This window comes from Aricia agestis, chromosome 17, assembly GCF_905147365.1.
Source record: "Aricia agestis chromosome 17, ilAriAges1.1, whole genome shotgun sequence".
Lineage (NCBI taxonomy): Eukaryota > Metazoa > Arthropoda > Insecta > Lepidoptera > Lycaenidae > Aricia > Aricia agestis.
In genome coordinates this window covers 2,905,595-3,030,585 of record NC_056422.1, presented here as the reverse complement: position 1 = coordinate 3,030,585, position 124,991 = coordinate 2,905,595, and the positions used below count along the sequence as shown (strand labels likewise).

At 38.0% G+C, this 124,991-nt stretch overlaps 7 protein-coding genes across 8 annotated transcripts; 3 read left to right on the top strand and 4 right to left on the bottom strand.

Annotated features, from left to right (window-relative positions):
* The first annotated feature begins 2,355 nt into the window (after nt 1-2,355).
* On the top strand, nt 2,356-8,533 carry LOC121735424. Its single transcript, XM_042126256.1, has 4 exons — nt 2,356-2,760; nt 3,110-3,303; nt 3,633-3,692; nt 7,650-8,533. The coding sequence occupies exons 1-4, from the start codon at nt 2,610-2,612 to the stop codon at nt 8,034-8,036; spliced, it is 792 nt and encodes a 263-aa protein (XP_041982190.1). The 5' UTR covers nt 2,356-2,609; the 3' UTR covers nt 8,037-8,533.
* Nucleotides 8,534-11,536: 3,003 nt separating this feature from the next.
* Nucleotides 11,537-28,698, bottom strand: LOC121735369 (macoilin-2). Its single transcript, XM_042126178.1, has 15 exons — nt 28,456-28,698; nt 26,650-26,791; nt 24,964-25,090; nt 24,211-24,371; nt 23,595-23,705; nt 22,421-22,555; nt 21,752-21,847; nt 20,173-20,278; nt 19,657-19,779; nt 18,876-19,072; nt 18,191-18,369; nt 15,336-15,443; nt 14,805-14,943; nt 14,005-14,155; nt 11,537-13,159 (listed from the first exon to the last, which is right to left on the bottom strand). Exons 1-15 carry the CDS (start codon nt 28,533-28,535, stop codon nt 12,963-12,965), a joined length of 2,052 nt encoding a protein of 683 aa, XP_041982112.1. The 5' UTR covers nt 28,536-28,698; the 3' UTR covers nt 11,537-12,962.
* Nucleotides 28,699-30,543: 1,845 nt separating this feature from the next.
* LOC121735370 (recQ-mediated genome instability protein 1-like) lies at nt 30,544-38,588 on the top strand. The gene is made up of 7 exons (XM_042126179.1): nt 30,544-30,712; nt 30,886-31,079; nt 31,834-31,930; nt 32,117-32,229; nt 34,972-35,112; nt 36,700-37,436; nt 38,405-38,588. Exons 1-7 carry the CDS (start codon nt 30,633-30,635, stop codon nt 38,510-38,512), a joined length of 1,470 nt encoding a protein of 489 aa, XP_041982113.1. The 5' UTR covers nt 30,544-30,632; the 3' UTR covers nt 38,513-38,588.
* A 3,104-nt stretch (nt 38,589-41,692) lies between these two features.
* LOC121735218 (ubiquitin carboxyl-terminal hydrolase 16) lies at nt 41,693-55,865 on the bottom strand. Of its 2 annotated transcripts, XM_042125954.1 has the most exons (7): nt 55,764-55,865; nt 54,721-55,589; nt 53,311-53,434; nt 52,835-52,985; nt 47,772-47,919; nt 46,760-46,858; nt 41,693-43,690 (listed from the first exon to the last, which is right to left on the bottom strand). In XM_042125954.1, the coding sequence occupies exons 2-7, from the start codon at nt 55,559-55,561 to the stop codon at nt 42,078-42,080; spliced, it is 2,976 nt and encodes a 991-aa protein (XP_041981888.1). In that variant the 5' UTR covers nt 55,562-55,589; nt 55,764-55,865; the 3' UTR covers nt 41,693-42,077. The 2 variants fall into 2 exon arrangements, with proteins under 2 accessions (XP_041981888.1, XP_041981890.1); XM_042125956.1 differs by lacking the exon at nt 46,760-46,858.
* A 466-nt stretch (nt 55,866-56,331) lies between these two features.
* LOC121735225 (Golgi-specific brefeldin A-resistance guanine nucleotide exchange factor 1) lies at nt 56,332-99,062 on the top strand. The gene is made up of 30 exons (XM_042125970.1): nt 56,332-56,818; nt 57,004-57,122; nt 58,814-58,922; nt 59,346-59,513; nt 60,064-60,154; nt 60,621-60,850; nt 61,374-61,521; nt 62,357-62,525; nt 63,198-63,794; nt 64,158-64,308; nt 64,444-64,652; nt 66,309-66,517; nt 66,954-67,128; nt 67,720-67,951; nt 68,381-68,529; nt 68,968-69,094; nt 69,445-69,569; nt 70,566-70,693; nt 70,953-71,175; nt 72,207-72,348; nt 86,411-86,520; nt 90,380-90,584; nt 91,271-91,386; nt 92,858-92,939; nt 93,797-93,882; nt 94,624-94,794; nt 95,048-95,239; nt 96,106-96,205; nt 96,975-97,675; nt 98,183-99,062. Exons 1-30 carry the CDS (start codon nt 56,518-56,520, stop codon nt 98,522-98,524), a joined length of 5,907 nt encoding a protein of 1,968 aa, XP_041981904.1. The 5' UTR covers nt 56,332-56,517; the 3' UTR covers nt 98,525-99,062.
* On the bottom strand, nt 77,437-79,304 carry LOC121735226 (collagenase-like). Its single transcript, XM_042125971.1, has 5 exons — nt 79,107-79,304; nt 78,608-78,875; nt 78,178-78,267; nt 77,628-77,812; nt 77,437-77,541 (listed from the first exon to the last, which is right to left on the bottom strand). Exons 1-5 carry the CDS (start codon nt 79,302-79,304, stop codon nt 77,437-77,439), a joined length of 846 nt encoding a protein of 281 aa, XP_041981905.1.
* A 4,396-nt stretch (nt 99,063-103,458) lies between the features above and the next one.
* Nucleotides 103,459-123,936, bottom strand: LOC121735275 (frizzled-9-like). Its single transcript, XM_042126046.1, has 2 exons — nt 123,607-123,936; nt 103,459-104,925 (listed from the first exon to the last, which is right to left on the bottom strand). The coding sequence occupies exons 1-2, from the start codon at nt 123,784-123,786 to the stop codon at nt 103,573-103,575; spliced, it is 1,533 nt and encodes a 510-aa protein (XP_041981980.1). The 5' UTR covers nt 123,787-123,936; the 3' UTR covers nt 103,459-103,572.
* Nucleotides 123,937-124,991: the final 1,055 nt, after the last annotated feature.

Sequence of the window (124,991 nt, the reverse complement as noted above, 5' to 3'; positions counted from 1 at the left end):
GCATATGATGCCATATCCAAGTATTTATATATAGTTCCATGGGTAATACCATAGTACCTATATAAATACAGTCTGTCAAGAAAGTGAAGAAATTAAAAAGTGGCAACATCGTAATGTCATCCCTTTTTTCTTAGGTTGGGTGGCACCAGAAGCGTGGTTATAGTTAAAGTTAAATATGGCGTCCAAAGTTTCGAACACTCCATATTCTCATACGACATCTGTCAATTTTTCCGGTTATAGTTAAGGTTAAAGTCAAAGTTAGTTGGTGCAACCCAGTCTAAAGATTGATTTGAAAGGGATGACACTACGATGTTGCCACTTTTTAATTTCTTCACTTTCTTGACAGACAGTCTATGGGTAATACGTACGCGGCATATCAATATTAACCGCGTTCGTTTCATTTTTTCGCAGTTTGGCAGCTGACTGTCAACTTCATAATTGAGTGTCATGTTCAATAAAATAATAACAATTTCTCACAGATTTTAGAACATGACACTCACACTGACACTAATTTTTAACTTTGCGCATGCGCAATGTGCATTGAAAAACGAAACGAACACGACTATTAACACGTAAAGAGGCCCATTCATTATCCTACATTGCAGTCCGCCGGCTAATGCAGGATAGTGAATGGTATTGCAGGCCTGCATTCACTATCCTGCATTAGCCGGCGGGCAGCAATGCAGGATAATGAATGGGCCTCTTTACACGATTCCGTGATAATATTATTGATGGTGTAATGGCAGGTATTACACGCATCAATATTATCACGATTCTGTGATAATATTGATGGTGTAATAGGCCGAATCTCGGTACACTTGTGAATCACGTGATAATATTGATGCGTGTAATCTGCGCCAATCAAAATAGGCCGAATCGCAGTATCACAATTGGCTGATTCTCCAAACCGCAAAATTTAGTTGTCCGGACCTATAAACTACCCGCAGAGTTACATAATATGTAGACCTTTGTATTTTTTTATAGTAATATAAGGTGTGATCTAACTGGGCCACTTAGGTTCTGTAGAAAAACTTAATTGTAAAATTAATTTAAAGGTCGAAAAATTGGGAATTCCCTGGACGTGTCCTGTCTCCAGAATTCACTATAAATTCCCAAAAAAATCCCACAAATACGATGAAATTCTAATTTCAAAATAAATAAATCGTAAGAGTATAAACAAAATATTTATAAAACAATTGTATATAAACATATATAAGTAACGTGTATATAACGTATATATTTATATCGTTATATCAATAGAAAAAGTCATTTTAAGATTTGTCCTGGCTCACATCGTGATTCCCTATATGCTTCACTTGGAGACTCGTACCTCCCTAGTTATAAGAAGCACGTGGTTGAGGGTGCGCAGGGTGGGAGGTTCGGTAGCCCTCTAAACATCATGGAAGTAGGTCACACAATTCGTTGTTCCTTTTTTGAGTTACAAAGGAAAATATCTGATTCCCTCAACCTTGGTTCCTTACACAATTAATTCCCTATTCGCTAATTATAATGTCATTTCCAAAGTTAAGTTTGCTTAGACACAATGTAAACGACGATAATGAGTATGGTTTTTAGTTAGACTATTTATTGTTTAACCTACGTGCACAGTTTTTGTACACCTCAGGAAAAACTAACTTTTTATTGATTCCCTCTACATACATTTTGATGATTCCCTGGGTATTTTAAGTAGGAAATCAAAATATTTACATTTATTTATCTAATTGGTACATATCTGTTTATTTTTAATAAAATAAATTACATTATCTTCATAATATACTGATACAAATAAATGACACCAATAAGTAAAATATAATATATAAAAAAATGTTTTTCTTAAAGTCAAAATATTTCAAATAAATTCGTTTTCCATTCATTATATTTGATTTTAACGAACAAGTTTAGTTTGTAGACTATTTTATACATGTTTATATTTAAATTGAACATGTTTATTTAGCTGAAAAAGCTTTTTTCTATTAGCTTTGTTGATTCCCTAGGTTAGAAAAATTTAAATCAAAATATCTTCTAAAATTGTGAAGTGAAAAAGGGCCCAAATAGATAATTATTTTTATAATTCACTTAAGAATAATATGCGATTATTGATTTTAAAAAATATGCAGAAATAAAAATGTACCAGGGAATCAACTAAATAATCTAAATCCGGAGAAATGCCCAATTATTCACAGTTCACAGTGCACTTGTGATTTTGTGAATCGCGTGATACTAGGATCATGATAATATTGATGCGTGTAATACCTGCCATTTGGTATTTTTAAAAGTCTGCCCCAAATATAACTAGTAATCTGTGGTCTGCCTTGTGTCAAAGAAGAAGAAGAAGTAGATACAAATACAAAGGGATCATTGGAAGTTTTCACTTTTGGATTTTTTGGAAGAAATCGAAATAAATGCAATAATTGTTTGAGTTTACAAAGAAAGAAATTATAAATTAAGTTGTCTAATGTCTTTATTTATTAAAAAGTCGTGCTTTTAAATCGGGAATTTGTGTTTCAGACTTTCAGTTGTAGCCTGCAGGTTAGATAATTTGTGACGGTTTCTTTCGTCATCTTTGTTTATGTCTTGATGCTCGTAAAACCTAATTATTTTAACATAAAATGCGGTGGGGTGAATCGGAAACTGCTAAATTCGTGAAAATTTATGCTAAACACGAAAACCTCTGGAATCCACAGTCCTTACATCATAAAGTAAGAGAAGAAAGATTAAAATCATACAGGCAAATGATATCTGAATTCAAAGTTGCTACAGGTGTGTAATTTATGAAATTATTAAATATTATGAACACGTAAAACCTTACGTATCTATCTATCATATTATAGCCGTTATAATGTGACAGTAGCTGGTACAGTGTAACTGGATTCCGACATAGAAACAGCACTGTATCAATCTCACAGAAAAAGATAAATTAACTAAAGTAATACTAAACGAAATTGATCACTTACTGAAGAGATAGAAAGCTATACGGCATATACTTATTGCCTTGTAATAATGTAATGAAAATAATATTAATGAATAGCAACTTGTCTGTTTTTTTATGGTTGAGGGATACTCAGTTTATTCTCTATTATAGTACCTTTTTTACCTTAAAATATTTTAGGTGTAACCCTGACACTAAGTGAGCTGACCAGCAAAATTAAAGTATTAAGATGTACCTACGTGTTAGAAATGGGAAAAATAGCAAAGCGAGCCCGCAGTGGATCAACATATAGAACAAGAATAAAATGGTTCAGTGACATGCATGAATGTCTCCGAAATATTGTTAAACCCAAGAATGTTGATATCACACTTATTGTAAGTTAATAGTTATTATATCCCTTAAGCCAGGAGTTCCCAAAGTTTGCGCTGTGGCACCCTGTTGCACCGTAAAAAGAAAAGAGGGACACTGAGAGTTGAAATGTCATGACAAAATACTAAATTTATAACTGCGCCGTGGGCTGATAAAGATTGTGAACCCCTGCCTGATATCACACAACACATGGTTCCATTTTTCTTAATTCTCCCCTTTATTGTGCAATGTTTACTTATTTTGTTGAGAAAGTAGCCAAAGCTATAATTCAACCCAGTGCAGAACTAGATATTTGAACTTTGGAAGTACAACCTTATAACCTTTTTAATTTCAGAATTCACTGTCATCTGAAGATCTGATTCAAGGAGAGTGGGACACTGATAGAATTAATATGGTAATACTTTGAATTTACGTCTGTTTCTGCTAAATAATTACTACACATGTGTATGGACTGGTAACCTAATCAGTAATTTACTAATTCACTATTCCCTATTCAGTATAAAGAAATCCTCCTGTCTTAGGGGGGTATTACATTATCATTTATATTGGATCATTTATATGATCATATATAGGATCCAATATATGTATATGATCATTTGATCATATCTGCATATTACATTATCATATTTCATTGATCCTATTTTACGTCATATGTGGTTTCAATAGCCAATGGAGAGCACTAACGCTGACAGGTATTGACGTCAGGGTTACTAGATCTCAGAGAATTCGATTTGTAAAAAGACATCGTCATTTTTAATATGGCTTGTTTTTTGTTATTTCACCAAGATTATCCAAGTATATAATTAGAAAAATAATTACATCCCACCAAAAACATTTTCATGTAAAAATGAAAGAAATTATTTTGATATATCTTCGTGTTTAGACAGTTCCTCAGATCATACCCCAGTTCTTCTAAAAATGAGGTCTTGTGTCTTTATGATGTCCAAAGAAGAAAGTCTTGTTAACTTTAAAACGGACTGGGAAGGATTTCGCGATTACATTACAGATAATATAGAACTGAACATCCCCTTAAAATCGAAAAATGACATTGATTCAGCCACTCAGTTCATAACCTGCCTGATACAGGAAGCCGTGTGGAAGAATACTCCTGAGATTGATTATACTAGGTCTGATAGTAAAAACTTAAGCCCTTTAGTCAAACAACTCGTCAAAGAGAAGCGTAGACTAAGAAGAGTCTGGCATACCAGTAGACACCCATCTGATAAGAGAGCCCTAAACAAAGCCTGCTCAGACCTAAAGAATTTAATTGCAAAACGCTGCATTTGAAAAATTACTATAATCCTTGAAACCCGACAAGCACTCTAACAACTCCGTTTGGAGAGCAGCAAAACACTACAATCAGCCACTTCAGTTCAAACCCCCCTTGAAAAATGAAGACTCAGGTTGGGCTAGGTCCAACAAAGATAAAGCTGAATTATTCGCTAGTCATCTCTCCGAAGTATTTCGACCAAACGATGCTTGTCCCCAAATAGACGAATCACCAATTGATGCAGCATTCTCTCAACCTTTTCAAATGGAATTTCCAATCAAACCTACAACACCCAACGAAGTCAAAGGCATCATACGTAACTTCAAACAAAAATCAGCTCCGGGATTTGACTTAATCACCCCCAGAGTCCTTAAAGAGCTCCCCAAGAAAGCAATAGTCTTTTTAACATCTCTAATGAATGGCATCCTTAAAACCTCTCACTATCCTAGTCTATGGAAGGTCTCACAAATTATAATGGTGCACAAATCTGGGAAACCAAATAATGTAGTATCATCGTATAGACCTATCAGCCTTCTACCGATCCTGTCAAAGATCTTTGAAAAAATTCTTGCCTATAGATTATCAGCTGTACTATCAGATAGGAAAGTCATCCCTAACCACCAATTCGGATTCCGTCGAGGCCATGGCACTATTGAACAAGTCCACAGGGTTTGCGATATAATAACATCTGCGCTGCAAAACAAAGAATACTGCTCGGCCGCATTCCTTGACGTTCAGCAGGCATTTGATAGAGTGCGGCACAAGGGACTGCTCTACAAAATCAAGATGCTTCTCCCACATACATATTACCTACTCCTTGCGTCCTACCTCAAAGACAGAGTGTTTCAAGTAAAAGAACGTGACGCAAGGTCTGGGTTCTATGACATTAGAGCTGGCGTACCACAGGGTTCAGTCCTTGGTCCGATTTTGTACTCCATCTTTACATCAGACATACCGGTTCCAAACAATATCACCGTAGGCACTTACGCCGATGACACCGCTGTTCTAGCATGCCATCCGAATAAGGATTCCGCCTCAAATCTACTCCAAATAGGACTTGATCAAATAAGCAACTGGATGAGCATGTGGCGCATCAGAGCGAGTGCAGTAAAGTCCACACAGATCACCTTCACCCTAAGGGAAGACAATTGTCCACCAGTTTCTCTATCAGGCGCGCCACTTCCTCACGCTGACTCAGTGAAATACCTTGGTATTCACCTGGACCGCCGTTTAACATGGAAACCTCATATTAAAGCAAAACGAGACGAATTGAATATAAGATACAAAGACCTGACTTGGCTTCTTGGTAGAAATTCAAAATTGAGCTCACATAACAAATTGCTCGTCTACAAAACAGTACTAAAACCCATCTGGACTTATGGTCTTCAGCTCTGGGGTAGTGCTGCCATAAGCAACATAGAAATATTGCAAAGATGTGAAAATATAATATTGAGAGGAATCTCCAATGCACACTGGTATATAAGGAATAGTGAACTACATGAAATCTTATCGATACCCACCATCAAAGAGGAAATCTCTAAATCATGCACCAGATATAAGCTACGCTTAAATAACCACCCTAATGACCTTGCCCACGGTCTCCTCGAAAAAAGCCGTTATGGTCGTCTTAAGCGCCACAACATACTGGACCTGGATAACAGATTCTAGCCAATTGAATATAGAGGCCTAGTTACTGAGCTTAAGCCTCTGAGCCGCCAAATCCACTTCATCACATCTGCTTATAACTTTCAAGTTGATCGCAGATAACAAGGGAAAAAGAAAAAAGAAAAAAAAATGTAAAAATGTTGCCAAGATGAAAACATATAGTTCGTGGTGTCAAAAAGTAGATAAAAAGAGTTTTTAATTTCTTGTTCGTTAATATGTTTCAAATAATGTAATGTAATTATTTTTCTAATTATATACTTGGATAATCTTGCTGAAATAACAAAAAAGAAGCCATATTAAAAGTGACGATGTCTTTTGACAAATCGAATTCTCTGAGATCTAGTAACCCTGACGTCAATACCTGTCAGCGTTAGCGCTCTCCATTGGCTATTGAAACCACATATGACGTAAAATAGGATCAATGAAATATGATAATGTAATATGCAGATATGATCAAATGATCATATATATATATATATATGATCATATAAATGATCCAATATAAATGATAATGTAATACCCTCCTTAGCGACAAGGTTAACAACCAAGAAATAAGAAGGAGAACCAAAGTTACGGATATAATAACACGCATCGAACACCTGAAATGGAGTTGGATAGGACATATGTTACGCTGTAAAAATAACAAATGTAGCAAACAAGTAACTCTGTGGTATCCTAGAGAAAATACCAGAAAACGGCCACCCAAGAGTGAGATGGAGAGATGACATTAGCTTGACTTTGGGTCCTTACTGGACAAGAGTAGCAGATGACAGAGCTCAGTGGAGAGCACTGGAGGAGGCCTATGCCAAGAGGCACACCGAATTGCGTGATCTACTATAACACTAGATTAACCAAATTAAAAAGAAAATGTAACGCTTTTCGGAAACAAAAAGGCTACATTATTATTATTATAATATCCCCCTTAGGGTCAATTTATAATAGAGCAGAGTCGAAGCGCAGCGAAGCGAATTTCCAAAAACTGTACACAGAAAATTCAACCTTAATTCCAGAACGTAACGCACATATTACTTCTGCTAGAAGTGCTAGATCAACCAGCGTTGGTCGGGCGACTTCCCGCAGATACGCCTGACGCGCGCGCCCCTTTTAAAATTGTCAGATGTAATGGGTGTGTTAACGCTTTGGAGTTAAGGTTGGATTTGCTATGTTCAGTTTTGATACTTCGCTTCGATGCGCTTCGACTCTGCGCCAATATAAATTGGCCCTTACATTGTAAGTTTATCGTTATTTTGTGCTATTTTACTCAAATTTAGGTAGATTCCTTAGTCTCACACACACACACACACACACACACACACACACACACACACACACACACACACACTATCATAATAACATTCATGTAACTGCTTCTCATAGTCTCTTTCACAAATCTTAATACAATGTTTAAACTTACAGGAATCAGACTCCAATGATGGTCAGAAGGTGTGGGTGCCGAATATGTCTGGAAATGAAGGTGACAACGAGTCGGACTTCGTACCGCAGAGTCAGTTCTTCACCGACATGGATTTAGACAAAGTTCAAGTAAAGACAGAGAAAGATCGTACCTTTAAAACGCGACACAAAAAGATAAAACGGCACACTCCGAGCTCAGATCAATCATTCATAGATAGCATTATTCCGAATACCGCTTTAGGTGTAGAAGATGAATTCGATATCTACGGCAAATATATAGCGTCACAACTACGGTCTTTGGATTTAAAAAATGCTTTGCGAATCAAATTACAGATACAAGGACTGGTGAGTGAGGCAAGGATAGAAGAACTAAGACAGTATCAAGAATGATTCCATGTCTTGGCTCTTGAGGTTTCTAATTTGATTTGCACATGGAATGAAATTTGTCTAGAGGTGCAGTAAGAAGAAAGAGGGGTTATCAAGTTCCACAAGAATGTTATAATGATTTGTTTTGAGTATTACTAAAGATCATGATCTATAATTCTATAAAATAGATTCTATTTCTTATTGTAACAGGAAATGATTTTATATCGTAAAAGGTTTTATTCTCATTATGTAATTAAAAATAAAATATCAAAATCGAGAGAGGGTAAGAAAAAGCCAAAAACACGTCTGATTTTTTATTGCTGTAATAGCATCTGTTTATACAAACAAACATCTTTTAATGTTGCTAGTGAAAAATTCAGATCCACTCACATTTACATTAAATTTTCGTATCGAGTTCCATGAAAAAATACGAGTTTACACCGCTGAAAAAGTCAGTAAGGTAAACCACATCCAAATCTATATCTAGTTAAGTACACGGTATTAAATTGGCTGCTTAAAAATAACTGACTCAAAAGGCAGTGCGTACTTAAAAAAAAAAAAAAACTTATAATATTGAGGTCCGTCCACAGTGTGGACTCGCCTTAGACTAGAGTAGGCAGAGTCAATCTCAAATAATACATTTAGGCCAGTGCACGTAAGGAAGGGTTAGGCGCTAGTTATGTCACAATACACAGATTATCCGACCCAAAAACAGAATGCGACTTTCACTACAGGGATCTGCAATGTAAATAACCAGCGCAAACATTCAATTGGCACTTTGCCCTTAGTCAATACGTTTTGTCAATGGCTTATATTACACGCATCAATATTATCATGATTCTAGTATCACGCGATTCACAAGTGTACTGTGATACTGCGATTCGGCCGCTTACACCATCAATATTATCACGGAATCATGATTATTGATATGTGTAATATAAGCCAATGATTTTTGTGATGTATTGTTCCATAGCTTTAAGTTGAATGACAATTTTCCACCAATTTGTCATGTAGGTGAGATTCTATCATTGTAGCATAGACATACATACTAAAGACAAGTTTTTGTAGTACAATTCTAGCCTTTTTTTTAATTTGTGCCATCTAGTTTAGATTAATAATACTATTGTTACCTGTGATAATTTTGAAATGTAGTCACAAATTAATATTATTGCTTTTTTTTTACATATACTAACTCGTTTATCTCAATTTTAGCGCATTGGGTGTTATGTACTCAACTGCCCCAATGGGATACTCAAAGTAAGGACATTTTTAGCCTCGATATACCCCGTCTTTGATATGTAAGTCTATGCATTTTAGTCAATACATTGTTCATAGAAAAATATTAGATTTTATTGTAAGTAAAATTGTTCTCGATGGTTTTCTTACTTGAAATAATATTATAAACATGTCGATTGTAATATGGCAACAAAAAAAAGAAAAACTTTTCAGTTTCTTCAACTACTTACGACAAAATTGTAATTTAATTGACAAAATTGGTAAAAAATACAAACAAAACTTGAATAATGGAAGGAGAAAGGAAGCATTTGTTTAAAAAATTGTACAGATGTCAGCAGTCAGCATCAGATATCTTTAAATGCTTGTGAAATGCAAAAGTATGAGTTCAACATTAAGTCTGTTAAGTAAATGGAATTATATTATTGTTTAATAGAAAAAAACCATTATATTATCTGATCCGACTACGCCAATTTAAATACATATTGTAATATACAAACAGAATGCAAATGACAGTATAATATGGTCAGAAAATATTGTTCAACACTTTATTTTCACAATTTGATCTTATCGTTTGAGTAATAGTAACATCTACTACATTTCTTTTCACATTTTATGTAAATATTGCCACTTAGGATCAGTCACACTAAGACGCAGTACAGCATTCCTAAGACGAGATTCAAATTTAGCAATTTATTTAATATTCTGTTTAAAAAGCTTATCTTAAAATGCTATTTTGATGGTACTGATCATTTTGAAATCCTATAAGCCATTGTCGCGTATATTGTATATTATATAGATTTATTTTGAGGCAGCTCATACCTTCGGGGGCGGCTGTCGTCGTCGTCCCACCTCCCCCTCTCCCTACCTGGGTACGCCCATGGCCACTAGTATGTAAAGTAAATAATCCAGAATTTTGACAGAAACTATTTCAAACGTCGAAAAAAACTTTGTTTACTGTCTATGCTAGTAATGCCTCGTTTGTGAAAACATTGCAGTAAAATATCCTATCTTGAATCGCCATCGTAAAAATACGTGCCGCATCTTAATGTTAACTAACGCTCAATAAAGTCAAGTTTACTTAAATGTCACAATAAATAAAACACAACATCTGCCGATACATGAAACTAAACAAATAACAATAAGTTTTACAACCAAAGTGAAACAATGTTATATGCCTAACTTAGACAAGTCTCAAGTACGATTTAATTAGATTATATCTTTGATTTCTCCAATGTGCCACTGTGTAAATATTTTAATAATTAAGGATGGATTTATATGCGGCGGAGCGAACGTAGGACAATGTTATTCTTAAATTATATGTATAACTATTAACCTACCAATTATACAAAAAAATCTGCTGGTTAGGGTTCCGTTTTAGGGTTCTGTAATCAACAAAACTTGGTTGACTACGGTAGGTTAATAGTTATATAATTTTAAGATTAACATTGTCCTACGTATAGAACAATCCATATTTCAAATCAAAGTATGAAATCCTTTCTATTTCTGTTAGCTACCACTTACAAGATTTTTCGCAGATAAAAATGTTGTTCGTCTTATAAAAATGAAGCTACTTACAAAAAATTAGCTTGATAGTAATCAAAAAGTTCTAGGGCTCCCTGACCAATACATTTACAAGGGCGAATATCATACTAAGAACATATGTAATGTCCTATTCTATTTTCTCTTGCATGTTACTTGTCTAAGTTATAACATTTTTTTTGCTAATGCAAATAAACAGATTGGATTGAATGTTTACCAGGTCACACACTTTTATTTACAACACAATGTATTTCGGGAATAGTAGTTTTAGATCAACCTGACATTTGAAATAATGGTTATGAAAAGTAGTTGCATAAAAAAGGAGCTGAATAAAAATAATATAATCAAACGATAACATTTTTCTGCATTGTCATGTTTTTTCGCCTTTAAATCTGTCAATAACTTAAAAAAAACTGAGCGCAGTGTTAATAATAATTTATAGTTCACTCACAATTTCAAGATCGCTGGGGAAAAAGCGGGATGAAGTGTTTGATTTGTAGTCAACTCTACTAGTACTTATATCAATGTTGTTCATCAAAGTTAGAATAATAAGGGGTAAATTAGTAATCTTACTATTGGAAGATTGTGATCAGCCCCCTTGGACAAAGTATCTTTCGTTAAAAACGATGACGAAATTCGTTTTCAAAATGTATGCGGTTTGACATAAGTCATCGCTAAATGACATTTCGCTTGCGAAGACTAATGTCAAATCCATACATTTTGATAACGAATTTCGTAATCGTTTTTAACGAAAGGGACTTCGGCAATCGGCTACGGCCTCTGAGGCCGTAGCCGAAGTACACATTAGTAGATTATGTTATTAGTAGATATTGTACCTAATTACGTCGAGCGATCTTATAGTTGTGCGCGGCTTGTACTTAATTTGATGTCATGTTGATTAATTCACAAAAGAGTTGTTCAAAATGTTTTTTTTTTATCAAAATTCAATTTATACACTGCGCCCATAACATTTGTATAACAGGAAGTCAGATCTTTTGTACAATATATCACATAAATTCAAATAAAACTTCAAATAGTGCGATCGGAAAGACTACAGGTTGATATTTTCCTCAGACACTTGGGAAGAGATTTAATTAAATGCTCTCAGAGATTATATTCCAATTTAAATAGTAGCGTCTACGGTGTAATGCCTTCTCTTTCATTAATACAAACAGCGAGAAGGAAAAGAGATATAATCAATAAACTTCAACAAGCATTTGTGAAACACACACTTGTCCTTTGGTTTGATACCTAGGTAGGTTTGTAAACTAATGTTTTGAAAATGGCAAACTTTATAATTTTTTTGTACTGCTAGGATTTCCGATTAAGTTTGCCATTAATATTATTTTTGAGCAGCTCTCAAAAAAATGCAATACAATATTTACTGTAAATACTGCCATTACAGACCTCATTTTGTTACTATCTATTACAAATAATGTCACAACTCATTAAAAAAACCGTATTCAAAAAAGGAAAAAAAAATGTAGTAACAACAAAAAAATCACAGACCATATTATGCGAGTTCACCCAAGGACGACGAAAATATTCAACCTCAACGGATAAAAGTTATGAAAAAATAATCACTCTGTATCACTCGTTAAAAATAGTCCGGAACACAGCACGGATCCCGGACAGGAGCAGTTTTAGATTTAGTCGAACGGATAATGAGATCAGAGCTCATGCACCGAGATCCGTGTTGTGATGATGTGAGGGTGTGCATTGACAGACATCCCCCATTTTTGTCATTTCAACTGTCATCGTCATTGCAACTGTGCTGAGATATTACTACACAAGGTACGGCCTGCCAGTTTTATGAGCCCGAAATTTACTGGCCACCTTATCAAAGTCTCCAAATTTTACAATGGATGACTAATAAAAATATGCTAGTCGCAGCTGCAGTATGTCAAATAATTATTTGACATACTGCTGTGACTTGCCTATTTTTTATAATGGAAGATTATAATGTTCCATTATAAAATAAATATTTCAGCACAATCACCAACGCCTAGTTCCTAAAGTATTTTTACTGAAGTTTATCAATTCACTATAGCTTTTGATTGGTTGACATCAAAACATTGACCAATCACTACATTAGAAAAACCCCAGAAACATAACACAGATAGAAATGTCAAAAATGGATGATCACACACCCTCAGCTCACCTGTGGTTAAAGGTTTAGGCATCCGAGCATAGCTGCTGCATCTTGGGGGTGTACACTGAAGCGTTTGGGTCCAACGGTGATCCGTCTGACAGGCGAAGTTTGGACACTTTCGACACTGTACTGTTCACGGGGGTCATGTATTCCGACGGCATCACCGCCAACATTTGAGCTTTTAGTTCCTCTATCTCCTTCTCTTGTCTGGATATTAAATCTGAAATAGATAATGTATTTATAGAGGTGATGTGTGTATAGAACAGCGTTGCCAGACGCCAAACGTCCCGATTTTTAAACCAAAATTAAATGACGCGCGCGGGACCGTTCAGTTCCGCTTTTCAGGCATAAATCGAACGTACGTGCAGCGTGCTGAAAAAGAAAGGTGCGTAATGAAGATAAGAGTGTGGCAGATAGAGGGGTGGATTTTCTATGGTTACTTTTGCTATCTATTGTCACGTAAACGTTATTTTAAGTCAAATAACAAGATCAAAATTCGATAGCTTTTGATTTTATACGTTTTTTTACTATGTCCCGTTTTTGACAGAAGAATCCCGCTATTTACACTCAAAAAGTTCTAAAGTCCTGATTTGGTACAAAAAAAAAACTGGCAACGCTGGTATAGAATGCTATATTTTAACGCGTCGAGGCTACGTGCAAATATCACGCGTAAAAAAGTTACAGAAACTGGGGCCGTACCACGAAACCGTCGCCACGTCCTACTCTAACATACGAGAAATGACGTTGTTAGAGCAGGACGCGGCATTCTCAGCCGATTGTTTGAGTCTCAAAACTGTTTCGTAGTAGGATGAATGACCTACTGAATGCTAACTAAAGCTGCGCGTGCACTGGATCGGAACCGGAGCGTACGGAGCGTCCATATCATATCCTATTTTCTTTCCCAGGACTTAAAGAGTATATACACACAAAATATCATACAAGAGCGAAACTTTTGTCCAAAATTGTGACGACGTCGTGACATTTCGACCCCCTTTTTCATGTCGCAACCTTAAAATTTCACTCTCAGAGAAGTTTATTAGAATGGACAACACAACGTATACCCACCCTCCTGTATCATAATGTGTCGTTTGGCGTCGCCGAGCGCGGACAGCAGGTCCAACTTGACGCGCGTCTCCGCCGACAGCGAGCGCTCGAGGTGCGTCGCCCGCTCGCGGAGCGCCGCGCACGACCCGCTCTCCCCACACCCGCCCCGCACCTGCGTATATATTATTAACATGACGTTACGTCACGCAAAGTTTTGTTTTTACGACGTAAGAGAAAAAAAGGCATTGCCCAGTAATGCGACACAATAGGCAATATAATAAAATATATTAAAAAAGGGTAAACCGGTAAACAGCAAAGCCAAACTGCTCCAGTGTGTTGCTGTACATTGCGCTATCGGAACCGAGTAACGATTATGCACTGACCTCTATAATACACTGGACAGGCGATCGCTATCAATAAAATGTTCCTATTTGAAAGTCGCCATATCGGCGCTGATTGCTATGTGAAAGCGGTAGTGAGTGTACTTGGAACTACTATTTTGCAAATGGCGGTTGTAATTTTCTATGTAATTAGTTCACCGCGGCGCTTCAAATCGGCACAAAAAATAGCTGTCATTTTGTATGGCATAGCCTGTCCAGTGTATTCTATAGGTCAGTGTGATTATGGCATACGTTGCGTTACTCAGCTGCGTGGTGTCGATGCATTTGCCATTCACCCGCCTACTTTTTCTACTACTTCTGTGTTGTCCCGTAAAAACACCGCGTTGTAAATGCCGCCAACATTTACAACGCGGTGTTTTCGGAAAAATTTCGCAGCCTGCTGCTTCGTAACCTAACGGATGAATGGGGCTTCGCCTTTACCTGCTCGGTGGCGGCGGCGAGGTCCCGCTGCAGCGCCGCCTGCCGCTCGCGCGCCCGCTGCAGCTCGCGCCGCAGTGACGTCACCTCGCCCTCCTGCGCGCTCCGCCGCGACTTGCACCACTCGTTGTCGCATTCACCGCTGTAAATACATTAAAATGAGTTTTATTAAGACGTGAAAATAGCCTCACTTTAATGGCAACACCGATATGAAGTCTGCATGCATAAAGGTGCCTCTTCACAATGGACTAAGCCATCGCCATTGTGTAGATGGGAAACGGTGTATGATGGCGGACGATTTCTAGACGTGACGCGCAACGGCCATTGTATTGCCTAACGGCCTTAATAACAGTAATCTTACGTTCTTGCTTACAACACCAGAGAAGTAAACAAGAATATTTAACAGCTGCGTAATTGTAACTGCTGTCATATTATGTAACAAATAACTTTCGATTACAATTACATAGCTATTGAACCCCACTGGTCTTGACAACTGTATATCTGTGCGAATTGTGTGAAAGAGACAGCACTCACTCGAGCGGTCTCGCCCTGAGGAGCTGCTCGGCGGCGGTGCGCGCGCGCCGCTCCTCGCTCAGCCGCCGCTCCAACGCCGCGCGCTCGCCGGTGCGTATCGACGTTACTCTGTTGATTAATAAGTCATAATAATATTTGACAACGTTTATTAAAAGCCCAAAAATATATGGAACCCTGTACCATTTTGCTTCACGACCAAACTTGGTTTTTTTACAGTCTATAATTATCATATTAGCTCCTATAAAAATATATTTGTAAAAAAAACTGTGGTTTCAGAGTAAATTGACAAAATCTAAAATAACCTCAAAATCTTCAAAGCATCTATTTTATTGATAGGTCATACACGAGCGAACGTTATTGCTCTAAAAACCGAGTAAGGCGCTTATATCTAGGGGTATTTATTATTATTATATTGTTACGTGCTAGGGTTCGAGGATTTGGAGAGAAAGACCTGGTGACTCTCTTGAAGACTTTATTAACACTGCACTAAACACTAGGTCACAACACTTAGCACTAAGTCCAAACACAAATCACTAGGTCCAATCACTAAGCACTATCACTGTCCTAGGTCGTAGCCAAGTCGCAGGTTTCACTGGTTCACTCACTATTGATCACTTGATGTCGCCTCGAAGATCGCTCAGATTGAACTGACTTGCCGGGCCTGCCTGCGGCTCTTTTTATATGGCGAGACGAATTCCAGAAATTTCCCGATTCACGTAAACAAGTAAACAACCGTGGGAAATTTCTAGGCGGCTCGGGCATGTACCACAATAAAACTGCCGTCCTTGCGATAAGTGCAGTAAGTTGAATTTAATTTAGACCTTATGGACTCAGTCATAAGGTCTAAATTCAAACACGCTAACAAATAAAGGGTAAACACGTAAACAAACATTGGACCTTTTTAGAAGGTTCGAGTATGTACTTGCGCACCACGTGTACCGTAACAATATGCAAGTAACATTTTAGTCGCAATACCTACTTTTCACAATAGACACATATCCCAATAGGCAATAGCGCACTAGCGGCCATCGAAAGTATGGTGTGGCCGCTTGGTGGCCAAGTGCGCGCGTGGTCTATGGCGGTTTCATACTAAGGTATCTATCTCGATGGCTGTACGTCCTGGCCTTGTGCGCTATTGGGCTTAAGTATGAATTGTAGTAGGTAAAGACAACCATTTTTGTTAGGACACAATAATAAAAACACTACCAGCAGTATCAAATACTGAAGATTAAAAATATCAATAATAAGATATAATTTAATATAAATAAAAATACTTAAGTAGTTATTTTTCAAGTGCAGCGGAACTAGTCTAGCAATAATGTTTCTCTTTTGTTGATCTTGTCTTACAGTATGTGTTCTTGTAGTATATAGAATAGACTGGCCACAAGAAAAACATAATCTTCTATGACAAACTTCCTTCATTGTTTGGGTTTGCTCTTGTTTTGAAGCAGTGTCAGAATCTGAAGTCAGCTGTAATAAAAAGAATTAATTAAATAGTGTTTGTAATAATATATTCATAGAAGTAACAGCTATACTCTAAATGGTTTCACTGCTAGAAGATTACTTCTGAAATCAAAGACTTGTGTTTTTAAAGCCTTTAATGTTTTTTCTGTTATATTTTCAGGTGCTAGTTTAAAATATGTCATTTGCCAGGAAATACATGGAAGGTGCCTTCTTAGACTTTCATATGCTTATTCAGAAAATAAAATAGGTCTGCTTACCTGAGTAATTATGAGTAGGAATTATCCATAAACATTGGGAGTAGACAAAACGATAGAAATTCGTTCTGCACAATCAATATATACGCAGCAAAAGTTCACAAAATATTTTCACAATATATACGCAGAAAAAGTTCACAAGTCCTGCCCTATTTATAAATAGAAACAAGCATTAATATGTAATTTATATTTTGTGAAATTAATCTGAAAAATAAAACAATGTCGCAAATTGCAATGACAATTGGCATTTGACATTACGCAATTCGCAATGACACATGTTAGGGATGCGATCGATAAATCGAAATCGAGTGTCGAAGCAGCACTGAATCGATTAAGTGTAATGGATATTAGCTTCATTTTACTGTAAATCTAACATACATATTATAGAAAAGCTTATACATGATATCATTATGTAATATTATTATCATTCGAGAACTGTTATTAAAGCAAGTAATATTTATAACGATTGCAATAATAATTGCTTTAGTCGAATGAATCGATATTGTTACAATATCTATTCTTTGATATTATGTTTCTATTAATGCACTACATCACTAACCAAACATGGAGGAAGTCATATTTAATAATTTTTATTCTTTAATTTATATTTACAGTTCAAATATTGGATTCCTGGGGTGGAATTACGTTGAAAAATTCGAAAAAGAATTACTATTATATTTTCATATTGAAGCATGAGACAAATTGGTACCACTTTTGGGCATTCGCCTTTGGTATACTGTAACTTGTGACACAACTAACTTCTAAGGTCAAATTTCACATAAAACGTCACATCTGTAAAGTGCGAACGTGCCATAATTAATCACTCAAAATGCGCTAAAGATTGGCCGCATACACGTTTTCCGCATATGATTTCCGAATTCGGAAATCCAAAAGCAAAGAATCAGTAGAAATTATATTTACCGACGCACACGTTGGTTTTTTTCCGGAACGGAAAAAAAGGAAAGAATTCCGTACGTGCGTTTCGAGTGTAAGCCGGCGCGTTCGCTCGTGAAGAACAGCGAACGTTTGCGCTATTCAGTAGTCTCACAGAATTCCAATTCGAAATTGCACATCAGGAAATCGAATACGGAATACGTGTGTATGCTGTCAGCATAACAGGCATTGCTTAGGCCGTACTTGTTCTGCAGCTGCGCATGCGCATGCCTGAGGTGCGCGAGGTCAGCGGCTCGGCGGCGGTCGGCGGCGGCGGCTGCGGCGAGCGCGCGCCGCGCCTCCGCCTCGCCGCTCCGCGCGGCCGCCAGCTCGGCTCGCACCCGCCGTAGCTCCTCCGTGAAGCAGCGGTTCTCTTTCGCCCTCTGGAATGGAAAATGATATTATATGTCCGAAAACAACATATTATGTTCGTGCGACTAGACGTATCCGAATTATCATATACAAATGCTATGCAACATCTTTACCGCGGCAGTCTCCGAGTGCCATACATATTATATTATACAGTGTGTTAGTGTAAACACCGTTATCCTTGAAGCCATCAAATGAGCCAGTCAAAATGAACAACTTTTTCTATGAGAACAATGCTGGGAACTCAAAAAAAGCTGTCTTCATACCCATACGGATGCCCGAATCGGCAATTTGTATGGGTATGAAGACGGATTTTTTTGAACGGGCTCATTTGATGGTTTCAAGGATAACGGTGTTTAGACTAACATCTTGTATATATTTTTTTCTTTATTAGAAGGCATTTTTGTTTAATTATGATAGCAGAATCGGAATACATTTATGCCAATGTAAATATTTTTAATTGATCTGCTTTTGCCCAGCAGTGGGATAATATAGGCTAACCAAAAAAAATATTACTTACCTGCTCCTTCTCTTTCTGCTCTCTTTCTCTCGCCTCTCTCTCCTTCTCTTCTCTCTTCTCCCTCGCTTCTTTCTCTCTAAGCTCCCTTTCTTTTTCCTCTTTTCTCTCCCTCTCTTTTTCTTTGAAATTATTTATATCTTTGTTACTTTTTATATTTTCTTTTGTACTTTCTACTTCCTTAATTAAAAATTCCTTATCTGAAAACAAAACAAAACATATTCATTACTAATTATCTTTCAAAACACCAACATTGCCCACATTTATGTTTCAGTTATTAAATACTTTAAGGGCCTGTTTCACCACTCTCTGATAAAGTGCCGAATAGGTTATTCACAACTTTTTTGACAGATTCTCCACACTTTAACTGTCAAGTTAAGTGGTGAATAGCCTATTCGGCAGTTATCAGGAAGTGGTGAAACAGGCCCTAAGACTGTTTGTATACCCATTTTTTAATGTGAGCAATAAAATGTTTATCTATCTATCTAATATTGTAAAAGGTATTTTATTATATTAGTTTTATAAGTTTGTTCTTTTAATGTGTATTATTATGTTATTTACAGTTGATTGTCATTTTTTCTATCGGGCAGATAAAGTAGTGAGCAACATTAAGGGCCTGTTTCACCACTTCCTGATAATGTACCGGATAGGCTATCCACAACTTATTTGACAGATTCTCCATACAACCAGGTCAAGTTAAGTGGTGGATAGCCTATCCGGCAATTATCAGGAAGTGCTGAAACAGGCCCTAAGTATAAAATAAGTAAAAAGAAATCCCACTTACTCTGTTCTGTACACTTATTACTATCAGTGTTCTCCTTATCCTTATCTCTATTTTTGTTTTTCTTCTTCTCTTCTCTTACACTACTAGCCTCTTTCTTGTCATGTTTCGATGACTTTCCCGCACCTAAAATATTAATTTATCTATCACTTATCTTTCACTTAACTTATAAGTTATAACGAAGCCTATATCTCTTTTTTCTTTCCCGATATCCGATTTGCCTTAATCACTAGTATATGAATATCTTAAACTGTTCATCTCATCAGTCTGAACTTGTCCACTTTTTTTTTAAAATAAGGGGGCAAACGAGCAAACGGGTCAGCTGATAGAAAGCAAATAACGTCGCCCATGGGCACTCGCAACATAAGAAGAGCTGGTGCGTTGGCGGCTTTTTAAGAGGGAACACTGCTGCTGGATATAAGCCTCTCTCAATGAACTCCAAGATGTCCGATCTACTGCACCTCGCATCCAATTCTGTCTATATTGTGTAGGATTAATATGTCCCAGTGTTTTCTTTACCTTTATTATCGTGCTTGTCATCTGGTGGCGCACCGGGCCCGCTGGCGGCGCCGTTGGTGTGCGCGTGAGGCGTCGCCGACTGACTGTTCACGCCGTTAGAACTTGGCTGTATAGAACAAATATATTTAATATTATGTATTGTGCAACGACAAAATAAATAATATACCGTAGGTATATGGCATAAAGCATACAACTGCGGCCCGCCCTAAGAGAATATAATACAGTATGTAGTGTATTGATAAATAAAGTCAGACACGCCCACTAGCTGTGGTGGGGTTGATATTTATAAAGGGATGGTCGCTCGACATTCCCTTCTATCAGCTACGAGCCCGAGTGGTAGTGTTGAGTGATATAACAGTATTCTGTGTTTAATTTACTCTCCCTACAAGATTGTACAAGTTGTACACAGTATACAATGATAATTCTTCTATATTGGACCGCTTAAATGTATTCAGTTACTCTTTCATATTATTAACTAGATGGCAATTCTGTTGCTTGGCGCTTCTTTATTCTTGTAAAAGTGTCCTATGTTCTTTTCCGGGACTCAAAGTAGAGTCTCCATACCACTTTTTGAAGTGAAGAGGTAACAGACAGACACACTTTCACATATTTTATGATATTAGTATCGATTATTCGTAGCTGGCCACGCTCTATGGCTGCGTTTCCACCAGAGATGTGTTACGAGAGTGTTTTTAAGATCCAATAGCATCGCCGCGCTAAGTGATGTCATGGCAAGCTCACGTCAGTGAAGCGATTCTATTGGATCTCAAAAATACATTCCTCGCAACACATCTCTGGTGGAAACGCAGCCTTAGAGCGTGGCCAGCTACGAATAATCCATACCACAGAATATATATTAGTAGTACCAACAGAATGCCCACTCGTGAAACCCGTTTATAAAAATAACAACTCATGCTACGATACTATAAAGTTCAAATTCCGACCGCGTAGTGCTAGGTGCCTACAATTATATTTGCCTACATGTGCGCTCTCTTTCTATCGCGTAAGAGGTGCCCTTTCTGACGAAATCAAAATTGTCACCTTATAAAAAAAATCTTCTTTTAATTACTATAGCTACTAATAGCAAACTTTTTTATAGTAATAATCAAATTTTAGTAACCCAACGTATATTTTATAATAGTTTTATATTCGATTATAGTGTAGGAGTTGGTCAGGAATTTTTTACAACTTAAACATAGTAACTTGTGTTTATTTATGTGTAGTATGCGGTTTGTTTGTAACAAATTGGTTTATTTGCTATGTTTGTGTATTTTTTTTAGCTTTTTTTGTATTTTAAATTCTTAAATTACTTTATTGAAATATTTCTTTGACTTTTTTCAATTGTTCATATTTATCAGATTAATAATGATTCTGTCACAGCGGTTAAATCAGTACGTAGATATATGCGACGAAAAAATCTTGCGCGCGCGTCACCGCTCGCTTGTGAGTCCCTTGTGATCTGCCCCTTTAAAGGGGTACTTACAGTTCGATACCTAAATGCGCGAGTGGGACAGGCCTGGTAGTACCAACAGAATTCCCACTCGTGAAACCCATTTAAAAAATGTACTTTGGAACATACCTGTCCGTTGGCTTTGGGCGTCGCGGCGCCCTGCGCGGACTTGTCCCGCTCGCGCGCCGCCGTCTGCTGCGCGAGGTGCTTCTCTAACTTATCTAACTGTAAAACGAAATTCAATGTTACAATAGTGGTAAGAATCTCACTCTTTGTCTTTCAGTAAAGGAAAAACAGAGATATTTAGGGCGCTGCATGCAGCGCCCTAAATGTTTCTGTGTGTATAATATACATATGTGTACAATATAAATGTAAAAGCAAAATCTTGTACCAGCGCGCTGGTACAAGATTTTGCCTGATCATAATATTGTCTACGTGACTAAAACTAAAATAGCTGATTTTAGTTTAGTTAGGCTAGTATGGGTTAAATGGGTAGGTATGTCACAGGTCATTGTCTTCATACCATTGATACCATTAATCAATATACTAACTTATGGTTTACTTATATGTAAGCGGGTCTTAATATGGGATTGTTCTAGTTTACAATCACACCAGCAATATCCTAACGGAGTATAAGGCCGGCCATGGACGGACCGCATCTTGCAGTCGAAAGCCGAAACCGACTGCAAAATGCGGTCGCCGCACGGCGATCTGCAGTTTTCATACTAAATTCGTATGAATGCGGATATGAATTCCGCCGTCCATCTATGGCCGGCCTAAGGCGTGTATTCACTTGACCTTAACGTGTATATGGTCGTCGGCGTCGCTGTGGTCGCGCCGCCGCCGCAGCGAGTTGTGTCGCGCGTCCGGCGACTCGTCCGCACCCGCGGATCTCCCGGTGTCACTGACACCGCTCGCGCGTTCTTCTTTATTCTGTTAATCAAAATAATATTATTAGTATATAAACTATAATTTTTCTCTGCAAGGATATGGTAACAAATCAATATTAAAAATTAAATATTTTTAAGAACACATATTTTGCTAAAAGCTTGCAAAGTTAGATTATAGCCTGTAGGTTACTAGATGACGCGACAAACAACGTGCATAACAAAGACTAAGCGCTCACTTAAGGCATAGAATTATTACAACAATATAACTAGTTGACTCCCGCACCTCCATTGCGAATAAAAAGTATTCCATATCCTTTCCGGGACTCCAAGTAAGCTGATTCTATTCTGATTTTGTCGGGAATAAGGGCTCCCACACTAAACTGCGAATTCGCATCGTATCGTAATGTTATTTATGGAACGAAGTTCCTTATCGCGCGTTGCGAAAGGAGGCTAGATGGAACGACACTTGACCTCGACACTTTTTTTTAGTACCTGCGAAGTAGGGGCAGATGGCGTTGATAAGTATATTGAGTGGTACTTAGTATTCCTGTGCGTCAACTAGATGGCGTTTTATTCCACAAAAGTGTCGTTGTTAGTATTCCTGGGCGTCAATAGATGGCGTTTTTTATAACTTCGTTCCATCCGGGTGTCCCTTGACACCTGTCAAGTTTTTTTTATTATGAATTCTGTCGCAGATTTTGCGATGCGATGCCAATTTGCAGTTATGTGTGGGAGCCACAGACATAGATCAAGATAGATACCGCATGCTACTCCGAATCCGTATGAAAACGAGCGTGCCACTTTTTTTACTACCTACTGTGATGTACCGATGATAAGAAACGTGTCCATTATCAAGGCCAACGTTTCTATTTGAATTTCTATACGGGACTTTTAAGGTTTAAGCATTTAGACCTTTTTAAATTTCCGATTGACGTCCGATAGCAGACTAAAGAAAATACTTTCGAAAGAAGAGCATTTGAGAAGGCGATATGGCTCGCGAAGTACATACACATGCGGTATCTATCTTGCTCTATGTCTGTGGTGGGAGCCCTAAGGCAGGCGGCAGCTGGTTGTATTAATACCTGTTCGAGCGCGCTCTCCGGCAGCGCGTCCCTCATGAGCTGGAAGTAGAACTCGTTCTCGGCGCGCACCTGACGCTGGCGACGCTGACGTAACCGCTGACCGACGTACGCCTGGAGACGGGTTTTTTATGTCAGTATTTATTTAAGTGTACGCAATTCCGCATACAGTGTACGCGTTTTTAGAATGACCATATGCGGTCATTACTTTTTTTAAAGGGTCAAAACGCAAGTATCCAGCTGATGTCTTCCGCCGCGCCATCTAGCAACACTGGAACGTCGGCCCACTTCACATCAATCATCAAGCGCCCATGGGCGCAACATCTGTTCTTCTCTAAACGTTATAATTTATTTAATATTTAATATTTTATAAATTACATAAATACAGTCCACAGCAGTGCTAAAAGACTTTTGACTTAAATATGTATTTGTTTCCATGAGCCGCCACTTTGTTACCCTGTGTACCTGAAATCAATAGTGGGTATTGGCCTTGCATACCACTTTGCAGGGTTCGAGGATATTCCTTCCGGGTCACCACGCTTATTGTCACAATGCAAAATATGTCTGTCTGTTTGTCCTACCTTGACGCCGAAGCCGAGTCTCAGCTAGACCCTCCTACCTTTACGCCGAAGCCGAGCGAGAGCGCGGGGTAGCCGACGCAGTGCGCCGCCAGCGGCCGCCACAGCTCGAGCGCGCCGACGCGGCCCCGCACCGCGCCCTCTGCGTACACCACCAGGCAGCACAGCGCCACCGTCGGCAGGCACACGCCGCGGTCGGCAACTGAAAAAAAAACAATGTCACTTTTAACATAAAGTTAATATACCTAGCAGAATATAGAAACAAAGGTCTGAGCAAGAGAGATGTCACTATCGTTAACACTGCGTGATAAAAAGAGACGTGTGATACATGACAGCAGCAGTCTTTTTTTGACGTCCAGTCCGCACGTGCCGCACGTTGACAATTTAATCTCATAGAAATCATGTTCAATCATGCTTGTGTAAGTGTATACATACACATATTTTTATACACATGAAACTAATTTCGGTTTCGTTTGACAGCTCGAGATTGTTGCTCCATTCCACTAGGTATATTAACTTTATGCTTTTAAAACTAAAAAAACAATGTGTCACTGTTTAAACTAAAAAAACAATGTGTCAAACCAAAACCTTTAGGTTGGCAATACTTGCGCGTGCATCATAGTTTTTAAGTCGAGCTGTGAGTTTTGCGGTCCACACAGTAATTATTACTTGATTTGGAGTAAAACGATCGAGCAAAACCACATGTGAGTATACTAAGCATTAGAATAGACTTAAAAAATCAAGGACATTCTTTAATCTGGCTTTGTGTGACATACTGAAGAAAGAGTACTCACATGTGTACCATACATATTGCACCCACACATATGTACTGGCGGCGAAAAATATGTACTGTATTGGTATGAAGAAAAAAAATAGCATATCTGAAGTCATTGCTATACAAATGAAGAACACTGAGAACGCCTGGAACAAATATTATCACATTAACCATACTATAGATTGTAGATATTACAAAAACTAAAATTTACGGACAACTGAAGACATGAGTGGATGAAGTGGGTAATAGTAGGGGTGGGGAAGGTGCTAATTTTGTAGTCACTCGAGCGTCATGAAGTCTGAAGACCTAGTAGGTTTTTTACATTAGGTAAAACTGATAAAAAAATTATAAGAGCGTTTTTTATTTTAGCGGTGGGTTCAGAAACTGCAGCCATTTTAAATTTTTGAAAAAAAAAATATCCAGAAAATTAGGTTAATTATAAACATTTTAGACATCAAGGACTAAATCATTTAGTTTAGTGCAAAATAAAATATCTGCGAACCTTATAGTTTGTGCGTTTTATGATGATATCCGTGACACATTATAATTGACAATAGTAGGTAAGTTACCTAACAAAAATTAATCGATAATTTTGAAAATATCGAATCACTTCGTAAAAGAATTGCAATCGAAATCATCTATTTCGTACTGACATTTCAGTGGTGCCGGCGATTTAAGATGGGCGCCCTTTTTTATCGATTTGATTTCGATTCAACAGAGTCAATCTCTATTGACATAAGTTCCGTTTCATGCATCTGACATTTTTCAAATGTTTTCGTAACAATCATTTTATACTCCTATTTCACAAATTTCATATTAATAAGTTAGCATTTAGCAACTTTTCATTTTTATTAATTTACAATTATAGGAAACATTTTTTTGTGGATGGAATATAATTTATTACATTTTGTTTTTTTTTTGTTTTCTTGAAAAAAAAACCCGTAGCAAGGAATATGAAAACTGTCACCCATATCATCTAAAAACGCACAAACCATAATAAGGAAAATATGAAGCCTTATTTTTTTATATTTTAAAATGTCCCTACAGGCTTACCTAACCTTTGAATCGTCAGTCCTTTATATGGAAGCTTCTTTGGGGTATACTAAACATCCCTATCTTAATCTGACAGATCTGATGACATATCAATATTATTAAAAAAAAAATTAACCCCCCAATCTGACACACTCGATCTTGTCCCGAAATCCCCCTCTTCCCCTCCCCCAACTATAAGTAAAAATTTAAAAACTGTTGTTTATTGCATAAATGGATCCTCCATTTATGCGAAAAACAACAGAACCAGGAAAATGATTTGAAATAAAAAAATGGATTATAGCTAGATGATGAAGTAGATAAGTTACAAGGTTTGTTCAAATTATACAGGAAAAAACTCATACTTGCTCTTATGTTGTAAAAGTTTAGTTACCCACTTCATCCACTGATTCCTTCAACTTTTTGTCAATTTTTTTCTGTCTAAACTAGTGTTACATATTTGATACCAACACTTAAAAGTAATCAAGACTGGGCAATACAACATTGCATGTAACTTTGTTACGACTAATTTGGAAGCAAGTACTTAGGTTACTTTACTTAAGACTAGTCACTTTCACATATTTTTTAATATAAGGTTTTTTTTACTCACAGATTATAGTGAGTGCTATTCTCACAGATTATAAGGTATATTTTTAAAACAATTTTTAATACTTACAACACCATGATATTTGAATGAATCATACACTGATCTGAGCATCATCCAAAACGGCCAGAGAAATTCAAATCTGAACTCCAGCATATTGTCTGCCATGATGACTGTTGCCCAGAGCATCACAAACTTCAGGTAACACATAGAACTAAAAAAAAGTTATAGGGTAAACATGACTAGTGATTGGACATTACTAGTCATTGGACAGACCACAAAACACTATATTTAAAAACTACCTGTTTTTCTTTAAAATCAGGTGTTCTATTACTTTAAAGATATGCAGTTTTTAAAGTCAGTCTCCAATGACTGGTACTGTCCAATCACTGGTTGTTTTACCCTAATATCATTAAAAACAATTTGAAATATTAGAGGCTACAGATTCAAAATATGCTGCTTTCGGAATGAAGCAGAATAGGGAATATAAAAGGTCTCATAAACCAAAAGCAACGCTGTGAGAAAGCACATGACACATGTGAAAAAATGTAGTTCTATAAAAGATGCCCTATGAACAGCATTAAAATCTCTAACTTGCTTCAAATTATTAAATGTATAAATTATATTACAAATATAGTTAATCAAAAAATAAAGTGTTCACTATTTTAAAACTGGCATAGTAACTTTACTATGAGTAGCTGGGCTTGAAATTTAATTTATATTAAAAAATAATCTTTAAACTTTATATTTGTAATAAAACAGTAACAAAATATAGAATAATAAAATATCTAGGGATACATATCACTTCAGATCTCGTCCATCTGCTTTAGGTTAATACTTAAGTACCTAGACAGCAAGTTTTAAACTCACAACCAGCAGTTATAGCATCAAATGCTTAACCACTAACAAACAGAGGTCTTAAATATAAACAAAAAGTTCCTACCATTTTCACACAGTACGAATTTGATCATAAAGTAATTTTTTACTTTTGCTGTTATTTCTCATATTTTTGTCTATAATTTACTGACACAGATGATTTTCAATCATTGAAAACATTGGAAGAATTAAAATGATCTGAGCCAGCTGTGAGAAAGTCAAATCTTATATCTTTAAACGAGCAATTCTTGTGTATATATATATATATATATATATATATATATATATATATATATATATATATATATATATATATATATATATATATATATATATATATATATATATATATATATATATATATATATAATTGGAATCTCGGAATCGGCTCCAACGATTTTCATGAAATTTACGTAGTACGATACGAGTACCATAGTATATATATAGGGGGTTTCGGGGGCGATAAATCGTTCTAGCTAGGAATAATTTTCAGAAAATGTCATTTAATTCATGTTTTATCGAATACCAAGCAAAGCTCGGTCAAATAGCTAGTATTATAATAAGCATGTTTGATGTGCATAGGGTGCAATGTTGTTAAAGAAACATGTTTACTACTATTTTCTGCAACTTAATTTAAAATGTCACTATTTTTGCAACTTCATAAAAATTTTAATGTTAATTATTCTCAATCTCTTTATCCCTCAAAGCACAGAAGGAAGTTTAAATTTTTATCTTGAGAGAAACAAAACAATAGAATTTGTGAGAATGTATACCATTTGTTTTATGAGAGTAACACATGTGGTAAGTTTTTTCTTTTGTTTATTCAAAAGTGGAACTAGAAATCGGCGAATATCGCCAGATGGTTCTTCCTGCCCACACATTTATTTTATATGATCAATTGGCTATCACTTTCACACAGAATACGAATGTTTTTTTCAGTAATTGCACAATCCCGAGGTGTTTATGTGAATTAGATAAAGAGGTAAATCTGTTTTCACTCACTTTCCATACATTCCTTCAGTGATTTTAGTGCGCTTCATGGGGCGCCGCATCTTGCCAGATTCGGCATTTCGTCTCTTCATATTTTGTCCTCCACTATTTTTATATCAGTAACAGGCTTTCCGTTTTCAACACTTTATAATATGTAATCATTTAAAATAAATAATGTTTCGCACGAAACCACTTTGTTGTCAATCGGCCTATGTCCAAAATTTTACGAGGGAGATGTTAGATCGCCAAACTCCTTTTGCGTTCACTCACAAATAAAGGTGTTGCTATTAAAGAAAAATAATGTTAAATCCAATGTTGTCACTTTTAAGTTTTAAAACTTCACAGTTCACGGTTCACCAAGGTCCAAGACCTTTTTTTTGGTAATATTGTCAAATGTGATTTTATTCAGTATAATCATTGGTAAAATTCTCAATTATTAGTAATTTTGTGTTTTGAATGTTTTCAATAAGACTGCACTGTTGCTTCATAACGTTACTTAAAATAACGTTACGTAGATGTACGATTACGAATTTACGTATATACGTTACGTTTTTGGTATGCCACATTGCCAGTTCGACGCAATACATTTCATTTATGTTCACGGGTAACATTTTAACGTTATTTTTGGTATGCGACAGTGCCAGTTCAATGTGACCGTTACGTTGTGTGTGTTCCGTTCGTGTTCGTAGAATCGTATATGCACGATATCTCACTGGCAGCCCAACTTCGGACTTCCAAGCATCAGAGTTAAAAACAATAATTTCACTCTTTTTAGAGATTTATAAGATTTTCAGTAAATACTGTTCTGCTCAGTGACTTTGGATCCAGGATACACCTTCATAATATGAAAACATATTATCTGACATCTGTGTTCACTACCACTTCATCAGAGTCTTAAAGAACTTCAAGCACATACCCACTATATATGCTCGGAGTTCATCAAGTAATGCTGAAATGTTCAAACATCCATCTCTAAAGGCTGTTTAGGACTTTCGACGTGATGATGCATGGTGTGATGGTAGTGATGATGATGATGATGATGAATGTAATTTACATAGTAGCGCTTTCAGTTCTTAAAACTACGCCGGAACCCCCAAACTTGTATCTATAAGGAATTCGGAGTTCTCATAGAATCTTCAGAACCATAGCATACCTTGGAGAAAAATCTTACTTTTTGGTAGCATAATATGCTTAGGATACTTCTCTTTCAATCAAAATCATCATAAAGTTAGTATATAATTTTTTAAAGGAGTTCCCTCGATCACCATTTTTGTGAACATGGTACCAAATTCTAGTAAAACCCTATACAACAAGAGATACATTTTGAAAATCGGTTCATAATCCTTGAAAATATAAAAATAAAAATATATACAACTGAACGTATAACCTCTTCCTTTTAGAAGTCGGTTAAAAAACAAAATATTGATAGATAATTCGATTTAATTCACAATAGTTTGTTATTGTAACGTTAACAAAGAACATATATTTACCGTTATAACATTTATCGTTATTTATGTCAACTTTTAACATTAGTTCTAATATCTATATCTAGTATCTACTAAAGTATCTGATACACGGTTGTAGACGGCGGCTTAAAACTTAAGTCTCCAACCGTGTAGATAGCTGTTGTTTTATGCCAAATTTAGTTTGATCTTTAAACGCCCTTGGTAGCGAGGCCTGCGTTTTCAACCACTGGTAGAAGTGTCGGTTTGCAACTTGTTTGAAACCGTCTAGTTTGAAAACTCGCGTATGACAGTCACGATGCAGCGCCGAGAGCAGACATATGCATGCGACGACAACGTTCGCAAATTTGCGAGAAAAATAAGGAACGAGAAGTAGTTACAGAACTTTACATTTTTTATTTTAAGTCCCAATCCTAATAATATTTATGTTAGTCTACAAGTAATAAACCAATGCCCTTGAAGCAGAAACGCTACGAAAAATAACGATATTTGAAGTCCCGGTTGCTATAAGTAAAAAAGTGGCAAAATATAAGTGAAAAGTTGTGAAAATTGTAGGAAAAGGAAAAAGTTTAGACAGCTGACACATGTCAATGTCAACGTCGGACATAATTTTGTCAACATTCGGCAATCGGCGGTGTTCGGTGGCTCCAAGGCGGCTCGGATTGAATTTCGAATTTTTATTTAAAATTAAAATTGTTTTATAAAATATCTTGTAGCTTTATCAATATGTCGAATGATTTAATCGATACTGTTCGGAACTATTTAGCTTCTCACCATATGTTTGTTGTTGACGAATGGTTGTCAGGGTAAGGTGTTTTGCATTTTGCAATTATTTTAGGTTTAAAAAAACGTGTTATTGCAGCTCACGGGGAGAATAGACTAAAAATATAATTCATCTATATTATGGGAAGTCCATAATAAACTATAAACTCAACCCTGTAAGATTTAAGTCCAGTGTCTTATAACATTACCTTTTTAGGTTTATAGAGTATTTTACCGAAGAAAATGGCACTAGCAATATAAGAGAGATACAGAACTGTGCTAGAGAGCAGTGGCTTCTAAATAACTTGAGTGATATATGCCCAGGATCGCTGCCAGCTAATATAAACAACCAGCACAAACATGTCCTCAGTGGGAAATTTGTTCTTCAGATTAATGCTGCTGTTGACATTGGTATGGTTGTAGAACATTAATATTTTGACTCGATTTTTCTTATAACTATGTGTGGTCGGTGCAGAGTAAGCTATCTTCCTTGTAATGTAGTATAACATTTTGAATTAAATGACAATATTCTAGTTATATTGATGACTATGTTATGGATGCATCTTAAACACTCCCTACACGGCAATTCTACATTACATTCATTTATGTGACAGTATTATTTGTTGCATGATATGCCGATCATGAAACAATCATGCGTGAATAATGCATTACACCATGTAACACATGTTATGCTGAATTACTGTCTAGGGAGCACATTAACTACACTTTGGCAAGATTTATGTTGGCAAAAAAGTGTGGTTATTTATTATTATTATTAGCCTTTATTTAGAAAAACAATACATTTATTTTACATACATTGCAAAATATTCAAATTAATTATTATTCGGTAGCGCGGTCTCTGTTTCTGTGTGCCTCTTGGCAAAGGCCTCCCCCAACAGCTTCCACTCACTTCTCTGACATGCCACTCTAGTTCACATCTGTCAAAGTGTGGTTAATACTTTATAATGTAATATCTTTAACCCATCGATCGTAGGAAAACGAGACACAATGGATATTCTATTGTGTCTCATTCACCAGTGAGCGTATGGGGCTTGATAAACCCATCAACCCAAGTACAAGCACCGTAGATAGCGACAACAATAGAATACAATAGTATTTCCAAGAATCAAAGGATTAATGAAGAAAATATATTAAAAAATTCCAGGTACCCCTGCATACCAGCAGTATTTAAAACTAAAGAAGGTTAATATGGAGAATGTTGAAGCCACAATAAATTACGAAGATAAAGTTCCTAGTCATAGGTAATGTTATTCCTTTGACATAATATTAATATGTAAATCACAAACTTCATCAAAGATTCATTTAACTAATGGAGATGATTCTTGCATTTGGTTAGAAGGATCAGATTGTAATACCAAGTTTTTTTTTCCAAATTAAAGAATAACCGACAAAAGATTTAATTACTTATATATCAAATATTGTTTCAGAATGATGAAATTGTATATGACAGATGGAAAACAAGAGATCTCAGGCATTGAATACAAACCCATGAGAAACATCAGCTGTGACATAACACCTGGCTGCAAAGTTATGATAAAAGGTAAAAATCTGTACATGGTATATCCCAATTTATATTTTATTCATAGTCTCTATTTAGAGGTTAAACAACACAATATCACACAACACAGCTCACTGACATTTCAAAATTTGTGTGTGATAATTTAGAACAAAATACACTCAATTCTAGAGTGCGTGAGCGGGACCGTGAAATTTTTTTTCGGAAACATGTACAGAGTAACTAGTTCATAAACATAAAAAGTCCTGGACACTAGGGGTACTGGCGGAGTGGGGGGAGGGGGGAAAGGGCCCATTTTTGTGTTTTTCGCTTATATCTCAAAATTGGTGCGTTCTAGAGAAAAACTTTCAAAGAGTAGATAAAAGACCATAAAATTATCTATAAGTAAATAATACCTGGAATGTTTTATAAAATTTCTTACCGTTTTCGAGTTACACCTTTTCGAAAAGTAGGGGTAAAATGGGGAAAATGCCCATTTTTGTGTTTTTCAGTCATATCTCAAAATTGGTGCATTCTAGAGAAATAATTTAAAAGAATAGTTGAAAGACCATTAAATTATCTACAAATTGCATCTAAAACATTTTAAAAATATCCTACCGTTTTCGAGCCGTTTCGAAAATTAGTTTTTTTAACTTATTGGCTGCTACTTTATATCTTATTAGCTGACCCAGCAGACGTCATCCTGCCGAGTAAAATATACGCCCTAAACACCCTAACCCTACCATACATACCTCTACCCAACCTACTCACCTACAAAAAAAACCTATGTTCTTCTTTTTCTAAGCTACCCCCAACAATTTCCAGCCAAATCGGGTCAGCCGTTATTGAGTTATTTTTATAACTAACAATACTTTCTTTTAAATATAGAAAATAAAACATTTTATCACAAACTGTTGGCAATCAGACTCTTTAGTTCAACGAATTAGGTAGTAATTCGTTGCTTTAGTTGCTTACTACTAAAACTGTCAACTCAATAAAAACATAAGCTGGGAGTGCCTCCTCGTGGCGAAGGCGGAAACAGTATAAGATTGCATTTTCAACATCAGTGGGCATTGGTAAAGATCTGAAAATAATTTCCATATCTTTTAGATGCCCATTGCCGTAACAATGCGACCTTACTGGCCAAAACTCCCATTTTAAATTATATTTTATAAAGAACCCGATGATCAGATGTTAAGTCAGATGTAGATTAAAGTGTTAAAGTCCAGGTGTAGGGTAGGGTAGGGATAGGGCAGGAATAGAATAGGGATAGGGCTGGTGTATTTACTGGTCAGGATGACGTATGCCGGGCCAGCTAATAAGTTATAGACCAGCAGCTAATAAGTTAAAAAAAAACTCATTTTCGAAAAGGTGTAACTCGAAAACGGTAGGACATTTTAAAAATATTTTAGGTGCAATTTGTAGATAATTTAATGGTCTTTCAACTATTTTTTGAAAGTTTTTCTCTAGAATGCACCAATTTTGAGATATGACTGAAAAACACAAAAATGGGCATTTTCCCCATTTTACCCCTACTTTTCGAAAAGGTGTAACTCGAAAACGGTAAGAAATTTTATAAAACATTCGAGGTATTATTTGTAGATAATTTTATGGTCTTTTATCTACTCTTTGAAAGTTTTTCTCTAGAACGCACCAATTTTGAGATATAAGCGAAAAACACAAAAAAGGGCCCTTTCCCCCCTCCCCCCACTCCGCCAGTACCCCTAGTGTCCAGGACTTTTAGTATGTTTATGAACTAATTACTCTGTACACGTTTCCGAAAAAAAATCTCACGATCCCGCTCACGCACTCTAGCGAGCGATTCATTCAATGGACTAAAAGCAAAATAATACATTGGATACTGAAAGTAACATAATCAACTTTTTATAAAAAAAAAAACTTAATTCTTGACTATCTATTATGACAATATTGTTAATGTTACGTGCTAGGGTTCGAGGATTTGGAGAGAAAGACTTGCTAGTTGCTGACTCTCTTGAACACTTTATTAACACTAACACAGACACTAAGTCACACAAATCACTATGTCCAAACACTAAGCACTATCACTGTCCTAGGTCGTAGCCGAGTCGAAGGTTCACTGGTTCACTCACTATTGATCACTTCTTTTCACCCCGAAATCGCCTTGATGATAGCTCATATCGAACTGAATTACCGGCCTGTCTGCCTGCGACAGACCGGTAATTCAGTTTATATGGGCCGGATCGAATCTCAGAATATTCGAGAGCATTCCTTCCCGAATGTACACAATTAAACAAGTGTGGAATACTTCGAGAAGCCTAACGCCATCTAGTATCTATACGTGGGAGAGCCATGCTTCGGCACGAATGGGCCGGCTCGACCGGAGAAATACCACGTTCTCACAGAAAACCGGCGTGAAACAGCGCTTGCGCTGTGTTTCGCCGAGTGAGTAAGTTTACCGGAGGCCCAATCGGCCCAATCCCCTACCCTATTCCCTTCCCTACCCTACCCTATTATCTTTCCTTCCCATCCCTACCCTCCCCTATTAAGTATCCTATTCCCTCTTAAAAGGCCGGCAACGCACCTGCAGCTCTTCTGATGCTGCGAGTGTCCATGGGCGACGGATGTTGCTTTCCATCAGGTGACCCGTTTGCTCGTTTGCCCCCTTATTTCATAAAAAAAAAGTATCCAATAGCGGATTTACGCTGTCTGCGTTTCTTCAATAAGTTGCGCTGGTTTGACGCTAGATGGCTCTATGTGTCCGTAACGTCCGTAACAATATTATGAATCACATTTTTGTCTTTCTAGGACCTGTGGAGTGTCGCCGCGGTGTTATTCTCCTGACCGAGGCAAATGTTGAGCTTCTGGGTGGTGAGGTGGAAGACATAGTCAGGACCAACTCACTTCACGGAATCTTGGCTGCTAAGTTTGGATCATTGAATCTTCCAGGTAATTTGTTAAGGGGCTTGCTTTTTTTTCGAAACATGAGCTTATTTAAGTTTATAGGTAACGAGCTTTTGCCCGCGGCTTCGCTCGCGTTAAGAAGTATTATTATATATAAACTTTCATCCCCTATTTGAACCCCTTGGGGTTGGAATTTATCAAAATCCTTTTTTAGCGGATGCCTACGTTATAACATCTACCTGCATGCCAAATTTCAGCCCGATCCGTCCAGTGGTTTGGGCTGTACGTTGATAGATCACTATGTCAATCAGTCAGTCACCTTTGAGTTTTATATATATAGATTTCATCCCCTATTTGAACCCCTTGGGGTTGGAATTTATCAAAATCCTTTCTTAGCGGATGCCTACGTTATAACATCTACCTGCATGCCAAATTTCAGCCCGATCCGTCCAGTGGTTTAAGCTGTACGTTGATAGATCACTATGTCAATCAGTCAGTCACCTTTGAGTTTTATATATATAGATTTCATCCCCTATTTGAACCCCTTGGGGTTGGAATTTATCAAAATCCTTTCTTAGCGGATGCCTACGTTATAACATCTACCTGCATGCCAAATTTCAGCCCGATCCGTCCAGTGGTTTGGGCTGTACGTTGATAGATCACTATGTCAATCAGTCAGTCACCTTTGAGTTTTATATATATAGACTAGATGACGCCCGCAACTCCGTTGCGCCAAAAGTAGTTTATCGTACGGGAATCGTACATTTTTCCGGGATAAAAAGTATCCTTATATGTCCTTCCTCGGGGCTCAAAGTAACAGACAGATAGACAGACACACTTTCGCATTCATTATATTGCCGACCGAGCGAGATAGCATGCTCGGTCAGGCCAAAGCCCACTGACGTCATTTCAGACGATGTATATATATTATTATATATACAACGTCTGAAATGACGTCAGTGGAAGATATATATATCTTGAAGGAAGATATATCTTGCCGTTCTCCGAAACTTCGATAGCGCGATGCAGAATTTTTAGGCGAATTGTGGGTACCGCCACATTTGACATTAGTATACAAGTATGGATAGTACTAGGTGTAACTACTAATACTATGTATAGTCTGTCAACAAAGTCATGACAGGCGGGAATTTTTTTAAATGAAATAAAAAATATGAGAACTTTATTAATTCGAGATAAAAATGTGCAAGGCATATTTAAAATGTAATAAGCGTTCTCTGTGAAAAAAAAAAAAAAAATACACCATAAAACCATAAAAGCGTGATTACGTTAAGCAAATTTTCCCGCCTGTCATGACTTTCTTGACGGACTATAGCAAATAAAATTTCATGAGCCAAATGCACTACGCGGCAACGGAACTTTGCGACACGGCACTCCCGTTCTATGGGATGTGTAGTTTTTAAAGGAATAACCGCACTACGCGGCAGTCGAGCGACACTTTTCATAAGTACTAGTACTAGTACTAGTACCTAGTGGAGAGTCTGGAGACTAACTTCATAGTAGAGTTCAGCTTGCGTGTTTTCCCAAACGCTCAGAGAAATGCTTTGCCTTTGTGAAGTCTAGTTCGCTCTGCCAATAAAGTCATAAATACTGATATTTTATTCATGTTTCCAGAACCCGATGCTAACGTAATAAATATCGGAATAAGAAACCCTACTATTCCTCATATAGACACTGCAAGAAACAATAATAATCAATTTAATTCCCATTCAAATTCATCAGTAGAACTAAGAAACCTCAATGCTCCTCATATAGACACAGTTAGAAACAATGATGCTCAATTCAACTTACATTCCAATTCATCCTCTGAACCTCCACCGGCAAATTTCGGAGACGATGATATAGATTTTGAGCAGATCGAGGCATTAGAAGCTCAATTCACTGACAATCCAGTCAAAAGACCAATGCTAGATGACAATCCGAAACCTGAAAAAAAATTAAAAATCACCCCCGAACCAGCAAACACAGTAGACGATTATCCAAATGAAGATGATCTATTTCAAGACGAAGACGACTATTTTAGGGATATGGAAGCTGATTTGATCACTCATGAGCAAGCAAATCCATTTGTACAAATCAAAGATATTATTAGTTTACCTGAGGAAAGAAGAAAAGGGAAGGTATATAAAATTAAAGGACAGATAATGAGGTTGCTTTCTAAGCTGTCTGTTGGGAAAGATGGGTGGAGTTTGAGGTGTACGATAGTTGATGATAATGATGATAGCAGTAGTTTAGATGTGGAATTCACGAGTGATGTTCTGTCGGAAGTGGTAGGTTATACGCCGCAGGAGATGAATCAAATCAAAAAGCAGATGGCGACGCAACCGGAACTGAAGGAGAAGGCTGTTTTGGTAATTAAAAAACCATCTGCCGAACGTACGGCGCCGAAAGTTCCGCCGACGAAAGGTTGCGCGCTAACTGAACGCGGCGTAATTTACGCTGATGTGTCATAGAGAACTTGAAATACATTGCGAGCGTATTGAGCCGAACGTCCGGCGCCGTACGTTCCGCAGATGTGTCGCTTAGCTTAACTTATGCCCAGTATCTCAGGTTTTTTGACAGAAGTTTATATATTGAACAAGGATGTTCATTGGTTAATATTTTGACAAAAGAGAATCAAAAACCCTAGTGAATAGATAACACTTCAATCGGAAAATCTCAGAAACCGGGCATTAGCCAGTAAAAATGCGGCAAAACTTTTAGCAGCAGAGGGCGACTAATAGCATATACAGTAAATAATCCAAGCAATATCCGACATCTCAACGCCTCCGTGGTCTAGTGGTTAAGAGCGTGGCTCTCGACTCGCGAATCGAACACACGAGTCGAGAGCCACGCTCTTAACTTCCCGCGTTGGAAACATGTTATTTCCAAGTTTTGTTAGGACAATGCAGGCTGATCACCTGATTGTCTGACAAGTAAGATGGTCCATGCGTCGGATGGGCATGTAAAAAGTCGGTCCTGCGCCTGATCTCTCGCCGGGCGTGTCGGCCTTCCGTCCCACTGGGTTATGACTTATGAGAGTGAAGGAATAGAGAGTGCTCTTGTGTACTGCGCACACACTTGAGCACTATAAAATTACTCCTGCGTACCTGGCCTGGTTTCAATGAAACTGGCCACCGTCACCGAAATCGGTGTGGGGAGTATTATTATTATTATCCGACATGTTGCACACGTCATATCAGAATATTGACAGAAACGTTGTCAAACGTCGAACAAAACTTTTTATTTACTGTCTGTGCTAGTGCTGCCGTCTAGCGTAAATACATTGCAGTAATTTATCCTATTATTTTTGGTGGAAATAATATATATTTTATTTTAGGCCCTGGAAAAAGCAAAGGACACATTACAACTGAAGTGTGTTATAGAGCTTACCATGATGGAACGACCAACTATAACTAAATTTACGCCACTAGAAGAATTACGGTGATTTAAAATTATGTAAATAGAGAGAATTATTAATGTAAATAAACTACTTGTTAGTTCTATAGTTTGTGCATTTTAAGATGATATGGGTGACAGTTTTCATATTCCTTGCTACGGGTTTTTTTACAAGAAAACCAAAAAAATCTAAATGTAATAAATTATGTTCCATCTACAAAAACAAATGTTTCATATAATTGTAAATGAATAAAAATGAAAAGTTGCTAAATGCTAACTTATTAATATAAAATTATAAATATTAACTGTGAAATAGGAGTATAAAATTATTGTTACGAAAACATTTGAAAAAGTAGATGCATGAAACGGAACTTATGTCAATAGAGATTGACTCTGTTGAATCGAAATCAAATCGATAAAAAAGGCGGTCATCTAAAATCGCCGGCACCACTGAAATGTCAGTACGAAATCGATACTTTACGAAGTGATTCGACATTTTTAAATTATCGATTAATTTTTGTTGGGTAACTTCCCTACTATTGTCAATTTTAATGTGTCAAGGATATCATCATAAAACGTACAAACTATAATTGTATTTTAAATTAGGCTAAACTGCAAACACACTGCTTATGCAAACAAGATGATATTTTTTGTCATCTACCTTATTTATATTGATGGCTGTCAATAGAGGTATAATATAGTGCGCGTGCAACGCCTGCGTGGTTTTGACTTGACTGGAAGTTCGTGGGTTCCATTCCCGCGTTGGAACAACACAGACTGATCGCCTATACTACTTATCTGACAAGTAAGATGATCCATGCGTCGGATGGGCATGTAAAAATTCGGTACTGCGCCTGATCTCTCGCCAGTCGTGTCGGTGATCCATGCGTCGGATGGGCATGTAAAAATTCGGTACTGCGCCTGATCTCTCGCTAGTCGTGTCGGTCGTCCGTCCCACTGGGTTATGAGAGTTGTTGGAATAAGAGTGCTCTTGTGTAAGTTACTGCGTACATACTTGGATACTATAAAATTACTCCTGCGTAACTGTAGGCCTACTATGAAATTGTTTTGAGAATCAATCGGAAGTGAATGCCGCGTCCTACTCTAAGGATAAGAACTCACGGCGCGGTTTTTTCTCGCGCCCACCGCGGTTGCGGGCCCGCAGTCTTCGTAGAATCCAGTTTTGTATGTAAAAAACGAAAGCAAAACTCACGGCGCGTTTTTCGCCCGCGGCGGGCGTGGCTGTTTGCGGCTCCCGCTGTACCGGCGGGTGGCGATCGCCCGCAGCCTCGGCGGTTTGCGCCCGCGCGCTCTGCGATAGTTTAGCGGGCGATCCCAGTAGCCGTAGGGAGCGAACTCCAGCGCGGTTTTCTCCCGCGCCCGCCGCAGCTGCGGGCCCGCACAAATCAGCGTTCTCGTGAATTTTGAAATAAAACCGCTCATTTGCGCGGGCCCGCAACCACGGCGGGCGCGGGAAAAAACCGCGCCGTGAGTTCGCTCCCTAACAACGTCATTTCACGTTAGAGTGGGACGCGGCATTTTCGTACGATTGTTTGAGTCCACAGTTTGAGTCTCAAAACGGTTTCGTGGTACGGCCGCTGGCCTGGTTTTAATGAAACGGGCCACCGAGACTGGTATGGGATATTATTTAAGTAACTCCAACCAAATTTCAGCAAAATGGGTTCAGCGATTTCGGCGAGGAAATGTAATAGACACACACTTTTTCATTTATAATATTAGTACAGAGACTGTCACTTTTGGTATGACTTCCGCTTAGGGCCAGGCCCCAACAGTGCATCGCGGCGTCGCATCGTAAAAATCTACGACGTCGCAGACGGCAGAACGCATCGTGGGCGTCTCGACAGCGAGATTTCCGATGACATTTTTGCGTTGTGACAACGCAACGCATTTCTGTGCGATGTTGTTTTTGCGATACGACGCCGCAACGCAGTGTTGTGGCCTGACCTTACTCAAGACTAACGGCCGTTCCCAATATTTGATCTATCTCTGGTTTTGCCCTACTAGAGAGCTCACATTAGACATTAGAGACATATATTTTATGTCAATTATGAGCTATTCCTATCTCTAGTAGGGCAAAACCAGAGATAGATCAAATATTGGGAACGGCCGTAAGTTGATAGATGATCAAAGAAAACCAGATTTGTTTGCAGTTAAAAACTATGTTTTATTACAGTTGTTTATAACACAATATTATGGTAGACAATAATATACAATAATTGGATACACGATAACATATATGAACACAGAAGATAATATGGTACAATATACCAATTGACAAAACTTAAAACATGAAGTATTGAGTAACATTTCATTTTGTCTGGAACACTTAATCAAATCGAGTATCTTTTTAAAACACTTAACTAAGTTGTATAAGAAACAGAATCAAAATACAACTATTTACCACAACTAAAATAATAATAAAGTTGTTTGTCTTCAATATAATAAAGTAACTGAATTACTGAATACTATAATTGCTAAAGAAAATTAAACAATTTAAATGAATGTCACTCAAGGCTTCATTGGCAAATTAAAACTGGTCTAAAATAATTAGTAAATTGAGCAACAAAAGCAAATATAGCTCATGTAAATCATAATTTTGAATGTTAATATAAATACAACAAATATCATTTTTCATGGTAAAAAATCACAAATCTGCAAGAATATAAGTACAGACTAACAAAACCTTTTTCAAACATAAAAGTACCAATTGTATTTATCATTTATGTAATAACAACTGCGTTATTAACGTTGGAGACTAATTTTCTAGCTTACTGATTGGCTAATACTAACATATCGTATTAGTATTATATTTCCTACATTTGCAATTCCTTTAATGTATCCCTGCATTGGATGACTTAAGAGAGAACTATCAACAATAGAAAGGAAGACGAGATGGACAAACAATGAATATAAAAAACGTAATATTTAACGAATCACTAAGTTACACTAGCTCAAGCCAAAACAAACAAATAAAATGCAGAAACACTACCTTGCACAGAAATAGGGTAGTTTGATATTTATAAAACTACCTTTAAAATACGAGGTAGGTTTAGTTTGCATTTAAATATCCTTGACTCGCACAGTTCACATACCATCTATTTCATATTAATTTTTTTCTTTCATCCTGACAGAAGCTCAGTTTAGGCTAAATAAGTACGAAGCGTACTCGAAATCGGAGTCAACTCGGGACACGTTAAAGAAGTGCCGATGAGTGTCGTGAAAATTTATAAAAACCTCTAACAATTCCTTATCATATCGAACGCGCACCGCAGAATATTCTAACTGTAACTACTGGTCATCCGTAATTATAATTATTACTATAGACTGTCTCGCAACGAGACCACATTTGACGGTACACATTAGAGCCATCGACAGGAACAATAAACCTCGGAGCGCCCTCGCCAATCCGCAGCGATTAAAAACACAATTCATATAAATATTGCAGTATTTTACAGACGGTGATTCAATAAATATCGATTACACAGCGGGCGGGCCGCTTCGGTTTCGAAAGCCAATGATTGAAAGCTATTTACAACAAACGGGACGATCGCCGGCCAGTCTTCCACATAAATGCCACTCGGTACCGCTCGACCTCACAGGATCCTCTCGTAGAAAAGCAGGTAGGCCTGCGCGCGCAGCACCTTGTCCTCGCTCACCTCGGACACCATGCTGTCGGACACGTAGTACCAGCGTCCGGCCGGCACCGCAGGCGCGTTGGTCGGACTCTCGCCCGACTCGTAGCCGGAGAGGTCGGAGTCGGAGTCCGCGTCGCCGGCGCCCGAAGCCGGGATGTTGGCGCTCTTGGGCAGGAACCACCACCGCGGGTCGCCCGGCTCCACCGGCCGCCGCACCTTCACGTAGGCCACGTAGTGTCCCCCGTGCATGCCGCCCGAGTGCTCCACCACGCCGTACAGCGAGTACAGCAGCTCGTTCTGGCCCTTCGCCACGTTCGGCAGCTTCTTCAGCTTGTCCATGGCGCAGAACGGCGCCAGGTTGAGGATAGTAGGGAAGTCGACGTGCTTGGTCATCTTGCGGAACATGCACCTCGGCCCCAGCTGGAACCTCTTCAGGTGGAGGATTAGGATGGCGGGCGGGCTCGACACGAGGAAGCGCTTCGTGGCGTTCGTGTACACCGTCTTGCCGTCCTTGCCGTTGATCCGCTCCGTGCAGGTCTCGCAGCCCACCTTGTTGTTGCCGGTGAGGAGCTCGAGCGCCGTGAACTGGCTGAGACAGGACTGGACGCTGCACTCGTCCTCGTCGCACACGTAGCGCGGCGAGAGGGGGCTCTGTCGCTCCAGGCTGAGGTAGTCCCTCTGCAGGATCTTGTCCGTGTTGTAGGTGGACTTCGGCCTCGGCGCGGCTGGGGGGCCGTCTATGGAGTACTCGACGGGGTTGGGGGAGGGTAGCGTCGGTTTTGGCTTCGTCGTGACGTCGTCGATATCCAGCTTGAGGTTATCCAGTTTATTGGGCACGTCCTGGTTGACGTAGAGATCGCCGGGCGGCGCCTCCTGGTTGTTGGGGTAGCCGCCGGTGTTGTTGAATTCCCAGCTCTGCTCCAGGATATCCCTGCACGCCTGGGCGCTGATTCCCCTGGACACGACCTCGTTGGAGTATTCGGGGGCGAACGAGATTCGCGACACTGGCCTCTCGTAGTCGCTCTTGACGGGCGAGAGCTTGTTGAGCCCGGATAGGTCTAGGTTTATTTCGCTGGATAGGGAGCTATGGCTGCCCAAGTCCTTGCCGTTGGGAGATTCGACGTTATCGACCGTTTCGGTTGAATTATGTTTAGTAGCTTCTGGACTGGCGACGCCGGAGTCGGGGTTCGAAAAGTTATCGAGGGATATGAGAGGTTTGTAATCAAGAGGAATGGCGACGTTCGATGACACGGTTTCCGGGAACTCCTTGTCTTTATCCGTCGTTTCGGGGGTATTGTCAGTTTTTTCCTTGTCTAACTCGACTGGACTGGTTCGAATGGAATCCGAGCTGATTACTTTTTCGGAGTTGTAACCCGACTCCATGTGGTAGGCAGCGAAGTTAGCGGCCGTGTGCGCGACAGCCGACGAATTGTTAGAATTGTGCGCGTCGGCCGCTCGCGGGGCGTCCTCTAAATTGTCTTCTACGTCGGCATCCGATTGTTCCGAGGACGACTTACCATCTTCTTTCTTACCATTAATTTCTGGACTGTTGTCTTTTGATGCTGCATTACCTGAGTAACAAAATAATTCTGGTAAGTATATTAAAAAATTAAGACCCTATATTTAAAATACTATTGCAATATTACTGCATTGCAATGCAAATTATTCATTTAAAAGTAAAACAAGAAGGTTACAACCACAGATTTTAGAAGTAAGAGATACGTTATACATCGTGTCACATATCGCCAAATCCTGCCCATATGGGCACAAATTGTCAGTCGTATGTCAATCACTCCACGGCTTACACGTTTTCACTACGCCGTAAATTGTGAACGAAATGCTGACTTGTGCTATAATTACCTACAAAAATTGCAGCGATATTGTGAATTTCAAAAATAGCGGGATCATCTATCACAGCCAACTGTAATTTATACTACTTTTTAATTTAAAAATCAATTATTCTTCACGAAAAATATTCCGTGAACTATCAAACTAAGGCACTAGTGATGTGGTGTGATGCAGATTTTGGTATCGATATTTTAATCGACATTTTTATGCGGTTGCGTTATTATCTACACTAATATTATAAACTGAAGAGTTTTGTTTGTTGGAACTCTCAGGAACTAATAATTTGATTTAAAATTTTGAAGTATTCTTTCAGAGTTAGATAGCTCATAGCCAAGGAACAAAGGGAAAATTTGGAAAAAACGGGGAAAATTATTTGAAAGGGCTTATCTCACGCACCATCCAGCAATTTTTATGTTATTTGGCATAAATAAAAAGTAGACCATATGAAGGATCATAGGCTATTTTGTGGGCTAATTTGTCTTTAAAATTCCTAATTTACGGGGGTGAAGCCGCGCGGAAGGTCTAAATTTATTATAAATATGCGGAAGTTTTATTTTATAGTCGAAAGAATTGGTGCTTAATGCTTACTCATATAATAACTTACAATAATTAGTGTATCTTTGAAGAGTGATTTGTATTACCTTCATCGCTTTTAGTCCTATTTCAGTTTCCCCAAAGACGCAAAATTCAAAGAGAAATGTATGAAAAAAAAACGGCCAAGTGCCAGTTGGTCTCGCGCACGAAAGGTTCCTTATCATAATAGAGCAAAATTAGGCAAATAATGTGTTTTGTACGAATCCTTAATTATTTCGTTTATTTTAATTTTAATATTAATTGTTAAAGTATATATATACAATGGCGTATTTTGTACTTTTCAAGTACCTAGTACCTATTGCCATTATTGATATCGAGCAAAAAATAGCAAAAAAATCACGTTTGTTGTGTGGGAGCCCCCCTTAAATATTTAATTTAATTTGTGTTAGTATCTGTTATTATAGCGGTAACAGCCATACACAATCTGTGAAAATTTCAGAAGTGTAGCGGTTATTGAGCTAAACAGCCGAGACAGACCATAAGACATCGAAGTCTCAGAATAGGAATAGGGTCCCTTTTTTTCCTTCTTAAAGATATTAAAAAAATAATAAGCGTGTTGTGTAATGTTACTACATCGCTATAGAAGCCAAAACTGTGGCTAGTTTTTTGTCTGTCTGTCTGTCTGTATGTTTGTTCCAGCATCACACGAAAACTACTGATCCGATTTGAATGCGGTTTTCGCAAATATATTTGTCTTTTTCCAACTTAACATCTGGTCATATAATATTATTATCTATTGCCTAGTTACGATTTTGCCAAACAGCTGATTATTTTTGCCGAATTGAGTTGGTCCCATAGTAAAAGTTTTTCGTAATCATGGATGATTTCAACCCCTTTCGGCCTTTAAGTTGTTTTTGTTAGACTGTAATATTAATTGTTTATCACTTTCATTCTTTTAATATTATTTAAATACCTACCAAAATACATCCATATCGTCGTAATAATAATTAATCGACACCGTAGATAGACCGGACACCACTAGACCGTGTACCGTTGACACTATGCTGACAACATAGTGTCATTGAAGTCGGCGACATAGGTTTCCATATAAACGGCGCTACATAACACTTCTCCTTATTTTCCTGGGGGCCTACTACAACCTCTTATAGCAGTATTATTTTAATCTTACTTTATGATTTCGTACCATCACCTCTTAAAAGTAAGATTACTTTATGATTGTTCCGTCAAGACGTTTTGTGACGTCATGTCCCGATTCATTCGCTCTCAGCGTACCATGAGCTCCATTTTGACACCGTTTGACAGATGAGCAAGATTACTTTAACGTCAAACTAGCGATCTTAAATCCGCTGTGAAATATCAACTTTTTTAAGATTGTTTTGCATTTTTTACTGTTTTTTAGTAAAATTATATTTGAAAATTGAGTACGGTACGACTTTAAATTACGCATATTATGTATTAACAACTAAATTATTAACTTTATTTGTATTTAAAGTTAACCATGTACATAAAAAACGGCGTTTGTTTTGAGATAACCATTGTATTAAATATTTACTAAACGTACCTTCTATTTACCTTATAATAGAAAATATCGACACAGTCTTCAAAGTCGCGCAACTCACACACCACTTAAAACTTTTTTTGTTTTAGCGTACCACAACAACACTTCACGTCTTATTTGGGTTTCAGCATTGGTTTTTCAACAATTTCACTATTTGATTTAATTCTTATTGTTAACAATTTAGCGCTGAATCGGTTTAATTTATTGAAATATTTTGGTTTAGTACCATTCAAATTCTCTACAGTCACTAATAAGTATTTTCTACATAATATGTTAAGACTAATTAGACACTTCATTTGTTTACACAATCGTGTGAGAGTGACAAAAAGCTTTATAGCTGCTATCTCGCTTCCACCCATGACAATTCATTTGTTTATACAATCGTGTGAGAGAGACAAAGCGCTTTGTAGCTGCTATCTCGCTTCCACCCATTGATAAATGTAAACAAATAATTTGATATCGTTCGTTCTTTCCCATCACTTAGCAGGAATAAAACAAGATTGTTTTCATACACCTTAAAAAGTTCATGGTACGAATCAAAGTAAGGTTATTGTAATCTTACAACAAAGTGTTCTGGAAACATGATAGTTTTAGGAAAGGTTGTGGTAGGCCGCCTGTTCTGAGGTTACAACTTACACTCCAAAAACATGTCAAATACAAAGCAAAGCAAATACACTACCTTTATTCTTTCGCGCCGCTTTCCTTTTTGCCATTTGTTCCTTCTTAAGTTGATGTTTGGATGGTTTGGTTTCTTCTTGAGTGTTATATGAATTGTCATCTGAAAATTAATGCATTAAGATGGTTAGGGAAGATTAGCACAGCACAATACAAACAACACACAATAATTAAAAAATATATTATTAAGGTTAGATTGTTGTTCTTACAAGTTACATATAGAGGTACAATAAAACATTGTTTATTTATAGCGTTTTCGGCATCTAGAACTGCCCCGGGGCAGGGCAGGCAGAACGGGCTTAAGTCCGAACGGATAAATAGCCAAAGTTTAATTTAAGAACATAAACGACGTATTGCACTAGCACTAAGTCTACGAGTTTCGTGGTACACAAGTTGTGTTCGGCTATTTCCGTATCCATTCGGCCTCCCCTGCCTGCACCATAAAGTTAATATACCTAGCGGAATAGAGAAACAAAGGCCTGAGCAAGAGAGATGTCACTACCAGTAACACTCCGTGGTAAAAAGAGACGTGTGATACATGACAACATACCAGTAACACTCCATGGTAAAAAGAGACGTGTGATACATGACAACAACACTCTTTGTTTGACGTCCAGTCGGCACGTGCCGCACGTTGACAATTTAATCTCATAGAATTCATGTTCAATGATGCTTGTTGTAAGTGTATATGTACACATATTTTTCACACAGATGAAAACCAATTTCGGTTTCGTTTGACAGCTCGAGATTGTTGCTCTATTCCGCTAGGTATATTAACTTTATGGCCTGCACTGCCCCGGGGCAGTTCCAGATGCCGAAAACGCTATTAGTTTATCATCATAACAGTAACGTGAAATATCAATTCTAACATCATGAAATCACTCTCTTAAGAGATACCATTCATTAACAATCGATAGTTTCGATGCATTACGAAGGAAAATATTTCCTTTGTATTAACTAGTGGATTTAAACGATCTATCGTAATGTGGTATGCGAATGGAGTAAATTGAACTCACCGTTTGGAGTTTTTCTGCGCACGAGAGCCGGGGGTTGGGGTCTGCTGGCAGCAACTGGTAATGACAAGTCCAGGAAGTATTCCGCTCTGTCTGAATGATGGAAACATTCCTGACACTCCAGAGTTGACACGAGAAAACCTCGGAACACCTTTAAAGGAAAAAATTGTCGCTTTATAAACTTACCTAAAATTCATTAACAAAGTCTAGGTTAAATATTGGTGTATTCTTGCATCTCCAGAAAGGACATACTAGGATATGTCTTGTATTGCAGAAAAAAATTTCGTTTCCTGCGCGGTAAACATATTTTCCGCACAGTTGCTACATACATTAAAGAACATATTATGTTGCATCCATATCTTCTAATGCTATCGGCGACGATGGTATTAGTCGAAAAATGATTATCCCCGTTCTCGATATCATTGCCCCTATACTTGTGGATATTTTTAACCATGCTGTCATTACTTCAATTTATCCTAGCGCGTGGAAGGATGCTAGTGTAATTCCATTACCTAAATCTGTTAGACCTAAGCTGGTTTCAGACTACCGTCCAATTTCCATACTACATTTTCTCTCTAAAGTGTTTGAACGATTGGTCTGTCATCAGCTTACTAATTACGTAATGCAGAATAATCTTTTAAGCTCTTTTCAGTCAGGTTTCCGACGTGGTCACAGTACTACTACTGCGTTAATAAAAGTAACTGACGATATATGACTTGGCATGGTACTAGCTTTATTCGACTTTAGTAGAGCATTTAATACTGTCGACCACGATGTATTGATTGGAATCTTGAAGACTCTAAATTTATCACCATCGGTTATTAATTTGTTCCGAAGCTATTTTGTGGGACGCCGCCAGAGAGTAAAGTTGGGCAACTCTTGTTCTGATTGGACTGTTATCTCGACTGGTGTTCCGCAAGGTGGTGTCTTATCCCCTCTGTTATATTTTGCCCTTTTTATTAATATCATTACTCAAAATATTCTGTCATCTTTCCACCTTTACGCTGACGACTTACAGATCTACTCTCAGACGACTTTAAATAATCTATATGCTACCTTGAATAATTTGAATAGAGATATTGATGTCATTTGCAATTGGGCGATGCGCCACGGTCTTCATATCAATCCAAGCAAGACACAGCTGATAGTTAATGGTAGTCCTGGCCTGATGTCTAGAGTTGACAGGGGTAGCCTACCACCGGTGGTCGTTGATGGTACAATTGTACCTTTCAGTCAGACTGTAAAGTATTTGGGGGTTTACCTTGACGAAACCCTGTCCTGGGGACAACAAATTAAAGAAATTAGCAGAAAAGTGCTAATTTCTTTAATTTATTGCTACTTGGTACTCCATTTCCCGACTGCGCTACGTTCTTCCCATACCGACCAAAATAGGGATAGCAGAGTCTCTGATCTTATCTATTCTCGATTATGCAGATACTTGTTTTGTCAACCTGAGGATCAGCTCAACAAACTAGAGCGGCTTCAAAATCTTGCCATAAGATTTATTTTCGGCCATAGGAAGTTCGATCATGTATCCGAATACCGTAGGAAACTCAAGTGGCTACCAATTCGTCTTCGACATGATGCTCGCATTCTGTCACTTGTGTTCTCCATCATACATGATCCGTATCTGCCGTCTTATTTAAAGGATAACTTTTCGTTTCGACAAGCAGAGAAAGAGTTACGTTCTGCTTCAAATCGCCTTTTAGACGTGCCTGTAGAACAAACTAAATACTATAACTCTTCTTTTGCTGCTACGGGAATAAGGCTGTGGAATTCAATACCAACCCATATAAGAATGACGGCTACACATTATCGGTTTAAGATGCTGGTAAAAGAACATTTTCTTTTTATTAGTGATAATACCCAACCTATATAAATTGACATTCATCCTATTATAATTAAAATTCAAAATTTATCAAGTTATTATTGTTAGTTATAAGTTCCAACCTCTAAATTTAATAATAATAATAATTTTTATTTGCAGAAAGATGTACAAAAGTTGTTAAGTTACTGATTATGATCCCAGTCTTTCTACCTAGTATTTAGGCATGCAAAAATGATAAATAAAACTTAAGTAAATCTAATTAACATTATTTAAAACATAAGTCAAGAATTTATAATTATTATAGTCAATAATCATACAATAGGCATGATGACAATTTTTTTTTCTTATTGGTAAATGAAATACCCTTAAAAAATAGAAACATCGCTGAAAGAATGACTCTCATAGCTTACAAATTCACCAAGATATGAAAATTCAAACCGAAACGCTCCATACAAAGTGCTACGAAAGTATGACGTCACTCTTTCGTAGTTTGTACGCATCGTAAGAGAACTTTGTTCGATATATTAAATATTGCGTTTCATAACAAAAGTTGCTTTTAATTGCATAAGTTATCGCATTAAGAAATTTAATTGAAAAAAAAAACGACTTGAATATTTTATACGTGGGAGAGCCATGCTTCGGCACGAATGGGTCGGCTCGACCGGAGAAATACCACGTTCTCACAGAAAACCGGCGTGAAACAGCACTTGCGCTGTGTTTCGTCGAGTGAGTGAGTTTACCGGAGGCCCAATCCCTATTCCCCTCTCTTCCCTCCCCTATTCCCTTCCCTTCCTTACTATATTAACCTACTAGCTGTTGCCCGCGACTTCGTCCGCGTGGACTTTAGTTTATAGCGCGCGGTGTCAACAAAATGTGTGTCAAATTTAAAAACTTTTTAAAACCCTGGTAAGTGGTACCCCTCTTAGGGCCGCGCTACACCGGAATGGCAGCGCTGAAAGTGCTCGCCTCGCCGCTGCCATTCCGGTGTAGCGCGGCCCTTAATTAATCAAAATACCCAAAAACAGCTGTGCAGTGTGCACATAATCTATACTAACATTGTAATTGCGAAAGTATCTCTGTCTGTCTGTCTGTCTGTCAGTCTCGCTTTCACGCCAAACGCCAAAAGTATCTCTGTATGTCTGTCTGTCTGTCTGTCTGTCAGTCTCGCTTTCACGCCAAACGCCAAAACTACCGAACCGATTGTAATGAAATTTTGTATACAGATAGTCTAAAGCCTGAGAAAGGACATGGGCTACTTTTTTACTGGAAAAAAGGGTTATAAGGGGGTGAAAATGCGTAAATTTGTTCAAATTAAGTAAGTTCCAACAGTTCATAATAGATGGCGCCGTGCGTCTTCTACATCGCGCTGACGCTTGCTCAAAAGTCTTTCTATAAGACGTGGTATCATCTTACAATTAAGTTTCGATTTTTTTCGATTGTTATATCTATTCTACGGTATTAAATAAGTCAGTACTTTATCTGTGCAGTGACGTAATCTTATATCTATCAATGATAAATAGTTTATGGGTAAAGTTGTGTAATTGGAGGGCTAAATAAGCTTTAAAATTTGGCATAAAATATAAAGTTTAATATAAAAAAATGAAATACTTATTGTGTGCACACTGCACAGCTGTATTGATTTAAGGGGTACCAGGGTTTTTTTATAAAAGCTTTTGACACCAATTTTGTTGACATCGCGCGCTATAAACTGAAGTCCACGCGGACGAAGTCGCGGGCAACAGCTAGTATTATACATAAAATATGTTTAAGATTTTTGAAATTTTATTTTAATACACATTCAAGACCCAGGAACATTGAAAACTTTTTGTTCCGCCTGCGGGACTCGAACCCAGGACCCCCGGGATGAGCGCTGGCCACGCGCAATGCGAATTCATTTTCATCGATATTTTCATGGAAATAAGATATTTTCCCACATCAAAATGTAGCCTATGTCCTTTCTCAGACTCTAGAATAACTGTATACAAAATTTAATTGCAATCGGTTCAGTAGTTTTGGCGTGAAAGCAAGACAGACAGACAGACAGACAGACAGAGATACTTTCGCATTTATAATATTAGTATGGATTCCCTCTTAAAAGGCCAGCAACGCACTTGCAGCTCTTCTGATGCTGCGAGTGTCCATGGGCGACGGAAGTTGCTTTCCATCAGGTGACCCGTTTGCTCGTTTGCCCCCTTATTTCATAATAAAAAAAATAAAAAATAAATAAAAAAAATCCAACTTTGAAGGCGCATAACAAAAAAAAAATACAATTTATGCTATCTAGCTGAAATTTTGGGAACACTTATTTTTTACCGTGATTTCTTTCTTTTATTAACAAAATTTGCTAATCTTTGACCTTGTCATGATCCCTATTAAATATTATTTCATTAACAAAGAAGTCATATTATAATTAATTAGATAAAAAAATACAGTTTAATCTGGATAAAAAGGTCAATTAAATCAATTAAAATGTTACAAATTACATTAGATGTCAAAAAGAATTGAATATTTGTCAAGTCCAAAAGAATAATAATATATAAATGTCACAGTAATCACATTCTAAAGTTAAAAAATATAATAAATAATAATAAAATAAAATACTACATTATGTTATCTTACAGGCTCTAAAATAAAATTTCATTAATCAGTAACATTAAGGAAATCTAACATTATCATTTAGGTATTCTGAGACCCTATAGTATCATTTTTGTACTAGAAATTCGCTAATAGCCTTTTTGATGGAAATTACACTTATATTATTATTTTCTCTTAATTGTATTGGTAGCTTGTTGTATATTTTAGAAGACATTCCAATTACACTTTTAGACATGAAGTGAAGTTTTGTAGGTTCTAGTAATAATCTTATTCTTATCACATCTATTTCTCTCTACAATATTAGACTTTTTAGGAAACAGATCATGATTTTTATATACAAACAATGCTATTTCTAGTATGTTTGTTTCTGTATTTCTTTTTATGTTATTACCTATTTATATGTGTATTATATTAATGTTGGTGTGTATGTATTATTAAAAATAAGTCCTTTACCTGTGGTTGCCTGGAAGAAACTACTAATTAGTAATAAGGTCGCCATTGTAGTACACTGTATTAGTTAATAAATGTTGTAATTTTCTTCTTAACATGTGCACAATAAAGTATATTTATTATTATTATTATTAACATACAGTCTTAAATATAACCTGTTTTTTCCCTTAAATAATATATTTTCAAAACTTACCTGTTCTGGTCTCAGCATAGTATCTGATGCCTGTTGTCCATAAAACTTGACTTTTTGCTTGACCTCCCCATCCACCTTGGCAGGGTCTACCTTGGAGCTCACACCGAGACTACTGAGGATCACAGATTGATATCGTCGTAAATCTTCAGACCTGAAATACAATGTTTCATTGAATGGGTTAAGGTCTTTGCCTATTAATGTTCACTTTGATCTAAGTGAAAAAAATCTCAACACAAAGACTATAATGTTTTTACTTTAAGTTCTACATAATATGTTACATAATGGTGCATTAATTTAAATACATAAGTAACTTTTTTCTCTCAACATTTATATCAAAATGAATTGAAACAAAGTACACCATTTGATTTCAAATCAAAGTTAAATAAAATTATCCAATGGAATTTGAATTATTTAACAAAAGAACATCAACACTGTTGGGTATTGCAAAGACCCACCAGAAAATAAAATATCCTTACCTGACAGCTTCCAGCAAATGCCTGAGCAATTCATGGGAGTCATGCTGGTCACCGCCACCAAACTGTGGTAACTTGTTCACCAGAGCCGACAGCAGCTTTCGTGGGGTATACACAGCACCTTCACCTTGAAAATAAAATAAATATTTTGTAACATTGTTGTGGACCCTGTCTGAAATTTATGTCTCTCTCATTGTTGTAAGAGCAACTTAACGGACAAAGACGACAACATTGTAAAAATTACCAACTACATATTTTTTATTAATAAAGGGAGACATAGTATAAAAAGAAAATAACTAAATAGTAAAGTAAAATAACTATCAACCCATCAATCCCTAGGCAGCAGCCAGATGCCGCATAACAATTGAAAATCTATCGACTCTGTGATACCCACAATAGAGGTGCTACTGCCAATTTAGAATGTATTGAATCTAGTGAATATTGCTTTAAAAAGCAATATTCACTATTATATACTTAGATTCAAATTATCTATTAATTCCTATAAGTAGTGCAAGAATATAAAAATGATTGTTGTGTAAAAATATGAGGTTAAACTAGCTTATGATATTACAAGATTAGCACTAAAACCTTATAATTATTAAATTAACATTAAGTGATTCATGAGTCTTTGTTTGATAATCTGCTGAACTCAACGAAAATATTTTTTTGGCATCTAAAAGTAGGTCAAGTTTTTTTTTACACTAATTATGTGTAATTTACCTAGGTTTGTAAGTCCTAATATGCAAATTGTATATTTCCACTTAAATAGACCTGGATTAAATTTAGCCCTGGGTTAAACTCATCAATGTTGGTCATTATATCTCTTGCATGAATATAAAGAGAGAGATGAAATAATAATAATTAAACCCACAGTATAGGCATTAGGCAAGTGGCACTTTTAACAATCATTACAAACTTATTAATGATTATTATTATTTATGTAACCACTAGTAGCCATTAAGATGCGTATGTGTCAAATTGTTTGAAGATTTCATCTCCCAATTGGTCCAGTTATTTTTTAAAGCAGTTCAGTGATGATTATAATTTTGTTGGACTTTCAGATGAACTAGCTTCGTAAACTGTAAGGTTTTTCTTGAAATTTTGTTTACTTGCTATGCTTACACTTAAAGAGTAACAATGATTCATTTCATTTTGATCAAAATGTAGACAAATGTAAAAGCAGGCCTATCTCACTTCCATACAAACGGCGCGAAATCGCTGAGATATTTACCTACTATTCTGGAAAACAACCTAATTTCAACCTTCTGAAAGTCGCTCAGCCACAGAATACAAAAGTGCCAGCAAAGTTTAAAGAATAAATCACACAAGAAACAACAAAAGAAGATTTAACTTTGACATTATTTAAATTCCCATGGCATATTTATTCAGATGGAATAAAATTAGAATATTTACCTGCTTGCAATTCAGCAAGTGTTTCTGCCAGTGTTCTTGTCAATGTGCCCCACTCTCCCAACTGTCCAGTAATGGGCGGGAGGTCCACCTCCTTCCCCTCCTCCCCCACCTGTTCCGGCTTCATCTTCAGCTTGCCCCCCGGCAGAGTAAACTTCTCTCCCGGTGTCGCCATCTCTTGCAATACATTCAACAAATAAGGTGTCTGAACTAAACATTGCATAACAGAATTGAAAAAACATGTATTTCCTAAGTTAGTTAGACCTCGCACCCGCGGCAAGTTCAATGCTACGGCCTTATCTTTGCCTTTGTCATTTTTTATCATATCTAGTGGCATTGAAATTTCCAGAGTCTTTGGTATTTGTGATTCAGTGTTATCCACTACGGTTGATTTGTGACTGTTGTTGGCCTGCTTCTTGAGGTACTCTATGCACTCGTGGAGTCTCTTGGAGCTGGTAGCGTGCACTTCGTTATTGCAGCAGTAGCAGTAGATCTCCCACGTCGTGGTGTTAGCGGTGAGGGCATGGCTGTCAGAGTGAGGGGTGTTGAAGTGGTTCAGGGCGTGCTTGTTCCGCGCTCTGCCGCACAGCTGCGACCCGCACCTGAGACACATCCACAGTGACAAGTCCTCCTCATAGTTAGAGTCCACTATTTCCGTCGTCGGACTTTTCTTGCATTCCGAGCAGTCCTTTTCGAATCCCCCAGTCTTTAGCGCCTTCTTCAATCGATTCAGATCTACGGTTTTAGCGACGTGAGGGCAGGCAGACTTCACTGACTCGTCGCACGACTCGGTGGAGTCGTCCCCGTTTTCGCTGGGGTCGTTTTGTCTCTTTTTCTTAACCATTGTACCGTCCACTACGATTAGGCGCCGCCTGAAATGTAATAAGATACACTACTTAAGAATAACTACGGGAACACAAAAAGAAGAGTTTGACAAATCTGTGTCGATTGCCAGTGCACGCGTGACAACGCAAATTATTACGAGCTTCTAGACCACAATTATTATAAATTATAATAGAAAGCAATAAACAGATATTTATACTTACAATTACATAAGTAGCTATAAAATTTAAACAAAAATAAAGAAACTAAGACTGAATTGCTAAAATCTAAAACTTGTCACAAAGATATACCACATTTGTCCGACATTTTAAGAATGTTGCCATTTTTTAATTTTTATCATTTTGGTGAAAGTGGGAACTGGGAAGTTTCAACTTTCAAGTTTGTGGGTAAAAGTTTTATTTTTTACTTTTCAAGGAACGGTTTGTATTAATAATTATTATTTGTTTCCATAAAGAAATAAAAATATTTCAACCGCTATCATTTAGGTATCTCAATTCAGCTTGCAGAAAGTAATTTGTAAAATAAAATTATTTTATTTTACAATACTAATATACTTTAATTAATTCACCATTATAATTATTATTTTATTATAATATTGAGAATATTAATGGTGATAAATTGGAATCTGGCAACCAAAAATATATCTTTTGCTAAATTAATTTACAAAGAAGAAGGCGTTAATAGTGACGTCGTCACTTGTGTGATTTTTGACAGCAGACGTCAAAATTTAGAAACGTCAACAGGTCACTGGTCAGCCAGAGTGTCTGTCGTCGAAATAAAATAAAGAAAATTAATAATATTAATTTATTTTAACACCTATTCAGGCATTACAACAGTAAACAATTACTTTGTGGTTCAGTTCACAGCAATAGAAATATGTAGTCAGTGTAAAATCTTCGAGAAATACAAAACCAAAGTCTGTGGATGTACCCATAATAAAACCAAAAATTAGTGAAAATGTCTCTACCGGGCAATGGAATCTTTGTGGTGCAGGGGGAGATGGCGATGCTCGTCACTGCCATGAGGCGGAGCACTCGCTGGGGCTTGCACACCTTTCCAAACGAGGAGTACGACGTCCTCATGCGCACGTTCCAAGACCTCAAGACAATACTATACCAAGTGGCTGACTTGCGAGAGCTAGATCCTGCGACGTATCTCAGTCCGTTCCTCGAAGTCATCCGGAGTAAAGAAACCACTGGCCCAGTTACCAGTCTGGCCTTATCGGCTATACATAAATTTTTATCTTATGGCCTGATAGGTAAGTGACTTTAATATTTTTTTTACTAAAAAATCATTAAGCAAAACTACTGATTTGTTATAAAAAACAAGTTACATAAAAATTGTGGTCAAATCATGAGTATTTATTAGAAAATTTAACAAGTAAAACTAATTAATTCCTTTACATGATAATAAACTTATTAACACTATATCATAATATTCTAGATCCAACTCATCCCAGTGTGCCAGCAACTGTGGAGGACATTGCAGATGCTGTCACCCATGCCAGATTTGTTGGCACAGACCACTCGTCTGATGGCATTGTACTTTTAAAGATATTGCAAGTAAGTGTGCATATTGCATGTTCTTTAAGTGCAAGACATTGTTATTATTATAAACAATATGCAATAAAACAAGGAATATACATAGGTATACTTCGTTTCAAATAAGTAAATAAAGTATGTATTTATATTCTCCAAAAGAAAACACAAATATGGATAAAAAGTTGCCTATTTTAACAAGGATTAAGAGTGAAGAATATGAAAACAGCAAATAAATATATTTGATTTAAATTTATGAAAATCTACGAATAATAAAAACTCATAGTCAGGGAGCCCTAGACAGGGACTGAAAGCGGTACCGTTATAAAGCGTATATACCGGTATAAAATTACGGTATTGCTTTGATTTAAAGGTTGAGTCAGAACGGTTGAACTTCACCATTGCGATACCGCAAAAAAATGAAAAATAACTTTATTTTTACGGTACCGATATATCTCTTTATTTTATTGCTACCCCAACCAAAATAATGCTAGGTGACGATGTACCTACGCACCGGTGCGGCGTTGCCAATTCGCAACTATCATATCAAAATATTTTACAGTCGAGGGTACAATTAATATTCATTTCAAACTCTTCCTGCACTTGAATGGAGTGGCAACACTATATTATTAGGTATTGTTTTAAAGTCAACGTCCTGCTTGACTGTAACCTTTAAGAAACGTAGGACGGGATGAATATTACAATAATTATTATTGCGAGCCCTGACGTGATATTTCGGCGGGAGGCGTAGCCGGGTGGAAAGAAAACCTTTATTTTACAGATTTAGATACCTAAAAAAATAACGATACCATAATTTTGCAATACCGATATATATCAGTACCGTTATTTAAAGGTTACCGTAATTTAAAGGTATGACGTCATACCGCTAAATTTCTCTACCTATATTTTCCGGTTATTCAGTCCCTGGCCCTAGAAAAATTTTTTTATTACAATTTTTTTTTTTTTTTTTTAATGAAATAATTTTTTTTTAATGGAAAAAAAGGCAAACGAGCAAACGGGTCACCTGATGGAAAGCAACTTCCGTCGCCCATGGACACTCGCAGCATCAGAAGAGCTACAAGTGCGTTGCCGGCCTTTTAAGAGGGAATAGGGTAATAGGGGAGGGTAGGGAAGGGAAGGGAAGGGAATAGTTGAGGGTAGGGAAGAGAATAGGGTAGGGGTTAGGGGATTGGGCCTCCGGTAAACTCACTCACTCGGCGAAACACAGCGCAAGTGCTGTTTCACGCCGGTTTTCTGTGAGAACGTGGTATTTATCCGGTCGAGCCGACCCATTCGTGCCGAAGCATGGCTCTCCCACGTATATATAATTTACTATCAAGCAAATTTTTTGTGAGTAGCTTCATTTTGATAAGACAAACAACATTTTTATCTGCAAAAAATCTTGTAAGTGATACAGCTAACAGAGATAGAAAGGATTTCATACTTTGATATTTTGATGGTCCTAAAATATGGATTGTTCTATTTGCAGGACAATGTTTTATGTTACTCTTAAATTATATAACTGTTATTCTACCAATATACAAAAAATCTGCTGGTTAGGTTTCCGTTTTAGGTTCTGTGATCAACAAAACTTGGTTGAATAAATGAAAACTTTGCATAGGAAAAAGTTACCATAAGATGGTACAATTAATCTTAAAATATTGTTGTTAATTTTTGGTTACTAATTAACTCAGAAAATATAAATGTTGTTTCAGGTGTTGAGGACACTTATGCTCAGTCCTGAGGGTGCTATGCTAACTGATGAGAGTGTCTGTGAAATTATGCTCAGCTGTTTCCGAACATGCTTTGAAACTAGATTGACAGGTATAGTGGTCTAAAATAAATAAGTAAAACCTTTATGCAATTTTTACAGCAAAACAAGAAAACACTTTTAGTCAGGATGTTCTTCGATATAGGCCTCCCCCATTTTCTTCCATTTGTCTGTGTCTCTGGGAGTTCTCCTTCAAAGCAACAATGGGAGGATGACCTCCCATAGGGATGGAGGAGAAATGCCATGGTGGGACATACTATGTTACAAATATGAAACATTTGCTTGCACTGGACAGTGGACAGGCTTCTACCCTATAAAGATCATGGAGATGAAGTATGAACATACTTTTTGTAAGGGCAAAGTATATGTTTTCAAATTACATTGGCGCACAGTAAATTTTTAGTGTTGTTGTCTGGTGACTGTTAATTTTATGATGTGTAAGAGTTGTAATACAATGTAACTTTTTTTTGCACCAGAACTACTCCGTCGCAACGCAGAGCAATGTCTGAGGGACATGACTCAGTTGATATTCATGAGGCTGCCTCAGTTTCCACCGGAAGACACTAATCCAGCTTTCAACACTGTCGGATTATCACTGAAACGACGAGACAAGAATGCAAAGAAGAAACTGGTGGCTGCTCATAGTAAGTAGTCTGTCTCTGTCTGCACCAGAATTATATGTATGTATGTCCCTGTATGTATGTATGCCTCTTGCTTGTAAACAATAAAAGTAAGTGTTGTATTCTCTCGTTGCTACTTGCGTATATGAATATATTTTTTCATTGTATCTAGGCAATAGCTATATAATTTGACGACCTCTGTGGCTCAGTTGGTGGGCTGTTGGTAGCTCAAGGCGGGGATCGCGGGTTCGAATCCTGCCGACGGAACAAAAAGTTTTTCTAAGTTCCTGGGTGATGGATGTGTATTAAATATGTGTATCATATAATAAAAATCTTAAATGTATGTATAGTATAAAAGTATTAAATATATTTCCGTTGTCTGGTACCCGTAACACAAGTTCTTCAGGTACTTACCACGGGGCCAGACTGACGTGGTGTGAAGCGTCCATAGATATTATTATTATTAATTGAGCGACTTACACTCTACATATTAAGCTGCAGGCGCTGCACTTTAGCATTATATGCATTTGCTTACTGGCATAACTTCTGGCAACATTTACTATCATTTTCAAAGGTACGAACTCGTTAGAGCGGGTGGCGTCGCCGACCGAGTTGAACACGCCAACCTCTGAAGACTCTGGAAAACGGCACAGCATCACTCACCAGTAAGTATGATGTTAATCATTGATGGTATCGTTCATGTCTAACGCCTCCGTGGTCTAGTGGTACAGAGCGCGGCTCTTGACGCGGAGGTCGTGGGTTCGATTCCCGCGTTGGAAACATGTTATTTCCAAGTTTGGTTAGGACAATGCAGGCTGATCACCTGATTGTCTGACAAGTAAGATGATCCATGCGTCGGGTGGGCATGTAAAAAGTCGGTCCTGCGCCTGATCTTGTCGATGTCGCCAGCTACTCGCAAAACAACAATTCACTATATTCACAATATCATCTTATCTGTAGTACACACAGATATGAATTAATGTAAGCTTCTGATTGATCAAAAACACTACAAACAAACATATTAATTATTATGCATTTAATGAAACTAAAACTATTGTATACAATTAGTACGAAATCACGACGCATGTTATACGGTAACTCTAATAAACAAATCTTTGATCCTATTTTCAGCCAAGACAAGAACCTAATAAACGAAGCGGAGATAACCATAGAGCCTGTAGACCAAATGCCCAAGAAGCACGTTCGACACTCCTCCATGGACTTAGCCAATGAGTCTTCCATGACACAGCTACTGGAGAAGTGTGTAAGTGCTGACGCAGAGGAAGAGAAAGAGAAGGAAACAGAAGAGAGCGAGAAGGCAGCAGAGGTTGAGAAGATAGAGAACGAAGCCATTGTTGAAGGTAAGAATTATGTAGGAGAGAATAAATCAGTAATATTATGTGATTGTGCAACAAATCTTTTACTACCTAAAAATTAGATTAGACTAGATGACGCCCGCAAACTCCGTTGCGCCAAAATTCGTGTATCGCGCCGGGACCGTACATTTTTCGGGGATTAAAACTATCCTATGTCCTGTCCCGGGACTCGAGGTACCTCCACGCCAAATTTCAGCAAAATCGGTTTTGCGGCTTGGGCGTGAAGAGGTTAACAGACAGACTTTCGCATTTATAATATTAGTATGGATTTGTAATTAAAACTGGCATTGTAAAGTAAATATATACCAGTTTTCATTATTATCCTCTTAGTAAAAGCAATAGAATAACATTTATTTCTCCCAATCTATCAATAAGTTGTTTATATTTCATTTTGTGTTCCATCCTAATAAGTTATTAATAACATTTCTATTGTCCAAGCCATCGCACTCCTATTTTCTTTTATTCCCCACGTTCCTGTGGCACCTTCTAACCTAACTTCTGTCACCAGAAGTTCAACCCGAGCCTCAGGCCGAAGCAGACACTTCGGGCGAGAAATTAGAGGAGTATGTGAACGTGCGCGGCATCCGTTTCACCCCGCAGCAGCAGGCGCCCGAGCTCCGCCCATACGGTTTAGCCTGCGTCAGGGAGCTGTTCAGGTACTAATGATGGAATGCCTGATGATAAGCTACCACATCGATTTTAGTGTGAAAGCTAAAAGTTAGGACAAGTTATTTTTATTGTTGTAACAGTAAAATTCTTACTTAATTTTTTTTTTTCAATATGTGACATTGGCGCCCAACGTGGGGCCATTGTATAATTTATTTTACTCGTTTACGAAAATATTGATATCACTCGATGCGTGCCTGCTAAAACAAGAAAGCAAGGCTACTACACCACTAATTCACGCAAAAGTGAAAGAGACGCGCGATCAATTGTACGAAATTTTACTTTGAAACCGTAAAATTAAAACACGCGGTTGCAACTCGCATTTGCATCTGCGTACGATCATGCGTATACGTCGTTACGTATACGTTTGCATACAATGTACGTATGAAAACGTAAGCGGGCGTGCATGTTACTACAAGTGTGCGCAAGTTTTTATTGCATATTTAGTCTGTATCCACATGATATAAGGTAAAACACCTGATTATATTTGTATTTTAAGAGTTCATACTACAGAAATCATATTATTATGGATACTCCGAGTATTTTCAAACAAAAATCTAAGATGCCAATAATAATAGTATGTAAATAATAGTAAACTACCAATGATTGGGTAGTTTTTTTCTTACCCCATCAATCCCCAAGCGGCACCCGGCTGTCGCATAACAATTGAAAATCTATTGTGTCCACGATTCCCACGATCGGGGTATTACATACAACATTAAGTAAATTAAAAAAAAACATTGGTCGTAATATAAATCCTCCACAATTTGAAAGTTTTAAACGCTCAGCATTTTCAACATTTATCAGTCTCACGTCTTTCCCCAGGTTCCTCATCTCGCTCTGCAACCCTCTGGACGCTCAGAACACGTCGGCGATGGTCCACCAGGGTCTGACGCTGGTGGGCACGGCGCTGGAGGTGGGCGCGGACCAGATCGCTAAATGCCCCTCCCTGTTATATCTAGTCAAGGACGCGCTGTGCAGGAATTTGTTGAGCGTAAGTTAAAGATCAACATTTATTACTACTATTATTTTATAGTCTTCGCGTTGAGAAGACAGTAAATGTCAATAAAGCCTGCATTAGTTTTAGTTTCTAAACACACTAGGCCGAAAATACGCGGCCGAAGTTCGGCATGATTACGCCAGCAATGCGCTATGCATACAATACGTATAACTTGGCGTAATTTCGGCATGGTTTGTCAGCGGTAATTTAAAACACATTGCAGGCTTAATCACGCGGAACTTCGGTCGCGTTTTTTCGGCCTAGTGTGTTAAGACATTTATGTAGGAATTGCTGAATTGCAATGCAGTAAATGTAATATATAAATATATGTATAAAATAGATTACATTAGATAAGAATTATTAGGATATTGTAAAAATGCAAAATTGTAAGAACAAAAACTTGTAATAAAGTATAAAAAAGTGTCTGGATGAAACGAACCATGTAAAAATTGGCTCTTCCCTTCGGAAGGGGGAACAAGAGGTCCCATAAAAGGGGCCAAAAAAAAAGCAGTAAATGTCTACGAACGGCATCTTGTTTATATGACGTCAAAACTACCTGCTGGCTGCTATTATAATTACTACATAGTATTAAAATGGAACTTACAGCTTTTGACTCTACGAACTATCATAATATTATTTTTCAAAAATAAAATTGTTTATTTTCAGTTGTTGGACACGGAGAGAATTTCAATTTTCGCACTCGACTTGCAAATCTGGTTTCTGTTGTTCGAAGCGTTGAGACCTCACCTTAAATATCAAATGGAGGCTTTCTTCAAGAAAATCATAGAAATCACCTCTGCTGACAACACTAAAGCCACGTACGAGTTGAAAGAAATACACCACATATCCTTAGAGGGGCTGTCCCAAATATTCCGGATACCTGGTCTATGTACTGAGCTCTACCTCAATTTCGACTGCGATGTCTACTGTATAAACGTCTTCGAAGAAATAACTAAGTTGCTATCGAAAAACGTGGTATCTTCCACTACGTACAACATACATACTTTGTCTCTTGAAGTATTGATGACGATAATCGAAGCGATAGAGATGGGCACGCAGAAAGCTCCGGAAGAGATCACGGAGGTTGTCCCGGAGTCGGGTCGTGGTGGTCACGTAACGTTGGAGTTGGGCGGATTGGATGATTCCGTTGTCAGTGATCACGTGACGCACGATATCAGCCAATACGTGCGCGCAGAGAGGGTGACGCCTACCGCGGAGTTGCCCAAGGTCGCGGATTTGGAGGTCATCAGGAATATGAAGAAGGTGAGCTATTTTATTCCAAAGTGATTCAGCGGGCTGATTCACAATTACTTTTCAACCCCGATATGACACGAATTAGCTAAGTTAAAGACCGGTTGTGGGTCTACTTTAGTTGATGTCTAAGGCTGTACATAAAAACTATCAAATCTGCGTCCAATTACTCATTGTGAATCTCTTTCGTATGAAACAATTAAAAATGTATAATTAGATGTGCCAGGCTAGGCCTGATATTTTTTGTTTCACATTGTATACATATTGGCGTAAAATTTTAGGCGTAGCATGTTCTTAACACTTTTCTTTGGTAGGTACTTAAGTTACTCAAACTCTTCATTTGATTTCGTTATATTATTTGTAATATCTTTCCAGTGGGTGACCCAAGGCACGGAGATTTTCAATCAGAAGCCGGAGCGCGGGATAGAGTTTTTACAAGAACATGGCGTGCTGGCCACGCCCACCGACCCGCAGCAAGTTGCCGCCTTCCTGCGCGAGAACCCTGACCTGGACAAGAAGATGATCGGTGAGTGACGTTACACCTCTGTAGGCACAGTACAGGAACGAGCTGGCCACGCACACACGTCCTTTTTTGATCATTTGTTTATTGACAGATTAGGAAAAAAACATTATATATAATAATAAAATATCTATTTCACAGGCGAATACATCTGTAAGCGTTCGTCTCGCGGCGAAGCGGACGACGGGGAAACCCCCGGGGCTAGCGTCCTCGGCGCGTTCGCGGACAGCTTCGACTACGCCGGCCTGCGTATAGACCAAGCGCTGCGGCTGTATCTCGAGGCGTTCCGACTGCCCGGGGAAGCCCCGCTCATATTCCTCGTCATGGAGAAATTCGCTGAGAGGTGGCATGTGAGTGGAGTGTACTACCTGATCAAAATGTATGTAGCCTCGGTAGCTTCGGTAGCTTCGACCTGGCCTGCGCATAGACCAGGCGCTGTGGCTGTACCTTGAGGCGTTCAGACTGCCCGGGGAAGCCCCGCTCCCCCGGCGAGTGTAAAACCCGATAAAAATGTATGTAGACTCAGTATGCGATAACACAGCCACGATAATATAATGCCGTCATAATATCAAGCGACATTTTGACGGGTATTGGTTCTATATTTATAAAAGGAGATCGAAACAATTACATATAAATCTGGGCCCTGTATGTAAAGACATGAAAATGGTGTGAATTAAAAGGTTCAAAATTAAGAGTTTCCTTGCTGAAAATTCTATAGACATTGACAATCTGAAAGCTGAGATATTTGAGATTTAGTAAATGTGAGGTTATGTAGCAATCTTTAAGTGTCAGATGAATACATGTAGAAATATGTGAAAATATTTATTACATCTAGTAGAAAATGTCTGATAAGTCATCACAAGTCGATGAAGACTCAAACAAACATACTTTAATTATACCTATCTTCTTAAAATAAATATCTCATATAAAGTACAATGACTATTTAGTCTTTTGACTTAGAATTTCTTTGCTTTAATTGTAAATAATCTGCTTATGCCTTGTAGCTGTAGGTATTTTAAGTCTATCAAGGTAGTACCTAAATAGGTGATTATATTTGCTTACAGACTGATGTGCAAGCCATTGCCGAATTACTGATAGAATAGTTTCATGGTTTATTGGTCGTCGACCTAATATATTGCAGTGACTAGTTGCTATCTCACAGTTCACACAGCGATCCATTGTTTCAACAATATCCAATCCACAAGCTGGCGACAAAATCCAAATTAACAATTCCAAGTCAAACTTGCAGGCAATCTTCAGTGTCCAATATGAAAGTAAGAGTCGTAAAACGTAGACGGGTTCGAAGTTCGTAAAAAACAAAGCAATGGTCGTTGAAAATATAAAATAATTGGGAAAGCAATCAAAATGCATCGAAAAACACAAAACAAGTGTGAAGTGAGACACAGATAATGGCAAAAGCAAGTCAATGTCATGTTGCCACAGACTAGATACTGAATGATTTTGATCGATATGAAATCGATAATCGAATAGGATGTTTTTAATAAAATATACTTATGTTATACGTTATGTTTTATTGAATTGTAGACATATACGGTGTAGTGTAATATATTTTATATAAGTTAAATACCTAGTGTGAAGTTTTTATTCTGTAAATAAATAATTGAAATATCGTTTTTGATTCGATTAATCGTTAATCGATTATTTCACAAAACAGTTATTTGCATATTTCTCCGCTTGTAGATTTTTGGTATTTTTACAAAAAAAAACTATTTTTTTAAACCAACTCTGAACTTATTACATTTGGGCCCACCAGTTTCAGTCTCCTTTAGCGTTATTTATTAATATTAGAACCTATAAAATCTTTACTCTAAACTGTAATAAATTTAATACGCTATAAATCAATGTTGTTGCATTTTGTACTTTAATATCACATGGTCTGGATTTAACAAGAAACGAAGCAGCATAAATATAATTGAAGGAATGTCCTTGAGATATGCTGTAAAACTTTGTAAACTAACCTCTCATGTAACTCTTTCTAACTACAGACGACAAACGGCTCACCGTTCGCTAACACGGACGCGGCGTTCCGATTAGCGTACGCGGTGATAATGCTCAACATGGACCAACATAACCACAACGCTAAGAAACTGAACGTGCCAATGACTGCGGAGGACTTCGTACGGAACCTGCGTGGGTGTAACGGCTCAGGGGACTTCGATCAGGCCATGTTGGAGGCCATATTCCATTCCATCAAGTGAGTACACTAGAGTAGTAAATCAATTGTTTTAAAAAAATAAGAATAAAGTTTGAAAACCGAACGTAACAGTATATGAATCGACAATAGGCGCGGTGCGTCGCATATTTTCAATTTAAAGCCTACCGTACCGTCAGTGTAGAAGCACTTCCTGTTATTCCTGGTGTCTTGTCTGCCGATTTAAAAATACGGTGCCGAGTTGCATTTTATTGTAAAAATTATACACGGAATTCAATAGATAGAATAGGTCATAAGGAAGTTTAGACGGTTAGATGCTGGAAGGTGGAATAACTCGATATAAAGTTGTCACTTTCCTAATTTATTGTCTTCCGTTTGCAAATTAGTCTATGCTGTAGATATTCATCAGGTTCACGTGTATTTTTATTTTTATTTTAAAATTGTCTCCCAAATAAATAAATACCACTTTTTATTTTAGAAACGAAGAGATGGTAATGCCCGCTGAGCGCGTAGGACCTGTGCGCGACGCGTACTTATGGCGCGTGTTACAGCGGCGGGGACGCACGCCCTCCGCCCGCTACGTCGCGGCCCCGCCCACTGCCGCCGCAGCGCCGCATCACGCTGGGCTACTGCCGGCTGCGTGTCCACCTGCGGTAAGTACCATTGTGAAAGTCGATACACGAAGCACAAGGCTTTATTTTAACAAATAACATTTTATTGAAGTATTGCTTTGCGTCCTACGAATAATAAAAACTAAGGAAAAGTAACTCCGTCAAAAAACATGCTCTATAATACTTGTCAAAAAAGTGTACCTTAGGTACCTTAGGTACACATTTCAATACATTTGCAATAATTAGGTGACCTTGAGCGGTACTAGGCTGACGTTACATGACAGATCAAAAGGAACCAAATTTAAAACTTTCCTTAGTTTTTATTATTCGTAGTTTGCGTCTTAAGGTTTCGACTATATAGCCTTTTGTGTTACTTTAGAAAAAGATTATTAGCGCAGTGACGCTGAGCCTGTTCGACTTCTCCTAAGAGAGTAAGCTAGTACAGACGCATATAATAATTCAATTGTCTTAATGAATCATATCTGTCTTAAAGCGAGTAGACTGAACCTATATTAAATCTGATTGTATACGATAAAGTATGTGTTAAGTTTCTTCACATAACGGAGAAATAGTTAGACATTCAACTACATAAATAAAGTTTATATTTAGTTTTTATACCAATTTTATTTACAGGTGACAGCCCTATCAGCGATGTTCGAGCGTTCCCCGCAGCCAACCGCCGAAGAGATCGCGTCCAACAACATTCGGGACTGTCCCGCGCTGGCCGCGTTGGACGGTCTAGAGCGGTGTGCAGCGCTCATAGCGCGCCTGCCTGCTGCCGACATCACAGTTGACACGCTGCTGCTGACGCTGTGCAAGTTCACTGGACTGCTGGCGCCGCAGCATCCGAATTACATCGCTGTCGGTAAGTCGATGAGAAGAAGAACTGTCATATTTGACAGCTGTCACATCTGCCAGTTATTTACGGTGCGCGGCGCTCATAGCGAGACTGCCCGTTGCCGATATAACTGTTGAGACGCTGCTGCTGACTCTGTGCAAGTTCACTGGACTGCTGACGCCGCAGCATCCGAATTATATTGCCGTTGGTAAGTCGATGAGAAGAAGAATAACTGTCAGATTTGACAGCTCGCAACATTAGGCCCAGGTTCCGTAACGAAACCCAGTAAACTGCATGCATGTGGTCAAGACGTTATGTATCCGGCGCCATCTTGAACCGGTGTGCCATTGCGACAATACATACCCTACCCATACCCATACCCTAAAGTCATTTAAATATTATCAGTCATTTAAGTTACACCCAGTAAATGACGTTGATTTAACAACAATTTTGCAGGCGTTGCGCTGGGTCAGTCTGGTAAAGCCCGCTGCGCGCTCCGCCGTGCGTGCGCGGTTGCGGCGCGGCTGGCGGACAGCGTGCGCGCCGCGTGGCGACACCTGCTCGAAATACTCACCACGCTGTACCTGGGGCGACTGCTACCTCTTGTGAGTAGCCACTAGTCTATACCAGTGGTACTCAACCTTTTTTATTACGGCCCACAAACACGTTTTGATCTTGGTTTTTTAAGGCTAAAAAAATAAATTATTTCTAAGTTAGCGATAAAAAACTGCAAAAAAATCTAGTCTTTCATAACGATTTTGCACTATTTTACGGTGGGCGTGAATTTCAAAACAGCTTAACTTCACGCGGCCCACTGATACAGTCCCCGCAGGCCGCAGGTTGAGTATAGCTGGTCTATATTATCAGGCGTGGCGGGTAAAGCCCGCTGCGCGCTTCGCCGTGCGTGCGCGGTTGCGTAGCTGGCGGACTAAAGAGCAATCATGGCATTAATTTTTATGTCTTTTGACTGGACAGACGTCATTGATTTAAAATGTAGAGCCACATAGTCGACAAATCCCTATTGTGACAATGTTTCTTTCCAGTGTCTAGTAGAAGCTGAAGACTACCTCGCACCAGGCGGCAAAGTGTCGCTGATACGCGAGGCATCGCGAGGTACCGACAGCGGTCTGCTCTCTAGCATATACTCCTATATCGCGCTAGGAGAGAGCGGTAAAATATATATTTTTTTTAAATCTTTACTTAAATAAAGGGCTTTTGCTTTTAAATATTTAACTTTTTTTTGATTTTTCAAAAATTTACTCTTGACATGATTAATATGTAAATATATCGCAGCCGTGTCGTTGAAATGACGTTTTGTGTCGCGCCACTCCATTGCAGCATACTGTCGCAGTGCGGTCTCACTTTTATTGTGAAAACCAAAAAGTCAAAAGTCAAAAGCTCTTTAATTTTTAAACCACATATTTCAACGACAAGGCTGCGATATTATCTGTAGTTATTTATCCACAACTTACACATTATTAAACCATTCAAATTAATCTATTTTTCTAATTATTTTCTAGGTATGAGAGCGCCGACGCCTCACGAGAAAGCTCTGATAGACATCGCCACTGAGTGCGTCGCCAAATGTAACTTCCCCGGACTTCTGATTACTGAAACGAAGTTCTTACAGTTGGAGAGTTTGCAGGTATTTTTTGTTAACATAAATAAATAAGTTAAGGGCCTCCCCCTACGGAGATTCCGTAATTTACCGTATTTAGAGCCTTATAAACTCATAATTTGAAAGCTACAAAGTTAAAATAAAAATACAGCAATAATCTTCAATATATCAACATTCCTTTCCCCGTTTTAAATTTTCTTTAGCTTCCAAAGTAAAACCAATTTATTAAAATTCAAGCATACATTCAGCATTTCCTTAGTATTTACAAATTACTATTTGTAACACACGCCAATAGATCGTCAATTTCATTAACTACATATTCCCCATTTAAAATTTTTTTAGATCAATTTTGAACTAAGATAAGTAAAAAAAAATAGGATTTTTGTGAGATCTCAGCAACGCGTCAAATTTATGGTCAAGGTCGTTTGCTCGGGGGATGGCCTTAAGATAAAACAATTACAAGGTTATGTTAGTAATGAGGCACTGTAAAAACGGTTATTTTTCATTATTTTAATATTTTATCGTTTCATAAACTAAACGTCGAAATTTATAACTTCATTATTTTTACATCGTTGAATACAATAAAAGAGTTCGAAACTTTTTGTATGGAGCGTGGCATACCTAATTAGTTTCAAGTTAAGTCTATGGTTTCAAGTACTTAAAATGGCATATTTTCGTGTACACCTATGAAACATACATCCATCGACTAAACCAAAATTATTACAAACAACAAATAATCTTTGATTAAATGTCGTAAATGTTATACTTTTTTAAATATGTCAGGTTCTATATCTAAAATTATTTATTTTACATTTTCAAACTGAAATAACCCAGAAAGTATATTATTTACGACATTTTGTCAAAGAATATTTATTGTTTTAAACATCTTCTCTTTTGATTGGCGTATGTTTCATAGGTGTACACCAAAATACGACAGGTATGCCAATAAGGTTCATTGTTATTTGACTACTTGCAGTGTTTTTATATCTATCCATATTTTATCATAACTTTATTTGAATATAGGAGTTGATTCGCGCTACCATAGCGGCCGGCACGCCCCCCGATTCAGACAGTCTGCAGCTCAACCCACAGCTAGAAGACATCACAATATTCTTCCTAGAACTTCTTGGACAGACTTTGATTCAGAATCGGTAAGTTTTCAATTTCTAGCCATATAACGGCAATCAAAAAGACCGTTACCTGACTACTGAATTAAAATGGTGAACACAAATTATACAAATTCATAAATTCGTGCTTTATAAAATCTCTGTGATGACATATTATTTTTTTATTTCTATTTCTTTAAGTTGCAGCTGCCTTTAGAGATCTTACTTTTTTAGACACCTATTTGTCTGCCTAAACATAAATATAACCATGCAAAATTAGAATGTCACACATACTTTCCTACAGCGATCGCGTGCTATCCGTGTGGTCGGAGGCGGGGCCTCATTACGAGCGCGTGGTATTGTGGGCGGGGCTGGCGGCGCCGCACGCGAGCGCGCGTGCCCTCACCGCACTCCTGCGTACGGCCGCGCGGCTCATGCGCTGCGAGCCATGCGCCGCACCCGTACTGCGCCATCTGCGCCTTCTCTACCGCCTGCCGTACAAGTTGTTCCACCAGCACGCTGACTTGGTGAGTTGAGTGGTGTTTAGATGTGTGAGTGGAGCCATAAAGCGTTACTGCGTACGGCCACGCGTCTCATGCGCTGCGAGCCGTGCGCCGTGCCCGTACTGCGCCATCTGCGCCTACTCTACCGCCTGCCGTACAAACTGTTCCACCAGCATGCTGACTTGGTGAGTTGAGTGGTGTGTAGGTGTGTGAGTGGAGTCCCTAAAGCGTAAGTGAGTACGGCCGCACGGCTCATGCGCTGCGAGCCGCGCGCCGCGCCCGTACTGCACCATCTGCGCCTTCTCTACTGCCTGCCGTACAAGCTGTTCCACCAGCATGCTGACTTGGTGAGTTGAGTGGTGTGTAGGTGTGTGAGTGGAGTCCCTAAAGCGTAAGTGAGTACGGCCGCACGGCTCATGCGCTGCGAGCCGCGCGCCGCGCCCGTACTGCACCATCTGCGCCTTCTCTACTGCCTGCCGTACAAGCTGTTCCACCAGCACGCTGACTTGGTGAGTTGAGTAGTGTGTAGGTGTGTGAGTGGAGGCCCTAAAGCGTAAGTGAGTACGGCCGCACGGCTCATGCGCTGCGAGCCGTGCGCCGCGCCCGTACTGCGCCATCTGCGCCGCGCCCGTACTGCGCCATCTGCGCCTGCTCTACCGCCTGCCATACAAGCTCTTCCACCAGCACGCTGATTTGGTGAGTTGAGTGACTGGTGATATAGAGAGATGCAAATCGAAGCTAGTTATAAAGCTCATCTACTTTATATTCTTTAACTTTTTACATGTTTATTTTTATTAACAATAATCTTTTATTAAAAATAATTATTTTACTACCAGCAATTTGATTCAAAAATAAAATCAACGGGTGCACCTCTTTATTTTTTTATAATACTAGTATAGACGAATATTAATTATTTTATTACATGCTTCGCGAGCAGACTCGTCACGTTTATGATTCAATTATTACGGTACTTTGAAATTCAAAGCACTGGCTACGTTACTTATACAATATGGAAAAGTCCTGTGTTATTTTATTATTATTTTCTCCTTCTCCAGATATCATGCGGACTCTACGAGCTAGTAAAGACGTCGGCACAGAACATACACAGCGCCGGCGAGTGGGCGACTCTACTAGGTCTGCTCGCGGCCGCCGGCGCCGGCGCGTGGCCACGCCCCGTCAACGGTGATGTCACCTCAGGTAAGTGTAGCTTGTAGACAGAGATAGATGTAGGTTTTGGCGTAGGTTATAGCCCGTAGAGCGACAGAGATAGGTATAGTCTGGATTCGGCTTGTATAAATCTAAAGTCTGAGAAGAAATTAAAAAGAACGTTTTCATTACAACTCTACGAAAACTAAGCTAAGCGGTTAAATCTGTAATATTTTACAATTAATTATTTATATTAAAGTGGCCAGGCTATATTTAGGAATACAGTGTGTTAATGTAGCAAAAGGTGTTGTGGCGAAACCGTCTCACGCAGATATTTAGAAGCCAGATGTTGTCAGGAAAAGCTATGTAATATGCACATATTTTGTTCCCGAACCGGCGATAGACAATATAGTTTCGACATTCAAAACGAGTTTGTTTATACCTACTTTGAATAAAAATTATTGATTTGACTTGAAAAACAAAGGGCAGTGTGTGTCTGTGTGTGTGTGATAGTTTTTTCGTATAGTGTACCACAAAAGCGCTCAGGTTGTGGGGTATAGTAGGGCTCGCTTTGCTCGCTCTGATAAATTATATCTATCAACTGTGAGCGGTTACAATGCTTAAGTGTAATTTATACACTGCCAACACTTGCTGCCAATAAGACTGGCAGTCAGTGTTGGCTTGGTATATGCCGCGTGTGAACAGTTTTTCAAGCCAGGCCAACGCTGGCTGCTTAAATACTGGCGAGAATAGAGCGCCCGTCTATTTTTGTAGCCAGTGACCTCCGCCCGTATACCCCTCGACCCCCGCGCCAGCGTTGCGGATAAGTAGACGCATCTCGCCAGTCGCCATCATCATGATGATGATGTATTTCGAAACCGGTCGTGGTATTTGTTAAAATCTATAGTTATATTTTAAAAAGTGCACAAAAAATTGTGTTTTATTAGTGTTCAACATGAATTTTCACCAAGAACCGATCGACAGTACAATCAATCACATATTATTTCTTTTTATCCAAAAAAATTAATACAACAGGGGCCAGGCCAATGCTGGCTTCTGCAAGACTGGCGCCAAGATTATTTACTCTGTGTAAACTATACTAGGCTATAATATCGTTACAAGACATTTTTCGTTATATTTTAAGATAAGTAGTAATATTATCAGTGTAATTTAAATTTTAAGCTGTCCAGTTGGAGTAGCTGTACTTTACGTACCAATAAAAACAGTTGCTTTTTTCCATAAAGAGTGAATAACATTTAAAATTAGTATTACCATGATAATCTTTCTATGCATGGAAATTGAAAACTAATGTTTTGCTTTTTATAAAATTCTTCTGCTTTCTATTCTTCCCATTCAATATTTATTGTTTGAATTACTTTTGCATTAACTTGGCTATTAATAAATTAGTTTCATGTCTTTTTACTTTTGTTTTCTTATGCACTAATCCTAATTAGCTTACTAACTAACTAACTAATCCTAATCCTTCTCTACTAAATATTATATTTTTACTTCTCTACATATTATAAAACAAAGTCGCTTTTGTTTCCCTCATGTCCCTTTGTTCCCTTTAATCTTTAAAACTACGCAACGGATTTTGATGACTTTTTCAGTGTTAGATAGCCCATTTATCGAGGAAGGCTATAGGTTATATTTTATCACGCTAAGACTAATAGTAGCGAAGAAATAGAGGAAAGTGTGGAAAAAACGGGGAAATTATTTGAAAGGGCTAACTTGAACGCGCTAATCTCAGGAACTTCTGGTCCGATTTAAAAAATTCTTTCAGTGTTAGATAGCCCATTTATTTAGGAAGGCTATAAGGCTATATTTTATCACGCTAAGACTAATAGGAGAATGTGGAAAAAACGGGGGAAATTTAAAAGGGCTTATATCTCGCGAACTACTGGAGCATTTTTTATGTTATTTGGCACAGATAAGAAGTAGACCACGTGAAATCATAGGCTATCGATTTTAATATTTTTTTCAGTGGCTATATATATTTTATACCCGTTATCGATCATAGGCTATGGATTTTAATCATTTTTTCAGTGGCTATATATACCCGTGCGACGCCGGGGCGGGTCGCTAGTATTTTTATAAGATACAAATAATATTTTATTTTATTTTTATTTGCACGGAAAACATACAGTGAAAAACGTAAATTAAAATAAAAGCTGATTAATTTCTATGCACTATTAACATGTTTCCACAATTAGAAATCTAAACATTAACAAATTTGCTATACATTTAGGTAGACAAGTATTTATAATTGATACAAAAACACGTTACAAAAGCATCATACGTTATCAATAATTCAAAAGTAGTGAAGCCAACAATCAGTGACCAGCCTCAAACCAATTTTTATTGACTTTCTGATAGTATAAGTAGATGAATTAAAAATGTCAATGTCATGGTGTTTACTCAAATCATTCATGCAAGCAGGTGTTCTAATGAAAAAGGAATTCTTCCTATAATTTGAGTGGGAGAAAGGAATTTAAAAGGGGTTGTAGGAGCATATTCTGGGTGAGCGTGAAGGGACATTCAGGTTATATTTAGAAATAAGAAGGGAGGAATCTATTTTGTTTTGGGCAATATTTAGAAATGTGCAAGTGTCAGCTACTTGACGTCTGAGATGCAGGGGGAGCATGTGATACCTTCTGCATCTCGATTCGTAGTCAGTGTCAGATGTATTGTAAAAATCTTACGAATCGTTTTTGGATAGATTCCAGCCTGTTTATATAGGTAATGTACTGAGGGTTCCAAATTTGGGAGCAGTATTCAAGGACACTACGTACATACGAGCAGTACAGTATTTTTAGGATTTTTATATTTTTGAATTGGGAGCTCATTCTGATTACAAACCCAAGCGACTTGTTGGCCTTCGAAATAATGTGATCTAGATGCTTGGAGTATGAGAGTTTCGACTCGTGAATGACGCCTAGGTCACGAATCTCTGACACATTCTTTAAAGACTGTTCACGCAGTGAATAGGAGAGGTTCTTTACGTTCTTATCAGCCCGACTAAACGTTATCGCATAGCATTTATTGGTATTCAGGTCTAACTTATTGTCTCGACAATATTTTTCAAGCCTGTGAAGGTCCTCCTGTAGTGAGTAGCAGTCAGTCAGTGTTATGATATTTTTGAAAACCTTCATATCGTCAGCTTACAAAAGAAATTTAGAGTGACGAAAACATGTGTGTACATCAATCACAAATAGGTTGAATAGTAGGGGTCCCAACAGAGAACCTTGGGGGACACCTGATGGTACAGTAGTCCACGGGGAGGTAAAACCATTAACCACTACAGCCTGAGACCTATTTTGAACATTAGAGGTGAACCACCTATACAAATTCCCATGAATTCCGGCGTTTAAAAGTATTTTCAGAAGCAGCGAGTGATCTATTCGATCAAAAGCTTTGCTGTAATCCGTAAAGATGGCGTCAACCTGACCACCTGAGTCCATATTCTCAGCAATGTATTTAACGAAGGTTAAGAGATTGGAAGTTGTTGATCTGCGCGGAAGGAAACCATGTTGTTCAGGAATAAAAAGGTTTGCGAGAGAACTATATACTTGTGTATAAACGATTTTTTCCAAGAGCTTGGCGAACACGCACAGTTTTGAGATGGGTCTATATTTCTTAATTTCATTTTTACTACCACTCTTATGAATTGGTGAAACAAAAGCTGATTTCCATATGTTTGGGACTATACCTGCTGTTACAGATCGCTTAAATAATAGGGTAATAGGTAACGTCAAGGAATCTGAGCAGCGAGATATAAATTGGGGTGGGATGTTATCCGGGCCCGCGCCTTTAGTGACATCAACTGTACCGAGTAACTTATTAATAGTTAGTGGTAATGTTTCAATACTTGATATTACTGAGTTATTATTTGTTTTTGGAGGGGAGTGGGTGGAAATAGTGGATGATTGCAAGTTGTTACTGTTGAAGAAATCCGAAAATAAAGAACAAGCTTCCTCGCCCGAGGTAGTACTGTGACCATCAAATATCAAAGAGGACGGAAATGAACTAGTGCTCGACTTGTTATTTTTTATGAAAGACCAAAAAAGCTTGGGGTTTTGGGCTATCGCGAGTTCACAATTATGTAAAAAAGATTGATAACAACTGTCTTCTAAGGCCTTAGCCTTTTTGCGTAATAATTTAAAAGATTCATAATCTGATGTATTTCCATACGTACGGTATTTACGTAGGAATTTGTATTTTATATTAGACAGACAGACGGACAGACATCGAAGTCTCAGTTATAGGGTCACGTTTTTACCCTATGGGTACGGAACCCTAAAAATGAACTAAAAGAAAAAACAATGTAAACCAGCTTACAAAAAGAAGTGAAATCCCGCCAAAAACATTTTCTTTTAAAAAATTGCCAAGATGAGAACATAATAATATTATAGTTCGTCGTGTCAAAAAGTAGTGAGATCTCATGTAGAGCCAAGTTTCTAACCTTACATACTCAGCCCTAAATCTAAAAACCTTAATTTTACACTAAAGCGCGGCAAAATATTTGATAATAATATTGTAATGTGTCAGCCGCACGAGAAGAATCTAAAACTCTACACATTAGTCAAAATCGGTGGCTTAGCCATTGTGTTATTCGTCAGGGCTTTGAACTTAATATACCGTAGTTAATGATAAATGGCCAGGCCACCGATTTTGACTAATGTGTAGAGTTTTTAGATTCTCCTCGTGCGGCTGACACATTATATTATTATCAAATATTTTGCCGCGCTTTAGTGTAAAATTAAGGTTTTTAGATTTAGGCCTGAGTATGTAAGGTTAGAAACTTGGCTCTACATGAGATCTCACTAGTTTTTGACACGACGAACTATAATATTATTATTTTCTTATCTTGGCAACATTTTTACATGAAAATGTTTTTGGTGGGATATTGTTTTCTTGGAGAAATGTCTGTCCTAATAATATATTCTTTATTAATTGATTCTGCGCAACTTCTTTTAATGAGCTACTGCTATTTGGAACTCTACTAAACATATCCTTTAGTATTTTAAAGTAATTTGTTTCAATAATATTCAACTTTCAAAAATAAAACATTATGTAATTTACATATTTTATTTCCAATAAATTATGTTAGTTTACGTGATAATCATCATTTATAATAATTTAAATGCGGGCCTGGATCCAGGAAGCGAAGGAGGTAACTCTGGCGAAACCGGCGGGGAAGCCACGAGCACAACCCAAGCTGGAGCCGAAAGATGTGATACCGATCTGAAAATTAAAATTAAATGGTCAAGGATTGCATTTATTATTTGAGAAAATTCATCGAACTGACATGAAACTGAAAGATATCTTACCAGTTGGTTGTTGGCGACAAGGGGACCGCCGGAGTCTCCGCCGCAGGTGCTCTGGCCACCAGCGCCGCTGACACAGAGGGTGGAGGCGATGATGGTGTTTGTGCCGAAAGTGGCAGCGCACACGGCGTTGGTGATCACTTGGAGATTGACGTGGCTCATCACTTGGTTGGTGGAGATTCCGACATCTAAAAGGGGAAACATTTCGTTACAATAAGAACTCAATAATTATTGGGGTAAAAACTATAGGTGTCTTTGTTAATTTACCTATAGTCTGTCAAGATAGTGAAGAAATTAAAAAGTGGCAGCAACGTAGTGTCATCCCTATTTTCATAGATTGATTTGAAAGGGATGACACTACGATGTTGCCAATTTTTAATTTCTTTACTTTCTCGACAGACTATATTATGATTTCATAATTACGGTAAAACCTTAAGAAGATCACAAATTTCAATTTGCCTATTCAAAGTTTAATAATTATATTATTAGTGAGTAGTAGTAAGCTCTATTAGAAAATCACTAGATCGTTTGTATAAAATAATAAACAACTTACTGTCACCGGTAGCACCGAATCCAGCGGCGGTGGCCCAGGTGCCGGCGAAGTTGTTGGTGCCAGTGGCGTAGTTGATGCGGTTGATGTTGTCTGAAATGAGATATTAATATTTAGCAAATACAAAATAATTGCCACTGATTTGGGCTTTAAATCTATTCTTCTTTATACTAATATTATAAAGCCGAAGAGTTTGTTGGAACGATTTCAAAAATTCTTTCACCGATGTATAGCAGTAGTGCATACTGCATAGGTATGTACCACGGGCGGAGCCAGGCGGACTACAAGTCTGTGTAAAATCTAACCGAGGAAATACAGGTTATGGTATTTTTATGAATTGTTAGAAGAAACGTTTATAACACAACATGAAGATATGTATCTATAATAATTATGTTCGAAAGCTACAGAAAAAGAAAAAGCATATTAAACTTACTGGAGAAGTTGACCCAGCTGATGGTGATCATGGCGACATCGTTGTTGAGGTTGTCCATGTTGTAGTTGGCGTGTACGTCAACATTGGTGGTCGTGATACGAGTACCGCCGAAGAACAGTTGGACGGAGCCGAGGACGACGACGAACTGTCTGGCCTGGTTGCTCCTGGTCCTCCAGCAGTGAGCGGCAGTCACGAGCCTGGTGTTGGAGACCAGGGAGGAGCCGCACACGGAAGTGAGACCATTTGTGAGGCTGATGACTAAACCTCCCTGAAAATTATGGGGAAAAATTAGAATTATTCAACTGACGGTGAACATAAATATCCAAAGAAAGTATTTAATAATAACGCGAAAACCAACTCAGAAGCTTCTACAATAATTATTATTGATGATCGATTTAACATGCCCAATTCTGAAGTTTATTTATTTTGAATTAATATTTTTTTTTAATATTCAAAAGGAGAGTTAGGGAATTTTTGCAATATTCAAGGTAGTGCTCACCAGGTAAGGGAAAGCTCCGAGGGACGAATGTACACCACCGACGATTCTGGCTCCATCGAAGTCCTGGGCCTCCTCAGCGGCCTTGATCCTGGCTGCCTCGGGGATACCGATGGTCGTGTGGTAGTCGTTGTTGATGGGCACCGGAGGTACCGCGGCGACGGCAAGAGCCAAACCAAGCACTACCAGAATAGTCTTCATGTTGACGACGATATGTGGCCTATGTGCTTCAGAACAAATTTTGACAATTTATATAGTCAACAATCAATGCTTTATCAATGAACAAAACTCTTATCTTCTTAAAATGGATTATATACCAATTAATCACTTACCTGTCCGTTTGTTTTCAATTTCGATTTAGTCGATAAGCAGCAATCGTTTTTGAGTACGAATTTTGAGCTACACCGTTCAGTAGAAAGTAAAGATGCACTTTTAGTGGATTATAGTGAATTGAATTTTTTTTTTATGAAATAAGGGCAAACCGGTCACCTGATGGAAAGCAACTTCCGTCGCCCATGGACACTCGCAGCATCAGAAGAGCTGCAGGTGCGTTGCCGGCCTTTTAAGAGGGAATAGGCAATAGGGTAGGGTAGGGACGGGAAGGGAAGGGAATAGGGGAGCGTAGGGAAGGGAATAGGGTAGGGGATTGGGCCTCCGGTAAACTCACTCACTCGGCGAAACACAGCGCAAACGCTGTTTCACGAGGGTTTTCTGTGAGAACGTGGTATTTCTCCGGTCGAGCCGACCCATTCGTGCCGAAACTTTCAATCCCAAACTCCCACGTCTAAACTTTCAATTTTAACTTTATTCTTAAAAAGTAGCTAATGGAGTTTTAATTCAGCTGAACCTACATTTTTTCTTTTTTTTTCCCCACCCCACTACTCCCACGCCCACCGCCCACGGCCTGCCAGCACGCAGATTATCAGAAAGGGTTGTTCAGGGAAGTAGCTAACGGAGTCTTAATACTGCTGAACCTACATTTTTTTTCTTTTTTTTCTCCACCCTACTACTCCCACACCCACCGCCCACGGCCTGGGCGACGTTATAATATTCATTAGTAATAAATACTTCTAATAATATATAACATTCTCGTATCACGGTGTGCGTAATTGAACACTCCACTGAAACGGCTCGACCGATTTTCGTGAATCTTAGCGAGCATATCGGCTAGGGTTGAGAATCGGACAACATCTACTTTTATATTGATAATTAGTGTATTTGTTGAATAAAATACAAATAGTAAATTATTACAACTTGAGACTGACGGTGACCAATTGTTTGTGCGACGGGATAGCGATGGACGTTGCCATGGTGTCATACTTATTTAGTCACTTCAATAAATTAAATAAGTATGGGTGAAAATCGAAATACTTTATACGGCAAAACAACGTTGCCGCTAGTTAATATTATGAAAGCGTGGATGTTTGTTACGCTTTCACGCAAAAACTACTTGACGAATCATCATGAAACTTTGTACAGATACTCTTAAAGGTATCAGAAGTAACAGAATAGTTTTTATTAAAAAAAAATATAAAAAAAATGTTGACGTGGACGCGGACGAAGTCGCGGGCAACAACTAGTAAAATATAAAATATACAGAAAAGAAAAATACAAGACTAGCGACCCGCCCCTGCGTCGCACGGGTATAAAATATATAGCCACTGAAAAAATGATTAAAATCGATAGCTTATGATCCTTCACGTGGTCTACTTCTTATCTGTGCCAAATAACATAAAAATTGTTCCAGTAGTTCGCGAGATAAGTCCCTTTCAAATAATTTCCCCCGTTTTTTCCACATTCTCCTATTAGTCTTAGCGTGATAAAATATAACCTATAATATATAAAATATATATAAAATATAGCCTTCCTCAATAAATGGGCTATCTAACAATGAAATAATTTTTCAAATCGGACCAGTAGTTCCTGAGATGAGCGCGTTCAAATATAGAAATGGTGAAATCCAAAATAACATCTTTAACTGGACTACTACACGGTGTTGCCCAAAGTTTGCCTATAAAAGTACGTCATACAATATACAATTCATTGATTAAACCACATATTGATTTCCTTATAGAAGTTTGGGGCACTGCTGCCAAATCAAATTTAAAAATAATACAGACCGCTCAAAATAAATTACTAAAAATATTGTTTAATTATGATTACCTAACGCCAAGTGATAAGATATATACAAAAACTAATAAAATGAATATCATACAAACATATACTTACTATACAGCTATACCCATTAGTCATTAGAAAAATTATTAATAAGGAAATCCATTCCGAAATAGAATTAACCAAAAAACACCAGATGCAAAGAATAAAATTAAGACATTCGAATGACATCGTACTCAGCTTACCAAGAACGAACTATGGTAAAAAGCACAAAAAGAGTCTACTATTTGAGGGAGTACAGATATATAATCACCTGCCAAAAAACATTAAAGATTCAAAAACAATGTCTAAATTTAAAAGTCTAATTAAGCAACACGTTAAAACTCTAAAATTAAATAAATAATATTATAAAAAAATATGTATTTTATGTATTTTATTATAGATTTCATAATTAACTATACACATAATTAATATAACTAAAAAGTACTTGCTATATTTATAATTACATAAACTAAAACATAATAAACAAAATAATATAATATGTATATTGCCACATCCAGTAATATGAGATCCATGATGTTATTCTGTGTTTACGTAGTTTTTACTGTCCACCCTCAAAACGAAAACAAAAATTAATTACTAATTAGTTATGATTAAGTGTTGTAAATTGTAATGTTTTGAGCAAAGTTTATAATATTATAATGTATTATTGTAAGCCTGTACACGCGGTACGCTTAGAGCTAGTAAACTGATAATAATTATTGTATATTTTCTCAGTTAATTGAATTGTGTAAGTTCTTATGAGAAATAAATGTCTTAAACCATAAAATCCGTTGCGTAGTTTTAAAGATTAAAGGGAACAAAGGAACATGAGGGAAAAAAGCGACTTTGTTTTATAATATGTACTAGCTGTTTGACCGAGCTTTCCTCGGTATTCGATAAAACACGAATAAAATGACATTTTCCAAAAATGATTCCTAGGTAGATCGATTTATCGCCCCTGAAACCCCCTAAATACTAAATTTCATGAAAAACGTTGTCAAAACTACGCAACGGATATATATTATACTAGCTGTTACCCGCGACTTCGTCCGCGTCAACAAATGTGATATTGATAACAAAGACAGAAAATTTTCTACTCTATTACAAAGACATAGATCGCCACTTTTATGAACATGGTATCATAATTGGACCATAATATCTTATGCAACAACAAAAGAATTTTGAGAATCGGTCCACAAACGGCGTAGTAAAATAAATAGGTAAAACATAAAAAAGTAAAAAATATCCTCCTCTTTTTTTGAAGGCGGTTAAAAAGTAGCCTAAGTTACTCCTTATTACATCAGCTATCTGCCAATAAAAGTCCCGTCAAAATCGGTCCAGCCAATGCGGAGATTAGCCGGAACAAACAGACAGACATACAGACAGACAAAAATTCTAAAAATTGTTATTTTGGTGTCTGTACCGTCTAAATATTCATATGCATGTAGTAAAAAACGGTTATTTCAATATTACAAACAGACACTCCAATTTTATTTATATGTATGTATAGATAATTATATTTAATTGTTCGTTCAAAAAAAATATAAGTTAAGATAAGATAGAATAATGCTAGACTGTCTACGATGAGCTACGCTTATCGTAGACAGTCTACGCAGCATCTACGAAGTGCTACGCCGTAAATACACGTAGAGTTTGCTGCGTATTAGATTGACCTATTGTTTTTTAGTAATTGGGCACTAGATTTGTTTATCATGAGGGAGCCGTACATTTTTTTTATATAAAAAGTATCCTACGTCCCGGAAAATGGACTCAAAGTATCTCCATACTAAATTGTAGCAAAATCGGTTTGGCAGTATACAACATTACGGATTATTGCTTTGATACAAAGATATACTATAGCTTTATAGAAGACCGGCGTGGAATTACGTGTTACATTAAAACGGCCAAGCGTGAGTCATGCATAGCGAAGTAATGGACCTTGTTTCTGTGACGTATTATTCTACGATGCATAATAAATACAAATTTATCTTCTTATCTTCTAATGGTTTTTATATTCAATAGTTCAGATAATATTTTATCTTATCATATTAACTGTGATTTGATAGTCGTCAAGATGTCCTTCCGGGGAACAGACACAGTGTGTGTTATATCTAAACTAGATGACGCCCGCAACTCCGTTGCGCCAAAATTTTTTTTTTTTTTTTATGAAAGAAGGGGGCAAACGAGCAAACGGGTCACCTGATGGAAAGCAACCTCCGTCGCCCATGGACACTCGCAGCATCAGAAGAGCTGCAGGTGCGTTGCCGGCCTTTTAAGAGGGTATAGGGTAATAGGGGAGGGTAGGGATGGGAAGGGAAGGGAATAGGGGTGGATAGGGAAGGGAATTGGGCCTCCGGTAAACTCACTCACTCGGCGAAACACAGCGCAAGCGCTGTTTCACGCCGGTTTTCTGTGAGAACGTGGTATTTCTCCGGTCGAGCCGGCCCATTCGTGCCGAAGCATGGCTCTCCCACGTATAAATTCGTATATCGCGCGGGAACCGTACATTTTTCCGGGATAAAAAGTATTCTATGTCCTTTCCCGTGACTGAAAGTGTCTCCACACTAAGTTTCACCGAAATCGGTTCAGCGGTTTGAGCGTTAAGAGGTAACAAACAGACAGACAGACAGACCGACACACTTTCGCACTTATAATATTGGTATAGATATTAATATGGATTCGAAATCATTGAAACCGATCATCCTAATTCGCAGTGAGATTTGAAGTCTACTTTAATAAGGATGATTAGTTGATAACTTAGAATTAAGTGTCGATAGTAAGAAAGACCTTTATAATTGACGACCTCTGTGGCTCAGTTGGTGAGCGAGTTGGTAGCTCAAGCCGGGGGTAGCGGGTTCGAATCCCGCCGACGGAACAAAAAGTTTTCAATGTTCCTGGGTATTGGATGTGTATTAAACTGGTACCCGTAACACAAGTCCTTCAGGTACTTAGCACGGGGCCAGACTGACGTGGTGTGAAGCGTCCATAGATATTATTATAATAACTCCCACACCGATTTCAGTGACGATGGTTGGTTTCAATGAAACCGGGCCAGTTACGCAGGTTTTTTTATGAAAACTCTCTCTAATCCTTTACTTTCATAACCCAGTGGAACGTACGACATAGTACGACCGACACGATTCAGTAGGCCTACTACGAAACCGTTTTGAGACTCAAACAATCGGACGAGAATGCCGCGTCCTGCTCTAACAACTTCATTTCACATTTGTTAGAGTAGGACGCAACATTCTCGTACGATTGTTTGAGTCTCAAAACCGTTTCGTGGTACGAGCCCAGGCGCAGGACCGACTTTTTACATGCCCATCCGACGCATGGATCGTCTTACTTGTCGGACAATAAGGTGATCCGCTAGCATTGTAATTTGTACCGTCTTAACAAAGTGACTTGGAATGAAAATATTTACGTTTTGATTTAATCTATAATATAAAAACCGGCCAAGTGCGAGTCGGACTCGCGCACCGAGGGTTCCGACAGCTTAAAGGTATTATAGACCTGAGTATTTGGTATGAATTTCAATTTAATACCTCTACGCGTTTATGAGGAAATGGGTAGTAAGTTTAAAATTATTAAAAAAAAATATATTATGTGATGTAACTAAAAATTTATGGTCTTCGTAATTTTTCCTTTATCTATGCTATAAGACGTTGCTTCGTACCAAATTTCAAGATTCTGAGTTCACGGGAAGCACCCTGTAGGTTTTGATTCCCTTGCAAGTGTCGAAAATTTGCGGCATAAACGGCTGTATCTTTTGATTGCGTTGGCTTAGAAGTTTGATTTTTTCACAGCTTCAAGGGACAGTAGACCTGAGTAATTGATATAAATTTCAGCTTCATACCTCCACGCGTTCCTGAGAAAAAGGGTCTTGACAGACGGACGGACGGACAGACGGACAACAAAGTGATCCTATAAGGGTTCCGTTTTTTCCTTTTGAGGTACGGAACCCTAAAAATGAGTCGCTGAATGTGTTGCTAGGCGCAAAACTCGAGAACGGTTGGACCGATTTCGCTAATTCTTTTTTTTTAATATTCCTTGAAATACGAGGATGGTTCTTACGGAGAGAAAAATTCTAAAAAAAAAAAATTAAATTTCCTGAAAAAGTCTAAAAACAACACTTTTATATATAAAAATGGATTTTCAATTGTGTTAGTAACGCTAAAACTCGAAAACGGCTGAACGGATTGGGCTAATTTTAGTCTTATTAGTCTTAAAATATTCATAGATGTCCAGGGAAGGTTTTAAAGTGACACGAAGTTCACCGGGACAGCTAGTATAAAATATATTTGCTAAAACCTACTAAAACTATAAATTATTATTTGAAACTCATAATTAGGTATTACATTTATATTCAAATCAATATTTACAATGTTATAATAACAAGTACACGAATATAATCGAAGCTGATTAGATACGAGTTATTTACGAATTCTGCAGTATTGATAACGACCAATGATGAAAAACTCAAAGCAGATATGTTACTACCGCGCGCGTTGTGAAGATTCAAATACGGCCCAATTGGGTCGTCTGTTGTTTAGTCTGCATCGAGCGCAGTCACGAACGTGCCACGTCTTGTCTTACCTAAATAAATGGAAAATGCCGTCGTGTGTGTTTCGAAAATGTACCAATTATGACTCAAAAGTAAACAAAACACATGGAATCTTTTACCACATGTCTTGATTGCAATAAATACCTCGATTATTTACATTTTCAATTATTTTTTCAAACAATCTGGAAAAAATCGAATATTCGTCATAGCTCAGGTGAAGAAAGAGACAGCGATACGATTCGACGTTTAAAAATAAAACTGTCTCTTTTATGTAAATGGTTTTTCGTATCTTTTGTTTCACTTATCTGTCAAATTTGTCAATGTTTGCAATTTTGAATTTGAAAATTGTTCGGAAGAGATTTAAGGCGGAAAATAGTATGGACGTAACATATCTGTATAAGTAGAATATCATTGATAACGACGCACACTGCCCTGCTTAAAAAACCCTGAAAAAGGGGAATACCAATTTCCTTTTTTCCGTTTTTTTAAATACTAGAATTTATTTGTAAAGGGGAACTCCCCATATATTGTGCATGGGGTTTCCTAGCTTATGATTATATATAATAAGTTATGTTTTTGTCTGCAGCTGCATCCAGTCGTTCCGAAGGCTCTGAAGATGAGTTCGATAGACGGCCAACCAGTGTGTCTTCGGAGAGTGAACTGTCCAACTCTCCACAGGCGCAGGGGTGGATATTTGTGAGTATATGTCTTCACTGGATGTTGCCCGCTCCACTGTTGATCAGAAATTCTTTTCTGAAATCGTATCTTTTGCCTTTCTTCATATCAAATTTCATCTAACAGATACAGTTTCAAAATAATATTAGTAAGAGTACGTTGAGCCATGGATAATAAACAGGAGAATTATCTTATATATAAAATTCTCGTGTCACAATGTTAGGCCGCGTACTCCTCCGAAACGACTTTACTGATTTTAACCAAATTTTATATGCATATTCAGTGGGTCTGAGAATCGGCTACTGGGTACTTTTTATATTGATAAGTGAATTTGTTGAATAAATAATAGTAAATTATTACAACTCGAGACTGACGGCGACCATTGTTTGTGCGACGGGATAGCGATGGACGTTGCCATGGTGAAACACTTATTTAGTCACTTCAATAAAATAATACGGGCGAAATACTTTATAAGGCAAAGAAACGTTTGCCGGGACAGCTAGTTATATTATATTCGTCTACGATTTCCCCAATATGTTGAAATCCTAAAGTTTCGGAAACAGGGTGTTACGAAATATTATACATACTAGATAACGCTCGCAATTCATTTATCGCGCGGGAATCGTACATTTTTCCGGGATAAAAAGTATCCTATGTCCTTTCCCGGGATTCAAAGTGTCTCCATGCCTTTCAGAAAAATCGGTTCTGTGGTTAGGGCGTGAAGAGGTAACAAACAGACAGACAGACACACTTTCGCATTTATAATATTAGTATAAGAGTATAATATAGTATACATACTATGTCTATGTCGAAATAAAATAAAAGATAAGTAAAAAGTAGAATAATAAAGAGACTGAAAACATGTTTTTTTCATCATGGCTATAAATGTAAAATATAGAATGTAGATAGATGTTAAAATACGCCACTGTATTCTTTTTAAAATACGGTTTTTGTTTTAAAAATTATTTCTTTTTATTCAAAGATGCTCGTCAAAATATTAATATTTTTTGCATCTGATAATGCTAAGTAGTACCTAAGTGCGTCTTATAAGGATTCCGTATTTGATCAAAAAACGTCTACGTAACTTTTAAGTTAAGATGTTCGAGTAGAATGTTAAGTTTAACGCTATAGATTTTTTTCGTGTACATAGCAAATTATGAACATCTTAATTGGCCTATTTTTAACCGACATCCAAAAAGGAGGAGGTTATATGTTCGTCTGTATATATATTTTTTTTGTATGTTCAACCATAACTTCGCCGTTTGTGGGCCGATTTTCATGATTTTTTTGTTGTTGTACAGGGTTGAATCCGAATTTGGTACCATGTTCATAAAAGTGGTGATCTGATGATGGGATCCATGAGGAATCGAGGGGACTCCTTGAAATTTGTATGGAAACATATAGTGATTTTGATTTTTTCTAAAGAAGAAGGTAAATGCTACCAAAAAGTAAGACTTCGCACCAGGTTATACCCTGGATCCGAAGGTACCGAACAGAACTTTTGAATCCTTATAGATACAGGTTCGGGGATTTCGGTGTTGTTTAAACAACTGAAAGCATAAACCAACACATCAATTTAATTGATCATTATCATCACAATCATAATTATACCATGGGTCATCACACAAAGACCCAATTGTTGGTACTTTTCATGATATTTACATCGGAGCAGATGTTTTTGATGATTATTTCGCTGTTTGTGGACCGATTTTCAAAATTCTCGTATTGTTGTATAGGATATAATCTTAATTTTGTATGACAATTACGAAAGTGGTGAGCTGATGATGGGATCTATGAGCAATCGAAGGAAATCCTTGAAATTTATCAAAACACTCATAGTGGTTAAAACGTTATTTCTAGTAACATAAACATATGTTACAAATAAGAGAAATTTCATACGAAGGTGTCTCTTGGTCCAAAGGCACTGAACAGAACTCCTCAACCTTTAAAGATGAAAATTTGAAAATTGCAGTATCGCTTAGATAACTCCAAGCATTTACCACAATTTCTCTTACAGTAATATAATATGGATAGTTAATATTCGTAGTGGTTACCTACGCATAAAGCCTTGTCTTGTAGATAACTAAAATCAGTGAAAGGCCTTTGCCCAGCGGTGGGACAGTATAAGCTAATTAAAAAAAAGCATAAAATAGGGTATCCAGGGCTGAAAAGCAAAATTAAGTTCCAACATTATTAACCAGCATGAGATATACATGATTTTGAAAATTATTTTGTTCTTTTAAAGTGTATTATTATACATCGGTACTACGGTTTCTATGTTGGCAATTTGATAATGATATCCATGTGTTATATAGAGTGCTGCTCAAAATTTATAAGGAAACATAATATTATAGTGATTTCGATTTAGTTAGAAGTATTCTAAGCATACGCTACCAAGTAAAATTTTGCTACGGGTATACCATGGTTCCGAAAGTACTTAGAGAACTTCTGACTCTTTGGTTTCATTGTTATTTTGAGAACTGAAAGAATAATAATATGCTACTAAATTTTATTCAACGTAATTCAAGTTTAAGTACTTACAGTGATAGTTTCATACCCAAATCATATCTATCTACAACTGGCACTTATGTATTTACCATTACATAAATAGCTAAAAAGAGTGAAATTATTATTTTTAACAAAAAATTAAAACCGACTTCCAAGGTAAAAACAATAAGAATATTAACTAAAAAGTATTAAACAATTCTTTCTCTAATAGTGCCTTTGACAACTATTTCCAACTATTTCTGTACATATTATAGTTTTCATTCAAAGTAATGATTTTTACATAAATTTCTATGTTATTAAAAAAATGTTTAGAAGTAAAGTAGAACGCGACAAAAGTGTACGGAACTGTATATTAAATGGTCCAACTCGCGCTTGACTGTTGATAACAAATGACGAACAAATTAATTCTTCGCGTGACGCGCGCGATAAGATCACATAAGGTAAAACCCGATTCGAAGATTAGCAGATTAATTAATATTTAATACCATTGGATTAAAGTATCTGCGGGTTTCGGGTTTTCCAATTCGATATTTTTTGGAAATTTTGGGAAAGAGTATCTAATAATCTATACTTACTATCCTTACTGAAAAAATACTGCGATTTACACAGGCGTGCAAAAGCTTTTTGAACGTTTTATTTTTTCATATTAATACGCGAGCTTTTGTCATACATTTTTTTAACAAATAAAACATTACAAACACTACAACACACACACTAGGAGATTTTGATTGACAAGCATATACACACGAATTGTACTCTTTTTAATGGTTGAAGTCTGTTATCAAATTGTAAATAGATTTAGTTTTTTTATTGAATCTTAAATACTGCATTAGACAATAATTATTACACGGCCAGTCTGTCATCATTTGACTTTATTAATCTGAGCCTGTCGCAAGAACTATGTATAAATAATAATAAAATCAATATTTTGTAGAATATCAATAGAAAATTGACATTTGCAACTTATAATTTAATTTTTTATTTGAGGTCGAATTTCGACCATTGGGCGATCTCTACTTGTTGATAATCGTCTACATTATGACATAAAATTCTTTGTCCTGACATGCATTTGGAGTCAAGGCACAGCCAAAAGAATTTTAACATAAATTGGTAGGGGTCCTCGCTGTTCAAAACCTGTAGCCAAGACGTTTTCTTTATCGCCTTGACATTAGACGAGTCGAACGGCAACTTCATATTATCGAACGCTTATATCAATTCCATACACTTTGATCGGCAATTCTATGAAGAACGACAAAAAAGGTCTTGGCTAAAGGGCCAGGCTCCAGATTTATTAAATAGGCTTTTTTCATAGACGTTATGTTCGCAAAACCGTTGTAGAGAACTATAAGCTTACATTTAGTTTTCTTTCCAGGTGAAAAACGACTCGGACGCCGCCCTAGAGACGGTAGAACAGGCCATCGACGCGGTCTGGCTGCGGCCACACCGGGGCTCCGCCCTCGCGCGCTGCACCGAAGCCCTAGCGCTCGTCATCCGAGATGTGGCGCACGTGACCCCGCACAATTGCGCCGCTGTGGTGCGATGTCTGCGCCTGCTGGCTAAGGCTTCGCTGGCGTCCGGTGAGTGGCGATGATGGTGGTGGTGGTGATGATGGTGATGATGGAGTTGATGATGATGATCATGACATTCATGCAAGGTTTTAAATGAAGGTCGTGAAATCAATAAAAATGTTTATTAATCGATTGACCCGCACTTGTGATTTATCGTGTCGGCCCACAGGAGTAATGAACTCTTGAACTCTTCCTACATAGATTACCGATATACCAAAAGATCTGGTACAAATTCGAGTCATCCTACCCATCCGGATTTCCGGCATCAACAACAGTGCCGGCTGGTTTAAGATTCTACTGTTTTCATCAGACTACCAAATGAGGAGGTTCTAAGTTCGGCTGGGGATATTTCTAATGTATGTTCAACCATTACACCGACGTTTGTGAACCGCTAGAGACCAAGGCTGGGTAAACGGGGTGTAGGTCGACCTCCAACTAGGTGGGACGACGATCTCCGTTTAGTTGCGCGCCCATGTTGGATGCGAGTAGCAGGAGATCGGCCATCTTGGCGTTCATTGAAACAGGACTATGTCCTGCAGTGTACGAATATAGGCTGATTTGATTGATTGATTGATTGATTGATGTAATTGTGAACTGCATTTTTTTAAATTGTGTAACGCAAGCAAATATATGCTGTCAGCTTATTTTAGATGCCAAAAGACGAAAGTTTTAATAAAATATGTTCTCTGTTGCAGGCAAATCCAGCAAGTCCCGAGACGGTCGCAAGTCTAGGCCGAGCTCGGCGCGACGACGCGGCTACGACGAGTCCAGCGACGAGGAGCTCGACTCCTCGCACATGGTCAGCATTCAGGTAGGGTGGGTGTGACTATAGAGCCGTCAGAGGTGGAGGGAACACTATGTGGTCACAATTTAGGGTGCGGGGGAGGAGCTCGACTCCTCGCACATGGTCAGCATTCATGAAGTTAAGATGAGTCCACACCGCCGTTTTTCCATACAAACGTTGTCCCCTGTTTCCTCCCTGGATAATGCCGGTAGAGTTATAATTTTTTTCTTGAATATCTATGGCCACTAATACAATGTCCCTATGTTTTCTTTTTTTTCTTAATTTAGTTAATAAAAAAGATATGAACGTTCAAAAACCCAAAAAAATGGCCAGATTTTCCTCTGTGTTCCAAATACCCAGAAAACAATACTGGCTAGAATATATATAATTATTATTTTTAACAAAAAATTAAAACCGACTTCCAAGGTAAAAACAATAATAATACGAACAAAAAGTATTAAATAACTCTTACTCTATATTGGTGCCTTTTTCAGAATTCGTCTAAATCTCAACTATTTCTGTACATACTACTGTCTTCATTACTTTGAAGTCGGTACCAGCTAATTTTATCGTGAGTTCAGTCAATGTCAGAATATCTGAAGCTTTTAGGACTGGTACCGACTTCAAATAATGAAGACTGTAGTATGTACAGAAATAGTTGAGATTTAGACGAATTCTGAAACAGGCACTAATATAGAGTAAGAGTTATTTAATACTTTTTGTTCATATTATTATTGTTTTTACCTTGGAAGTCGGTTTTAATTTTTTGTTAAAAATGATAATTTCACTCTTTTTAGTTATCTACAAGATAAGGCTTTATGCGTAAATAACCACTACGAATGTTAACTATTCACATTATGTTACTGTAAGCGAAATTGTGGTAAATGCTTGCAGTTATCTAAGCGATGCTGCAATTTAAAAACTTTTATCTTTAAAGGTTCAGGAGTTCTGTTCAATGTCTTTGGACCAAGAGACACCTTCGTATGAACTTTCTCTTATTCGTAACATAATATGTTTATGTTACTAGAAACAACATTTTAACCACTATGAGTCTTTTGATAAATTTCAAGGATTTCCCTCGATTGCTCATATATCCCATCATCAGATCACCACTTTTGTGAACATGGTACCAAATTCGAGTTAAACCCTATAAAACACAAAAAGAATTTTGAAATCGGATCACAAACGGCTGAGTTATCGTTGAACATACAAAAAAAAAGATACAGCCGAACGTATAACCTCCTCCTTTTTGGAAGTCGGTAAAAAGTACTTAAATTTGTTAAGTTTTGGAGAAGAAATCAGCGGACAACGAATCGATGATTTTCTGTTCTCTTATTAGAACTTTTGTCGTGTTGTCTCTATCGCGCTCTGCGGTGGGAGACTTGAGATTGGTGACACAGCAATACATTTTTAAATACCTATTTTCAATTTCTCTAGCCCTTGGTGTATCCTCTTAAGACTTTACGCAACGAGGTAACGTTGAATGTTATATTTTCAGCTTCTGGATCTGATGCACACACTTCACAGCCGCACGGCGCAGATATTCAAGTGGTGGAAAGACGAGGCCGATCAGAATCAAGGTAGTAAATAAATAAATAACTCATAACTTGAGTAACGGTCTTTAACAAGTTATCAGTTGATTCCTAGGCAGATGGGGTACCTACGTAGTTTGGTCGCGTTACGTCAAACCCAACCGACAGATCACAATAATTTTTAACATTGAATTGACACGATCCGACCAAATGACGTTGGTCTGTAAACTGCCAAGGAATCAATTTATTTTTTTATGAAAGAAGGGGGCAAACGAGCAAACGGGTCACCTGATGGAAAGCAACTTCCGTCGCCCATGGACACTCGCAGCATCAAAAGAGATGCAGGTGCGTTGCCGGCCTTTTAAGAGGGAATAGGATAATAGGGGAGGGTAGGGATGGGAAGGGAAGGGAATAGGGAAGGGAATAGGGGAGGGTAGGGACTAGGAAGGGAATAGGGTAGGGGATTGGACCTCCGGTAAACTCACTCACTCGGCGAAACACAGCGCAAGCGCTGTTTCACGCCGGTTTTCTGTGAGAACGTGGTATTTCTTCGGTCGAGCCGGCCCATTCGTGCCGAAGCATGGCTCTCCCACGTATAATTTCCTTGATGGTACATATGAAGCCTGCTTAAAATTGAAATCAATAATTCAAAGGTTCAAAAATACAATTTCACAGATACTCTTGCGTTAGTTTGAGTAAAAGCTAAACGAGGATTAAATATTTATCTATTATCTAATATTATTAAATATTGAGATAATTAGATAGATAAAAGATATTTATCTAATATTAAATATTATCCAAACTGGCTCAAGTATCCGCCTGAGCCAGTTCTGTTTAAACAGTGTTCATTAGTTTTCTTATGTATTTAGAAAGTAATGAAGTTAAAATATTTTTGTGTTATCCAGGTGCAGAAGACTATGACCTGTGGGAGGTGGCCTGGGAGCCGCTCCTGAAGGGAATTGCCGAGTTCTGTACTGACAAGCGGAAACAGGTTAGTGGAGCCTCAGAACAAATAAAAGACACAGTTCTACAAACCACATCGGTTTAACATCGTATCTCTTCAACCAAACGTAACTGGTTTCTTAATAATTTTATTGTAAATATTTTAGATACATATTATAATATTTTAAATGTTTAAAAAAGAAAGAAAATTGTATCTAATACTAATTATCGTGTTAGATACAATTGATGAAGATGTTCTGAGATCGTGATAGTATGGTTATGCATATCTATATATATAAAACTCAAAGGTGACTGACTGATTGACATGGTGATCTATCAACGCACAGCACAAACCACTGGACGGATCGGGCTGAAATTTGGCATGCAGGTAGATGTTATGACGTAGGCATCCGCTAAGAAAGGATTTTGATAAATTCCAACCCCAAGGGGTTCAAATAGGGGATGAAAGTTTGTATATAATAATACCTCTTAACGCGAGCGAAACTGCGGGCAAAAGCTCGTTATAATATAATTTGTTTTGTAGTGTAGACATTTGGAACTTAGTGCACAGTAATCAACCAAGTTTTGTTGATTACGGAACCCTAACCAGCTGATTTTTTGTATATTGGTAGGTTAATAGTTATTTAATTTAAGAGTAACCTTGTCCTACAAATAAAACAATCCATATTTTAGGACCATCAAGTCAAAGTATGAAATCCTTTCTATCTCTGTTAGCTACCACTTTCGAGTAAGAGGACAATTATGAATACTATTGTTTACGATCTTATAGGTGGCGAATAGCGGTATAGCGTATCTCCAGCGAGCTCTGCTGGCGCCGGGTCTGAGCGCGCTGGGCGGGGCGGGGTGGCGCGCGTGCGTCGAGCGCGTGCTGCTGCCGCTGCTGGCCGCGCCCCCCGCGCGCGCCGACGCCGCTGCGCGTGCGCACACGCTGACGTGCAAGGTATAACATAGATACATGACCTTGATGTTGTGGATGCCGCTGATCGCGTATCTCCAGCTAGCTCTGCTGGCACCGGGTCCGAGCGCGCTGGGCGGGGCGGGGTGGTGTAAGATCAATGCAAATTGGTCTTTTAACTTTCTCAATGTAATCAGTGTCAGTTGTTGACTGACTGTTACACATCACGGGCAAACACACTTTCTCATGTTATATATTTAAACCTATAGTATGTATAATCTAATATCCTTTACCTCAGGTGTTCCTGCAACACGTGGGCGCTCTATCATCGTGCGGCGACGGCGAGGGGGGTGGGGCTAGCCAGTTCGCGGCGCTGTGGGCGCGAGTGGCGCGCGCGCAGGCGGGCCCGCTCGCCGCGCCGCACGAGCCGCTCCGTGAAGCCGCGGCTGAGTCACTTAAGAACATGCTGCTTGTTATGCACTCTGTGAAGGTATGTAGATTATTACTGAGTAGGTTTAGAGAATGTTGGATGTAGGGGGCGGGGAGGGGGGTGGGGCCTAGCCAGTTCGCAGCGCTGTGGGCGCATGTAGCGCGCGCGCAAACGAGCCCGCTCGTCGCGCCGCAGATCCGCTCCGTGAAGCTGCGGCTGAATCACTAAAGAACATGCTGCTTGTTATGCACTCCGTTAAGGTATGTAGATTGTTAATTAAGGCGTTGTGGGGATGTTGGATGTAGGGGGCAGGTATAGGAGCAGGGCTAGTCAGTTCGCGGCGCTGTGGGCGCGTGTGGCCCGCTCGCCGCGCTGCGTCGCTCAAAAACATGCTGCTTGCATGCTGCTGCTTATGCCCTCTGTTAAGGTAGAGATTGATTCATAAGAACACGGTAAACCTACGTGAATTAGTCGAGTTATGTCAATGTTAGTCGTGATGTGTCGCTTTTGATTGCGACTAAAATTCAACGTAATGCCATAGAACACCATTCCGATTGTAAAATATACAATAGCTCTAATAGCTAGAACTGGTGTTTACATAATAATAGAAGTGCTTTACTTGGTATAGTAATTAAAAAATGGCAACATCGTAGTGTCATCCCTTTTTTCTTAGATTGATTTGAAAGGGATGACACTACGATGTTGCCACTTTTTAATTTCTTCACGTTTTTGACAGACTATACTGTACAGTGTAGAGGATTTTTTTTTGGAATAAATTTCAAAAGATTTATAAATCACTTTTTTAAATGTTTTGAAACTATTTTAAAAACTAACTTAGGCTACCTTACCAGCGATATATATTTTTTGAATTTATTTATTGAGTGTATTTATGTAGTGAGTAACTACAATGTATGGAACAATTTCAGATCTTTACGACGGGCGACGAGTACAACGACCTGTGGTACCTGACGTGGGACATCATAGGAGAGTTCCTCCCCAACCTCAAGCAGGAGCTGTTCCCCGATGGTGAGACTTGATACTTCATTTATAACGTTTGTAAACTGTAGGCCTACTACGAAACCGTTTTGAGACTCAAACTATCGGACAAGAACGCCGCGTCCTGCTCTAACAACATCGTTTCACGTTTGTTAGAGTAGGACGCGGTATTCTCGTTCGAGTGTTTGAGTCACAAAAAGGTTTTGTGGCCTAGCTGAAAGGACCAAGTTTAACGTTTGTAATCTGGCTGATGGATGGACACAAGATGGACACCGCCGCCGCGGCCGGCCTAGAAAAAGATGGCGCGATGAGCTGGAAGCATACCAGCCAGGCTGGCCAGCGGTGGCACAGGAGCGAGTACAATGGAAGACCTTGTGGGAGGCCTTTGCCCAGCAGTGGGACAGCATAGGCTAGAAAAAAAAAATCTGGCTTGAAGGACCAAGTTTAACGTTTGTAATCTGGCTCGAAGGACCAACTTTAACGTGTGTAATCTGGCTCGAAGGACCAAGTGTTACGTTTGTAATCTGGCCCGAAGGATCATGTTTATGATTTGGGTCTTTGCGAAATTGGAGAGGACAATCGGCATATACAATTATAGCAATCAATAACGTAACACGTTATTGAATATTATGCCGATAAGGCTACTCTGTACATACAACATGTGCCTACATACATAGAATTATGGCCATATTTTTTCTGGTTGCTCAATTATTTCCCAAAACCATGGTTGTTTTTTGTCCATAAATATTCTTTAAAATTATTTAAAGGCCTACATATCATTAGGAATTTCTCATTGCAGTGAACGACAACAGACCACAACAGACTATTCCCAGTCATTTACAGCCGTCCATTCCCATCGTCCCCACCATCGTACCACCAAGCAACCCCATTCCTCCCCAAAACTTACCCCAGAGGTCCACAGCACAATCCCCCAACATATTAGTGGGGACAGCAGCCCAGTCACCAATGGTTCCCACCATGCCCCAGATTCCGACATCCCAGCCGGTTCCGGTTTCCCAACAAATACCGGTTCCCCAACAAATTCCAGTTTCCCAACAAACGCCGATTCCTCAACAAGTTCCCGTTTCACAACAAATTTCAGTTACCCAACGAATTCCAGGTTCCCAACAAGTTCCAGTTGCCCAACAAATTCCAGTTGCCCAACAAATTCCAAACCAACAAACTATTTCTCAACAAATCCCCATTCCCCCTCAAATTCCATCTAATCAACCCCTCAGACCACCACCAAACAACGTTCCCTATCCCACGCAAATTTCCACACCGCCTCAAATTCCCAGCCCACCTCAAGTGCTCAACCCAACACTTCCAGCAGGAATAGTGGCTCCTATCCCCATTAATCCCACCAATCCCACGTCTGGGTCTTTGCCCACGGCTGGGACGGTGCCCACGGTGCCTGTAAGTGGAATGGTGCCTATACGGAACCCGCTATACGACCAATCGGGGCTGACTTCGTCTGTTCTATTGCAGCCCTTGAATGAGGTAGGTTTAAAAAACGCGCCCAGTTTTAAAGCCCATATTTTATCAGCTATTGCTAACTCTGCGTAAAGTACATAGACAAGGCTTTATTTGAACGTGGGTGACATTGACGGGAGCGCTGCTGGTAGAGGAGAACTGTCAAACACATGACAAAAATGACGTTTTTCTATGATAGAAGCGTTTAGTTCCTTTTCTCGCCAAGTTCAAATAAAGCCTTGTCGAACTGTATGTTGCTTTTCTTTCGTGTAAGGGGCAAATATTTTTTCCATTTAGAAACATCACAAACACCTTTGCTCCCTAGCGCATTGTCACTTTTTTGTGAAAGTTGGTGGCATAGATAAAGTGACTTATATTCAGAGATGCATTCATTTTTCAAAGTTCAGAAACGGAATATTCACCCTGTATGTGAAAAACGAAATAGAAAACATGATAAATTCGAGGTTCAGCATGTAATTGACGCTTAAGACAATGTAAAAATGACTAAAGTTGAAATTTTATTTACAATTGCAGATGATATCAACGCAAATATCAATACAGACCCAACAGCCACAAATATACAGAGCTGAGGAGACGCAAAAAACTGAAGACCGCTCGGAAATATACGACGAGTACATATCCAACCCCTACAACATAAAAGACATACAAGACCTGGATCCAAAACCGTTGCTGCCCCAAAAGTCATATAGTGCAAATGTCACCCCTATGCACAGTAGTAATAAAGCCCAGTTCGGTTCGACGGACAACGTTAGGCAGGACTCCAGTATTTTCAATTTCGCGAATTACTTTGGAGCCAATATCCAAGACCAGAATTCGGAAGCCTTCGAAGCTTTGATGTCAACGCAAGAGGGATAGCTGGACCGAGATATTGGCACGTGGTTGTAAGGGATAGATGTATTAGAGCGGGATAGACGTAGTTACAACAGAGATAGGAAATATGACAAGCACAGGAACAAACAAGGAAATATATGACATGGTGTCACAGTTTTCGACAAGGACAGAAAAGTAAGACAAGGACAAAAGTAAATATCAATATTGTGAGTTTTTTGTGCGTATCTTAAGCTTTTAAAAGACTATGTAATGGTTTTAAAAGTAAAGCAAAACGTTTTATCAGCATGTAAAGTTGCCAACTTCTCTCAAATATAGCCATCATTTTATTAAAATGGCATTTTCGACTGTCGTAAGTCGTTACTTGGCTTGTTTTTATTCAATAATATTTTTTTTGCTAAAGAAATTTGTAATGTCCTTTTTACTGCTCTACATTCTTCATTGACTTAAAATCTGATTACAATGATAAACTGTCCTAGTCTGTACTGTAACTAAATTACAATAATTATTACGGCTGTTTTGGCGTGCGGCAAAAATCGGCACTAACGCCGCCATATTGTAAAATGGCACTTAAGTGCAATAATGGCAGTGTCACAGCCGACACTAATATGTCAATGTCATATACATATTATACAAGTTTCAATTTACATGTGGCCGAAATAAGAGCTAGCGCTGGCGTCATTTTGAGTGACAGCTACATCGCATCAACGGCCGATGACAATGTCATCCTCAAGTGTGAGTTCCGAAATCAAACCCAGTATATTGGTCACTGCTTGTACGTCTTGAATCCAACGCCATATTGTACTTGTGCGCCACTGGTACGACAAGTGTGACGTATATAAAAATACGTGTGGCACTCGGGAACTGCCGCGGTAAAGCTACTGCATAGCAATAGCTAGGCTACACGCATACGGCTAGTCGCAAGCGCAAAAACACCGTACCGAATTCTGCCGTACTTAGACCGAAATAAAACGATGTTAGGCAATTTGTTAGGTTTATTTTTCTTATGGAATTTCTTGAGTCGGTCGAAGCGCTTAAAGCGCGTGATAAAAGCTATGCAATAGCTTGATAATCAATAAAGTCATATTATACGTTTTCAGGCGTATATTTTGGAACGAATCAACAGTATTCGATCGATTTATGACGTCCATAAATACTGCCTAGTATACTGGCTTTTATTTCAGAACTTACCCAATATGTCTACGTCGGCCTATTTAATAGTGTCATAAAGTGTTTTAGTTAAATTTATAATTTAATATAACGGTAGTTAAGAAATTTAATATAATTTAATTTTGAAAATATTTCAGTCGTCCAGAAATTCGTAGCTTTTTGGCAGTATTTTAACGAATGAATTGAAGTGTTTTTGTATTTATTTATCTTTTTGTTTTTATAAATTATTATATTTTTATATTATGTTTACTAAATTAGAAACGAAATTTATGATGAGGAATTTCGTAAAACAAATTCTTCTTTATTTTCAAAACTTTTGACGGCAACTGTACTCTGTGCTATTTTTATTCATAAAACAGTTAACAACTTTTCTGCTTTAGACCATTTGCGTTGAGATGGCAAAAGATAATACTAGAACAAATGTTTAAATTGGTCAATTATGACGTTCCGATAAACCAATGAAAGAGGCCATTTTGTCAATTTTGTTCGCTACCATCTTAACGCGAATAGACTAAAGTACTTACTGCACTTGTTGAAAATGTACATTGTACATAATATCGTAATTTAGTACAGAATTTAGAGTTTATGTTAATGTAAATAGAATTCAGAAAATCTGTTCTTTACTGTTCTTTAACGGCATCCAGAGCGACGGCGAGAAATCTTTAGACATCCATTACACGGTAGGTTTTGCTGTCATGACTGCAACTGATGGATAACCTACCATGTAAGAGCGTGACAGACGGTTGCAAGAAGTTGATTGACGAAAATCTGGATATTTTTTTGCTTCATGCAACCATCAGTCACGAATTTTGAGTAAGTGTTGTCACATCTGAAAAGATAGGAAAACAATTATTAGAAACGTATACCTTTGAAAACTTTGGCTTTGACTGACATAAAACTGATGAGAATTGAGTAACCGTCTACAGTCGGGGCAATTTAATAGGCCACATTTGACATCTGTCAGAATAATCTCCATAGTGAGGTAAGCTGCTTAAAAACATCGACCAAAACGAATAAATCGATACGGACTTGAAATAAAATATTTGAATTTTATATGTTATTTATAAAACCAAAATCGAATTCCTGTCCTATTATTACTTTTTCTTTTGTAAATTCAAGGAGCAAAATAAGACAAGTACATAATTTACTAGAAAAATTGCATTTATTCACTTGAAATATCAAAACTGTTAAATTTCGTATTATCATTATTCATTTCACATGAATATATGTGTTACTTTTCACAACGTGGTTATGAATTTATGGGGATATATCGTTACAACTAATCAATGCATCTGATTCTACTTATTCGCTTTCGATTTTTAGAGTAACATCCCTAGAGTTTAAAAAGAAAAAAGGTCAGCTGACGTAACATTGTACCGACGTTCAGTTCTTTAAATCATGATTTGTTTTTTATGTTAAAAATTGTTTATCAGTGAAAATAAATAGTAAAAGAACTCGTATTGGTTATGTTTATAATAAATATGTAATCGTTATTAGAAAAAGTGAATAAATTGTGCAGTAATAACAATGACAAAATATTTATTTTTTTATGGCGTCGTTACAAGGCTACCAGGCTCAATTTTGTTGAACTGTCAAATGTGGCCTATTAAATTGCCCCGACTATAATACCATTCGTCAATCCATCAGTCACCATCAGTCAAACATAATTCATGATTGGCGGAATTTATTGTCGCTTCCATGAGCGTGTAATGGGTGCCTTACAGAGTGAAGGCGAAGCATATAATTTTTTGTAGCAATCTGTCTATTTAAAAAATATAGTTTAATATTTAGTAAAGAAGACAGTGTTCATATTTTCGCATAATCAGGGCGAGCGAAGCGAGCCCTAGTATATCCCACAACCTCTACATCTTGTGGTACACTGTACGAAAAAACTATCACGCCTTTTGATTTTTTGTGCTTTAACACAGTAATTTAGTACACAGTATAGTAGTAAAACGGCGATAGTAAAACTGTCAAATTTATTTGACAGTTTCCGTCGCCAGGTTAAGTCCATCGTGTCGAACATCTGTGTGGCAGTTAGCACACTTGCCAGTATGGGTATCATACAGTTTCTTTCATGATATTCAATCCATGATTAACTTTGGCCAAGGCTACATGAATGCAAGATGAATTACACGATAAAGGCCTCTGGATGCCCGTCTATAATAGTCAGTTAGTCACTTATACTACATTCCAATAAACATTGTAATCTACCTCTAAAGATGGAGCCTAAATGATTTTTCTTACTACAATATTAATTGATAAAAATATTTTGTAGCATACTGATAGCTCTTTTGCGATATTTTGTCTTTCAAATTAGCTGTTCCTTTTTGTCTGTACTTCTATCGCCATCTATCTATAATATTATTTTTACAGTATCTTCAATATAGTCACGATCACCGACAGATGGCGCTCCGTGATTCTTTTGTTAATATTGCATCAAGTATCATTTTCTTCGATCACTCATCACATATTATAAAGATCATTTTAAATTAATATTATGATGCATTTGTTTGATTTCGAAGATTGTATATTGTCATTTCGGCTCTAAACTTTAGTGTTAAGAGTTCGGGTGCCATCGCAGTTTTCATACAAACGTAATACCAAGAAAATTTCCCATACGAGAATATTTATCATATTTGAGTTATTATTCAGCTTGAAACGCCTCCGTGGTCTAGTTGTTAGAGCGTCGCTCTCGACTCCGGAGGTCGTGGGTTCGAATCCCGCGTTGGAAACATGTTATTTCCAAGTTTGGTTAGGACAATGCAGGCTGATCACCTGATTGTCTGACAAGTAAGATGATCCATGCGTCGGATGGGCATGTAAAAAGTCGGTCCTGCGCCTGATCTCTCGCCAGTCGTGTCGGTCTTCCGTCCCACTGGGTTATGAGAGTAAAGGAATAGAGAGTGCTCTTGTGTACTGCGCACACACTTGGGCACTATAAAATTACTCCTGCGTACCTGGCCTGGTTTCAATGAAACCGGCCACCGTCACCGAAACCGGTGTGGGGAGTATTATATTATTATTATATTATTCAGCTTAAGATAGTAATTACCTAGGTTCCTGTACAAAGATTCACTGCGAAATATTTATATACCAAAAAATATGAACGATTAAAATGTAGTATGTAAAAACATATTACATATTGTACAGGAACCTAGGTAATTACTATCTTAAGTCCCAATTTCACCAACGTCTGTTAGTGTTAACAGCTTGTTAAAATGTCATGTCTTCTCTTTCATTCATATGTAAAATGAAAGAGGTAACGTGATACTAATTCCAGCATTAACTTTAACAGTCGTTGGTGAAATTGGGCCTAAGCTGAATAATAACTCAAATATGGAAAATATTCTCGTATTGGGAAATTATCTTGGTACTTATTACGTTTGTATGAAAACTGCGATGACACCCGGACTCTAACTTGTAAGTAACATTAAACATAATATGACTTAACCAGGGTTACTAACGTTCGGGACTAGTTGATGTAAATTGTGTAATTAATGTTTATTTTGTATAGAGATATATTATCGCGTCTGTATGTTTAGATTTTTATTAATAAAACGTTTTCAAAATAACGTTGTTTAGTATTGACATTGCTATCGAACAATTAAAAGGATAGGAGAAGGAAAGGAAAGGAGAAGAATTATTTATTGCAATATTTAAATGAGAAAAGTTTCCAAAAAAATATCCAGGTCCTACTTTTATATGCTTGCAAGACGCCATCTGCCGTTCAATAGCAAGTAAAAATAAAAGCAGATATAATAAAATCAACAGTATATTTTTCTAAAATAATTATAATAATAATTGTACTTAACAAAAACGCTATTTACAATATTTGTACACATCGAGAGAGCCTTCACAGAAGGCAGCGGTCACACAGCACACTTCACAGAAGTCACTAGCCACTACACTCTAGACACGTGCAGCGGCCGCTTGTAGTAGGGGGGCGGCGCCAGCAGCGGCGGCGCGCAGCACGGCGCCTTGCGCGGGGGGCACAGCACCCGCCGCCACACCGCCGCCGACTTGCGCGACCACGCCCACGACCCCGCCGCCACCCCGCCCGCCAGCCGCAGGCACGTCGACGCCGCCGCCCCCGCGCCCTCGCCCCCCGCCCCCGCCTCGCCCGCCTCCAGCGCCGCCAGCAGCGCCACGCCGCCGCGCGCCTCCCGCGCCCGCGCCTCCCACACGCGGAACCCCACCGCCAGCGCCGCCAGCACCAGGTACAGCAGCCCCCCCGCCGCCGCCCGCAGCGCCAGCCGCCCCACGCGCCGCGACCCGCGCGGGTCCAGCGCGCGCCGCACGCGGGCGATCCCCGGCGCCGCGCCCGCCGCCAGCGCCGCCGCCGCCAGCAGCAGCGCGCCGCGCGGCACGCCCTCCAGCGCCGCCGCCGCCGCGTCCGCCACCCCGCACGTGCCCGTCAACTCGTCCGCCGCCACGCGCCGCAGCGCCAGCGCCGCCGCCGTCCACGCGCCCGCCCAGCCCCACGCCGCCGCGTGCAGGTACGCCGCCGCGCGCTCCAGCGCCTCCGTCGACCACTCGCCCGCCGCCGTCAGATACCACGCCACGCCCGCGCCCGCCAGCCACGCGTCCGCCGCCAGCGTGCAGTAGTACGTGACCGCGAAGTAGGCCGCGCACGCCGGCGCCGCCAGCCCGTCCGCCGCCAGCGCGCCGCCCGCGCACGACACCGCCTCCGCGCCCAGCCAGCCGCGCGCCACGTGCGCCAGCGCCGCCGCCAGGTTGCACGCCGCCAGCCACGCCGCCGGCCGCTCCGGGTAGCGGTAGCGCGCCGGCTCCGCGCAGAACGTCAGCAGCGCCAGCGTCGTGCTCAGCGTCGCCAGCCAGGCCAGCGCCGTCGTGCCGAGCTCGGCCGCGCGCCGGTCGGCGAGGGAGTAGCGCACGGGCTGCCCGCACGCCGGCCGGCAGGCGCCGCCCGGTGCGCGCGCGTGGCCGGGCGGACAGGCGCGCGGCTCGAAGGGCCAGCGCGGCGGGGGCGCCGGCTCGGGCTCGGGGTCGCCGGCGTCCGGGGGCCGCATGCACAAGCGGCGGCCGGGCCGCTGCGGGAAGGCGGCGCAGTCGAGCGGCGCGGGCAGCAGGCGCAGCTGCGCGCGGCAGTCGGCGACCACGCGCTCGCACAGCGCGCGGCAGGCGCTCACGCTGCCTGCCACTTGCGCGCTGCACAGCGGGGCGAAGGCCGAGCACAGCAGAAACCGCGCGTGCGGGGAGCACTCGCTCGCCAGCAGACCGGAGAAGGCTGACATCTGGAACAAGAAAAGATGATTGTTAAATTTCTGCACTTTATAATTTAAAATAAACTGCATCTTTTTGTACGGACTAGTGAATAAAAAAATGTTACGTCGCAAAAACCGTCTCCGAGCTTTTTGCCATTCGCAATAGGCATATCGAAAAGCAATTTCAAAGTCGTGAAAAAATCGGAAATGCAGCAGGATAACACAGCAGATAATCTTTTATCCGTTCTCAACAATGGAGCCCCTCGGATTAGGTACAAAAGAATAACATTCCCGGCTACTCGATACCTCTAATGGCGCACTGAATGGGCTCGTTATTTGAGTTTGACAAACAATACAACCAATTCGGCTCAATATCATGTTTATCCGAGCGAATAAATAATACCGAGTACTCGGAATAGAGTCAATGGACAACGTTTTAAAGTATACAAACACACCAGCTCACCGTCCAACGAAATATAAACCTTGATGCCCTAATTTACAGTTGAAAGTTGAACAGCTGGTTTAAACCATCGCATGTGATGTGGACTTCAAAAGAGTACGCGCATGGCTGAGTCTTAAAGGGATGTTCCGCGTTTGAAGAATTTCAAGCTTCACATGTTTTGTACATTTATTTTTATTTATAAGTCTAATTTCACCGATTAAATGAATGCGTTTTCAACGAATGAAGGCTATTCACAAATCACAAGCATAAATTAAAATGGCGTGTTTTAAGAAAGAAAAAGAATGACGTAGCTTAACTCGCTGATGGCTTTCTCATAAAGTAAAATAACCACCTGCACCAACAAACTGCAATTAAAACAACTCGCAGCTTGCAATTTTCGTAACATTCTCTTTGTTTTTACGATTGAAAAAAAAAGTTTTATAAAAGTTAAAGTCCATTTTGTTGTTATCTATTATTTGGAACGTTAGTACAGGGCCTGTAGACAAGTGGCAAAGCGCTAACGCTAACGCTAGCGCTACAAAATGTATGCGATACATGACATAAGTCATCGCTTCGCTAGCGAATACTAATGTCAAATCCATACATTTTGTAACGCTAGTTGCAGACGATGCACAGTAGCTTGCGCGAGTACTTGCGCAGGTACTTGCGCCAGCGTTCAAACGTAAAAAGATCACGCGAAGTAGCTTTGTATAGTGCCAGTGCATAGTAGGCAACCATGGACAAGCGTATGGTTTTGAATAAACTTTTTAAGTGCCTAATTCAAGAGCTAAATGGAGTGATAGCAGAGGAACTGATGCAAGAAATACAGAATTAAGAAAAAGGAAAACTGTATAGTTTTGTCTGAATTCCATTTATTCATTTTTAATTCACAAACTTAAAACATTAAGACTCAATAAAACAACCAACTCCCCAACAATCTAGTGGTAGGTTTCTACATCTTTACCAAAACAACAAACAGACTGAACTGGCGCTAGTACTGGCGCTAGTACTGGTCAACGCATGTTCAAACGATGACCAGTGAAGTAGCGCGGGGGTGAAGTAGACGGAGCGGGGGCAAATGAGTCGCACTTGCGCGAGGACCAAAGCGAGTGCTACTAAGCAACTTGCACTCGCACTTTCACTAAGCAAAATGCGTTCACACGATGAAAATATATGCTTAGTATTAGTACTTGCGCAAGCTACTGCGCATCGTCTGCAACGGGCATTAGCGTAAGCGTTTTGCCACTTGTCTACGGGGGCTGAGTACTGAGTCGTGAGAAATATCAAGTTGAATATATACTATGTATAATATTAGGTACATATATATTTTTTTCAACTGTATCTTGCACCAATTTTGAAAAAGACTGGCAACTATATTTCCCTATAATACAGTAATTTACGACTATTATTCTCCAGATTCATTCCCTCCATTTTTGCAGAATAGTTCTTTTTATACTCAGCAATTATTTTTATGTGTCCATATAATATCTTATGAACTTCGCCTTAACTCATCACCGACAAAACCCATTTTGGAACGCAAACATCAATGTTTGCTGACTATTGTCGGAGTCTGACGAAAAACGGCCGGCATGCACCTCTAACAGGATTTAGTTCAGGTAATGACTAATGACCCAACAGAAAAAGTGGTTTTAGTAAGTGTGTTGATTTGGCTACTGTATCTTTATGATTTATATCTAAATGTTGATAGAAAGTAATGGAAACAGCCAAAAAACCTGGTATGAACATATAAAAAATATGTTGCAGACCAACAGGTCATAAAAAAATAGAGCTAAGCCTTCGAGAGAGAAATCAGCCGCCTAAACTCTACATTTTACTAACGTTTCTTCTTATCAAGAAAAATGCTCATGTCGCATTCGATTTCTAGTCTTAGTTTACAAAATGCTCGTAAAAAGATATTTGCTAAAAAAATAGGCACTTATATTTCTGGCAACAGGCAGATCGTAGAGACAGCATTTGTTAAAACTTTAAAAAATACTAGAATAAAAGCCAGTAAAAAAGACGAAAAATTTAACCTCAGACCAGCTGAACCCTGGTAATGAACCCTAAAATATAATTCAGCAGAGCGATGGTTCGACATCCGCTGATCGTGCGCCTGCGCAAAAAACCGTCGCGTCCTTGCCTTGTGGCTCCGTTCATGGCGGGAGTTTTTGCGCGCGAATTCGAAGCCCAAAAGGTCGTCATATTAAGTCGCCATCTTTGATTGGCGTCATCAAAACTTTTGAACTTTGAATTTGTTTTTTTTTTCATTATTTTTTTGTTGCACAAAGCCTTCACAAAGCAAACATGAGACAACGGGAAAGGGCGCACTCTACTTATCGTTGTAGAAATAATTATAAAATATGTCCGAGAGATTTTATATTGTTTTTATTATAACAGTAACTAGAGGAAATATTACGGTATAGAGAGGAAATATTTTCATCGAATAAATTCTAAACTTCCGAAACTAAATAGGTAACATTAAGTGCAGACTGCAGACGAGTTGATCCCGGAGATATAGGCTTCATTAGCCTTGGGATAATGTACGTTTCTCGACACTTTCTATTACTAATTAAAAAGTCTAGGTACATAGTTCTAAATAAAGCCTAGCTTCATGCCCCGTCGTTACACGTGCGAGCTCATTATTGTGTGTGTTCGCGCGGAACGGAACCCTTTTGATGTGAAGTGTTTACGATATACTAACGTTCAACATCATCAGCCCGCATCAGCCAACTTTGATGTGTTCTAATTAACCGACTTCCAAAAAGGGCGGTTATCATAAAATATAAACTGCCACTTACGGTGGTTCCCAATATTTGATCTATCTCTGGTTTGGCCCTACTAGAGATAGGAATAACTCACTTTAGACATTAGAGACATATATTTTATGTCAATTGTGAGCTATTCCTATCTCTAGTAGGGCAAAACCAGAGATAGATCAAATATTGGGAACGGCCGTTAAACTTCCACTGATGTAATATAAATTATAATAGACCCGTGCGAGTTTCTTACGCCGGTTCTTCTCGTCGGGGTAGTTCCCGAACCGGTGGTAGGCATCAGGTAGACATTCTGAAAAAAATTGATTCAAATTTACTCAGAAATAAAACATTTTTTATTTTTTTTATTTTATTTTAATATTAAACAACATCAGCCCGCGACTACTTCAATAGAACTATTTTTGCCAACTTCCAAAAAATATGGTTATCATAAACTTTCATGCTACTGAAACTTTATTATAATGGTCCCTTCACACGTTTTTCAATTCAACAGTACGTTGTTAATTGGTCAATTTTTCGACGTTGGCGTCGGCCTATCAAATGCGCTAGGGGATAGATAAACTTCTGTTAAAATCCATAGAAACCCGACATAAGTCAACGCCAACATGATTACTTAATGTTTTTTTTTCAATTTGATTAAATAAATTATTATTCGCTTACTTTCTGACTTACGTACCTAATTTTTAGGTTTTTAACAAGTCGACAACTTTGAGGAGCGGTTTTATGGTCATTGATACGATCTACCTAACATATACCTATACAATGTACATAGCAGAAACATGTAAAGTGTGTAATATCATATCTGTGATCCGCGATCGGCGCGGGCGCATCAAAGGCAGTCGAGTTACAGTTGTTTACACAGCGTGTGCGAATTGAGATTAAAGTGCCGACGTTTGTACTGTAGGGTTGTCACATGACAGTTTGTGTTACAGTTTGTACAACTAATATATTATATTCTGTGCTAAAAGGGCAAAATGTACGATGCCTATAGCAAAAACGTCCAGCCATTTTCCCACCTAGATGGATAAATGCGCAAAAACGCCCAATATTCCCATTTTTACCCATCTCGCGACGCGAATCGCGATACGCTGTAGGTACTCGACAACCCTTTTAGTGGTTCACTTTTTAAAGTTTATAAATTTTCAATGTTGTGTCTAATTTAAACTAGTTAATTACTTATGCAGATTTCTTAAATCTCGACATAGTAATAATAATTGTTCTTGCATATTGACTACTTAGTTAATTTTTCAAAAAAGTAGTCTTATTTCACATTCAGATGTCAGCACTATCAGATAAATTTTTGAGTCTAAACAATCTAGGCTCATAAGGCACTAAATTAATAGCAAAGGAAGCTTTGGATAATTTAGTTGTAGAGACGAATTCTATAGTGAAAGTAAATAATTATTAATAATTTCTCGAAGTTGACAGCCCTGCAAAAGCTAACACTGGTATATTTATAGACGGTTTAGCTTGTGTGTTGTGTATAGTTTGTACTGGCGGACCGGCGTGAAGGATTAGCCACGATATGCTAAGGCCAACGGTATTTGATCGGTTTACCTACTTGTTACGAAATGGTAATCGTTTTGAAGGATATTGTGCAAGTTTTATTGACAATTAACAATGATAATGTCCTAGACAGCTTGGTCCATATCGAGTTATAGAGTCAAGAACAAGCGATTTGTCTAAAATTGCGATTTGCGCATGATCGTTCATCGTTGCAGATTGTGCATGGAGTAAACAGCTATATTACTACAGTCATGGCAGCAATCATTATCCATGATGGCCCAACATGCAGAGGGGTAGATGGGGCTGGATATTCTTCAGAAGGACATCCCAATCTTTAAAGTTATTTGGATCAGGTAGGAATTAGGATTTTATAATTATTGTAACTTTTGAATACAGAAGATTACAGACAGGCCTCGCCTAGTTTAGGGGACCGTTAAATTGTAAATTATCTGTTAAAAACTCTTTGCTCAAAATTTTTTTTTTATATTCTATAGTCTATAATGGCTAAAACTAAAATTAGGTACAGAATTTATTCGTAACTTAGAGAAGTAAATTCTAGTAGAGTTCAAACTTCCATCATGACCAATCAGAAATTTTAGATGATACTTGATACACCCATAAAACCTTAAGTGCCAATAATTGGTAGACCTCGGATTAGAATGAGAAAGTCAAAATTGTCCGGTATTAAAAGATACCGTATACACCATTATAACCGATTACACGGTTCAAAAGTGAACTCTATCTCTTGGTGATAAGAGGTAAAATTCTAGCAAGGCACTGTACAAGGCAAAATGTGTCTTATGTAGTATGAATTAAAGCTCAATTTTCTTGGGATTAAAGTGTCCAATAAGGAAGATGTGTGTAGGATTCCCACACGGATGAAAAATGTTGATTATTAATTTGTTACTTTGTTAGTTACTTAATTATTTTTTGAATAAATCACCAACACGTATAATTTTAAGTTGCTAATCGCCTTTAGTTTTTGCTGCTTAATTTTTGAAACTGATTATTAAGAAAATAATTAAAATTAATAACTTCTAAATTATTAATTTCATGCAAAATTACTTGCTATTTATAATAATTTCACAGTTGAATAAGCCGTGGGAGAGCTATGAATTTTGCTAAATATTATGTGAATATGCGATGTTGTTATTCAGAAATCAAAGTAAGTTATTATCACAATTTAATTTTAATCTTCTTTACATAGATACGTCCTGAAAATAAATTCTTTAATACAGTATATTAGCTTTAAACTGTGATAAACTAAAACCCCAAAAATCTCACAAAATTCAAAAGATAACCTCAAAATCAACTTTATCCTAGCATCAGCTACAGTGTGGCCACTCGCCATTATGAATTAGACGCGGTGTCGTGGTCCATTCGTTCCCGTACATTCCGATACCGCCGCAGGTGGACTTAATTGACCGTGCCATCAGCGGCACAGCAAAAGCCTTGTGTCCATCGCAAGAATTAAAAAAATATCCGAGGAGCAAAATACTCGTGTCCAGCTCTGAAGAAATTCAAAAATATTTGTGTTCTGAAATTATTATAAATGCGAAAAACTGCGTTTGTCACATTTTATGCATGTTAGTTACTAGCCACAGTATAATTATTAAGGCTTACTTAAATGTAACTTAAGTTCCAAAGTAGGTGCCTACGTCACGCTACTACGTAGGCGCGTAGCACACTATCCCCGCGTTCCATTTAGCGTTAAAAACTATCAAAACGCTCAAAATGCCTCCTATTTTGGGCGTTTTGATCGTTTAAACGCTAAATGGAACGCGGGGAATAGGGCACAGTTTCTAGGTTTTTTTGACAAGAGCTCATCTTAGAAATAGCGTTGTTGATTGGCGATCTAACGTAAGCTAATCTTAAGTGCTAGTGAAAAGATAATCTCCTGTCAAAAATAGTTAAGAACTCCCGACATTTGGGACTAGTTGCGTATCAGCAGTAGGGGTACCATGACATCTTATAATATCAGCACATAATATCAGTATTACTTATTACTTTCAGACTAAACAATAAATAGAGATCATGTTTGTTTATGCGAAATTCAAAAGTAAGTAATAACTAATAAGTATTAAAGTAATACTGTTTTAAGAGCTCATGGTAGAGCCCCTGGTGACATCAGCCAAAACGTGAATACCATAATATGATGCACGTACTGCAGTTAAATATACCGAAGTTATCTTGAGCTCGACAAACAACTGATATTATGAAACATCACGGTAGCTGCCTAGCTGGTAACTCTTGAGTGTCCCAACAAAAATATCAATGCTACTGTTTTCCTGTAATATCAGTATAATATCAGATTAGAAGGTAAACCAAGTGCCTATGGAGTCTGAGGATTTTAGGAGTACTTTACCGTGAATACTTAATTTATTGATAAGATTTTACGTTAGTCACATTAAAGTTTATGTAAGACTAGATGTTCCGCACGGCTTCGCCCGCGTAATTTAGGAATTTCACGGAAACCGTACATTTTTCCGTAAAAAATAGCCCCTATGTCCCTTCACGTGGTTGGTATAGCCTAGGTAATATTTAGTAATTAAGACATTAGAAAATATTCCCCGATAATTTTCAATGAAACTGATCTGAAATTCACTAATGCTAGCAAACAATAGAGTTGGTAAAGTTCGAAGCCAATGTTTGTGTTTTTTGCTGCCTAAGCACTAATGCCTAGTCAAAAACATGTTTACCTACCAGCTGATGTGATGTGACTATGTCTTCAAATTCCTTAATGACTCCAAAACAAAGTGTGCCATTGGTGTGCCACTTTTGTTATCAGGCGCCTCGTACAGCGTACTTTCCCTCCTTATCTGTGTGTTTAAAACGCAATATGGGGCCGTCTATCAAAAGGACATGTCGACATGCATCAAATTAAGTTTGTCCTATTTTAATAACAATTAATAATGTTGTACAGCATCTACCGTGGATGTTAATCACAATTCACAGATTTTAGAAATAATTCTTGGTTTTACTGATATTTTGGTCGGTGGTGTTAACAGTCGCCATCCACCTTAAATCAAAGTACCTACTCTATATTTTACTAGCTGTCCCGGCAAACGTTTCTTTGCCATATTTCGCCCGTATTATTTTATTGAAGTGACTAAATAAGTATGTCACCATGGCAACATCCATCGCCATCCCGTCGCACAAACAATGGTCGCTGTCAGTCTCGAGTTGTAATAATTTACTATTACATATGTATTTATTCAACAAATGCACTTATCAATATAAAAAGTACCCAGTAGCCGATTCTCAGACCCACTGTATATGCATATAAAATTTTGTTAAAATCAGTAAAGCCGTTTCGGAGGAGTACGCGGCCTAACATTGTGACACGAGAATTTTATATATAAGATTTTATATATTATAACTTATAACGGTCGTATGAATAAAAACTTAACGAAGGTTTACAACAGCTTTATAAGCCTGTTGTAAAATTTAATATGAATAAAGGTTCTCTAACAGTGCTCTAACACCTTTTTAAGGTGACAGCTGTCAAAAAATAGCGCGCCTGTTTTAAACCTATTTTAAGAACATTTTAAGCATAATCGATATGAATAAACGTTTGCTAACAGTTGTTTAGGCGCGAAACGTCAAATAGGAGTTCGCAAACTTTAGTGAAGCCTCGTACCTACTTTAAGACCATTTTAAGAGACTGAAAATGGACGCAATATCGAGTATTATCGCGATTTCTGACATTATTGCAATTTCAAGAATCAGTAAGGGTCTCTACAGACGGACCGCATTTCAACTGCAATCCAACCGCAAATTGCAGTTCAAGTGCAGTTTAAATCCAGTTGACACGATTACGGGTCTACACAGATGGATCGCGTTTCAACTGCAATCCAACCACAAATTGCAGTTCAAGTGCAGTTTGAATGCAGTTGACACGATTGCAATTCGACTGCAATAGAACTGCAAACCATACAGTTTACTCGACTGCACGCCAACTGCAACTGAACTGCAATCCGACTGCGCGTTTAGTTTGCAGTTCTATTGCAGTCGTATTGCAGTCGTGTCAACTGCATTCAAGCTGCACTTGAACTGCAATTTGCGGTTGGATTGCAGTTGAAATGCGGTCCATCTGTGTAGACCTTACAATAGAACTGCAAACCAAACGCGCAGTCGGATTGCAGTTCAGTTGCAGACTTGCAGTTGGCGTGCAGTCGTGTGAACTGCATACTGACTGCATCTAAACTGCACCATCCTACCCGCCCGCACGGTCCGCTCTCCAGCAGTGCAGTTTGGATGCAGTCGGTATGCAGTTCACGCGACTGCACGCCAACTGCAAATGAACTGCAATCCAACTGCGCGTTTGGTTTGCAGTTCTATTGCAGTCGTGTCAACTGCATTCAAACTGCACTTGAACTGCAATTTGCGGTTGGATTGCAGTTGAAATGCGGTCCGTCTGTATAGACCCTTAGATACATTGTGTCAAATGCACTAATTGTAGGCCTCAAAAGTAAAACAGAATAAAATAGTATTTTTAGTTATCTTCTCCTTCTTTTCATTATTCTTCTTCTTCTTTTATTATGGCGGCCTTAGTGAGTTGCCAATGTCAAAGTCTACTATGCTCTATGATTTATAAAATCCATAAAGTACATTTATTTTTTCTTTACTCTTTATTTTTGACACATTGATTACAATTTTTAATCTGTGGAATACAATAAATTGACACACTGCCAACATTACCAAAAAAAATTCTTATAAAACGTCATCTAAAGGTATTTTACTTAGCGAAGGCTTAGCGACCGTTTATTCATATGGAGTGTTATAAGACGGTTTTTAACTTTAGTGAACATTTTAGTTAGAAAGCTGTTAAAACGTTCACTAAGATTTTTTTATTCATACCACCGTAAGATTATAAAAAAGACTCTTTTTATTTACCCCATTTTAGCTTGATTTTTTTTTGAAAATACATTTAGCATTCTTTTATTTTATACTTCTCGACGTGCATCCTTTTAAAAGTATTTAGGTGGTCGATTGTGCCAGCGGTTTAGTAACAAAAAGACTCAAAAAGACCGCTATTCAAGCTTCACTGGCGGGCAAGTAATTGACAAGTGTACGGGCGCGCGCTGTCATCCGCCCGATAATGTTTTTTTTTATAACTTCAACATGTTTTGAATGTGCATACGATGCCTTTTATGGCGTAACTTTTTTTATGAACCAAAAAGTTTTAATAACATTGGCGTTTATTGCGTTTAAGGTACAGAAAAGCAGGAAGTTGCAATGGAAACTCTACATCTCTACATGTACCTTTATTCTGTCCTAGACTTATTCATAACCAATTTTCATTAATTTCCTTCATTATTTCAAGCCAAAGTCGAAGCCATCTTTGCGTGTACAGTGTGCACGGTAAACGTAAAGTGAAATGAAGCCATCAAAATATAATCTGCACGACTTATCGTTATCTGTAATTACAACATATCGTAATGAATGGTTTTCATTATAAATGAGCTCCGGGTCGTTGGTCTGCGGCGCCCTTTGATGCGCTAATAGGGCTGTAATCGCCGTTTATCGATATCACTATGTTCGCATTTACTAGAAGTTAAGATAGCGATGACTCAGTACCCCAGTTTCTATATATTTTTTAATTCAATCCATACTAATATTATAAATGCGAAAGTGTGTCTGTCTGTCTGTTACCTCTTCACGCTCAAACCGCTGAACCGATTTTGCTGAAATTCGGCATGGAGTACTTTGAGTCTCGAGAAAGGACATAGGATACTTTTTGTCCCAGAAAAATGTACGGTTCCCGCGCGATAAACGAGTTTTGGCGCAACGGAGTTGCGGGCGACATCTAACGTAAATAATAAGTACGTGTTCGTTTTGGTAAACAGTAAGACAGTTTTTATCAAAAAATAAAATACTTATACAATTTTTTAAATTTAATAAAATACTATTTTTAAACGTTGACTAATTACGTCTTTGTCCTTGGGGCTTGGCTTAACATTTCATGACAGTATATTTTTTAGTTTGATAGAAAACGGACTAGAATAGGAAACAAAATCATTTATTATTGTTGCATTAAAACAGTATACCTCTGCTGGCTTCATATTCTAGATCAGGCATTCTAGGTCCAAAAACAGATTTTTAGGGGTGGTGCATAGAACGACAGTATATATGTATTATAAGTCTATGCATAGAATTGTGTAGTTTTGAAATTTATCTCGTGACAGATTTATCTTTTTACCGACGTTATATAATTCATTCATTCCTTCTCTAGCGTAAATACAATATTTTGCAATCATAATCTTGTAAGCAAAGTATTTTTCCATATGTGTCAGACAAAGACAAGACCTTGCAAGTTGCATAGTTTCGCTTATTAGCTGTGCAAATACTTTTATTTGTAAGGAATTTTATCGATAAAGTATGCTATCAGTGCACATCACTATCATTCCGCACCTTCCCGTTCTGAGAAACAAAGTGCAATAAATAATCGCATTATGCGCGTGTGCAGTTTTTGTGCCCGCCTTTGTGATGGCGCCCAACGGTTCATGGTTTTGTTATTCATTATTATAATTGCAATATTACAATTGAAGATTTAGTATAGCTCGGATCTGATAATTTAATTAAATTGAAATTTTGTGTAACTTATATTTCAAATATCTTCATCATCTTCACATCGGAATTCGGCGGTCAGCAGTTTGAATTTTTTAATTTTAGCTACTTACATCAAAATTCAAATGTCAAAATGTTTCAACAAAAAGTTTCAAATAGCTTTTGTAATAACTATATTACGGATGAAAGATCAAGGAACCTAATAGGTGTATTTAAAGTTGGAAATTTTGGAATAAATAGGAGTTAAAAAATGCTGCATAAAAAAAAATTTAACTCTCATTTATTCCGAAACCGTATCAGTAACGACATTTTACTGATAATAATTTCCTATTTATATTTTGATGTACATACTATCGATTGGCACATGTTTCATCTCTTGCCGCCAAAATTACTTTTTTTTAATCACGAAAATGTCACATGCTCTTTGAAATGGCCGAGACTCTAGCTCAAAAGAAACAGCTCTAGCTTAACGTATGTTACTTTTTAGGAAGAAAATATTATATTATTAGTTATTTGGTATTTAATTATTTATTAGAGGAGCAAAACAGAGATAGCAGACATACAGACAAGCAAAAAGTGTCTATATTCTATTAACTTTTTACTAATATAAATGCGTCTGTTTGTTACCTCTTCACGGTCAAACCGCTGAACCGATTTTGCAGAAATTTGGTATAGAGATACTTCGAGTCCCGGGAATGGATATAGGATACTTTTTATCCCAGAGAATGTACGGTTCCTGCGCGTTAAACGATTTTTGGCGCAATGGAGTTGCGTCATCTAGTTTTTACATAAGTAAAAGTTCAAATGGAAAGATCCAACCGCTGGTTGTAAAAGGTTCTATTATAGAACCAGTTCTGGAATTAACACGTTTTTTGTTCGCCTACCTGCAATTAGGGTGGGCAATTTGGTACTTTTTCCATTTCTGTGGCCGGCGGGCGCGGCGAGAGGAACGATATGGGTTTCTGGATCTTTCTGATTTATACGCAGTGATCTATAATTTGAAAGCTTCGCACGCCATCGTTTCCGTTATGATTTAATCTGATTTCGATTCGTCTGCTTATTTTGCGTTGTTTCATACGTGATTCAAATATTATAAATGCGAAAGTGTGTGTGTAAACTGTAAACAGCTGAAACGATTCTTTTTCATCCCGGAATATGTACGATTCCTGCCCTGATGCTTGATGATGAAGCCTGATGCTTTTTGGTCTAACGGAGTAGCGAGCTACATCGAGTTTAATAATATATTATTATATTATTGTATTTAGCTAGGCCCTACGCTATATTATATTTTGTTGCTTTAAATAAATTTGCCTTAGCGTTTTAGCCTTTGTTTAATTTTTCAGCTCTAATTCCAAATAATTGTGCAACTCTTTCTGTTACAACTTACAAAACAATGTCCATTATTTAGCTTAAAACAAAAGAGTTCATACACATAACACAAGACGTATTTTAAAGGGTAATTATACGGCACCTATTCTTTAACTAAAGTGTAACAAAACTTTTTTTAATGATGGGGTAGTTTTAAGACACAATGGCGTGTTTTTTTTATTGAAGGGTGTTACCGACAAAGGAACAAACTTAATTACGTTGGGAGCGGGAGGTAAGATTTTTTTACGTAGAGACTAGTGTAGAGTTATGAAACTATCAAAAATATCATCGATGTAGAAATTTGGTAATAGACTACTAATATAATATATTCTGTGGTAATAGTCAAATAATAACTTTAAAGTAAGTATTTAAATTATGTGTTAAATAATAAAGCTTTTAAAATTTCGTGGAAATTTCAATATTGACTAACAAGTTACAACTCAATGATTGCTTTCTTAGAAAATTACTAATTAGCTTAGCCATTTAGTTCAAATTAGATAATACTAGCTATTTGACCGAGCTTAGCTCGGTATTCCATAAAACACGGATAAAATGACATTTTCTAAAAATTATTCCTAGCTAGATCGATTTATCGCCCCCGAAACCCCCTATATACTAAATATCACGAAAATCGTTGGAGCCGATATCGAGATTCCAATTATATATTTATATACAAGAATTGCTCGTTTAAAGATATAAGATAAGATTAACATTATAATGATTTTAACAGAAACTATAAAAAGTAAAGACAAAAAAAAAAATACTAGCTCCATTCTTTCGCAAGTCGTCTTTCTACCAGAAAAAAAAATCGTGGTGTTCCAATTTTAAAAGCACACGATAAGATTATCTGCGAGTTGCGAGCTTTCCCTTTACTTTTGACTAACGGTACTCGAAAGTATTACTCAATAGTAAAGGTTATACGGTGCTTGGACCACAGAAAACGAAATACTACGGCCTAAGGCCTAAGTTGTGACTGGTATAACTTTAGGTAACAGTACCTACCTACTGCCTTACATAAGTCATAACACGTTATATAAAATGGCGAAACAGCAATTACAAATAACGCCGCATATAATATAACAGCTAGTAAAGTTACATTAGATAACATCGTCTAAACTCTAAGCTTTCCTTAATACTTTCAAAACAAATTATAATTAAAAGATTGATAAACTCTGCCTTAGCCGGCCCCTAGACGATCAATTTTATTGTGCAATATCACGTATTGTGTAATACATATTTATATTGACCGTCTAGGGTTGATATTGATCGCGCCCGCCTTTCAATCTTATTGTCAAATAAATTGTTCAATGATGCGATCGTCTAGACTCTAATAATTCCGAGATTCCAATTATATATATTGGAATCTCGGAATCGGCTCCAACGATTTTCATGAAATTTAGTATATAGGGGGTTTCGGTGGCGATAAATCGATCTAGCTAGGAATCATTTCTAGAAAATGTCATTTTCATCGGATACCGGTCGTCGGTATCGGTCAAACAGCTAGTATCTATTAATATTTAATAATGTTTTTTCCTGCTCTTAAGTGAGGCGTAGTACAAAAATGTCAGTAGGCTAATAACCTTGCGAGATTAACTGTGCGGCGAGTTCACAGACGTTATTTTTATTTGTGCCTTATCTGATACGGGCTAAGTGGCGATCCGTATCGTTTAATACGGCTATCGTCTGATAACTCTTGCATATTCTAAAAAGGAATTTTGAAAATCGAATCTCAGTGGGCTGAGTTGAGCAACACAACAATCAACACGAACAATTTTTTTTTTCTTATCCCATTCAGATTTCAGCAAAGCCTTTCATTTAATACCAATATCATTGAGGTGCATTTCAAATATCATATTAAATTGCCAATAATTGGGTGTTTTGTATACTTACTGAATATTTTATAGAGATTAGTATTCAGGGGAATAGCTTAGTATTCTGCCATCTCCAGACTCCACAAAAAATGGTGACACAAATTAATTATTTAGATGAACTGAGCTGCCACTGTTTTACAATATTTGCATACAAATCTAACATAATATTATGTGCGATTTATTTTATTAAGTAAGTATATCGAATTTGTTATTTTAATGAATGTAAATAAACCTCTTTTGTAATAACACAATGTGTCTACCTGTGTGAATCTCTACTGATTACTGTTATTCTCTACTGTTATTTTTGGCTATATTTATTCGAGCATTATAATTTTGAATCTATTTCTGACTTTTATTATTCATGTGTCAACATGAATCTATATTTAGAAATTATTCAAATTAGCTACCTACTAATTGATTTCTATAAAATATATAAATAAAAAAAAATATCCACAGCATAACATATAACCTCCTCCTTTTTGGAATTCGGTTAATAAAGCTCTATGCAAAGAGAATGTAATCACTACGTTTGCTCTACTTACATTTTGAAACCTTTTTTACTTACAAATGTAGACCTCGACTTTTTGAGTTTGTTTTTTTTTTCATAACTAATTATTGTTTTAGTAAGGCTATAAATTGTTTTAATTTATTGACCTATATTTGCTTATCACAACAATATAGATAGCAAATACCAAATTATATTAGGTATTCGGCACATAACAAAATATGACATTATAAAACCATTTCAATGATAACATAATTTTATAGTATGAAATAAACTCTACATGACTCTTTACTAAAAAATTTTAAGATATTGTAAAGACCGAGTCTTTCAAGATCACAGTAATTTTATAGGTATGAAAAAAGAGTACTTACTTACTTTAAAGCAAATGATCATGCTTACTGCCTTAAGGCACTTCAAATGAACAATGAAAAAAACATTTAAAAGTCAGCGTTCCTTTTTTTAAAAAATGTTTCTAATCGCGTTCCTTTTCCGTTGATTATAAGACCATTATGTAGAATCCAACTATCGTTTAGTAATCGCGAGCGATAAGACGCGGCCATTAAAGCGAGTCAAAGACGCCGGCGATCCGAGATATAGAACCCGTTTGCCTTGTGTGGCCATATTAAATATATACTGCATTTCCACAGATAATAATATAATGTTTATTTCGCGATAATGTGGATACAGATAAGTGAAATGAAAGTTTATAGGAAATGTAGAGTTCTCTAAAATTACGATTTAATTTCAAAACCAAACGGGACAACCAAATTGTATTTTTAAACCTACTGATATTCCATCAAATACACTATCTAACTAATACTTTAGCAAAGTGTAAATAAAAAACCTTACTTAATAATTTCGTCCAATTAGCCACTCAATTAACAGTCTAGCCATTAATTTAAATTAGGCGTATTCTCCTTGAACTTTGACTTTTCTATCAAGTTAATCCTTGTGAACACATGCTGAATCAAGGCCATTAACAATAACAACAAAAACAAGCTCGTTACAACAAATTACATTTACAACAAAACATAACTGCCATAGATTCACAGGCACGCAGAAGTGACGAGGAATAAAATAGAAAGTACATAATATCAAAGCCTCTCTATATTTTCAGAACCCCTTAAGATCTTGCTTTAGGCCCGACAAAAACATTATCATATTTAAATAGGCTAAAGCGAGATTTCTAGCTAGGCTTTTTTCAGCTAGCACCGTTAAAAAGTTATGTAAGCGAAGATTCTGTCTCTTCTTTTTTAAATATTATTATATTTTCCACTCCTCGACTCTAACGGCCTTAACGGAGTCAGGGCTCGTTTATGCTTTGGTTTTAAAATTTCCTTATAGGCTTATATTTTGTTACATTTTTAACCGACTTCGATAAAAAAGTAATATTTATTAGTAATATTTTTATTGCTTTTATTTTTTTCGTTCTTTTCATTTATTGTGTTGCTCTTCTAACTTTATTTGGGCCTATACGACCTCTACATCTACGTCTTCACCTGTGACTTTGCCTTAGGTAAACATTTTGTCCTTTATGTGTAGTATTTACCAGAATATGGTATTATATCAGTAGGTATTACATGGAACAGTAGCTATCTACACCAAAACATCTGCTATCGACTGTCATAAAACCACGCGACAAAACTCAATTTATAATTATTTTACCCCTCACGCTCTATTAATATAGCCTCTATGTCATTGGTTTAACGTCTATTAGAAGATATTAAAGGGCCTATAAGCGTCCCCTTGCAATAAAAGTGCCCCAAATGCAGTAAAATTGATACTAAATACGAAACTTTATGGCACAGTTAGTTGTAATTTGTAAATTAATACATATCGGATTTCACAAAGACAATTTTCTATGTAAAGATACGACAGAAACATAATAAGGTATGTACATAGTGATATACCAGGAACATACAATGTGATACAAGAATGGGAATCTGACAATTAAGTTAGAATAAAGATTTTAACGTCTTTAAGTCTCACAATTCACAACGTAGAGTCAAATAGAGTTCTGAATTTGCACTTTTTCACAGCTTTTTATCTTTTTGTCAAGTTTGCGTCCTGTTGTTCCTAAAATGCATACATGGAAGTCGAAAAAAAGGTGTTAATGGGTTAAGGGGCCATATTTAAGGTTTGAAACAGATGAAGATTCGGCGCCTTTCCTCTTAAAAACTTATAACACCCCTCTTTTTGGTTGGGGGGCATCATGGGCACCTTAGAAATCCGAAAGAAGAGAAACATTTACAGAAGTGACAGCATAGGCACCTTAGAAATCCGAAAGAAGAGAAACATTTACAGAAGTGACAGATCTTAGGGATGAAATGAGAAGTATCCTTCGTCTTTTATCTTCTCTATTCTTCTCACAACCTTTCCTTCACAGAAAGAAGGAAATCGTCCTACTTTAGCCATGCTAACCAAACAATGTTAGTACAGCCACTTGCTGCTAATCCCGATAACCCGATAAGGCGGCAAAGGCGCCGCCTTATCACTTATCAGGCCCTATCAATCGCTATCTATTGTTGACATGACAATAAACAAATACTAGGCCGTAGGCCAACCCTATCAAAAAGGCTTCATAAATGTTTTTGCGTAGACGTAGAGTAAAACGTAGCCTTAAAAAGTTACACAGCGATACATAGAACCTCCTTTTTGGAAGTGTTTATAAAAACAAAAATGATTAGACAAATGAACGAATCTTCGGCAGCATCCTATTATTAATTGGCACCTTAGATTTTTGTTTGTAATTAGAAATGCCATTAATAGGTTATAGGACTTTCGGAAGCATATTATGAACTCTGAAACTACTAATAATAATTGGTTGTTAACTTGTTACTCCTTACTTAAAAAGATAGAGTACGGTGGGAAAAATTACATTTTGTGTCTCTACGTCTCTAGTATTTTATAATAAGAACTCGATTCAATGATATGAGCTAGGTTGGCAGTTAAAAAAATCGCTTTGTAGTTTCCATCTAAAATATTCCCACCAAATTCCCACGATGTTTTTGAATTCAAGTTTAGAATAACAGAACAATAATGTAAGGTCGCTTCTGTAGTAACTTCCCTGTTATTTTTGAATTAAGAATCAAGTTATTTAATGATTTATGTACTTAGTTATAACCTTGAAAATTTACTGTTATTAAAGCCCGTAGTAAATACAAAATTTACTAGAAAATAGAGTCACTCTTGATTTAAGTCGAAAGTAGAGCTTTGCTGTCAGCAAGAGCTACTATAGTAGTATGACTATAGTACCACTTTTCAGTATACTGAACATACGACTTTAATTAAAAAGTGGTTTTAGTCAAAAATACAATATAGACAACTTCAGTAGAAAGAATACGCCTTGTTGTGGAATATTATAACTTAGGCAGAAAGTATACTTTGGTTTAGTATAAGTACTTAATTTAATCCAAATAGAGATGTAGCTGAAAAATAAGTTATAATATTATAATACAGCTGCGTAATAAAGAAGATGAACAATTAATAATCTATAGTCTGTCAAGAGAGTGAAGAAATCAAAAAGTGGCAACATCGTAGTGTCATACCTTTCAAATCAATATAAGAAAAATAGGGATGACACTACGATGTTGCCACTTTTTAATTTCTTCACTTTTTTGACAGACTATACAATGTGTTCATCTTCTTTACTGCGCACTTTTTTGTCGAACTTACCGCTTCTTCTGCTTCCTTCTGATCATTATGCCCCAAGAGGTTGGGCATGGCCGTCCAATTGTACTTCAGATCCTGGCATTGAGACAGCGTTATCCTCTCACACTTGCCACCTTCCACCTCATCCTGGTCAGCGAGCACCGACCAGGACAGAACTACCACACAGAAAATCCTGGCTAGCATGGTGTCACAGTTATAAATATTGTCCCACAAATACGAACATATTTCACATAAACACGAGCTACGTAAAAAGTTTTAAGTGCATTATATACGTCCGTCCTCCGTGAATGCTCAAAACGGACTGATTCGAATTTTCGAATTTCGAACGTGGCGCGGCGCTTCAAAGGAAAAGGAATGAAACCGGTCAGCCGCGCAGCCGGTGGAGCGTTCTGCCGCACCGCTCAATGCCCATATTATATGAATTTATTATGTAGAGTTGAATGTGAATGTAAAAAGCAGCCTAATTCGTGCATCGCTCATCCAAATCTGAGGAGCAATTTTCTACGGTCGTATAAATTGTTGTTTGTAAGAAAGTCGATGAAGCATGTTAAATTATCTTGGGGAGGAAGATTTTATTTTAAATTGCCTCGACCGGTGAGGTTGAGAAAGGCAATGATGTTAGAAAATAGGAATAAATGTAGATGTTGGAAATTGCTAGTACATAAATTATTTTGATCGTAGCGCTAAAACATCCCACTTCTGATGTAGGCTTTTAAGTTAAGTATAAAAAATTACTTCAAAATTAATATCATATGTACATACTTACATTATTTTAATTACGATATAGTATATACGAATAATACGATAAAATACAACACCTTTATAAAATTTCTCTCATTTTCTATACTTAGTACTTACATAGGTGTGCATATTTCAAGCAGTTTTACATATTGTAGGTGTGCATATTTTAAGCAGTTTGCGGACATTACATTTGCAAACCCCTTGTTTATTCCCTTTCGGTTTTGATGTGCAAGTAAGATAACAGAGGGCCTTTATCGCTCACTCTTTTATCGCGGACATCCCAAGTAGAATATACAATTAGGCCCCTTCATTACATCACTCAAATAACACCTTTAACATGCACAACCCATCAACCGAAAATATCCTCTATTACTTATCGCATAGCCTTTAAAATTGTATAGCCCCATGCATGCACATTTCGCTTACAACGACCAGTATAAGCAGGAACGCCGTTCTAAGCTGCAGTGTTTAATGATGAAAGGGGAGAAGGGGCCAAGAAACGCTGGTCGCCGGTATGAATAGCTGTATTGTGCGAGCGAGACGGGGCGAGCGGCTGTCAAAGGCGCCGCCGGAGCTGCGCGTACGCAGGCCGGACGAAAGAGGAATGCCTAATTAAGGACGCATGCGTGGACTTCGGGGTGTGGTGT

Coding starts and splice junctions, on each gene's coding strand:
- LOC121735424 (XM_042126256.1), top strand. CDS start 2,610: ATGCGGTGGGGTGAATCGGAAACTGCTAAATTCGTGAAAATTTATGCT. Junction 2,761..3,109: donor TGAATTCAAAGTTGCTACAG/GTGTGTAATTTA, acceptor AAAATATTTTAG/GTGTAACCCTGACACTAAGT. Junction 3,693..7,649: donor ACACTGATAGAATTAATATG/GTAATACTTTGA, acceptor TTAAACTTACAG/GAATCAGACTCCAATGATGG.
- LOC121735369 (XM_042126178.1), bottom strand. CDS start 28,535: ATGAAGAGACGAAATGCCGAATCTGGCAAGATGCGGCGCCCCATGAAG. Junction 20,279..21,751: donor CGCCCAAAGCCAACGGACAG/GTATGTTCCAAA, acceptor TGTTCTATACAG/CCAAGTTCTAACGGCGTGAA. Junction 19,073..19,656: donor TAATAAGTGTACAGAACAGA/GTAAGTGGGATT, acceptor TTTTGTTTTCAG/ATAAGGAATTTTTAATTAAG.
- LOC121735370 (XM_042126179.1), top strand. CDS start 30,633: ATGTCGAATGATTTAATCGATACTGTTCGGAACTATTTAGCTTCTCAC. Junction 31,931..32,116: donor GATAAAGTTCCTAGTCATAG/GTAATGTTATTC, acceptor ATATTGTTTCAG/AATGATGAAATTGTATATGA. Junction 32,230..34,971: donor CTGCAAAGTTATGATAAAAG/GTAAAAATCTGT, acceptor TTGTCTTTCTAG/GACCTGTGGAGTGTCGCCGC.
- LOC121735218 (XM_042125954.1), bottom strand. CDS start 55,561: ATGGTTAAGAAAAAGAGACAAAACGACCCCAGCGAAAACGGGGACGAC. Junction 53,435..54,720: donor ACTTGCTGAATTGCAAGCAG/GTAAATATTCTA, acceptor TTTATTTTCAAG/GTGAAGGTGCTGTGTATACC. Junction 52,986..53,310: donor CATTTGCTGGAAGCTGTCAG/GTAAGGATATTT, acceptor ATTGTATTTCAG/GTCTGAAGATTTACGACGAT.
- LOC121735225 (XM_042125970.1), top strand. CDS start 56,518: ATGTCTCTACCGGGCAATGGAATCTTTGTGGTGCAGGGGGAGATGGCG. Junction 62,526..63,197: donor TGTGCAGGAATTTGTTGAGC/GTAAGTTAAAGA, acceptor GTTTATTTTCAG/TTGTTGGACACGGAGAGAAT. Junction 69,095..69,444: donor TATCGCGCTAGGAGAGAGCG/GTAAAATATATA, acceptor ATTATTTTCTAG/GTATGAGAGCGCCGACGCCT.
- LOC121735226 (XM_042125971.1), bottom strand. CDS start 79,304: ATGAAGACTATTCTGGTAGTGCTTGGTTTGGCTCTTGCCGTCGCCGCG. Junction 78,268..78,607: donor CAGCTGGGTCAACTTCTCCA/GTAAGTTTAATA, acceptor ATCTCATTTCAG/ACAACATCAACCGCATCAAC. Junction 77,542..77,627: donor TTGTCGCCAACAACCAACTG/GTAAGATATCTT, acceptor TTTAATTTTCAG/ATCGGTATCACATCTTTCGG.
- LOC121735275 (XM_042126046.1), bottom strand. CDS start 123,786: ATGCTAGCCAGGATTTTCTGTGTGGTAGTTCTGTCCTGGTCGGTGCTC. Junction 104,926..123,606: donor AGAAGGAAGCAGAAGAAGCG/GTAAGTTCGACA, acceptor TTCTTGTTCCAG/ATGTCAGCCTTCTCCGGTCT.